The following is a 117,015-nucleotide window of genomic DNA, read 5'->3' as shown; positions in this document are numbered from 1 at the left end:
CTCTCCTCCTCTTCTTCTGTGCACTGGACTGTGTCAGGTCCTCTGCTCCTTCACCACTCGTCCAGAGGAATAAATACAACAACTCCTTTCGTCTCACGAGGTCCACTCGAACCCGTGTCCAGCAGCTGCAGAAGAAATATGTGAGTACTAAAACCTACTCCCAGCTTATGACTCTGACCTCTGTGTACTCATCAGCTGTACCTAACTTCAAATCTTTAATTGTTTACTCTGTTTAACAGACGGAGCAGCAGTTGGGAAACAAGCACTTTGAGGACAGAAGCCATCAGTTGAGGGATCTGCCGTCCCTTTCTACAGATTTCTACAGCTGGTTGACGCTGACTGTAAGTATCTTCTTGAGTGTTTCAAAACAATTCCATAGAAAACCACATTTTCTTTGTTATTCTGCAAAGTGCATTGTCAAATTTTTCTGAGAATTTCTTTGGCTGTTACTTTTTTTTCCATTATGGGGATTAAAAAGACAAAACCTGATGACATCATCAGAGAGTCTATTCTTGCAGAACGTAAATCTTGTAAAAATTTGAGTGGAAGTCCCCTTTTAGAGCTGCAAGCTTTAAAAGGGGGTTGTGAAATGTTTTGGCTATGTAATCATGTGGTTGAATGTTGTCAGCGGTGGAAGAAGTATTCAGATCATTTACATAAGTGAAAACTATTAATACTTTAAAAGTAAAAATACTTCACTACAAGTAAAAGCATTCAGAAGCAAAAGTATATAAGTATTATCAACATGTACTTTAAGTATTAAGAGTAAAAGTACTTGTGCAGTAAAATGGTCCCTGCCATTGTTTTACTATTATATATTTTACATATCTTTTTAGATTAATGTGTACATTGCATTTGACTGCTGTAGATATTTCAGGTTGAGCTCATTTTAACTACTTTATATACTGTTGGTTAGTTTATTGGCCACCTATAGAATTGGCCACCTATAGCTTCCATTAGCTAGTATGCTCAGTTAACCGTGCGGCTTGTGGTCCTATTAGCTGACTCTGCCAAGACTGGGAGTGGGAGGTGTTGTTTACTATTGAACTATCACCTCCTGAGCTACAAAATAGCTAGGGGCTAGTTGGTTAGTATGCTGACTTTAATAGATATTGCTGCAATACAATACATACACGTCTTTGACATAACATCAACCAAGTTATTTCTTCATATTCCTTTGATAATCTTAATTCTTGAATGTTTTAACTAAATTTCTCACATATTGCACCTTTAATGTATAGCGATGCATCATACTCTATAAGATTATCATATTTGTTTGTGGCGTCACTGTTCTGTGATGACCACATATCTCTTAAAAAGGAGCTCAGAAACACAGCCCTATTTTCAGGTTTGTGACAATGTTTTCCAGCTAATCTGAGATGTTTTTTTAAAGACTTTATTTAGTTTAAGAACAAGGGGAATTTTCAAAACCTTTTTAAGGAAAAACTCAAATTGAAAATCAACAAATTTGGAAATACATGTTAAAAAATACATTTACTTCTGAGAAGTACAAAGTTGTGTTAAATTGAAAAACCTTAGTAAAGTACCTCAAATTTGTACTTAAGTACAGTACTTGAGTATATGTACTTAGTTACATTCCACCACTGTCTGTTGTTGTGCGTTCAGGACTGGGACCGGCTGCATGCTGCTTTCTGGGACATGCAGGCCTACTGGAATATGCTGGAACGGAAGAGAAAACAGCTGGAGAGAGAGCAGATGGTGGGGCAGGCGCTCCGCAACACTTTACCTCAGAGCATCAAGCACATTCAGCTGGACCTGAGGGACCTGATGAGCCAAGTCAGCAATCAGGTATCAACATTCTTCTGACTGAAATCCACCCACGTTGTGTCCCCTTTTCAGCCCATGCAGAATGCTTAGGAGGAAGTGAATCTAATGTCTGATAACAAAACTGTTTTGCTTTCTCCTCCAGATGAGTAACATGCGGAGCTCTTGGATGAAGCCAACCTCTCCTACGGCACAGGCACCCTTGAGCCCAGAAAACAGAGCTCAAACATTATGGGACAGTCGCGTGGAAGGTTACGTCATTCTGAGGGATCTAGACCTTTACCTCATTAAGCTGGCAAGAGACTTCCTCCTACTGGCTTCAAAAACGCACATGACTCAGCACTGAAAAACAGAGCGCTGGGACCATGACGACGCGCACACAAAATGAAGAAAAGGCTGAACTGACAATCAGTACTTGAAGGAAAATAATTGTGATAAGTTTAATCAGTGCTTTAGAGGGTGTTGTCAACAGTCAATATGGAGCTCTCTTTTTTTTTACAAGATGTTTTACTGAATATTTATGGGCTTTCTTGGGTATTTCCCAGAGTTTCTGTCTCACCTCTAACTGCAAATGAGCAATAAGCTGCCAGAGCAGAAAGAGCACTTCCCAGTATCCTGTTTTTCCCCCAAGCCCTCAATCCACTGGACTTTCCAAAGACATATTTACTATTTATTAATATATTTATTAATTTACTTATTTATTTCAAAGTGGTTTGTTTATTTTTCTTACAATATAGCGATAATGTGTTTTACATTCAAAGACATTTTATATTTGATATATTTAAATATGTATGATTTGTGTGACCGATAATAAACAGATGAAGCATTTGGAACAGTGACGACTTCATTATGATTTTCTAAAAAATGAGCAGGAATTACTGCAACATTTAAGACATTCTTGTGATAATGATGATGGATATGAATTAATAAGAGCGCTTTCTTCTGTTGAGCATGTTTGTGTCTGCGTGTGGTGTCATCTTGCCAGCTACAAACTAACAAATAACGACTTCTGAGTGGCAATCCTCCAGTTAGCTAAAAGGATTACTGTCTGGTTGCTGTTTTCTTCATGTGGTGTTGATCCGAGGGGCAGTCTGCAGAGTGAAATCAGATTGAAAACACAGTCAGCTGGACGAAATGTTTTTAACATTCAAAAAACCCCTTCCTCCCTGCAGGCTCCACACATGACATCAGTACAGCCACTGACTCACCACTAGCAGATGTCCTCGCTTGCCTTTGGCCACCTTCAGCTCTGAACCCCTGACGAAATCAATGATTCCCTCCTTGCCTCGAGCCACCGCAAACCTAATACTGCTCGCCGCACAGGAAGTAACAAATGAAAGGACATGATAGGGAGATGAGTACTGTTGTGTTGGCACAATCACCATAGAGAAGCAGTCAGACAGGCCTCACCTGCCCGGGCTGATGTTGACGTAGTTGACCTTGCTGGCCATCATGGCTAGTTTTGTCACCAGCTCAATCACATGGCTGCAGTGCAGCACCACATCGCCCTGAGGGGGACACAGTCGTATTTAGAGTGGCTGCAATATTCTGTACAATAACCAGTCATGTCTGCTGTGTTTTATCTCACCTTTTGCTTATTGTCCTCACTGGGCATGTGCAGAACAAACATCCCATCGCTGAGAGAGCTCACAGAGATACCTGTTTAAAAGAGAGAAACTGCCTTAGAGTCACAGAACACAATCAAAACCCAGAGAGCACATACCTCCACCAAAGCCCAACAGTCCCCTCTAATTCAATCAAGCCTAATCCAATATCAAACTCGACAGCCCTGTATCACTCCAAATTTTAAACCACCCATAACTGCTTAACCATATCCACATCAAACTGTACACACTCATAGATATCAGCTGATTTTTTACATCAGGATCCATGAATTATTCAGAGAAATTCACGAAAACGTAAAAAACAAAAACGTCCTCTCTCACAATGTTAGAGAAAGTGAGAAAAAACTCCTGGATCCGTTCCTTTATCCAAATCCATACCAAAAGTTAATGGGGTACTATTCTGGGCTGAGACTCATTCTCTATCCAAGTTTCGTGGAAATCCGTTCAGTAGTTTTTGTGTAATCCTGCTGACAAACCAAGCAACCAACCAACAAATGACTTTGGTGAAAACACAACCTCCTTGGTGGAGGTTATGACTTAATCTGTGACATTTTGGCCAAATTCTTTTGTTTCTAAAAGCTATGTTTAATAAATTGATGAATCAATTAATTCACAATCAATCACAAATAGGGCGGCAACTAAGGATTGTTTTCATTATCAGTTAATCTGCCAATTATCTTCACGATTAATCGATTAATCCTTTAGTCTAGAGAGAGCCTTGGTTGTCATGGCTATTTCTGCAGCAGTGCTCAGAAAGAGTACAAAGACGAACAAACTTAATTTGAAAACTGTCATAACTGCAATAAAAATTATAAGGAGATGAATATGAGCTCAGCAGTGATCACGGATTCAAGGTTATTACTTGATATCTTAACATAATGCATTACTCAAATCCTTAGTCCCCACTCAGGGCTGCTTTTCACCTCTCAGAGCTGAGTAGTCGATCCTCTGTTTGATCTTGGTCCTGTCCACAAGCACAGCGAAGGTGTTTGTGAGGAGCAGCTGGCGAGGGCGAGGCTTGAAACCCCTCCTGTCATACTTTATGACTGGGACACCATACTGAGAAGCGAAAGGAGACACATGACTGTGAGGCAGCTGAAAAGTTATATTGCACTTCTGATATCATCATAGAGAAAAACCCCGTAAATCCCACCTGCACTTTGTCATTGCCGAGGGTCTGGACCACTTTGAGATTGATTTGCTCACGTTCTATACAAAGCAAGGGGAAAACCATTGTAAATGTTATGTGGTTTTTTTTTCGGTACATCAGCTGTATGGTTTGAAGTATGTGCAGAAGTAAAAAACGCATGTATGAACATATACCCAGCCTGGAGTCCAAAAACAGCCTTCCCACACTCTGAGGGTAGCTGTCCTTCTGATCCATGAAGATCTCACTGGCTACAACCTTCTGCATCATCTAGAGCAAAAGAAACGAAAAATTAGAAGATTTATTTATTTTTAAGGTTCAAGGTCATGTCTTCTGTTGTCAGTGTACCTGCTTCTTCCATTCAGGCTGGACCCTCCTGCAGTACTTCATGGTCATGTTTCTCATGTGCAGCCTCCGCAGGTGCTCGGAGGCCTGTGGGGCATCATGGAGTTGAAAGTGCAGAATTTGGATTAGTAACTGTAAATATTGTTACTTGTATTCTATCTTTTATCTGTAGGTCAGTCAATGCACTCTGGATATAGGCTGTTAGTACCTCAACGACTAAGGGAGGAGGTGTCGGCCAGTTTTTGTCCAAAACACTCTTGGGCAGGTTTTGACGTAGATTCTTGAGGAACGAGTAGCGTACATGATCCACGAAATACTCATTCTCAGGGCAGTATTCCTCATGACGGTAGATGAAGCCTTTTATGAACCTGAAAGAATAAGATAGATACTAGGGAGTCAATTTATTATACATGCAAAACACAGCTGGAAAAATAGATCAAGAAATAAACGGTAACAAAGTATCAGTCAAGCACCTGCGTATTAACTCAGCAGCCTGTCGACGCCTCTTAGCCCTCCTGCGTGCTTTCATCCCTCGCCACCCAGACTGGATCACTATCACTACACATACACATACATGCATATATAAACACCAAGACAACTTCCATACACAGCCAAAGAGAACATCCCAAGGTTAGTATAGCAAACAGAGAGATTCAGTTTAGGCCCAAAAAAACACAAGCACATCCACTCACCCACGTGGGTCAGAAAACAGCCACCCAAAAGCATGTTTTTGTGCATGTACATACATTCAACAGAAGTGATAGTCCCAGTGTAAAAGTGTAGAAAATCCAAAACAACATTTAGAGAAGTCAAAATGAAAGCAAAAACTCATCTGAAAAGGAACTCAAACTAAAAGTAAATAAATATATAAATAAAATATACAAATAATAACATACATAATCATCTGTGAGTAGTTATTCCTGTTTTTATTTCAGTTTTTAGGGACACACACACAATTTTCTGTGATGGAGGAAACTGTGAGGGAGTCAACAGTAGGAGGTGCTCTGACCTGCATTTCTGATGCGTTGGTACTTGGCTCTCTCCCTGTAGCCTCTCCATGATGTCTGCAGGGTCAAAGCTGGAACACAACAAAGGAAAATGATAAAAGGCACATTTATGTTTTTCTGTTGTGATGTTCAAGAGATGCTGCTGATTAATAAATTCAGTGTCAGGATTTATCCCACAAAGGTAATATTTTATCATAATACTCATTTTACCTCAATGTTTATAATCCTTACCACTGTTACTTACCAATCTCTGGCTTTTTTGCTTCTAATGCGTCCTCAGTGGTGAAGAGAGTTTTTGGGAAACGGATGAAGATTTTTGACCTACAGAAGGTAGACAAAGAAATTTGCACACTCCATTTAAGGAACACCCACACATCTAGTCTGGATGGCCCCATTATCTGTTGCACTCTCCTACCTTCCCAGTTTGTACTCCTCTGGTTTGTAGCCGAGATGGTTGACCAGTGTCGAGACACCATCTGATAGTCTGCCATGCCAATTGGGCCACGTCTCAGGACACAGGGGCTTATACCTGACGCCATTTGCGCATAATTATAATGAGAGAACATAGAGTAAACAGAATGAACAGACACTCAGGCTGTGAGTCACTCAGACAGAAGGTCAGTCACCTCTGCAGAAAGGCTTCAAAGCGACGTCGATAGGCAAAGCCAGCTCTCCTGACCCTCAGGTTTTCCATCAGGCCCAGGTACTTCACCTGGTGTCTGACCAGAACTTCATCAAACCTTCCTGCAGGGAGACATCGTATTCACTGGTGACGATAATACACTTATGAGAAATATTATACAACACACACTATACTATATGTTAGATTAAATACAGACAGGTGTCAAGAGCCCTTTATTTGCCTCACATGAAGAAACAGCCAGGCCTTCATTTGTTTTATATACATTATTAGAAACCTGCCTTTATTTATAATTTATATGTCCTTTTTTATAATTTGGCTATAAACTCTCTTGTTTTCTGATCATATTTCCTGTGTTAATTTGTTGCTGATGTACACACAACACTCCCTTAATCTTTTTCACATCAAAATGCTTTAGAGGGCAGAATTAATTTATAACATTGACACCCAAACAGCTTTTATTTGAGAATAAAAGTACTATAACATTCAACAAACTTTTATTTCAAGCTGTAAGAGTGTACCTGGCTGCTTGGCATCATTAGGTTTGATACAGCGTACGTAGGATGGTTCTTTAGACATGAGGATCTCCATGAGTTTCATCAGGCTGTTTTTGAACTGAGTGGCAGCCTACATGACAAGTAAAAAACATCATGAAACTGTGGGAAATTCTCTGTATATTTCTGTGTGTGTGTTGGTCATGCCATCAGTCATGGAGTTATAAAGTAATGTATAAACCACAGAGAGAGAAACAAACACACACGTGCGAGCACATGCACAGAAATTCTCACCATCTCTGGGCGTTTCTGGTCTATCACTTCCTCTCTGCGGAAACAGTGCCGTAGGATCTGGTTGTCTGACTGGCACATGACCTGAACCAAACCAAACCACACAACCACATGTCAACACGGCACCACACCCCCCTCTTCCTTTCGCTCAACAATGGGAAGGGACACATAGGGATTTAATGGCTGTGGTGAGGTTAAATTATCCTTCCTCACCTCTTTCAGGTTCCTGTTCAGCGAATCATTGTTCTTGTCAAGGAAACCTGAAAGAGAAAAAAAACACAGCAGTGTGTCATTACAGCAGCTACAAGTAACTTTCATTCTTTGTTGATTCTAGCGACCTCTTTGGACAGAAGTTGTGAGCAAGCACCACCGCCTTGTGTTTAAAGATCTTGATCTGGCTAGCATGTGCATTTATTTTGGAAGTAAGAGAGAGCTTATTTTGTGTTTCTGTTATCCTTTTTAAACACAGCTGTTTGCAGAATGCATGACGATGAGGTCATGTATCTATTTGTAAGATTAATCACTACAATAGGACAATGGTGAAACACAGTAAACTCTGTTTTAGTACTGTACCGTACCAACAGACTGCAGAGCAGCTTCTTTCTTCAGACTGTGAGACTCCTCGATTCATCCTCAGCAGTATGCCATTAAAAGGCAGCATTCATAATAACTATAATAATTATATAGAAATAGCCGATTTTCTCGCTGATGGTGCAAATGAGCATATGTAGGTCATACAGACGTATTGTAAATAAATAAAGACTGTAACCAGTTAAATGTTCCTTGAGGTACGTTTAAGGAATCAGCATCTTGTGGGACACTCTCTGAAATAACTGTCAGCTCTCACAAAGGAATGAATGCATGAATAAAAACAGTCAACTGGTTGATCTAGTGATAAATAACAGCTTACCATTGACATTGTAGTTGACCTCTCCAGCGTAATGCAGCAGCCTGAACTCCTCCCTACTCATCACCCTGCGAGTTTTTCCATTTGCCAACTTGTGACTGAAAGACATAAATATCGCACACATGGATATTCACAAACAAACTGGCCTGCTGGTATAAGAGGCTGTAGTTAAAAGATTCTGTCAAATAATATCTGATATAAGATGATGCCTACGTGACAAAATGGGGATGGCCGCCCAGTGCGTCTTCCAGTTTCTCTAAAAAGGAAACATCGCATGTCTCTCCAGGTCTCAGACACTCCTCGTCCTGAAAACAAAAAAGGGACACTACTTGACTTAACCTACAGCAACAGAAGGTAAAGCTACACCATATATGGTGAGAAACGCACCAGAATGGAGATGATGCCTTTGTGCTTCTCCTCGATCAGGTCACAAATGATCTTGTTGTCAAAGTACTGCACCGTCTCCCACTGAAATTAGAGGGAAACATTTGGAGCGGAATAATGTTGTGTGGCATGGAAATAAAAATATTAATAAATATAACTTGTTTATCCTATAATTTATTTGTTTCAACTACCAAACCAACAAAGAACTCACTGCAATCCCCTCTGTCTCATACTCCTCCTGCTCAGATCTCAGGGTGAGTTCAATGAACAGCTGCTGGAGCTTCTCATTGCAGTAGTTGATGCAGAACTGCTCAAAACTGTTGGCAGAAATATGAGTTCAAATGCATGCTAAAGTTATGTGCAAAGGTTCTGTGCATTAGGGACCACTACGAACAAAGAATCTGGTTTACAGAAAAAGGGAAATTGATTTGAACTCATACCTATTGTGTTGTAGGACTTCAAATCCATAGATATCTAGAAGCCCTATAACTGAGGAGCCCTTACTGCTGTGGTAGAGTTCATCCTGCACAGCATATGAAGTACACAGAATGCAATCATTGGTAAAATGATGCAACAGCCCCACAACATGACACACTGTTGTCTCTGAGTTGTTATTGCACCTTCAGAGCCAGCGACTGGTTGATTTTTTCCACCAACCAAGTGAAGGTCCGACCATACACAGCCTTAGCCAAAGCATCACGGGCAGACAAAGCCTGCTCGAAACTTAGCGGGCTGATCATCTGTGACAAATGTAAGGATGACACAAAATTATGAAATCGCACAAGACACAACAAACAGCTGAAAACATGAGCAGCGAGGACAAAATGATCGTCACCTCCTCTCCTTTGGCAGTGAGTTTCTTGTGAGTGAGTGCCTCCCCGAGGGCCGAGCCATCGACACCCATCAGCTGAAAGCAACAACACATCTGTTCTCAGATTTGCCTTTTTGCGAGTTTGTGCGCATACTTGAACATCCAATAATACCTGTGAGACTGTTCTGACCTTTGCAAGATGGTTTATCTGTGTCTCAGTGGTGATATAAGTTTCTCCTTCCTCCCCTTCTCCAAACTGAATGTTCCCCAGATGGAGAACGCTGGCGATGATATTCAGCAATTTCTGAGGTCAGACACAGGAAAAACAGTTCACAGATGAACTACCTTTTATTTTTTAAACTAGATGCATGTAGGGACAGTCAGTGAGAATGTGATCATCAATATACATCAAGATTTTAGGTTTTGAGAGAAAAAGTTTCGAAGCCTCATATTTAAATGGTATCTTTACCGCGCAGTCGAGCTTGTGCACCAACTTCAGCGAGGGTGAGTGCTAACGCTTTTAGCTTAGCAGCTACCATAAAGATTTTGGTTTTAAAAGAGTGTAAATAACATCTTTTCAAATCAAATTTAGGATCTTGGGGGTTCCAGAGACCTGGATTATTTATGTTTTTTAAAATTGTTTTTCCATTTTAAAACAAGTCCCCATCTACTTCAATTGTTTAGGAGAATGTTGCAACACTATCTTGCTGTGAAGCTCCAGAAATGTTTTGTGGACTACGAAACTTCACCGGACATTAGATGGGCATGTGGGTGAGTACATAATGACTAAATCTTTATTTTTAGGTGAAGTTATCCTTTAAGGTTGTAACACTGTTTTCATATCACAATTTTATTATTATAGAGTTATTCTGAATGTGTTCATGATGATTAGAAATGTTATGTTTACCAGTATAAAATCTGTAGGATAGTAAACACACTATTCATAACGGAAAAACTTTAATGTAGCAAATGTGGTAAACCAGAGAACATTAGTGAAAAATACAACAGTAACGTTTTTCCCTACATTCATTACAGCTATTCAGGGCAGTTACTCACCTGCACTTCTTCTTCAGTGAAGCCAATAACAGGCAGGGCCTTCATCACAACCTTCCAATTATTCTTGTCACTGACGGAGCTCAGTCTGGGACAGTTTCCCTGAGCAAGACAATTAAATGTTACACTGCAACTCGTCGTATAATTGCATAAATCTTAGTCTTAAAACAAGTAATTCACATCTGTGCATCACACCTTGACCAGATATTGGTACTTCTGAGGGTTTCTTTCAAGGTCCAGTGTGATGAGCAGGTCGTCTTCCCCTCCATCCAGAAGCTGATAGAAGATGTGGAAGTTCCTCTCGCCGTGGTTCTGGTGCACGACACGTGATTTCTCCAGTAGGTAGTTCAGGATGTGACCACCCACTGGTGCTCCCTGGGAAAAGTTAGAGTCAAAGATGAGAGCAGAAGGCAACTGTAAGAAGCAGTTTTCGCAATCTAGAGGTTTAAATGTGAGCTTTTCAGTATCTTGTAAGCACATGGTATTCATATTAAGAGTGAGGAAGTCAAGGAGGGTGTTTACCCTAAAGTCAAACTGGACATCCATGTATTTTCCAAAGCGACTGGAGTTGTCATTCCTTAGTGTTTTGGCATTGCCAAATGCCTGCACAAAGGAAAAGAGCCAGGAAATTAGAGGGAGGAAGTGAAATCAAGACTAACAATAGCAAAAATGTGAGAAGATAATTCAGATTTCTCAGATCAACCAGATAAAATATATTGTGAAAGAAAAATAAGTCCGTGATAGTGGCTGTTCAGTTTGAAATAGCAACAGTTAAATACCTCCAGAACAGGGTTAGACTGCAGTAGGCGATCACCAAGGGCAGCCATGTGATCATTAGTGGGGCAGGTGACAGCGTAGTACAGCAGGATCTTCTTGGAGGCCTCTGTTTTACCTGCTCCACTCTCACCCGATATGAGAATACACTGGTCCTTCCTCTCAGTCCGCATAGCCCGGTATGTGTTGTCTGACACGGCGTAGCTGAGGGAAAACACAACAGCAGCTTCAGCCACAGATCAAGAAACAGCTGAAACATAGTGGTGGGATAAAATCACAGATATACAGTACAATGCTTTTCAAAATGTACACATTCACTGGGTAAAATAAGAAAACTACTACTTGTTTGCCTTGTGTGCACACAAATAAAGCATCATCTTATCTCCCTGTCACATCAGCAGAAATGTTCATTTAATTTTTAAAGCCTTAATCAGAAGATACGGATGACGTGTCAATATTATCGTGCATTTCTTATAAACATTACAAAATTTTAATAATAAAAATTGTAAATTAAATGTCATCAGATGACTTCGCAAAAAAGCCAGTAGATAAATTGACAATGAAAATTTTGCTCGTTGCAGGCATTAAGTGATTCATTGTTTTACAATATATTTACTGAGCTATATGTGAAAGCCTGTGTGGAGGTTTGAGTATTAAAGAATTATGATACACACATGCCATGTGATCATTGGTTGGGCAGCTGACAGCGGAGGACAAATAAAAAATGTTTGAGGAGAATTAAATGACTCACATGTGAGGTGATATCTCATAGAAGCTGACCCCTCTGTAGCGTTCCATCTGCGCCTTGGAGTAAATCTCCAGCTCTTTGTAAGGGTTCACTGACACCAACACTGAGCCGATGTACGTCTGAGCCAAAACATGAGAACACATTCAAATATGTTTCGCCACACCAAGTGATATGTTTTGGAACATATGAAAAAAAACTGGCTTTATTACATAGATGAGGTTTTCTCTGAAGCGTCTCCGGAGGTTCTCTATGAAGGCTGCCTCACTGTTGTAATTTTCCAGCAGGACAAAGTCCTGCACCCCGACCCTGTCCCGGGCGGTCAGGGCGCTCTCCATCACCAGGCGCACTCTTCCTTCAACATCCACCTCCTGTAGGAAGCGAGAGGAGGCAGAAACATTAAAGATAGAGAAATGAAGCACAAGGTGGATGAGCAGAGGATTTATGCTCTTACTGATCCAATAGATGTAACTAGACTCTTGACCAGCAGGGGGCGAACAAAGCCCATTTCCATTTCCCTTGAAGCATGATACATTCACCCAGTTATGGAAGAATTAACATCTGGTGCTCAGTATAACAATAATTGCCAGATAATACATTCCATTTATGGAGAAAGACAAGACGTCTTTCAGAAATATCTTCAAAATATCTGTGCAAATGACTCGCGACTCACTGACCACATCACCACAACAACCCTCTGTAAACACACAAAGTAAGAACAGTTCCAGCAAGACTTGCCAAGATTAAACAATGAAGACATTTAAGGAATCCAAATGATAAACAGACAGGAGAGACTCTCCTATTATGCAATAGAGTATTATGATGTATGAACAGTACACACAGCTCTATATCACCAGACAGGATTTAACTAACGCCATGGGGAGAATGTGTGTACATGTCAACCTCACTGTGATGGCAAACATCATAACGCAGACAGGAAATAATTACAAGTCGGCAGAGTGAAATTCTCAGATATGCCCTAAAGTAAGATATTACACACACGACCACATGCACAAGCATGCACACATACACACAAAGAGATAAAAATGTCAGCAGTCAATACTTACTGATGATAAATATCCAGACACACACTTAGGTGTGTAATCAATGCACAACAGCAGCCAAACCAGCTGCGCTCTATCTTCAGTATCACAGATACATCTATGAGAGAACTCCTGCTGTTTCTCTTTACGCATTCATAAAAACAACAAGCAGAAAGTGGAACAAAGGGGCTAGACTTCCACAGGACTTCTGTTTTTCTTGAATGCAAGAGGCTCTCAAGGGTCTCATTTGGCCGGTTAATGGCGGTAAAAGGTCATTATCTCTGAGCGCTGGATGCAGGAAAATCCTTAAAAAAACAGGAGGACAACAGTGGAAGATAGCCAAGAAGCGAGAGCAAAGGGAAGTTGCTTGATGCTTCCACTGCAGGCCCCCTCCTCTCTGTTTCACCTTGGAGTATTGTTCTTCCACTCCTGCAGGTGGGCTTCCTACAGATAGTAATTGCAGTTCACAGTCAGATTTTCCAAAGGATACAACTAAGGAATGTCAGGGTCAGGTTCAGGGCAGGCGTTCAGTGGATGCCACTTAATGTTTCTATGTGGGCGTCAGCAGCTGTGCTTGCTTTTAACACTAAGGATTTGAATTTATGCATGCAGGGTCAACAAGAAATTTGCACTTCCATTTATGACTGGATGGCAAAAGTGGAAAAAATATCCGTGTAGACCAGAATTATCGTTACATAGTTTTAGGATGTGGGGACACAATGAAGGTGCAGTTGTGGCTGTTTGCATAAGAAAATGTACTTTAGTTTGACTCTTATCACAAATATGTAGCTCAAGGTAGGCTTGCTTGTTATGTTATGCTTATAATGAAGCTTAAAAGCACCCCCATGTGTTCAGCATACACACCAACCTTTCATGGTAGATGACACTGACCAGCACTGAACTGTAACAGACTCCTCTGGGGTGAATCTTTCATTCCATCTTTCTCAGATCTCACACCTTTTATGTTCAACTCTGATGTTATTAAGATGCACAGTAGCTGCTGTTCTGCGTTCATCTCTCTTGTATTTTTTGCAGCATTAAATGTGCACTGACACATCAGACTTTCGGGCAAAAAAACTCAAACTAAAAAACACAGCAAACACTGTTTTTAAGGAGCGATCTCCCAACAGTCATGAGTAACATTTTCTGATTTTAATCACCATAACATGTGGGGGGGGAAAAAACACTTTTAATGATGAGAGGCCTCATAAAACATATGAACAAAGCTACTGCTGTAGTAGAGGAGACACTGTGGCTGAGACACCGTAAGGGCTACAGGTCAGGGATGGAGCTACAACCAGAATGCAGCTTTGTTGTCAGTGACCTGACCTGAGGCTTGGTTGCTAAAAGAGTGAGAGTATTTGAGTGCTTTTACTCTGCATACTAGGGAGTGTCAGTGGAAATCTGCAGGTTTGTAGGTGCAGCAGCAGTGACAACCAGCGAGGAGGCTAACCTTACAGTGGGACTTGGCTCCAGGCCCCCATGACTAAGCTGTGCTGGGCCGACTACATTCGGATTGTCTTCCTTATAAGGCATGCCCCACCACTCTGTCCCAGGGCTAGCTGCTCTGGTACCACAGCTGCCTCTCCACTGCTGATGTGCCAGTAATGGATATGGTGGAAAAGTACCAAGTTCATCCTCTTTGGACTGCTTGGGTTAAAGCTTATACAAAAACCAAAATACACACTGACTCATACACAGGCAAAAAAAAAAAAAAACTCAGGGTGACTCATTGTTCTGCTTTGCTTTTCCCTCTGAGGGTGAAAAAAGTGAATTGGGGGATTTGATCTTGTGCTTCACTGAGATCAGATAAAGCACACACACATGCAAACACACACAAATGCACACAAGAAGGAGCATGATGGTGGTCAGGATCTTACCCTGCCTTGGTACCTCATCCTGTCCAGTTGTTGCTGGAAGTCGGCTGAACTGGTGGTCCCCCCCCAGGCTGGTGCTCCTCCTCCCGTGTCAGACAGGGACTCCTCAACTGCAACTTCTCATCCACCTTTGCCCGCGGGCGACACAATTAGACAACTTATCCTCTTCTATCCCGCTTCACTTTCTCTCAGCTTTCGTCTCTTTCTCCACGTCTTTCCTCCTCCTCGTCTGGCTCCCCTGCGAGGACAAAGCATACGCGCTTGGGCCAAACACCAACAGCCTCTCTTGTTTATACCTTCAATTCATCTTCCCTTTGACAGGTCGAGTAAATGTCCGCCTCTCCGTGAGTCCCTCTCTCCTTCCTTCTAAACTATACGACAAGAAACAAGGGCAGGAACTCCTCTCACACGTCACACAACTGGACCAAAAAAAAAAAAGAGAGTCAAGGGAAAGTAAGCTGGTGGATAAGGCAAGAAAAAAAGAGTAAGAGAAGGAGAGAGCTGGAAAAAGTTGCTAAGAGCCCCTAACTGCAAAAACATGTAATCACCGTGCAGCAATATAAAAAGGGAAAAAAAATAGAATCACATGATGACATCTCAGTACATTCTTTCTTTCCTTCCCTCCCTGTTTAGTTTGCTCCCTCCCTTTTCTCCCACAAGCTGAGACAGATTCACATGGGAAGTGAGTTATGGGGGTGTTTCACCAGCAAGACCGCCTGTCTCCTTGTGGTTGATGAAATCACTTGCATCATAATATCACTGCCGTCATTTAAAATGTGAATAAAATGATGCATGGGCCATTGGAGTCCTCACTTCTCTCATTCACTCCTGTTCAAGGCATTTTTGGGGAGCGCAGTAAAGGCCACATCGCCCCTGTGAGAGAACAGCGCCCTCCCCTGGTTTTCCTTCCCACATCTTCCCTCTAACCCCATTTTCCCTCGCTCTGTCTCCATGCCTCACTCTGCTTCCTCTGCCAGCATCATCAAATATCCAACACTGAGGAATCTGAATAATGTTACCCAGATGGAAAAAAAAGCCTCTCGCCCTTTTTTTCTCAATCTCTGGCTGTCTCGATAGTTCTTAAAGTGAGGAGGGAAAAATCTCCAGGCTGCTCCCTCCCTACCACTCTCACATATAGTCTAGATAACTGTGGGAGATACGACACTTCCACATTCATTATAATATGTGATGTTGTTCCAGCCCCTGCCTCTTTTACTATAAGCGGTAAGCAGTCCTGCCAGGTCTACCATATGTTCGCTCACTTGAACCTTTTCAGTCAAAATGTTTTCTCACATTTCTTTCCAAAGATGCAGCCTCAGTACCCTATTAGTTCACTCACTTACAGCACTGCATTTGAATCCAATGTGCTCTATTCACACCAGCATCACCCTCAATGATCAGTCACTGCAGATCAACTTTGTATAGAGTGCAAAAAATCAAAAGAAAACTGTACAATAAGATCAAAGTTGATCATTTAGTTGGCACGGAGAGGTGGACTACAGTAGAATGGGGGTATTGTTGGGTTCCCCTATCAAAGGCAAACAGCGCTCAGAGGAAATATTCTGGACAAGAGGTTAGGTGGTCTACATGCTTCAGGATGTGCTGTATTTGGGTTTCAAATGCATCAGAAGTAAACATACAAAAATAAATTCATGCTGAACAATTACGCCTATTGTTGGAACTTTTGTGTCTTGAAATGTGAGTACAGTGTGTTGAATGAACTAAACTGAGTTCATGTTCACAGGAGCATCATGCGTCCATGTGCTCATGGTGCTCATTTGTGAACTCCACCTCAAGTACTGGCTTCAGGTTAAAGCATGGCTTCTCTCAACCAAAAACCACATTCCCACCAGAAAATCCAGGAACTAGGAACCTTTGGGGGTACTTAGTTTGTTTCTACTGCAAAGATCAGGGTCTAAATCAAGTTCTGGGAACATTATATCTATCCCGCAAAAAGTCCGAAAATCTATTCAGTAGTTTTTGTGTAAGACTACTGCAGACAAACAAACCTACAAATGGAGAAGGGTGAAAAACATACAAAACTACCTTGGCAGAGGCAATAATAATGATGACGCCTGTCCAACACTTGACAGTGTCATTGTTGCTGTTTATTTGCATGCAAAAATGATGTGTGTAAACATCCATTGCTTTTCCTTATGTCAGCAAACTAGTTGGCCTAATCTTCGTTCCATGAAAAGTAATTCCTGGGACTAAGAGTTTCTGGCACTTTGGGTGGAAACGTGGCTAAGATGTCATATGGGTCTGTATTCTGGACTGTCACTTGAGATAAATTTCACAAGGGAGACTTTGACACAGCGACTGCCTTCATTAATACGGCTCCAGGAGTCAAAAGGGCAAAGAGCTCCACCACCACTGTAATTATCTGGAAGACAGCAGCTGTGTAAAACCTAAAAATAAATGGATAAAAAACATAATTTTTAATTACACTACGCATTTACTCCTCTGATGGGTGTTTGAAACCTCAGTTTCTGTTCAGAAATTCACAGTTGGGCATGTTTGGGTAACTCCTAAGTCCTGTTGACATCAGGAAAACTGTCATCAGAAAAGCAGGGGTGGAAGTAACTAATTACAACTATTCAAATTACTGCAATAAAGTCATTTTTGAGGGGTTCTTGTACTTTTATGAATATTTTTTCAAGTCTGTAATTTTACTTGTACTTAAGTATGCATTACAACATGTGATCTACTTAGTTACTTTTAAAATCATAATTGAGAACTGAGTACAATTTGAACTAATATCTAAACCTTCCATCTGCATTTTTGTAGCCAATAAGGTTATCTGATCACAAACATAGTTTTACTTGTAATTGTGTAATGTGTCAGTAATGTAACTGTACTAATACTTGGGTACAGATTTTTAGTACTGAGGTCAAAATAATGCACTGGTGTCTCAGACAGAATATAGAGTAGATAGACTGCTGGCAGCATTCTTTGGCTTACCTTTGAAGAGAATCCAAGACATAGCATGTGTAACCACATGCATGTGGAAAACATGAGGGCACTCTCCTAACACATCTGGTTTCTGTACCCAATACACATACTAGCATCTGGCACAACCTTACTGCTAATTAAATCAAAACAACACCAAAGTCAATCAGAAACAAACTATAGTTCCACTGTAGAGGCCATCTTCACCACCTGAGCTTACTGATGCTTCCTTCTGCCTTATTTTCCAGCTGAGTTTTTTTTTTTCAATAAGTGTTCCTATCTTTGTTTAGCAGTTCCTGTAAGGAGGATTTCCTTCCTAGCTGTTTCCTGATGTTCAGGGTCTTCCTTCATGACCGTTTGTTTGAGCTCAGATCTGATGCGAACTTTACTATACCTACGTTTTAGCTCCATCTCCTGCATGTGTTCATCTACCTGCTTTAAATGGTTTCATCCTTATAACAGTTTAAAATGCAGAGAACCTAATGTGTTATATTTGATCAACTGGAATCTAACACTTGCCGTGTAACAGTTATTAAAAGATACATGGTCAGACTGAGCTGATTGATTCAGACCGACTTCCTCTCTGGAGTTCACCCATTTACTTACCAAAACACTGTCAGATTTAATACTGAAAAAATATTTTCTTCTGCAGATGCAATCCTTTGCCTGACTTCAATTTTGCATAATTATATTAAAACTCGAAGACTAATTCGGAACATCTGACATATATTACAGAGGAAATCCAAATAATCCTGGCATAACCTTCCTGTCATAAACTGACTGAGTATGAGGTATAGGAATCCTCCTTTTTCCTCGTTTTGTATTTAAATTGCTATGGCTTTCCGATTAAACATAACAATGAATCACAGAGGAATGATGACTTACTCGGGCGGGGTGGAAAATGGGTTGTTTCTGCTCTCTTCTCTTCCCTCCAACCAAAGCTCTCTCCTTCTGTATTACACACACATGAGATAGACTACCTATGTGACAGAAAAAATGAGATAGTGAGCATCAGATGTAATCTTTAGCACATATCTAGATCATCTAAATCTAACTTTAACATTGTCAATTGTCTATTTTTTTCCTCCTTGTCTTTGATGGGTTATATTGGATTTTCATGCTTCAGTGTAAAAGAGCTACTATGAAGGTAACAAAAAATGAAGAAAATGTATGAATATTGTTTAAGTTACCTGGCCTAGCTTTCCAAACTTGTGCTTATGTGCTTGGGAGTGATGCCATTTCCTACCTATTGTCCATCTGTGCTGAGCTCCCTCACCACCCATCTGCTGTCCCTCTCACCTCGTCCTCACCTCTACTGCCTCTCATCCCCCAGATCCCTGTTACACCACAGCGGCTACTTTATAGATTGGTCAAGGTGTAAAACAAAACCTCATGAATCAACAAGCTCTGGAAACACATTTATATACTGTATGTTGCAGGGATTTAGAAACAAAGAGATCTGTAAGTAGACACTGACTAATCTAAGGGCATCATTAGGAATGTGGTGAAGATGGAGAGGCCAGTGTTTAAATAGCTGTTCTTCTGTTTTACTGTGGATGTTAGTATGCCACGTTGTATATGTTGGATTTTACTATGTTGTGTTGCTACCTTGCCAGGTCTCTCTTGATCTCAGTGGGAGTTAATGGAAAATAAAGGTGAAATAAATAAAATAAAATAAAAAGGACACAACTATCTATTCGGGATGTTGTTATCTTAAGTGTTTTTTCTTAATAATAAACACAATCAACATGAGGATGAGGACGAGGTTTCAGGTCAATACGGTAACTTTACTTGCATGATCACTGGAACAATATCAAACATTAGCTTATCACTTGATCAACTCCTCTTAATATTCTTAAGTGTATGAAGGCTTAGGGCTCTACCTAGTGGTAGTAACATAAATTACACTGAACTGGCTCTTATGCCTCTATTTTTTGTGAAAGGGATAGATTGCCATTAAATTTGGTTCCCAGAAGATGAATCCTAATAAGTTTGATGGCTGCTTGACTTTTCATTTAGCTCCCAAAACAAAAATAATCCCACTGTCATACACTCACACAGTTTATGACAGTATAATTCTTAAAAAACCCCACATCATTTTCCTCAAAAAAGTGTTTTGACACTACGACAATTCTGTTTTTGTTTAAGCAGAACATTTTAATATTTTTTCCGCCAAGTCAAGCACGAAAGCTTCAATTACTTTAACTGAAAAACAGTTCAAGCATGAGAACATTGTCATATTCATGCATTACAAAACACAAGCATACACACATACATACAAATATAATGTACATACACATCTGTAATTTACCATAAACACAAACACACACACACACACATATATATATATATATAAAAACACATACATACCAACATACAAATATGCCTACCTTATCTGAGTTAATAATCAGAGTGCATGAACAGCCTCACTGGAGTAGAACAGTGAACACTTTCTTCCTTATCCTTATCCAGTAGCAGCCTGGTGGTGGCCACCACTTCGGTTACTTGTAACGCTGAAGGTGAAGCTTGTAGACTACACAATTAACTGGCAGGCGGACTTTCTCTTCCCAGAAGAGAGTGCAGATCTAAATGCACTCCCACTGGGAACCACTGAATCCAGGCGGATAAAATTACAGCACAGTAGAGCTACTTTCTTCAAAAAAAAACTTGGAATGTTTATAGAAAGTGAAAACTGTGGCCGCATTAAGCCTTCATTGCAAAGGTGATAGGTAATTTCAGGTAGTTTATAGCCTATAAATCCGCTAGGAGGCGGCAATGCTAAAGTAATCAGATATGATACTGATGACTGATGCCAGCCTCTGTTAAAGGTGGAAGAGCTAAAGTGTACTGTACTGTAAACTTGTACAGCCAACTTATGAGAACATTAGACTATACTTGGTTGCCTCAACTAAAATTCACTGTCTAGATGTTTTGAAATACAATTTGTATTTAAAGGTGCACTCTGTAGTTTTGGGGAAGAAATTGTAATCAGAAGACAAAGATCTTCATTGACTGATTTTTTATGTCTTTACAAACTAAATAATCAAACTCTCTTCGTCTTCATGACTGTATAAACTGAATAACCACACTGACCCTAAAGGACAACACAATTTTGTACAGTTTTACTTGGTTTGTATTTGGCAGACCCCGCCACATTTCTAGCTTCAAACAGTGTTCTGGGGACCTTTTGTTTTTCTCTGAGAACAGCTTGTTTATTCAGTTATGGAAAAAAATAATATTTCTTAGTTTGTGTTTTTTCCTCATTAATATTGTAACTATTAAAATTCTGAGTTTGAATTTCTTTTCCAAAACTACGCAGTGCCCCTTTAGGTAATATACCTTTTCACTTTGGATGTTTTGGAAACTAAAGGGTCTCTTTAGGTCCCTCTGCATATTTCAGTCCTTTTTCCCTATTTGTTTTCTGTTTCCTAAATACAGTTTACAAGGACTTTATTGGTGGTGGAATGTAACTAAGTGTATTGACTTAATTGCTGTACTTAAGTACTATGTTGAAGTACTTTTGAGATATAATAATTCAGTGGGAAATATTGTACTTTTTCCTGAACTGCATTTAATTCACAGCTATAGTTACCTGTTACTTTTCAGATTAAAATTTTACAATTAAAACATGTTCTCTTATAAATTAAAGATTATACCGACATTCTCAACCTTCATGGCTTATGACCCCTTAGAGAAATTGGTGCCTACAGTAGTTGTGGCTCCTTGTCATGATCCAGATGTCTATAGGTTGTTATCACTTTCACCAAAGATTGATATTTCTCCCCTAAACCTCCCACTGGGATTAACATTATTTCATTAACTGTTCAAGGACCTAATGTATGTTGTCCATTATAACCACACTTTGGTCTAAGAAAAGTGTAAATTCAAGGCCATTAGTGCGGCCGGTAGCATAACTGATTATGTCTCTTAATGACTTAAAGAACAAGTTCACCCAAAAATGAAAATTCAGTCGTTATCTACTCCTGTGATGATAGTCAAGTGATGTTTTGCCGTCCACAAAACATTTCTGGAGCTTTACAGCAAAACAGTGTTGCAGCATTCTCTTAAACAATGGGAGTAGATAGGGACTTGTTTTAGAACATCAAAAATAATTTATAAAAACATAAAATCCAAAGTCCCAAATTGATTTGAAAAACATTATTTAAACCGTCAATGCTGGTGGAGCTTGTGCGCCCACTTCAGACAGGGTGCATGCTAATGCGTTTAGCTTAGCACCTTATAAACTTCTGTTCCTTTAAATCTTAATGCTATGCTAGCTAGTAGAACCCGACCAATATTTCGACTGATATTGGCACATCACAGATACGGTATTTGTGTCATTGGTACCAGCAAATATTTTGTCCATGCACCCAATATGAAATCTTTTTTTTTGTGTGTTTTTTTGTTTTTTACAGAACATAAAAGTATGCTTGGGGTATGGTATAATTATTAAATTCCCAGTCAAGTGGATTGTTTTAGAGCAGTGATGTAATTTCGGGCAATTGTAAAATATCCTCCCTCCTCTAAGAACATATCTTTGTCAGGAGTGATTGATGACAACATCCTCCGATATATCGATATCAGAGTTGTTTTACTCCCCTATATTGGCACAGCTCTACTAGCTAGCACTAAAAAGTCATGTTATATCATGTCTGACATTTCTCTTAGCTAGAGCACAGTTTAAATTTCATCTTCTCCAACAGCTATCTCAATCAATTTACTTTATCACACTTTCTGTTGTACAATAACATTGAGAAACACTAAGTTAGCCAGCTAGGCTACTGATTAAAAAAACTTAATATCACATTATGACAACTACAAGTGACGTGAAATAAATTGTTCCCTCACTTATAGTTGATTTAACCTTACGAAAACAGAGATTGTGTCGTCTTAAAGCCTCTACTTTCTGTAAATGAATGCTTCAAATGCAGCTTGAAACAAGTTTGCGTCACACTGCTGGACCGCGGAGCTGACAGCAACAGCGGACATCTGTTGGCCTCCGACGTCATTCACAGCACGCGCAGTAACGTTAGCCAACATTAAATACTCCTGGACATTTTGTCAAAGGTCGCGAGACGTGATGATGCAACGTGACGAGAACTTGTCCCTGTAAAAAACCCGGCTGCTGTCGAGCCACGACGGAACAATAACTGTGGCGATACTTTGTAAAATACGGACCGGGCGGTGAGAAATCGATTACTTGAGAGTAACGAGCCCCGCATATGCAGTATACTGGTGAGCTAGCAGCAGAGAGCAGCGACCTGCTGCAATTGTGTGAGGGCGCCGCTGGGTGAGTCCCTCTCTCCGCTGCTTCTGTCTCCACAGCTCCCTTTTCCCAAAGAAAAGAAGAGGAGAACTAGGTCCGGGGAGGAGGGCCGCCGCCATTATCGGAAAGCTGGCACAAATACCACTTTCACACACGCAATCTGCTCACAAATTAACCGAGACATGAACCATTTCTGTTGCGGTAGAAGCGTATTTGAGACGAAACACCACGGCGATTGCAACAAACTCACCCGTTGTCTCGTGTGCGCGACCGGCCCAGCATTATGTGGGCACAACAATGGACAGAATAATTATTGAAAAAGCAACGTGGTGAAGCGAGGAGAAGACGGCTAAGCTGATTTTTTTTTTTAAACGCCCGAATTTCTCGTGAAGGAAACCCCTTGCGAGAACACAACTGGATTGTTCAATCATATGGAGTATTTATTTCTTCCTTCCCCGTGTTTAATTGCAGCGAAAACAGCGGCGCTAAACAAGAGAATCCCGGCATGGGTGATGGATATTTAAATCAAAATTGCCCGATCGCACAAGTTGCAGTATTATCAGTGATATCTGCGAATTGAGACGACAAATAGTGTCTTCTGCGGCTTTATGCTTATGCACATCAGGCGGCGAGGGCTGCGGCAAGCGCTGGCCTGACAGATGCAAGAGGAGAAAGGGAGAAATGCGATGGTATGTACCCTACATGCTTCACTCCTCGTCTTTATGGGCTGTTTCCCGGTGAAGCTGTCGAGTGCTACACCCTAGACAGCTGGGTAAATACATTCTCTTCAAACACTGTCTGTCGGTGTGGAGAAGGTGGGCTATCCCACATTTGGGCTCTGCATTTTCATTATGTAGACAGCGGGCCTGGCGTGGTCAGCCCCTCTCTGTGCACCCTGAAGCCCATGTTAACTGTTAATCCTTTGCAAACACATAACGTTACCACATTTATCTAAGTAAAGCAGGTTATGTAAACGAAATTGCTTGAAGATTCCCTTCAGTGAACTGTGTTTTGATGGTGATAGACAGGGCAGTTCATTTGTTTTTATTGGAAAGGAGAACTTGTCTGTTCATTTGGGTATCAGGCCTAGCTCAGCTGAGCGGTGTGGACTGCCCATGGTTGCTTTTGACCCTGCCTGAGCTGTTTGCTTCTGATGTGTTGTCACTTCATGTGACAGGATATCTCAATATGAGGCTATAATTCCTCCTTTTGGCTCAATTGAATCACACGCACATGAAAGTGAAAGTCTGCAGTGGGTCAATTTTGTCCTTTTTTTGAGTAGAAATCTTGAGCTGCAGAATTGCATCAGTGCTATAGTAATGGAGGCATTAGTCAATGCTATAATAATGGAAGCATTACCATTACGTGTCTGAAAGGGTTGAGGAAGTTCAGTGTCCTTTGTCATAGATTGTACTTGTCTGACTCGGTCAATAAGTCCTGCATTCATTCATTCATTCATTCATTCACTCATTCTCATGTGTCTTTGAGGATTGGGCTGATAGCTGCTGTTTCATTTAGGTTGAAGAAACTGAGGTGTCCACAACATGCCGGTAGTCATTTTCATGCTTGTCACCTAGATCACTGATCAGCTGACATGGTAATTTAAAGAGCACCACTCCCAACATTTCATGTAGGATTAGTGTCATTGATTTTGATACTGGTTTGATATAGGAATTTATCTGCAGATGACTGGACCAGAACAGCAGAAATTAGTTGATTAATCAATTATGTAAGATTAATTGGCAACAGTTAGGATCAAAGTAATATTTAAAGTGAAGTACTACTTAAGCAAAAATGCCAGCTTCTCACATGAGTGAGAGTATTTGCTGGTTAGCTTAGTTTTCTTTGATAGTTAAGTAACTTTGGGTTGAGGACTGTTGGTCAGTAGAAACAAGCAATTTGAAGATGTCACCTGTGATGGGTTTTCCATAAACACAAAATCAGCAGATTAATTCAACAGTGCCCTAGAATGGGCAATACATCATCAGTTTAAGGAAATGTGCAAAAATCTGTGTGCTTCCTCATATTAAATTGTGTTAAGTTTGGCTGTTACTTGTACTGTAACTACAATCTATGCCCCCTGCCAGGAGATAGTATGAATGGTTGACATTGCTGCTCCTGTAACACTGTCTTCATTATGTTTTTATTAATGGCTAGATACAATGCCAAAAAACGCCCAGTGTTTGATAACAGCTCGGTGTGCTTTGTAATAATATTAATGCAGTGATTTCACACATATGACAATTAATTGCTTTTGACAAATGGTCACACTTGATACAAGATCAAGGCCGTAGTTGTGATCATGAATGGTATTTAAAGCCTCATAACCAGTTGAATTCAGAATCAAAGAGCAAACATTAGTTCCTCTTGAACATTATACCTGACCTTCAGGGGATTGAGAGAATCCATTGCATCAATATCATTTGGTATACAGAGGCTATGGGCACAAAATTGGATAAAATGTAACCCTTGACATTCTCATAGTCTGTTATTTATTAGAGATCACTTGTTTGTGAAGAGGGATAGAAATATATGCATGTTGACAGACATTTGCAACACCACAATAGTCCATTATCACACGAAGCAGCATGTTTTACAACAGTATGTTATTATTTTATATGTCGAAAGGTTAAGGGTCTGACATTTTTCCCATTGGTTTTCCTGTTTTTTCATTCAAAATGTGGTTTAGTTGATTGCCCAATTTGTCTGATTTCTTTGTTGTTTTGTGTTTGTTTTTGACAGGATCTGATTCATACAAGGAATGAATGAAAGAACTCTCTGCTCATATCACTACGCTGCCATTTATTAAGATCGACGTCCAGCAGAAGAAAGTGAAATCTGATATCCACTGTGGATCAGCAACTTTATGGACAAATATTCAAGTGAACTCCTTTATACAGTGCCTGTTTATGGCAGGATGAGCGTCAGCAGACTATGATGGCGAAAAAGCAAGATGCCCGATCACCCATTTACAACCTCATTGTGGTGGGATTGTCCGGAACAGAGAAAGAGAAGGGGCAATGTGGGGTTGGCAAGTCCTGCTTGTGTAATAGGTTTGTGCGGCCTAGTGCTGATGACTTCTACCTGGACCACACATCAGTGTTGAGCACCAGTGACTTTGGGGGTCGAGTGGTCAATAATGATCACTTCCTGTTTTGGGGGGAGGTGTCACGGGTTCTGGAGGAGGGACCTGAGTGCAGGATGCATGTTGTGGAGCAAACTGAATTCATTGATGACCAGACATTTCAGCCACATCGTAGCACTGCTATGCAGCCCTATATCAAACGGGCAGCCGGAACAAAGCTGGCTTCAGCAGAGAAGCTCATGTACTTCTGTACAGATCAGCTCGGCCTGGAGCAAGACTTTGAGCAAAAACAAATGCCTGAGGGCAAGCTGCAGGTTGATGGCTTCCTGCTTTGCGTTGACGTCAGCCGAGGCATGAACCGCAACTTTGATGACCAGCTGAAATTTGTAACTAACCTGTATGGTCAGCTTAGCAAGACTAAGAAACCAATTGTGCTGGTCCTCACCAAATGTGATGAAGGAGTTGAGCGCTACATCAAAGATGCGCATACGTTTGCGATCACAAAAAAGAGTCTGCCAGTAGTCGAGACATCTGCACGCTCAAATATAAATGTGGACCTTGCCTTCCTCACTTTGGTTCAACTTATCGATAAGAGCAGGGGCAAGCCCAAGATCATTCCCTATTTTGAAGCCCTGAAGCTCCAGAGTCAGCAGATAGCGTCTGCCAAAGATCGCTATGAATGGCTAATAAACCGTATAGTAAAGAATCATAATGAAACCTGGTTAAACACCAGTCGACGAATGAACACCTCCCCAGAGTACAAAGAGTATGTGTTCCTGGAGGGAACGGCTAAATGCAAGAAGCTTTTTCAACAGCATGTCTACCGTCTGAAGCAGGAACATATTGAGAGGCGTCGCAAAATATACCTAAGCACTCTTCCTTTAGCACTTAGTTCTTTGGTGCCTGACCTGGATGAGATAGATCAGCTGAGCTGGTCTGGGGTACAGAAGGTCCTAGAGTCTAAGCAGCACTTTGCCCACTGGTTTGTTGTTCTGGAGGACTCACCATGGGAAGATACATCTCACATTGATAACATGGAAGATGAGCGAATCCCTTCAGACCTACTGGAGACTGGTGAAGCAGAGGATCTATTTAATGCCCACCTGGAACATCTGCGCAATGAGTGCAGACGGGCAGAGATGAGGCTGGAGTTCAAACATAAATTAGCTTCCTCTCCCTTTGTCACACCTGGCAAACCTTGGGAGGAGGCCCGCAGCTTTATCATGAATGAAGAGTTCTACCAGTGGCTTGAGGAGACAGAGTACTTAGACCTGTACAACCGGCATCAGAAGGAGATCATTGATCGTGCTAAAGAAGACTTCCAGGAGCTCTTACTGGAGTACTCTGAGCTTTTTTATGAGCTTGAGGTGGATGCCAAGCCAAGCAAAGAGAAGATGGGGGCAATCCAAGAGGTCTTGGGGGAGGAACAGAGATTCAAGGCGCTACAAAAGCTTCCTGCTGAAAGAGATGCTCTGGTATTGAAGCATATCCACTTTGTCTATCACCCTACCAAGGAGACCTGCCCTAGCAGTCCTCACTGTGGAGATTCTAAGATTGAACAAATCTTAGTGTCACGTTTCCCCACGTGTTACCCCTTCTTAGATGTGAAAGCTCATTTCGGGGACACCAAGGCCGACAGAATTAACCTTGTCATACTGGGAAAGGATGGACTGGCCAGAGAATTTGCCAATGAGATTAGGGCTCTCTGCACAAATGATGACTGGTATGTGTTAGATGGGAAGATGTATGAACTGACACTGCGGCCTATCGAGGGAAATGTACGTCTTCCAGTAAACTCCTTCCACACCCCCACCTTCACCCCTCATGGATGTCTGTGTCTGTATAATTCAAAGGAGTCTCTCTCCTATGTGGTTGAGAGCCTTGAGCGACTTAGGGAATCAACTCTAGGTCGAAGGGATAGCCAGCTAGCACAGCTACCAACATCACTGCTTTTAGTCACTAAAAGAGGCGTCGGATCATATGTGGATATAGGTGGAGAAACTGCCTTAAACCTAATAACACAGGGACAGCAGGTCGCAAGGAGACTGCAGTGTAGCTTTTTAGACCCTGCCTCCCCTGGTGTGGGCTATGGCCATAATGTCAATGAGACCCAAATCAACCAGGTGCTGAGGGGCCTTCTGGATATTAGGAGGAGCACATCCTTCAGTAGCAGCTCCCCACCCCTCCTCCCTGAGCCTCCAGGTCTCCGAGACTCTCCTCATCAGCCGGTTCCTGAGGCAGACCTTCGCATTGTCATGTGCTTAATGTGTGGAGACTCGTATGATATTGAGCAGCTCCTGTCCCCTTTCCTTATGCATCAGCACTGCAGGCCCATGTCTAATAGTGGCACCTCTGTATTGCTGGAGCAGACAGTTGGTGGACACAAGCTGGCTATAGAGCTTTCTCTGCTCTCATACCATGCCTCCTTCACTTTGCGGAAGAGCAGGTTAGTACACGGCTACATTGCTGTGTACTCTGTCTCAAGAAAAGCCTCCCTGGAGACCCTCTGTGCCTTCTTGTGTGAGGTTCAGGACATTATCCCAGTTCAGCTGTTGGCAGTGGGAGACAGCCAGGCAGAGCTCACTGACAGCGACTATGCCTGTGAACAGCTGATCCAGGGGGAGGAGCTAGCCCATGAGATTGAGGGTCGTTTCAATAGTGTGGTTTGTGGATCCGGGGGCGTGGTGGGAGGCCTGCACAGGATAGAAATGTTCCATTCTTTTCTGATGGAGGTGGTGGAGAAACGCAACATTGTGGAGGCCACACACATGTACGATAATGTTGCTGAAGCGTGCACCACTGAAAATGTGTACTCCCCACGCTGCAGTTCTCCCAGTCCTGTCACCATGTTCCTGGATTCAGAGGATGATGTAGAGCCATCACCACCATACTATGATGGCACGCTCACTTCTCATAGTGGGGGCTTCAACCTGCCAGACTTAGACTCCAGTGACATCTCTGTCATCTCTGATATCAGAGACTTTGAGAACAAACTCAACAACAAAGTACCCCCTCAAGTGAGAGTTAAACCGGGCGTCACTTTTGACTTTCGGAAGGTGAGCCGCAACCCATATATTGATACCCTAGGTCACCGTCGCTCCCTCCCTTCAACTGTTACCTGGGTTCCCGGTGGGGATGTGGGCTACGATCCCTCAGACTATGCGGAACCCATCGATGCCGTTTCAAAACCCCGCCCTAGCAATGAAGAGATCATCTACTCAGTGCCACACGACAGCACACAAGGCAAAATCATCACCATCCGTAACTCTAACAGGATGCACTCCAATGGAAATGGCTCAGACAGCGAAGCAGACAGCAGCTCTCTGGAGCGAAGGAGGAAGTTCTCAGCAGTGGGGGTGAAGCCTCGTCTGTACCGTGATCGCTCCAAGCGGCTTGGCAAGTTCAGCAGCTTCCGCACAAGCTTCATAGGCAGTGATGATGAGATGGGAGCTCTTCCAAAGTCCAAGGAAGATGACTTTGGTACTCTGAAAGGCGAAAGTCTTGTTAATGAGGAGAGCGAGGACCCAAAAAAGAGGAACATTCTGAAGAGCCTGAGACGAACAGCCAAGGTGGGTATTATTATATCTCCTTTTTTCATTTTAATCCAGAAAAAGAACCTAGTTTTCATTTACTTGTCCATAATCTTATACACAAATGGTTGTTAATTCATTGCTATTATTATCTCTATAGGTATAATAGTACTATTCCAGAAAGAAAGTATAAATACACTGAGGTGACTGTTGAGTGAGCATTTTTAAACTGTAATGTCTTGGGGAGGATCTAGACATTTTGACTGAGTGTGAGTAACTCCTGATTTGCTGCTGATGTGGAACACCACATTTTGAGTCCAGTGAGTGCCACTTAGTATCAATATAATTACCCCTGTTTGAGACACTCAGTCCTCTGTCTCTCCTTCTTCGCAGAAAACCAGACCAAAGCCCCGTCCAGCTATTCCCAAGCCCCCGGAGAGCGTTTACTTTGGGGTCCCCCTAGTGAATGTGGTATCCCCTGACAGACCTATCCCACTCTTCATCGAAAAGTGTGTCCGCTTCATTGAAACAACAGGTATGTTGTTCTGTCTTTACATTCATGTGATGCATTCAAATCTGATTTAATGTTCTCTCCTGAGAAATTGTCATTTTTTTGTGGGTAAACATGTTTTTATAAGTTAATGTTATTGATTAGTCATATAAACATGCTTACTTAAATCTAAACCAGTGCACCTGATCATGACCACAATGTGATAATAAAGTAATACAAGTTCTCCTCTAAAAACTGCCAGCATCTGTATTGTCATGGCTGTTTGCAGCGGGGCTAATGAAGTGTTTGTGCTTTGCTTGTTTCACACTGTGCCCCCCCATGTCTTCCCCCTTTGCTCTGCTGCGCTCATCTTTCCTCAGGCCTGAATACAGAGGGTTTGTACCGCGTAAGCGGCAACAAGTCAGAGATGGAAAGCATGCAGAGGCAGTTTGAACAGGGTGAGTCGCTCATCAGACTTGTTTGAACCAGCTGTTTGACATGTAATTATGTGACTGTCTAATCAAAACATAAACAGAGTTAACAAAGGAAAGTGTCATGCAACTGATTGTTTGTTCCTGATGACAGCTACTACTGATGGGCTTGTTTTCTCTGATCTCTTTTAACTCTCTCATTCTCCTTGTGTAGACCACGGATTAGACCTAGTGGAGAAAGACTTCTCCATAAACACTGTGGCTGGAGGCCTCAAAAGCTTCTTCTCTGAGCTGCCTGAGCCCCTGGTGCCTTGTGCTCTGCAGGTGGACCTATTGGATGCTTTCAGTAAGCAAACACTGCTGGGCTGGGAGGGTCTTTACTACAACATAAAAAGATTATTTCTTTAGAAGGGAAGAGGGAAGGGAAGGTTTTGGCAGACCTGAAGAAGACAAGAATAGTTTTCCTGGTAGTGGAGAGAGACATTTTAGTTTTAAATTACTGTGTGCTATGATGAGGTCTCAGTATTAATGGTCACTTCTCCGCATGTGTGCAGAAATCAATGACAGAGAACAGAGGCTGTACACCATGAAGGATGTCCTGAGGAAGTTCCCCAGGGAGAATTATGATGTCTTCAAATATGTACTGAGCCACTTACACAAGTAAGTTCCCTATCTGCTGTTTAAATCACTTTCATGCATTTGTTGGTCTCTTGTGGTAGACATCCATCTGTTTTTCTGCACTGTATGAATAAATCGGTGTCTATTTGCGTGTTTTTCCCAGGGTGAGCCAGCTGAACAGGTTGAACTTGATGACCAGTGAAAACTTGTCCATCTGTTTCTGGCCCACTCTCATGAGGCCGGACTTCACCACGATGGATGCCCTGACTGCCACACGCACCTACCAGACAATCATCGAGACCTTCATCCACCAGTGTGCATTCTTCTTTTACAACCAGCCTCTCCTCGACTCCCCCACCGGCCTTGCGGGCCTCCCTGCCTCACCCACCACCACCCTCAGCGGGAGCTCTGCCTACTCTTGTTACCGCTCCTCTCCTCCTCACACCACCCCACACTTCAGCCCCCTGCAGCAGTCCCCTCCCACCACCCCCCAGTCTCCCCTGCAGTCCCTGCTCCCTCCCCTCCACCAGCACCCCCACTCCCACCATTCCCCTGCCGAACAAGAGACACTGTGAGAGACGGTGAAACCACGTGTGCCCATGATGATGCTGGACCTTATCACCAACACACACACACACAGACACACACACACACACACACACAGACACACACTAAAAAAAACGAAACATGTGCACTTGCACGCTACATCTTTGATCATGGACAAGCTAGGTTATGAAGAGGGGAGGTGGGAAGTATCTGAGAACCTTCCCTCACCTGTCATTTGTATCCATACTTGTGTGCATCAGGGCAGGCTACCATTATCATTGACTCTTCCTCTGCCCTCTGAACCCCTGATCGCCTGGAACATCAGACCAGAAGTGGAGGACAGAGGTTGCCGTCACAGCGAGCCTCTCCTCTGTTAACAGCCACCACTTATCCTACACTACCAAGAAATAGAAACCTCGATGCCAAGCTGGAAGAATTGATTTGTGGCCACCATGTTTTTATCTGCATAAAACTGTTTTAGTTTATTTTCTCATGAAAGTACTGCCACTGGATTTTTAGACTGTTCCTCTGTAGGTCCTTTGGGCAGCGGTTTGCTCCATATAGCAGAAGTTCCTCTGTCTGCCTTTGGGGTTTTTCTCCCATTGGCTCTACTTGAGGGGGTCAGCATGGGGAGGGAAGTGGAGGGAAGGCAAGGGAAGGAGGGGTGGGTTGGGTTCACATCCAGGGATGCACTTTAATGATCACTGTTGATTTTCCCTCGAAAGGGTTTATTTTTTGTTGACATACTGTTTTCTTGAGTGTTTTTAATTTCACAGCTCAAACAGCCATACCTATTGCCTCTACAGAGCTCTGGCAGATCAAACTTTGTTTACATCAAACTTGTTTTTTTGTATCCACAAACTTATCTGAAGCACTTTTTTGATAGTGTAGTGTTTAATTAGAAAAAAATGCCACATTGATTAATTGTTCATATTGTTTGTTTTAGTGGTTGAGTGTGGCATCAGTGCAGGCTTGTGAAACAAGATCTTTTTTGTAAAAACTTACGTTGTTGGAAGTCGATCCAGAGGTCCCATTTTTGGATGGGAAGTCTGAATCCACTCATGTTCCTCATTCATCCAGCCATGTGAAACTAGGTTTCTTTTAGAGTTTGTCCTCTTTCTAGCTGTCGGTTGATCAGAGTGGATGTTTAGGGACGTTGGGGTTAATTAGACCATTATAATATCAGAGAGGACTTTGCCTGCCATCAGTCAAGTGAAGGAGAAATCTTTGCCATTTTTGAATGTGTAACGTAGTCATACCATAACCCTACATTGCAATCTGGTGACCATGGAAACCAAACGCTTGAAACATGATAGGTTGCTGGATGTGTCGCTGTGGCTATCTTATCAAACCAAGCTCTTTGTATTCATCTAATGTTAAGGACCTTTAACTCCGAAGGTTTAGTATTCTCAACGCACTGTTACCGCTAGTCCTGCTATACAATACAATGACCAGTAGAAGTTAAATGTTTGTGAACGGGGCACATTCAGGAAGCAACACCGGTCGTTTACCTGCTCTAGTGAATTAGTTTTGTGCTGGCATATTGTCCTCCCTTTTTCATGGAAAACAAGCAGCACCGTTTCAGTGGTAGCACTGTTAATGAAGACATGATGATTTTAACCATTAAACCTATGAGAGGAAGCAGAAGTGTAAATGGACGCCCAGACATAAAGGTTCTGGATGATTGTGGCTCTGTTATGGTTCTTGGTTGCAACAATGAGCAGACTAGTTAGATTATTGGTTGCAGTAGTATTTGGGATCATCACTTACTGGTACTTTTGGAATCACAATGCTGTTGGAAGTCAGTCATTTTACTTCTTCATCGGGCTCTTGTCAAACTGCTCCAAGCTGTTAGCTGTAACATTGCAACTGGCGCAGAAACAACCAAGCAGCTGTCCCACTATAACACGATTCCTGGGAGTATATAACCGTACTGCATTACTTGACTTCTGACACAACTTTGGCAAATCTGCCGTTCGACGAGCAAAAAGTGAGTGCATACTACTCTATAATGGTTGTTTATTTGTATGTTGGGGAACACCACCCTTTAGTCAATGGTAGAAAACATTTCTAGTGTGTATTTCAATGATTGAAAGTCCATTTTTACAATTTTTGTGAATGGTTCAAGGCCACTTAAGTTTAGTGCATGATTTAAAAAAAAAAGAAAAAAAGAACACACCAAGGGAGAAGGATGAAAGCCTCTTCCTGTTTTAAAACATGAAATTAGTACGAGAACAAAACAAATACTAAAGAGAAATAGCTGAAACGTGAAAGTTTATGTACTGTGCACCAAGAGCAAACCATGGAATTTGTCTGACTGAGAAAAGTGTTTGAAGATGAAGGCCTTATGTGAACTGTATAATAGTTAATAAATTAAATCTTGTAAAATTGTCCTCAGCTTTCTTGTGGTGCATGTGTTTGTGTTTCTCATTGAGCCTTTTACATTCTGACACCTACCTGCGTCCATTAATGTCCCAATATGTTAACCTCAAGTTCGACACGAGATTGGAAAATCATTGTAAAAACTGCATTTTCTAATTATAATTTACAAGGCCACACAAAAGCAGCTGGATAACTATTGTCACAACAATGAATGGGGTCCAGGGAATCAAGAATATCAAGCGTATAATTTTGTGGGTTACGATTTTCAGTATAATGTGAAAATCGAGGAGAGGGCCTGTGACAGTTTATCTGAAAAGCCCCATTGCGCCCTGCTGTCATCTGACAAAATATTAGACATGCTATTATTATCCACATTTTCACTGCGGAGTAGTGCAGTGTGGTTTAAATTATTTTCCTGATTGACATCTTGGTGAACAAACACAACGAGGCATGAACACACGACTGCTGCACACCAAAGATAATCAGGCCCCAAGCCAAATCTTTGTAAAGCGCACTTTTTTTTAAAGCATCCCTCTAAAAAACAGGCTTACGTCTACACACATTACATACTGAGGGACCTCTGCTGTAGTAACAAGAAGCTGTAGTATTAAGGCACTGGTGCAGGTGACTCTGAAAAACATCAATTATTCACAGCATATCCGTCATGACTGACTGAGCTCTTTTGGTAGAATACTTTCGTCACAGTATCTGTTAACCTGTGTGGTGGGGTCGCACGTTATGATGCTCTGACGCCATCTCGTGGTTGTGTAGCTGAAGAGTGGCGTGGAAGTGGGTGTTGGTCTTTGTGTGAAAAAAGACTTAATTGAAAAGATCTAATTTTCTCTTTTCCCGTCCACTTCTTACATTTCAGATACAACTGATTTGTTGCGTTTATTCTCACAAGTTGTCTGATGACTGCTCCATGTTCAGATGCGTCACTGAGATCAAACTGAGCTCTGGTGCCACAAATGACAACTTTCAACACTAAAGTGTGGATGAGTGAAGTTATTAAAGGATAAGTTCACCCAAAAATGAAAATTCAGGCATTATCTACTCACAATCCATGCTGATGGGAAGTCAGGTATTTGCTTTGTAGTCTACAAAACATTTCTGGAGCAGAACAGCAGAACAGCATTGCAGCGTTCTCCTAAACAACTGACATGGACTTGTTTTAAAATGTAAAAGATAACTAAAAAAGAATTGTTTGCAAAGCCGAGCTCGTGCACCAGCTTCAGACGGGGTAATGATTTTAGCCTAGTGATTACAATGAAGATTTCACCTAAAAAAAGGGTGTAAATGACGTTTTTTTTTTCTAATTCTACCTCAGTCATTGGAGAGAATTGCTTTAATGTTTAATGTTTTGTGGACTGCAAAACTTTACCTGACTTTCCATTGGGAAAGGGGGTGAGTAGATAAAGACTGAATTTTTATTTTTGGGTGAACTTTTCCTTTAAAGAGCTCTACTTCTCTGCTGTATGCTCACTACCTATACATCTATACAGACTGTGCTAGAGTCCAGACATATTTTCTGCATATTTTCACACATCTGACTAATTCCTCGTAACGCCCACTTCCATGTTTTGATAACAATATAGATTAAAATGTGTCTTTTATACATTGTTGATTTTCTCTGAATGAGGTCAATCATATTTACATAATATATTTATGGGCTAGTTGGATGCATCCAGTGTTGTTACAACTGTTTTTGTCCTTATGTTTAACATATATAATTGTGTGTTGAGGTCTCCAGTCTGTAAATTATAAACAATGAGTGAGATGGTGCTGAGGGCAGGCTGAGGGGATACAACATGTGGGATGTTTCCAAACAGTATCCAACACTTTTGAATTACCGGCTTGATGATTATGGCTCGGTTCAGTGTAACTGTAGCTTATCATCCTTTTCATTGTCACAACAAGCGGTCAAAAGGGTAAGAGAGCATGTCATGGATCACTGACCTGAAATTCTCCTGTGAGTTACATGCTGTTCATTAATGTTATTACCCATCATCCCCCAAACTCCTACCCTTGCTGCTCAGTAATGGTGATACTGTACCACGTAACATGAGAATAGGTATTTGTTGATTAAAAAACTAAATAATCTGAAGCTCAAACGCTTACATTTACACATCAGGACCTTGCATACAGTAAATACACGTTGTTCTGTACCTACAGAGTTTATGGCCATCTTGATGGGTGTCTCTGCTTCTACTTCAATTTTGACCGCTCTCTTTAAAATCTATTCGTCAAAGCCCTCCAAACTTATGAAAGTACAATACTACACCTGAGTATCACACCAAATATCTTCTCTATATTTCCATACACTATCTTTAGATTTAGACTTAGATTTACAGCTGATTTTGGTGTAAGGTCAACCCGTCACAGGTTGGTCCAATGATGCATTTCAATGCTGCTTTGGCTATTTATCTGCTAATTCAGTAGGATCAGTTCAAAAATGTTCAGATGGAAACAAACCTGTTGAGAATGACAGAAGCCGTGACGTATGAAAGATAGCTTTATTGCACAAGGTGTTAGAATGATCTTTTTAGTTTTTGCTTTCTTTTCATAGAAAATGTACTTTTGAACACAAGCAATTGCTATAACAAGCAACTCAAACAAATGTTTGGGATACCCTCAACATTTTTTTTGTTTGTTTTTGATTTTCATACATTTTTTCCTTCAGTTTTTCCCTTTTAGCAAGCATGCAATGATTCTTTTGAGGATGAACAAAATATAAAATAATGATAATAAAAAAAGTAAATAGGACAAATGACAACATCAAAAGACCTTTAAAAAAGAATAAAAATTCAACAAATTAGTATCAAAAACATAAAGGGAAAGAAAAATGTTTTTGCCCATTTCAGAAGTAAAATATTTTATTTTTGATACTATTTCAATTTTGAAATTGGGGCATTCAACCCTGATGTGTCCCCTGATTTATTCTGACGAAAATAGCTCTTCATACAAAACTGTGTTTATGTACAAGACATAATCTATAAACAACACTGACAAAGGTAGAGATGATGGGTCTAGTATGTTTAGGGTGGTGAATTTTTACTTTAATTTATCTGAACGGGGGGGAAAGGACGGGAGTCTGAATGCTTCAGGTTTACAGACCGACTCCAGTCCAGTATATACACAACAGTAGTTTGTGTGACCAAAAGAGCTACGAGTCCCTGATTTCACTTGGCTGAACAGGTTTTAGCCACAGGCCACATACCTTAGTACTGTTTGGCCCCTGGAACCAAAATTTTTGAAAAAACCCAAAACAAATAATAATGAATTTTATGAATCGAAATCAACAGACCAACAGATACCCCCTCCCCTAAACAAACAAACAAACAAACAAACAAAGCAAATGGATAAACAAAGATAAAGCACAAAACACTGTCATGGAGATGCTTCAAGAAGACATTCCAAAAGGTTCTTGTGTGAATGTACATTAGAGCAAAATGGAGGTGGAGAGAAAGAAAGCGGGACATGTACAGTACTTCAGACAGGGCAACAACAAAGATATCAATTGAGTGAACATCATATAATTTTTTTTCAAAACTGAACTCCCTGACATATAACATCGCTCAACTTTATATTATTTTACTTCATTCACATCATGACTGGGATTTCCTTTCAGCTAGTTATCCATTTCTTTGAAGAGCAAATATCGGCTGAGTGACACCGAGGCTGGCTGAAAAGTTGTTACTGTATCTGTGACAGAAGCCTTGAGGATATAATATGTAGCATTTCTGCATTAAAATGTCTATAAATGACTAGACCTTTAGCATATATTTTGTCAAATTGTGTACTTACATTATCCTAAACCTTTCCAACAATGTTCAAACCCAGAGATATTCTTAATTTTACTCAAGGTAAAGGTGCATTTAATTTGGTCGCCTGTCACTATAACTTCCAGTCAGAGTGACAGAGGAAGTCTACGAACGTGACTAATTGTAACGTGAATAAAATTTTAAAGGAGACCTATTATGCTTTTTCATTGTTTTCCTTCCCTTGTGTGTGCTGCATGTAAAAGGTTTTCAAAATTAAAAAGCCCAGAGTCTGCACCAATGGGAGCTCTTCTCTCCCACAGAAAACTGAAGTGCCTAAAATGCCTCGTAAGTAGTCCCGCCTTTAATTCTGTCATTTCTTGACATCATACGCCATCAACACGTGTCACATCTGCATACTTTATACCTACATTCACAGTTGAAGTGAAGCTAACTGGAAGCTGAAAACACAACAGAGCTGACCGGAGACTAGGTGAGCGGTGCTGGCTCAGGCGTCTCAGACAGAGGGGGATTACAGAGCTGCAGCACTGGACAGTATGAGAAAATTGATGCGTTTTTTAAAAAGAATTAAAGCATGTAAACCTATTCTACTAGTAACCCCAAAATAAAATTATGAACCTGAATATGAGCATAATATGTCACCTTTAAAAATTTACCTCATCCGTGAACGTTTCTGCCTGAGTCACATAGATAGATTTAGATTTAGATAGATAGAAGACCACAACTCCCATGATCCCACACTACTTACGTCTTTAGTTTTGCTTTGATTGAGAGACCCCTAGCGGCGGAAATTACACACTGTACATTCAATTCTATATGGTAACCACCCCATATCCTCATGAGCAGGCTTAATATAACAGAAGGCTTTCTTGTCATGATTGTTTAACACTCATCAATGTAGGCGCTGCTATTATCTGTTCACCCAGCCAGCCTGCCTTGCAGCATATCTTGCTTTTTTCCATCTCAACATGGGGCTTGTAAAGGGCCGCTCTCCGTCCGTACGGGAGCGAGACACTCTTCTCTTAGTTGGTCTACACTGAGAAACATACAGAACATCCCGTATATATACTAAACCTTTTTCTTTCTTTAGTCCAACCTTTTGTTAAAATTTCTCTTTTTTAAATTTCATGATTGAGCGATTGTCTCGTTCGTAAATTTGACTTTAACATTAAATTGCTGTATATAATACTACACTATGGTAGTACATACAATTTATACTTTGTCATAATTTCACTTAAATGTCAATAATATACCTACATAGAAATATATATGTAAATTCTTTATAATACCAAATATTCTCTATTTGTAATCTGAGAAATTATAGCTGGTTCATTTGGGTTGTCATGATTTGATTGAAAAGTTCGACACTGTTCAGCTGGAGAGAGATGTGTGGAGAATATTCATGTGATATAATTTTTATCCTTGGAAGTGAACCTGAATCATTTCTTCATGAATCATCGTTAAGAGAGAATCTGCCAATAGCTATTTGGGACTTTAAGAGACACATAGAGGGTGAAAGATACAGTAAGAATAGGGGAACTTAACTTGAAGTCCTGCAAATTGACAATAATACTCAAACTATGGGGGACAGTATGTGTGTGCGTATGAGAGACAGGATGGCCACACAGCTTCATATTGGCTATCGTAGTCTTCATCATCATAAACACAGAGCTTTCAAGCTCCTCAATTATAGTCAGTATTTCCAAATGACCACAGAATCGCTTCCTGGTTTTTCGCTGTGCAAGTCCCGCGAGAAGTGAGCGGAGCTGAGCACCAGCCGGCTGGAACTGTTAGTTGGAGTTAGTAATTCTTTTATAGAGTCCCAGGTGAACATGAAAAGTAGGGTTAGCTGGGTCTCTGTCTGGGAGAACACCTATCCCGAGGAAAATTAGACAGAACGCGGGGCAGTTCACCATTAGTTGGGTTTAAAGAATGATGGTTGCATGCCCTTTCTGGCCCAGACTGAAGAGTACCAGAGTGGGGCTGGCTGAGGAGTGGGTCAGCAATGCAAGTCTGTGCAAGAGAGCGGACTACACCAGCGTGTACGACTTGGAGTAGGCCCCCACACTCTGTTTCTGCAGTCTCCCCAGTGCAGAGGAGCTGCTCTCGAGCAGCGAGTCTCTGGAGCCCCCCACCTTGTTACTGTTGGTGGGGTTGCTGCTCGTGCTGGAAGTGGAAGCTGTTGCTGCAGTGTTGGAGCTTGGCATGGTGAGAGTCCTTTGGGGCAAGGTGGCGGTACCCGAGCTTGCGCCCAAGCTGCCCAGCCCAGAGTGGCCCAGCGTCAGGGCCTGCTGCTTGGCAGGGTCTAGAGTCTTGTGACGGCCCTGGGTGTGATACGCCCGCTGCGTCAGGCTGCGGATTGAGGCTTCCCGCGGCGGCACAGCTGGGCACGGGTCATGCAGCTCCCCTTGCTTGCGGAAGAATGGGTCTGTCTTCATGTAGAGGGGTAGGTTGCAGAATTCACCTGAGAGATGCAAGACAAAATAATTTTGAATTAAGGAAGGCATTTGTGTCATTTCAGCTGCTTAAATTAATTATTTCCAAATGCATATATGTTATAACTTGGTGGTTTTGAATTGCCTTGGAGTGATTGCTTAGACATATTGCTTAGACATATCATCCCAGAAAGATGACTCCTTACTTCCTTGTGGAGCTTTACTCATCCTAGCCAACTGTCTGAGGGTGATTCATAGCGACAGTGTCTCTACCTATTTATCTGCCAACTTATTGTGTAATGAACACATTTCTTTGGTGCATCCCCAGATCAGATTCCATAGAGTCCAGTCTATCTACATTTAGCATTTGTACTTTTTCTGGTAAAATTTTTTTTGGCTTCTATTTCCCTTTTGTCAAGGGAAGCTGTTTTTTTTTACTCTACTCTCACAGTGTTGCTAGGTCACCATATGCAGTGCAACATGCGATGTTTAAAATATATGCAAAATCAAGAAAAAGCAGGTATTCGTGCAGAATACTATCTATATAATAATAATATCTGCATGGCTCTCATCTGTCCGTACTTACTTTTGTTAGCGCGGTGGGGAATGGGCACAGCCACATTTTTACCGCGGTCGTAGTCCTGCGGTTTGGGTGGCGAGGCAGTGAAGCGGCAGATGCCCGGCTCAGACGGCGTGCTGAGCGACGTCATGCTGTCCGCCGGGTCGTTGGTACCTGTGGTCATCTGGTCGGACGAGCTGTCGGAGATGAAACACTCTGTGATGGTGAACTTGGCGTGCTGAAGGTGCTCCTCCAGCTTGGCGTGCTCATAGGCCCTGGCCAGCTCCTCGTAGGTGGAGGAGGCGCTCTCTGTCGACACCATGCTGTTGCGACCCTTGTCTGGAAAAAGCAAAGTGAATGAATCAGTCAGATAAGAGCTCATACGTGTCACATTATTAGATTGGCTTCCAGGTGGTTTGATTTTTTAAAAAAATATTGTAAATTATATTCTTAATGAAGAAAATGATGACTTACTTTCATAAAAGAACTGCATCTTGATGTAAAAAATGGAAATGAGCAAAAGTGGTACATAAAAGTGGATGGCTTGGATTGACTCACCTGTGTCTTGCGAGAGACTGGCGCTGTAGCTGTCGCTCTCGGTGGCAGTGATGCCGTGAGAGCCCATCGTCCGCCAGTCTGAGGTCAGAGTTCGCGCCGATGCCGTCGACTGGCTCTGACTCGGCCGGCTCAGCGTCCACTGGCTGGAGTATCTGTTCCTGGAGCTGTGGGCTGACTTGATACTCTTCCTGGACACGGGATCTGAGAAGAGAGGTCACAGCGATCAGAGAACGGCTCAGCAGCACAAACACTGTGTGTATCCATGTATTGATCACCGAGAAGACGAGTCTTTACTGTCTCATCATCTTCATGGGTGAAGTGGATTTAAGTGGAAGAGCTTATAGCAAAAATGTTTAGTTTAAGATAAAAACTTACTTGTGCCTGGCCGGATGTCTGACATGTCAATCAAAGGCCCTGAATTCTGGATGAGGGCCTGGTGGTGCAGAGACACGCCCGTGCAGAAGTTCTGCGGATTCACTGATTGGCTGAACTCTGTGTCTGTCACTGGAACCGCCGCCTTGTCCTCTCCTGGTGAAAGAAGTGAGCAGAAACAATAGTTACACAAAGAAAAATCATTAATTATCTAATATAAGCTGCCAGATAAATGATATTTGTGCTGTCGAGTGCAGCCACATGCCTATCTGTTTGATGCCTTCCTTGTCCTCAATGAGGAGCTGAACACGTGGGATGTCAATGTGGAGCCTTGGTCCTTGAGGAGGGCCCTTAACTGGAGTGTCTATGCTGCGATTGTTCTTGCTGCACACACACATGGAAATGACACATGTAGTCAGACTGCTGTCTCTTATGAGGTTTTCCAAAAATGTACAAGTTTGTGAATTATACCTTCCTCTACACAGTCGTCATAAAATCTGGCTCTTACCTGATAAGCATCTCAGCGAGGCTCTTAGCATCTATAAGAAGACAATATCTTAATTAGATTATAGTTGGCTGTGAAGATAATCGTTTAAACGTGTCAGGCTGTTACGTTAATCCATTACACACAATAACACAGATCTCCCTCTGAACTCTCACTTTCTTTCTCTCACCTCTAAGTCGTTTAAGCCTCTTCTCCTTGCGCTTCTTGCGGATAATGAAGAGCAAAGCGACGCCCAGAGTAACCAGGATGACGGGAGAGCCGATGGAGAACAGCTTTTTCACGTCGTCCCCTTCTCCACGGGCTGATTTAATGGGAGGGATTGTGCCTGAGGAGAGGTGGAGGAAGGAAAGAAAATTTAGAGATACAGATGACAAAGAAGTGATGGACAGACAGAAATGCAGAAATGCAGGATGCACTTACTGCCATCATAGTCAGTGGTCGCAAACTGGGAGCTCTGGTTGCCGCAGCCAGCGCTGTTGCAGGCCTTCATTTTGAGCTCATACCAGGTGGCCTCACGCAGCTCGCTGAGGAAGAGCTGAGTGGTGGAGTTGGCCTTGAGGCTCTGCCAGGCCCAGGTACCTTTGGGCCTGAAGTCCAGCATCATGTCAGTGATGGGGCAGCCACCGCTGGTCCAGCCCTGCAGGTTGAGGCCTGCGTGAGTGGAGTTGATGTGGGTGAGCAGCGGCTGGTCCTTATTGAACACAGGCTCTGGAGAGAAGAGTGGCACAGAGCAACAGGAGGTTAGAAAGATAATGGTAATGCCAACGCAGCAATCTAACATGTATATCTGGATTTTTGTGATCTACTGATGACTTAAAATGGCAACAGACAAGTTATAATGAAATAATGTAACCATCAGTGTTTACACTGGTTCCCTATAAACCTCGCCATCACTGACCAATTTTCTCTGCCACTAGACACACAGTCACCCGGGAAAACAACAGTTGGGAGGAATACCATCATATAGGACTATTTCACATTAGGATCTCATTCAGGACTTCGTTGATGTGATATAAGAACAATGAGAAGTCAGTGTCCCAGCTGACTGCATTATTTATTCAGCATATTTGCATGTAGAGACTGTAGAGAGTAACATCCTAGAGACATTTTGTATCTTTCTGTTGTATTAATTAAAAATAATTTGAAGATTTTAATTTAATTACAATTAAATTAATAAAAAAACAACCTACAAACTCTTACAAAGACTTTTTCTTTTTGCCACACTACAATTATACATATTTTCACTACAAATTAGCCACATATGACGTTGCAGAAAGAATCTGGACTGCAAACAGAAAACAACGTCCTATTGCATCTTATTAGAAGAAATGCTGCTTTAAGAGTTTGCTGCTGGGGCTGGGCTCTGATGGGTGCATACCACTGCGCGATAGTTGGGTTAAAATATCCCTAAATGACCTGAACACAGGGGTGAAAGGCTCCATCAGAGCTACGTGTGAAAACATGCTTAGATTTTGATTTATTTAATCTGAAATGAGAAATTCTATCATTTTAATCTGTTTTGAGTTATAGTCTTTTAATTCCCTTTCATTCGTGTATACAGCACTCTAAGCCCTCACCTCTTCCATGTGTCTTCGCCTCAATGATCTCACTGATGCGCCCTGAGCCCACGCTGTTCTTGGCGGCCAACTTGACCTTGTACCAGGTTCCACAGCGCAGATTGTCCAACCTGAACGATCGCTCACTGGAGCTGATGAACACATCCCTCCATTCCTCCGTGTTGTCCACTGAATACTGCAGCACAAACCCTGCAGAATTGACCAGCACAATTTTATGTCAAACAAAAGTCATATACAACATCTACTGAAAGTACAGGAGATGTAACACTGTGGAGGATCCTTGCTGCTGCTACATCAGTTGGACACCAGGGGGCAACAGTGAGCTACAATCAGCTCTGGTTTGACTACTTCTTACACAGAAACATTGTTTACACAGTTGTGTGCAGCATAGAAAAACTGTCACAAAATCAGCTATTTGCAAGGTGGGCAGATGTTTCTCTGGTCAGGAGCATACCTCTGATGGAGCTTCCCCCATTGTCCCCAGGGATCCAAGCCAGGGTGATGGAGGAGGTGGAGGTAGTGGAGACGGTCAGACGAGGCTGATCAGGAGGAACTGCGTGTACACACAGAGACAGTGACTCAACAACAGAGCGGAAACATCCCAATGCAAACACCTCCTCCACAGCTAAACTCCGCTCAAAAACACCTTCTGTTTCTTCTTACCTTGCACCACCAGATTGACTATAATGGTGTCAAAGCCCAGGGTGTTTGTGGCCGTACAGGTGTAGTACCCAGAATCCTCTGCTTTGACTGAACGCAGCACCAGTGTGCCGTTGGATAAGATCTGCTTCTGGCTGTCAGCTGTCACAGGGATGGCGGTGTCCTCACTGACAAAGCACAGGCAGGTTACAGATTTTAAATCTCATTCCAGAGAAAGTTATTTGTGCTCTCACGAGCAGCAGTATCTGTCTGGGTGAGTCATGACTCTGACATATAAGCGGTATATGATGAGCTCTGACCTGTCTTTGGTCCATTTAATTGTGGGGGCGGGTTCTCCCACTGAACTGCAGGGCAGACGCACTTCCTTCATCCAGGGTGTGGTCACTGTGCCCCCGAAGGACAGGATCTTAGCTGGGACTGCACACAGAAATAACTTGATTAAATTAGATCTATGACACAAAGATGATTGCAGATACACCAAGACAAAATGTCGAACTCTCCGTTGTTCGCTGAATGAGTGGCCCGGTTGCCAAAGGGGAAAGGCCTTCACTCTCTGCTGAGGGAATAAAAAGCTGTAGCGTAGTGTTTTAGTGTGGCCCCTCCTCTAACCTCTTAGTTTCAGTCTATCTTTTCTCCATAGATCCTCCCCTCTATTGATTCCCGCCTGCTACCTCTCTCCCCAAGGGTCATTTTACTGGATAGGCCCTGTTCATCACCACATAATTAACAACAGCATTTCTTGCAACACAGCCGCTACTCAATCGATACTACGGCTGTCAATCAATAACAGAGAGAGTAGACAGAGCGAGAAGGAGAGCGAGCGATGAAAGCGATCCGCGCACGGACAGATCATGTAGCCGTTTCATAGCCATCTCTGGAGCGCTCTCCCTCATAACCTTTACAGAAATCCCTTTACCCTTCTACTCCACTACAGGCTCGCCTGGAGGACCCACCTTTCCCAGCAGGCTCCACTGTGACCTTTGAGCTGATGTTGCCTCTGCCCGCAGTTGTCACGGCTGCAGCCCAGATGTGGTATTGTTTGCCACGGGAAAGGTGCGTGATGCGGTAGAAGAGCATCTCCGGGTTGGCCTCGTACTCGCTGGGTGCCTGGGACAGAGGGCACGCAATGTCAGGTTAGCAGACTGTGATAACACGCTGACACGACAGGCTTGGTGGCAACTCAGAAACTGTACCAGACTAAGTGTTACAGGAAGTATGTAAATGTGCATTGAGAGCCAGCAATCAGTCTCATTTTAAAGTTACATTTTCTTGGAGAACAAGAAGAGAAAATTCTGTCGATAGGCATTTTTTGCAGCAGACATTTTAACTTGTCATACTAGGAAAAGTTCAAGTGTTACCATTCACCTAACCATCGGATCGCTGCTCGTTGCTTGTTTTGCAGCCTTCTTATATCTGTACTTCTGTTACCAAAATCTGTACACATTGATATTTTTTATTGCTAATTATCTTGTGTCACCTGTCCTCCTCCAGGTGCATGCGGAGGAGAGGAGGTCATGTGGCAACGACTCAGCCTGCTCACTCTTCACATATATTTTATAATTTACTTGTATCAGATATTTTGTCGTTGTGATCTGCATGCTGTGATTTTGTTGGTCTGTTCTGTACACATGATATCTAGTTTGTGTCTGTCCATCCTGGGAGAGGGATCTTTCCTCTCCGGCTCTTCCTGAGGTTTCTTACATTCTCTGTGTATATACATTTTTCTGACACAAATTGAGGGTCTAAGGACAGAGGGTGTCGTTCACTGTACAGAATGTAAAGCCCACTGAGGCAATGTGATCTTTGATATTTGGCTATATAAATATAATTGACCTGACTCGACTAACAATGGCTTTGTTGTATACTGTTGTTCAAGTATGCCATAACAGTGTGACAGTGGGCCAGCATGCACAATATCAGGAACCTGAAACTGAAGCAGCTAAATGGAATCCAGCCGTCATTGATTTTGTTATTTACACCTGTGTTTTTTAACCACTCTGACAAGTCAAAATGTCTTCTTTAAAAAATGCCTACGGCAAGATGATTGTTTGAAAAATAGTTTTCTTTTTTGGGGGGGAAATTGTTCAGAGACATCTTGGTGTCTGGAAAGAATAAGAAACTGAAAGAAGAGATTTTTTTTTAATTTGACCTTGAGATTCCTGCATGTTATATCTCTTTTTCTATTCATGCATAATGTCTGATCCAAAATACTTTTTTTAAGTTTTGGCCTTGTGATCATTGATATCAAACATTTATTCGTATACACATTAAAGTCTTTTGAGAATGAATTTAGCTGTTTTTGGTTGACATTAATCATTGTATACGTGATATAAGGCTGCAGGATATGGTAAAAAAAATATTATTTTGACAGATATTATGATTACGAAGTGATTCATGATTAGTGGGACTGATCATGTTTGTTTTTCATTTTCAGTAAAAAAAAAAATTGAAATCACGATGATGTTACATTTCTTCGGATCTGCACCGAATAATCATGTCTTCTTACATCTGAAGAACAAGATTTGTAGGACGGAGCACGTAATAATAATGCTGTCACAAATTTTACCTTTATCAAAAAATGCAGCTTGTGATTTGGATATTGCACTTGACATATTGCAATTTCAATATTTCGATTAACTGAGCAGCCCTCGTGTGACATGTATTCACATTCTTTTGTAGCTTTATTGCGTAATTTGAATTTAAGCATGCAGATGTGTTTCTACTTCGTTTGTATTTGCTGGTTCTTGCAGTGTGGACATGTGGATACTGGAGGCCTCTCTCAGCTATGACTGACCTCTCTACGAACTCCACTGCTATGTTCATGTAGGTTTCCCTGTGAACCCATCAAGAAAACCTTGATCAGTAGAATTTTGACTTTATTGACAGAAACAATGATAAAGGAATTTGTCATTTTTGTCATTTTGGTGGCAGTGATGGATTTTTTTTTATCCATTGAGAAATATTTTGAGTGAGTGAAGGCCTTTTTCACCACACATTAGTGCTACACAGTATAAATGAATGTAGTACAAGTGTTTCAAACTGTTACAAATGAGCATTAAGCACTTAAGTATGAAAAATAAGAGAAATAAGTCAAATAAAAAAATGCATTCAGAGTGAGTGCATGGATTCCCCCCCACCATTTTTTCAACTAGATAATTTATTCACCGGGCTAAGAAAAATCACATTTTAGGCCTCAATACCGGATTAAATGTTCCTGTGGATAATTTTTTACGACAACACATCTTTGAGAAGATATTCACTCACGCACCTGCAGGCACACAAACACACACACATGCCAACGCGCGCACAAAAACACAGTTTTTCTCTCAAGTCGATCCTCCGTTCTATCTCTTTAATCTGTTCATCTCTCAGTGTTCATCTTCAGTTCCCTCACCATTTGCTTCCCCCTCTTTCCCTCTATCCCTCTCTGTCTAGCTCAGTGAAGAGGAGAGGATGGAGGGACAGAGGGAGGGAGGAGGGTGTGTGTACGTATGTGTGTGTGTGTGTGTGTGTGTCTGTGTGTGTGTAGGGGGTGCGTTCGAAAATTCCTCCAGCATAGCGGTGGTGTTGTGGTGATCCAGGGAGTGATACAGGGAGATAATGAAAAGACGGACAAAAGCACTCTCATCTCGATGTGACTGATACCCTCCTCTGCTCCTCCCTTCTTCCCAGCCTGCCTCTCCCTCTCTCCCCCTCTTTCCTCCCCCCTCATCTCTCTCTTTTTCCCTCATTTCCCCTCGGTCTCTCCCTACCTCTAACGTTGTTCCTCTTTCTCTCTCTCTCTCAACCTCCTTTCCCCCTCCCTTCCTCCCTTTCTCTCTCCCCTCCCTGCCCGTGCTCATTTACATGGCACTCATGCACAGAGAGGGGAGGAGTATTTGTGAATAATAAGAAAGTGAGATTCGAGCTTGATATCAGATTTCACCGTGCGCCGGTGTTTGTGTGCACATGATCTAACTGCAACCGAAATGCCGCACATGCATGTATAAATAGAAAATGTTGAAATGTAATGTTTCTGTGTGTGTCTCTCTGTGTGTGTGTGTGTGTGTTTCTTATGCGGCAGTGTGCATGTGTGAGCTTGTTCTCTGCTTCATTTGCATATCTACGTCTCATCACGTTGCCAAGACAACCTCATCTGTTCATCTGGGAGGGCAGGAAATAAAGCGGTGGTGCAAATGCAGTGAAAGAGAGACACGCGCAAAAGACACACACACACACACACACGTACAGGGCCAATTAATAATAGTGGTTACAAATTAATTATTTCAATTGGTAGATGTTTATCAAGTTCACAAATTCCTTGCCTCTCAATCAGCTGGAATATTTTCTGCTGGACTTACCGGCTGTCCAGACCCTGGACTGGAGCAGTAGATGGTGTACTTGCGGATGACACCGTTTGGTTTGTGAGGAGGCAACCAGGACACGACCACACTACTGGGAGAGGAAGGGACCGCCTTGATGCCAGCTGGTGGACCAGGAACTGTAGGAAACACATAGGAACATCAGGGCACACGCACAGTATATGCCTCCATGTGTGTTTCACATGCTGGGTGTTGGACGCCTATTAAAGTGAGCAGGCTTGTTTGCAGATTGCTCGTCTTATCCCGCGCTAAGCCGCTCTGGGAGGACTTGGAAGAGGTCCCTTTGGGGTGGACGCTGGTGACATATGTTCAGTCCGACATTGGTCAGCAGTTCTGACTTTGTGACACCAAGCATTCTCTTAACTCTCAGACCCACAAACAGATTAGACACTAGTGTCTGATCCTCTGCTGGCCACTTCAGCTTGACACTGGATACCACTTAATGCTCTCATTAGCATCTAAAGGCGTAAGAAGGGTATAAAATGGATGCGCGCTGTACAAAAAAACACATCAGGACACTGGATGCTGTGAAAGCTGGACAATAATGCTTTTGTCACACTGGCCTTACAGTATGGGGTTCACAGTGTCAAGCCTATTCAATGCTGTCCATAAATATAACTCGTGTTTGACAGTGGGCCTCATATGGGGTCTATAGAAGGTTGTAACTAAATCCAACCCCCAATTCCTCTTTCTCTTTTATGTGAGGCCCCCTGATCCAGTCATTCAAACCTCGGACTTCTTCATCCTGCACATTACATGAGCACGGATAAAAACAACTCGAAAAAGGATAGATGCAGCGAGGGAGATTTTAAAAGAGGGAGGCGGGGATGAAAGAATGGCGAGAATGATAGGTGCAGTTCCTGGGGGAGCGATGATGTCGGGGAGGGGCAACATTATCATAACTGGACCTCCATGTCAAAGTAGGAGTGGTAGCGGGAGGGGGTGGGGAGGTGGTTAAGTCCCATCTGGTGCCCAAAATCTGCCCAGGACTCCAGACAGACTGCACAGCCAGCGCGGCCCGTGTGATGACGAGGAAGCGAGGAAACAATGGTGCTGAGTGAACATCCCCACTTAAATAAAGACATTACACTGTGCCAATCATGATGTGTCACGATAAAGGGCTCATACACTCAAACAAATACAAGTCGAGCACTTTAATTCGGCTCAGACATTACATTTCTATTATGTCTAAATAAAGGCTGTGTGATCACCGTTCTATCTTTCCATCTTCAACCTCCAGGCCCCTCCTCCTCCCCCCTCCTCTATAAAGAGACATGGATCCGGCTGTAATCCCGCCCTCAATGGTGTAAGCACAAAATTAATTCTCTCTAATCCAAGAGGAGTTAATCCCTCTGCCTATGGCAAGAGGGCTGGCAGAGAGGATGCAGGCTAGGGCTGATGGCTGACTCCTGGATGCTATATGCTCCCAGAGAGCACCCCTCCTCTCCCCCCAGCGTCTCCCGCCAGCCCTCCCTCAGCCCTGAGCTGTGGACCCAAAGCCTCTTAATTCTCATTAGCACTGCTAATGGAGCTTTCCAGCATAAATGAGCTTTTGTCATGGGTTTGAGATAAAGCCCAGCACTGTTTTTTGTATATTACCTTCCCATCTTCCTTCCCCCTTTACCCCATACACGGTTCAAGCATACTTCATGCTTTCCTCTATTTGGATTTGAACGCATCAAAACATATAAACAAATAGGTAAAATGCTGTCATCTTTCATTTTGAGCTCTAGTTGGTGTGTATACTCACGGTCCTCGCGTGTTTGGATGTACAGGACGTTGCTGCGGACTCCGTCTCCAGCCTGTGTGTAGGCCAGCACTTGAACACTGTAGTTGGTGAACTTCTCCAGCCCTCGCAGCTCCACCTGTTCACGTGTGGTGGTGATATTCTGCATCTCTCCCCATTCTGAGGAGGAGGACAGGAGGGGAAAACTTTATTTAAACAGTTCTTTACATAATCTGGCGGACAGGCAACACATACTCTGTTTTCTACAAAATACATTTACACACTACTAACTTGCTTTGCTAAATATGTTTTGCAGGAAATTTGATTACTGCCTAAAATACAAGGCAGGGTGGAAATCCTGGTGGATGGTCGGTTAAACAAGCACAAAATTTTAAAGCAGGGACTGGGATTTGCAACTTTTTACTAGGTTTACACAGTGGAAAATGGCACTTCAAAAATAAGCACAAAAATAATAAAAACATTTTTGTTTTTGCCAGTAATAATTAAAAATAATCTGCCAATGGAACAAGTGAAAATTGTCTAAAAACAACTGCCTATAACTCACTGAAATGCTTCTTTCTTTGTGACTCTGTTGTCTATTAGAGTCGTAATATGTAAGAATTTTAGTTAAAAACACTAAAAAATGATTAAACTAAAATTATCAACAGAATGTGAATGTGACTTTATGACGTCTATGATTTGGGTTGCAGAGATATCAACAGATGTTAGCATGCCAACCAGCTAGCTCTGGTCCATCCCGGCCCAAAGCTCCTGGTCTGGACCACTAGATGCATGGCTAAACGAGCTAACTAGCTAACGGCAGCTACAGTTCGTGGTTACTCTGGTGATATGCTGCTCCATTTGTTTTGAGTACGAATTCGACCAATTCTTAGGTGCCAGATTTTTTTTACATATAGCACCTTTAAGTGTAATGTGACAAATATACTAAGAAAGGTTTCAAGGTTTTTGCAGTGTATAGGCTACTAAAGCACTTAGTCATAGTTAAGAAAAGTTTGTGAAAAAGTCCTTTCGTCGACTAAACATAATCAAAACAATGTTAGTTGTGCCTTTTTTTTTTTTTTTTTGCCATTATAGGCACATTAGTTCCCACAAAACATATCTGCTAATGCAAATTTAGGAAACAGGGTTGAACAGACATAGGAGCACAAACACATTGAACTACTGTACTGCAATCTCACCAACCATCAGAACTGACAGTGTTGAGACTCTAAGACACAAAGAAAAAAGGGCAAACAGACACATTCAAAGACTCACAGGAACAGGAAGTGCTTTATGAGAAAGGTGCGGACACACTAACAAAATTCTGACTCCAAATACAGACAAAGAGGTTGGTGGGTGGGTGGGAGGGTTGGTTGGTGAAGTTTAGAATGAGATAGGTGATAATTACTCTGCATTGGCCACTGGGCCTGGCCCCCACAGCACCCACCTCCGTCAGGGAAGAGGGACCAAAACACAACCCGGTAGCCTTTCAGCACACCGTGCAGTGTCAGCCGTGGAGGCTCTGCCCACGTGATCACCGCCTCGTCCGACGTCACGGAGATGGCTCGCACGTTCTGCGGAGGCTCACTGGGCACTGGAGAGAGCAGAGGGCAAGCGTTAGTCAATATGAGCATTGAGGTTGTTTTAATGATTTCTACTTGTCAAAAATCCTCAGTTATTGCTGTCGCTAAGAAGACATGACTGATCTGGCATGGCGGGCTAAGGCTTTAATAATTAATGACTACTCAACACCAACAACCCACAGGCAATCTCCGCTGAAACAAATCAGTCAAATAAGCTCAAATTAGCTCTCAATAGCTCCTTGTTCAGTGCTGGCTTTTAGAGCACAGAGGAGAGACGGAGAGGAGGTGTAGAGGGGAGGAAGAGCACTGAGAGAGAGCACCATGAATAGTAAAGCAGCTACACCTTAAGGGGTTAAAATGCAGATGAAGAGGGTGGGTTGAGCAGAGATGTGGAGGATAAAATCTGAGAGAGGCCATGTTCATCTTTAAGGTAAATGCAGTTGTAGGGTAATTACAACCACAATTACTGTTGATAAGGGTGTCTATCATTACCGTCCATATAATTCTGTCTAAAAGAAATGACAAAGATGTGAAATAGACAGAGGACGGATGAGGAGGAAGAGTGGGGAACCAATGGGAGGAAGAGGAAGATAAAGGAGAGGAAGAGAAAAAGGAGGCAGAGTGAGCAGACATTTGGAGAGTAATGGGGTTCCTTGTTCCTCTCTCGCTCTCTACCAGCCTAATGAGGGTGCTAATTAAAGTGGAAAGAAGAATGGGGGGATGTGCTGCAAATTCATTTCTACAATTTCTTTTATAAGCACGTTTGTGTCTGTATGTATGATAGCTGCGTTTATTTGTCTGTCTGCCATCCCGTTGTTGCATTTGATTATATTCTCTATTATTTTTTCCAAATCAAAGACACATAAGCTTTATGGATCCTTTAATCTTCATGTCCTGCCATGCTCTCTCAATTGGGTCTACACTCCTTTTCTTTCATCCTGTCATCTACTTTTTGCTCCATCCCTCTCTCCCAGCTCTCCTACCATCTTCCAATGTGGTAGCGTTGATCTCAGTACTGGATGGACCCGTCCCAGCTCTGTTGAAGGCCTGGACCACAACCCCGTACTGGGCAAACTTCTTTAGGTTGTCCAGGGTGTACACTTCACTGTCCCCTGTAGCTTTCATCTCCACTATGCTGTACTGGCCGTTGCTGCCTGGGCCATTCTCCCTGTAACCGATCTGGTAGCCTCGGATGACTCCGTTCTGCAGCTCCTTCTTAGGAGCCTGAAAGAAATGTGGTGAGAGGGATTCATATTAAAGTGCATGTCAGGGGCAACATGTAAGAACTTTAGTTAAAAGCATTCAAAAATCTACAAAACCTATCCGCAAAAGTAAAAAAGCATGTTAAAAGCAGTTTTAACATTATGATGTACTGTGTTGTAGGGATATCTGCTGAAGGTAGCAGCTCGTTCCAGTTCAAAGCTCATGTGCTAGTGGTGTACACACTAACAATCTCCTGGTCCCAAGCTCCCAGTCTGGACTGCTAGCTGCACGACTAACTGAGCTACATGTTGATGAAAGTTCTCAGTCATCCAGGTCATGGTAATTCTTAGTGCTAAGGAGCGGTGTGTGAGATATGGCCAGATTTTAGTGAAAAAAAGAAAAAAAAGAACAGAGTGTGATGAAACAACAGTGTTGACATTATGTCAAATGCAACTATGTACTGTGTGTGTATTGTGTTCAAGAAACTGAAGTCCAGTTGCCTACGATACAGCACTTGGAGCAACTGAGCTAATACACTACGTTAGCTAGCAGCAGTTAGCAGTTACTCTGGTAATATACTGCCCCTTTTTGTTTTGAGTGGCTAATTCTTACATATTGCACCTTTAAAATCACTGCGCAACGTTGCAACAGGGTTATTTGGAACTTGGCAGTAATATTACAATACATTGAAAAAATACAGTAATAACAGTAATAAATAAAACAGATTTAAAAGATAATAAGTCTATAGCTAACTATAAACTACTTCATAGCTAACTCTGGAACAGCTAAGAGTCTGTGCACTGTCCCTGTCAAGGAAACAGACTAACAAACAAAAAAGTAAATAGTCCGGGAGTCTTTGGCTTCCTTTCATTACTTTGTTGGGTTATATGAGGAACAGGCTCAACTTTTGAGCAGTTTGTGTATGTGATTGTCCCTCATTGGGCAAAAATATTAACATTTGCACCTGTAATCCTTAATTCTTGCTCAAGAATATAAATATTAATCATCTGGCTTTTCACAATTCTATGTAGGTATTAATGAATTAAATGTTTATGCCTGTCTACACTTAAGAAATATGTAGTTAAAGACATAAAGGACATAAGTATAAGCATTTAAATGAACTGTTGTGCAGATGGAGGTATATGTTCACACAGTATTAAACAGTGAACTGCACTGTATCTCTACTAATCGTAAATAAGCACTGTATAATAATACACATACCCTCCAAGTAACGCGTATGCTCTGAGATGTCATCGGTTGGAGGATTACATCCATTGGCGGCCCGTCAGGCGCTGTTGATGGAAGATGTCAAATAAAGTGTTACTGTCAATATTCACAGCCCTCTTTCATGAACAAAAAACACAGAGAAAGACAAAGAGAAGAAGTGTGATTTCTAGGAGAAAACAATCACTTACGTGCTTCCTCGGTACTGATTGTGAGCTCTTTGCTTGGAAGGCTTCGGCCAATCTTGTTGTAGGAGTACATGCGGATGCTGTAAACGCAGGCCGGGTGCAGCTCCACAATGTTTGCCTGATTGTTGGTGGGTGAGATGTTCCTGGTTGTGTACATGTGATCCCAGGAGTCTGTGGAATATGGAAAGAGTTTAGACCTTTAAGACATGGATCTTGAAAGATGTGAGAGGCATATTTAAAGTTAGGATACCCACCTGACTTGTTCTTGTACTCGATGTCATAGCTGGTGATGATGCTGTTTCCATCAAACCTTTGGATCCAGCGCAGGTTCATGCTCCTGTCCTTCACCTCCCTCACTTCCAGTTCAGGGGGATCTGGTGGTTCTGTGTGTGACAGAGAGAGAAAATGTAAGGGCTTCTGATCGAGATTTGATTCGACAACATTTTTCCACATATAGGTACCATGTTGGACCTCATGTTTCAGTAAATTAAAGAAGTTTGTGAGACGTGCAGTATGTGGTAGAGATACCTTGCACAGTGAGTTGGATGAGGCCTCGTCCCTCTCCGTAGGAGTTGATGGCATGGCAGGAGAAGAAGACAGAATCGCCTCGCTCAGCTGGGTTCAGCTGTGAGCATCAACACAGACAAAAAAAAGTTAGAATGTGCAACAAAATATACAGAAAAAGCACATCAGGCAGCAGAAGTAGCACACATGAAAATCTGCTGTTATAATACAATTAAACCATTAATTAAGAATCCTGAATGTGTGAAGCCAGATAATCACATCCTTCCGTTCATCTCGTTTCATAATGTAGTCATTTAAAGGAAAAATCATTGACACTTTGCTAAATTCACTTTCTTGTAGAAAGTGAGATGAAAATGCTTAATGTCTGTACGCAAAATACGAACACTAAATACGTTAAATATGCTGTTGTATTGTATCTGACCTTAAGGGTTGAGATGACCTCGTCCCCCTTCTTGTTGATGGTGATAGAGTAGCGGGGGTTCCTCTCAGCGTCGATGACGGTGTCCCCTCTCTCCCAGCGGATGATGATGGGTTGCTCGCCCCGTGCCGTGCAGTTCAGCTCCTTGGTCTGGCCCTTCCTCGCCATGGTGGTGTTGGGGTGGCTGGTGATCATGGCGGGAACTGAGCGGAAATACAGACACATGTCAGTGTGACGAATAGTATTATATGGAGTAATGAGACGAGGGAGCGGGGATGTGGTATTGGAAAACCGAGGATATATTACAGATGTATAGACATCTCTATTTCTGCACTTCGTTCTCCATTTTCATTTCACGCTTCAAGCCCCGCTGGCCCTCTTACTCTCCCTCCTTCCTGCCTGCCTTCTTCGTCTTCTTCTCCCGATTCTTTTCCACCTCCTTTCCTCAGACATAGATTATTGATTGAAGGGGTTCCTGCGGTTTTGTTTTCATCACTAATTCATCAGCCCTTTTCCCCACCAAACATTCAGGAGCACACAGACTGGCAGCCGGAACGCATCAATCAATAGCAAAGATACCCCCAGTTAAGGAAGGGCAGGACGGAGACAAGGTTTTGTTAGGTTCAGTACAGGCCGCACTAGCCTGGGGCTAAAAGTGCATCTAAGAGGAGTTGATTCCCCTCAAAAAGCTATGGCTTGTCTCTGTATACAGTGGATGTGCAATCCAGGAGATGTGGTTATGAAAGGAAGCTAAAGAGAGTATGATTGACACTTACTCTTGACAGTGAGGATCATGCTTTTACTGATGTCTGAGCCCACTCCGTTGGAGGCCTGACAGAGGTAGTACCCTCTGTCGTCCTCGAGCACGTGCCGGATGAGCAGAGAGCCGTTTGACATGATCTGGATTCGGCCAGTTAGAGGGACTGGGTGGTACTGCTGAGGGTTTCCTACACCTGCATCACAACGCAAAGTAAAAGCATGGTTATTTTTCATGACGTGATCTCGTGTTGCAGATATTGTCGGGGTGACGTGCTGATTTTACCTTTGGCGTGTTTCCACATGACTTTTGGAGGTGGGTAACCCTCCACGGAGCAGTTGAGAACTCCAGCTTTGCCGTAGATACAGTCCTGATTGTTGGGCTGCACCACGAAACGTGGAGGCACTGAAGAGTAAAAAGATGGGATTAACCTAAATGGAAGGCTAAAAGAAACAGTAAAAGGTAGAAAATGGGAGTGTTCCTAAAATAACATGTGCAATTCTAAACTCCCTCTGCACATTAGATATCACATCTGATCTGACCTAATTCATCATCATGCCACCCTCCCTTTGCTCAGTCCCTCACCAGTAACAATCAACTGTCTCTCCCAGCTGACGGTGGCGGCGGCGTTGCTGGCGATGCAGGTGTAGTTCCCGTTGTGCTTCAGTGTCACCTTGGAGATTTGCAGGGAGCTCATGAACTCTTTGGTCTCTATTGCGACGCCAGAGGCGGAGCCTGGCACGATGAGCTGGCCGTCTTTGTGCCAGGTGATGCGTATGGGCATGTCCCCAGATGACACCACGCAGGCGATGTACATGAGCTTCCCCACTGAGGTAGAGGGGATATCGAAGGGCTGGATGAGGGGTGGCACTGGCGGAGGGAGGAAGAGTGCGCAGAGTTAGTGGAATAAAGGCAGCGATAGACATGGAAGAGTGGCAGTGTGGCCATCTGGAGCAATGCTGAGAGAGAGAGAAGGTCATTGGCCAGTGGGTCCCTCTTCTCTCCCCCCCTTCAGCCCCCATCTCCTGCAGCCCATAATAGCTGCTCTGGTTAGAGTCCAATTGGCAGGAGGAAGTCATTCCGTTGCCATAGTAATGGAGGTTGGGGTGGGGGTACTACAGCTGAGACATCTGGGGGATTTAATCTAGGCTTCATTATTATTCATCTAATTAAATCAGAGACACACTCACACGCAGGCACATGCACACACCCTTAAACACCTCTGCAGCTGCCCTGCTACCATCATTTCCCCACTCAGAGTCAACAAAATGCAGAAACACTGAAACACAAATCTGTCCTAAAACACCAACTACCTTTGTCATGAAGCATTACTTTAATCTGCACTGCACAACTTTGAACACTGGCGTCTGTAGTGATGAGGTATTGTGAAATCTAGAAATCTCTTTTGCTAACATCTGTAAACTGCACAAATATATGTATATATATATATATATATATATATATATTTGGCATATTGACCAAAAAGACCAACTTGTCAATCTTTTTTAAAAGGGTAAAGAAAGGTGCCAAAAGAACTAATGTTGCTTATTTAAGCTTTATTTTGGCAGATTGCTTTCTGACTACTGAAGTGAAGCCACAGTGCATCCCGATCAGGTGAACGGCTCACTAGCCTCACTTCATGATTTGAGATGGGTTAATTTCTACCTAAAAACATTGCCCACTGTAGCTTTGAATCTTCTCTTCACGCTCACCTTTGACAGTGACATGAACAGTCTGGTTGATTGACACCTGCGGTTGGATCAGAACGCTACACAAGTAGGTGCCCTCGTCCGCGCCCTTCTGCACGTCCGTCAGCCTCAGGGTGCCGTTCTCAAACACCACTTGACGATGATTATCAGGCAGCTGCATGCCGTCCTTCAGCCACTTGATGGAGTAATAGGGGTAGCCAATCACGCGGCACGTTATGTAGGTGTTCCTGCCCGCCACTGCGGTGATGTCCCGCATGGGTCTGATTCGGGGTGGACCTGGAGACACAGGGAAGAGAGGGAGGGGATGGAGGGAGGAGACAGAGAGAGAGACACACACAGAGGTCGGAGAGAGAGGCAGATGAGGTGAGGGAGGTCATGGCAGAGTAAGGGAGCAGCCACGGAGACAGGAGGTGAAGAGATAAAGGTTGAGGGATAGAGTGATTGGGGCAAGTTGACAGGTGGACAGGGAGGTTAGTTATGCTCCCTTTACTAAAATCTGAGTGAGGATATTGTTGATTTTGGTCTAATCAGATAGTCTGTGTATCTAAGTGAGTCCTGATTTTCTAAATTATCCTCAGATAGATAGATAGATAGATAGATAGATAGATAGATAGATAGATAGATAGATAGATAGATAGATAGATAGATAGATAGACAGACAGACAGACAGATAGACAGATAGATAGATAGATAGATAGATAGATAGATAGATAGATAGATAGATAGATAGATGTAACTGTGTGTGAAATGCAAAGTGATCTATGCCTCTCTTTAGCCCTTGTGTGTTTGTATGGAGTCAGGTGTAGAGTGCATTTATATTGAAAAGCAGACAGGCACCTCTTACGTTTATGCGCGCTTGGTACTCGGCGCTACCGGCCGAGTTGCGTGCGACGCAACGATACACTCCTCCGTCCCGAATGAGCGGGCTGCTGACGTTGACGTGCGACACGGTCAGGCCGTCCGACAGGGTGTACTGGCTGGTCTTGTAGGTGGAGTCTCGCACCACGGGCTCGTCGTCCAGCGTCCAGGTGATGGAGGGGGGCGGGGCTCCTTTGGCTGCACACATGAGGGAGAAAGGCTCGCCGGGGTTCACCACCCGCTCGCTGAAGGAAGACACAATACGAGGAGTACCATCTGAGAGGAACAAGAGAGAAGGACATAAAGACAGAATGGTGAGAAGAAGTCCAAGGATTACCTCTCATTTTCTTTTACAACACTGTATTAAAATGTCTTCCGCGTCCTTATTTATACAGACTTTGCACTTGTGTATATCTGTGACAGCTTGTCCACATACCCTCTAGCAGAATAATGGAAAAGTCCTGAGCAGTGTGGCCCTTTCGGGAGGCGAAGCACTGGTAGGCCCCCGAGTGGAACTTCTGTGCTGCAGTGATCTGCAGCGTGTCGTTGTGTTGTCCCTGGATGGAGATGTGCTGGTCAGGGACGATTGGCTCTGTGTTGCTGTACCAAGTGATGGTGTATTCTGGAGAGCCCTCCACAGTGCAGGTGAAGAACAGTGTGCTGCTGATGCCAGTTTTCAGATTCTTAGGGGACAAGGTCACTCGTAGTGGATCTGAGGGAAGGACGAAGGTTGTTTGTTAGAACACAAATAGATACAAGAAAAAAACAATAAAACCTCCAACTGAGGTTTCATTTAGTTTTTATGTTAAACTTTGCAGTCGATCCTAATTATAAAGGGTTTATTCTTTGTTAGTGGTTAATGTATTGGTGGTTACTATCTCAGGTATTAAGGATTCACAAAATAGTTATTACCTATGAGATATAAAAATACAATCTGAGTTGCCAGATTCATGAGTTAATATTAAAAACACCAAGTGTAAGTGACACTATTTGTACCAGAGGTCGGAGCTGGGGAGGATGAGATGTATCCTTATTGGATCTAACTCAGAAAACTAAACCATACCCTGCTTTATCATCAATTTTACTCCAAATGGGACCATAATTTACAAAATGAACATCATGCTGTATTGAAGAAGATTTGAAACTAGAAATTGGGACCATAAACTCATTAGGAAACTGTTTACTGAGGTACAAAAAACAAGTAAGAATTAGGGTCATTTTCTCATGAGCTTACATACAATCAGACTTCTTTTTGCAACCAGTGGAGTCACCCCCTCCTGGCAATTAGAAAGAATGCACTTACGCATTATTTTCACTCATATTTTACATTGAGTGATTTGCACATCATATTAGGGTAAATAATAATTAATAATTTATCAATTATTTGAAAGAAACAAATTCTAAATATTTTATAAATATGTCTTATTGTCAAGTGAAATAATTTTTTTAATCTCCTAAGTGACTCTAAAATCATTCAGCTGCAGTCAAAAGTGACACACACATTCATGGATACAGTCTGCAGAGACGGAGAGAGAGAGAGAGGAAGAGAGCACAATCAGCAGTGGTGACTCAATCAGTTCGACGCACTCATTAAAAAAGCAGCTGGAGATATCTCTTCACATCTCCGTCCACTTGTGTGTGTAAGTGTGTCCGTCCGCTTTTGTGTGCGCGCGACAGACAGTGTGTATGTACGTGTGTGTGTGTGTGTGCGAAAATGTCAGTGAGCAATAAGGCAGCTGGTGGTGTGTGCTGGGGGGCATCTCTGTGCCTCCCAACCTCCCCCCCTCCTCACCCTGTCAGAGTCACAGAGTGTGCTGCCATGATGTGCCCACTGGCAAAGCCTACCGCCTCTCTATTCTCCCCCTGTGTCTCGCCTTCTCCCGCTCTTTGTTTCTTTGTATACTTTACACAATGTGCGCTTATCGCTGCCTCTCTTATTATCTTGTTATTACATTGTAGATAATGTCATTCCAGCACTGTCTGGGTGTCTGATCGTCCCCTGTGTGACCCCTTGTGTTTATCTCTGTCTTCCTCACCCTCCGTCTCTCTGATGGTGAATTGTGCTGGCAGCTGTGTTACGGATTCAGTCTCAGTGAATTATTGCCCTGTCTCCCTTTTTGAGACCTGATATGACAGGGCATCATACAGCTCACACACATGTTTGTTACAGACACACTCTAGGCACGACTTATATGTGTGAGGAGTTTGTGAACGTTTCCGTCTGCCAGGCTGAGTCACTGAGAAGACAGCGTGGGAGTCTGTCAGGTTGGTTTTGAATGTGTGTGTGTGTGTGCTCACACACCTATAACGTGAAGCTGTCCAGACACCTCCTTTGAGCCAAAACTGTTGGTGACCTCGCACGCGTAGCTGCCGCTGTCTTCCTGCCTCAGGTCGCTGATGGTCAGCCCTGTCAAACGCCGTGTCCAGCGGGCATCTGAGGGCAGCGGGCGACCATCTTTCAGCCAGCGCACGGTGGGGCTGGGGTAACCTCCTGCTATGCAAGGGAGCTCGATACTCTGGCCTGCATACACCTCCCCTGCTTGGAAACTGTCCAGGATGGTAGGTGAGGACTCGTTGGGGTCTGGAGGGCAGAGACAAGGTTGTTTTTTTTATTGTTGAGACAAAGATAAATATCAGACTAACATGAGTAAACTGACAACAGCAAGCTGCTCACCCATTACAGAGAGCCTGGCTCCATTGCTTTGGCGTGTCTCGCCACTGTACTTATGTTTGGTGATGCACCGGTATGTGGAGAGGGCGTCCTCCTTCTGAACATCAGAGATGTAAAGAGCCCCGAAGGAGGTCAGTGAGAACCTGTTACCTGAAAAAGACACATTCAATAACGACTTTCATTAATTTCCCCAAAGGAAAACTGCCGACAGACAGAAACATCCAGTAAAAAACATACACTCATTCTGGTACAAACCCATTGTGCTCATTGCGAAACCGTATTGCACTAAGAACAAACAGCTGCCTGAACAGTTGGCACTACCTGCCTGATAATGTTGCTTCCCCAAAACCTGGCACTCTTTCAAGGCCTGGAGGACACTCAGCGGTCACTTACACCACCCATAGACAGAGCGGAGACAGATTTACTGTCCATTTACACACAACATAAAACTCTTATGCACCACACTTTCATCACCAAACTATCTAAATGTTCTTCCTTTAAGTGTGGTAACAAAAATGGAAGGCCAAAGATCAAGTGTGTCCCTATGTGATGGGTCCGTTGATTGCAGGCAGATAGGGTGCAGAGGGAAAAGAGAAGTCGGGGGATTCTCTGATACTGCATGGTACACACACACACACACACACACACACACACACACACACACACACACACACACACACACACACACACACACACACTATGTCTTTCACTTTCTGCTTGTATTTGTTTTTGTATTTTCTGGAATCCCATGGAGCTAATTTCCAAATGTAATGACAGCCATTTGCCCGTCGTGAGGTATGAACATCTCTATAAATTAATGTATCTCATAAATCGATGGGGATATACGTTTACATTGTAAAGGATCAGTGTGTAGGATTTAGAGACATCTGGCGGTGTGGTTGCAGATTGCAACCAACTGAATACACCTCGTTTCATAAAAGACCCTCTCTAAAGTCAGTGCTTGGTTTGTCCGTACTGGGCTTCTGTAGAAACATGGTGGACTCCGTGGAGGAGAACTTGCTCCGTCTGTAGATATAGAGGGCTTTTTCAATGGTGAAGAAAACACAATATGGGCATTTTAAAGGATGAGTTCACCTGAAAAATGAAAATTCAGTTATCATCTACTCACTCTCATGCAGATGTAAAGTCAGGTGAAATAATGTATTTTCAAATCAATTTGGGATCTCAGAGGCTTCTAGATTATGCCGAACAAGCTGTATAAAGCTATTTTCTGCTGTTTTTTTAAGTTTCAAAACACGTCTCAATTTATCAGTTGTGTAGGAGAATGCTGCGACATTTTATATTTTTCAACACATGTTGCTGTGAGCTGTGAAGCTCCAGAAATGTTTTGTTGACTTTGAAACTTCATCTGACTTTCCATCACCATGGGGTGTGAGTGGATAATGACTGAATCATCAATTATGGGTGAACTTAACCTTTAACAACTTTCTGGAACACAGAGTATCTTCATATTTGGGCATGCTAGTGGTTGTTATTAAAAACCCTAGCCAATTAAATTATCACACATTTTGTCAATCTGGCCTTTTCTGCCAAGCAATTGTTTTGCAGCTTCCTGTTAGAGGAACATATTTCAAAATGGTTGCCATTATACAATCAGGTTTAGGTAAACATAAACTATCACCTGCTTCTTTAAGTATCTACGGCCAGAAGTTGGATTGGCTGTGTTCAGGCGCCCCTGTGTGTTTTCAGCGTCAGTATTTTATCTACAAGCTCTGTGTTTGTCGAGGTCTTGCGGAGGGGTTGAGCAGGAACACTGAAGGTAGCAGTTATGGACTGTGCATGTGTTTGCATGGAATATACTGCATGACCCGAGAGGAGGCACAGGCTGCAATTTCACAGCAGCCTTTGTTTGCCCCCCAGAATGAAGCCTTACAGGATAATGAGCACTTTAAGACTGCTACTCCCACAACACTGACAACTCGCCTGTCACAACACTCTGACATAGGCAGGGAGAGAGAGAGAGGGAGAGAGAGAAAGAGAAAAGAGAGAGGGAGAGTCAGCTGGATCTGTCAAAGCCACACTTTCTGTCTTCAGCAGGGGACGGAATTCATCCCGTCTGCAGCGACGCGTCTGAAACAACACTAATTACATGATGCACCTCGCATTATTCCCCTTACTGTCGCTCCATCTTAACTGAGTGGCTCGTTCACAATCAGTCTATCAGTCTATCTCTGGTCGACTCTCTTCATCTCTTTGTGTGAACCCTCTTATCTTATTCCGCTCTCTCTCTCACTCTCAGTCTCTAAGCAGAGTGGCAGACAGAGTAAAATATTAATTACTAAATCACTGTGCTCCCTCAGCTTTTATTCATGCTGACTTGACTAGATAACGAGAAACAGAGCCGATGTGCACACACATGCAGACACACACGCAGCTGCAGCAAAACATGCAGACATGCATGCATTCAGCTCTGAGCAGAAAAAAGGGTGCATTTGTTAGTGTTGCATAATTTTTTTACGCAAACCTGTCGTCTGTCCTTCGCTTTAACTCCATACGCACTAAGTATTTAGGATTATGTCTCAAACATGCATTTGTTCAATCAAGTCAGAAGAAGGACATGAATAGACAAACGTCTTCCTGTTCAACAACAGAGGAAACTGCTGACCATAAGACATTATACTTCACATGGTGCAAAACATTCAATCCAAATGGCTTAGTTTGACTTCTTCATGGAAGACTTTCCCAAAAAGACTGAAACACCATGTACTGAAACTAAAAGGACCATTAGGTTAAAAAATAGAAGCACTCATGGATCCTCAAAAGAACTCTGAGGGAACCGTTTAAAGGTTTAAGTATTTTCCACCAACTATAAATGGTCCTTTAAAGAGTCCTTTCACCCAGAAAGAAGCTTTCTGAAAGAAGCTGCATTGCCTTGAGGATGTCAACATTGTTGGATTTTGTATGAGTTCGGTCAGAGCCTCAATGAGAGCCATTCATGGAGGAAAATTGTGCATGTATTCCTGATGCAGATGGAGTCCAGAGGGGGAAATATTCTAATCTTGACTTATAAGAAGTAGATCAGGATTTTATTTTTTAAAAATGTACAGAAAAATTGAAACAGTGAAATGCGTTTTATTCTCAATTTTCACAAAAATGTTAGATATGCAATTAAAAACAAAGAAACACCATCTTTTAATCGTACATTTTAGAAACTGATAACTGATAATTGATATTTTTTCCCCTAAAACAAGAATCTTTTCCACTACTCCCCCTCCACCCTGTTTTTTTCTTAATTTTATAAAATCATCATTTGAATACTTATTATAATAAGTATTATTATATTTGTTTCCACGAGTGCATTCACGACAGCATGCATTGCCTATACTATCTTATAGTTATCTATTCTTACGCTTTAGGTCACACACATTTATTTGAAGCTGATTCAAATCTAGAGTGGCTAAAGTACACACATGAGCATGTCATTAAAAATCCACTCCCTGACTGTGTGTGTACTCTGTAAACTGTATGTGTGTAATGTTCAAAAAGTGGCTTTACTCAAATTAATTGCACTGTATGTCCTGAGAAAACCTCTTCTGTGTGATGAAGGTTTGCTATCGCTGTATCTTTTTAATCCAACAAAATGCCCGCGGCCTCGCATACACACAACAGGCCCGACCTGCTGCTGCTATGACAAATTCCGAAGAGGAGGAAACAAAAAGGGAAAATAATGGAAGCATAAATGTGCGAGAGAGAACAGGAAAAAATAAAAGCATGACAGAGTCTATAAATAGGAAATATACTGTAGCCCGTGTGGGTCTAAGAGTGTTTGTGTGTGTGAGTGCACCGCCTGTGTGTGTGTGCGCGCCCGAGTTCGTAGCAGCCTCATTTTCTCACATGCAAATGAAGGCGTCGGCGCAAAGATAACGAGGCCCATATTTCCACCTCCTCAGTGGGGCCATTATTTATTGATGTTCTGCATCTTTCCCCCTCCCTCCCACTCTCACGCTTTCTTCATCCTCTCCCTGTTGCTAGGGTCTTCTCGCTGCCATCCTGTTACGTTTTTCGGCGTACTTCCAGCAATTATTAAAGCACGACGTGTTTACAATCATTAAGGACGAAACGGTGAAAGCCTCCACGTTGTGCAAGTGCAAAAATCACAATGGTGAACTGGTGGAAGACGTCAGTGAAATTAATGGGGGGAAAAAACAGCATCAGGGTGAAGTTGCTAAATATAGCTTTTCAGATGCAAGTGGGTTTTGTATCCAATCACAAATATTTTCCAAAAACATACGACAGAACACACTTTCTTTTAGTGTTCCTATTCCCTGAGGCTCAATCTGAAGTTTGTTGGTTTGAAAGGCAGTTAAATCCAACTCGGTGTCACAAAATAAGCACAATGAGAGCAACTTATTTAGCTTTTAGACCTTCAGGACGAAGGTGTGAAAAGAATCAATCTAAAATCACTTGGTGCCCGTTCATTGGCAGTTTAATGTGCAGCTCCGAAACTAAGTTGGACATCTCTACCCTCAACAGGAAACTAATTTAGCTCTTGGAAATGAATCTGACCTACATGCTTTAAAGGGGCAAATTGCCACACGATCTAGACTGGTCTATTTCAGGAGCTTTTAACCTTTTAACTCTCTTAGCAGGAATTATCTTATAACCTGCGTAAACATATACTAAATGAAAATAACTGTGTGATCGTGCAGCACTCACAGCTCTGAGTAAAAACATTGGTTTTCCTTTGGGAGTTCCCTGTATGGACCCCATATCTAATCAGTTTGGAAAAGGCTAATGAGCTATCGAACTCACATTCCTGTTTTCCTCCTGGCGGATCACTACCATCTGATCCCTGGAGTCTGCGTCTTACTCAACACTGTTGACGGTCAAAGACAGTGGGTTCCTTAGCTCGAAGGGCTCTCCCAGTTAAATGAAGGTTATTTTCACTGCTCATTATGACGACTATACGGCAACACAAGGAGAAAATGTGCCAAGCAGAGGAGGGTCAGAGGTTTCACTCCTCCACAAACTGACAACAGTGTAAATCCTCAGATAGACGCCTGCCTACAGCACAACATGTTTATCTGTTAAATAGAAGGTGGTCTAAAGTTAGAAGATTAGAGGGAAATTGACTCAAAAAGCAGTCATCTTTACAATTACACATGAGCTGAAATGCCTCCACATCACCTGAGGCTCTAATATGGGACAAAACTGAACTTGATTAATTAAAAACAGATACTCTTCCACCTATAACCATAAACTGTTAGAAGAGGAGTCAAGTGTGATAAAAAAATGGTTGAGGATGTAACTTTAAAAATAAAGAAAACACATTTATCTTATCTATGTAAGCTTAATGATGGACAAACATTTTGCTCCATCAGGCAGGTAACATGCGGCGCATGAAGGTCAAAGGTTAGTTAGTCATTCTAATAAATAAATCATCCCCCTTTAACTGACGGACAAAATAAAGGGAAATTTTCTGATTTTGACGTTAGAAATATCGCACTCTGTATCTCTGCCTTTTACCCTTGCTCTCAACGGCAAGTCGCAGAGAAGAATTTGAAAGAAGGTGAGAAGAGAGCGGGGAGGAGGAGCGGATCAAAGACTTGTGACTGTCACAGGAAGAAGAAGAAGAAGAAGAAGAAGAAGAAGAAGAAGAAGAAGAAGAAGAAGAAGAAGAAGAAAAAGAAGACGGAAGAAAAAAAGGCAGCATATTCCGGAGATATTCTCTTCGGTGCTGGAATATGCTTGGTGCTCACATATGCAGACACACACACACAGACAGAAACACCTACTGGGCTTAAAATAGGACAAAAAATATTTCCTTGCTGGAATGAAAAATAATAAACTATGTAATAAAATTAGCACAGTGGAGTCAGTGAGTGGCAGTCGTCCAGTTTCGCAGCAGAGGAATGTGTTAAAGCAGAAAATCGGCGCTGTTGGACTGAATGACGACTTGGGGAGGAAAGACAGTAGAGGAGAAAAGCAAAGGGAAAGATGGAGGTGGAGGAGATAACAGTCCATGTCTGTGTTCTTTACTTCTTTCAAACCTTCATACAAAAAAAGGGGGTGTTGCATTTGTATTCAAAGCGCGAGCCCACTCCAGCCTCCCTTTGCTCTCTCTTCTGTGTACATTAAAAGCCTAAGTAGAAGCAGGTGTCAGCCAATTAAATATATACACTTTCCTGGCTTTTATTCTGCCGCACACTTACTTAACATCTTTGAATGGCACCCTCTTAACTCCTTTCAATTCACATTCAAAGCAGGTTTTATTGGCACAACTGATGTGTAACAACTAATTGTGCAATGGGAGCCCACCCTGCTGCATCTCCTCCATAAAAGAGACTTTGTTAACACGACCAAACTGTTCAGACGGAGCACAAGTCTGGCTGCCAGTTAAGGCTAACGCTGCATGAGCAATATCTGAATCTCAGCGTTCAATTCTCTCTCTCGCTTCTTGTTCGTTTTTCTGGATTGGGGGGCGAGATGCAAGACGTTGGGAGCAAGCCGCAGCTCTGTCATGTTTTCATTAAAAAGCCACGCTTCACTGTCTAATCCTGACTGCTGTCCTCTTTCCTAACCAATTCTGACTGCTTACCTCATCTTTCAATCATGTTCTGCCCCTCGCCACTGTGCTGCATCCTGCACCGACTCATCGTGAGCTGGGAGGACATTAGAAAAAGTTGAGGGGACGAAGGTGAGGGGCGGACAAAGGTGGAGGGTGAGGAGAGGGGATGAGGCAGAGCAGACAGACAGAGCAGAGTCCGGTTTCCACTGCGATTGGGACCACGTCTCTTCTGCTTCACTTGACTGCTCTGTCCCAATTTGCCCTGTGTGACTTCAAACAGTAAACACTGGGGGAGGGGATGATGCTGAGGGGTGGAGGGGGCCTATTGGGAGGCCTGAATGGACAGTCGGGGACCGACATAAAACCGATCTTATGCAAAAGACGTCATTTGCGTGGATATAACTCAACGCAGTGCTGCAGAGACGCCATGTTCTCCCCCATAAACCCATCCTAACCAGACAGGCCGACGATGCTGCATAAAGCTAAATGGACCATCTCAGATAGAGGCAGCGCTGAGGAGATTAAGCATCAGTAGAAGCATCAGAGGAAACGAGGGATGGAGGGGAAAAGAGGGTGGGAGGATAGGAGAGAAATGGGGAGAGATGTAGAAATAGGACTCCATTATTCATGACGTGTGTTTCATGTGCTCGGTGACATCTGGGACAGCAGTGATAATGAGAGTCCCGGGAGAGAGAAACCACATATACACACACATACACACACACACATCCCGATGCACGGCGCCATAGAGAAGTGTGCCACCATGGTCCAAACACCTACCCTCAACAGGATGTCCCATTAACTCTTATTGAACTGTTTACTGCATGTGCACAAAGGCTTCGAACACTGAAGCAACTCTTTTCTTTTAGAAAATCACTCAGTTAAAGTCAACATCCAGCGCTCGCCCCTCCACCTTGTTTTGATTCAGCAACGGATAAGAGGCAGAGATGGATATATGGTGTGTGTCTGCCATTGTGTGTGTGTGTGTGTGTGTGTGTGTGATGTGGTGTGGTGTACTCCAGCTTAGCCCATGGCCCGGGGCAGTGAGCTGCATTAGCGGCACTGAGTGAGCTGCCTGGTCCCTCCCTATTAGAGTGCTGGTGGCAGAGGAGTGTCACTGCCCAGCATGGAGGGCGAGCGAGCGACAGGAGAGAGAGAGACAGAGAGAGACAGAGAAAGAGAGAAAGAGAGAGATTAACTGCTGCTACACACACACACACACACACACACACACACACACACACACACACACACACACACACACACATACATTTACAGTGTTTACCAGAAAGAAGGGGACAGCACGTCAAATGACCGTTAATACTCTCAGAATCAAATAATCAAATATCACATTTACCAAAATCATCATCACGAGCTTCTGTTTGAGTTGCATGAGATAGATTTTCATCAACAATGGTGGTTGTTCAACAATAAAGACCACAACTCCCATGATCCCATGGGACATGGTGTATCAAAATGACTATTATTGTTGCTTTAACATACGTATCAGCAGCATTTTAACGGTGTAGATAGTAGATAGACTGGGTCAGTCTCTTTCAAACCACTTATTTATAATCTTTAGCTTCTCAAGGTGCTGACGTTATCTGTGAAGGAGTTTGCGATGCGTGTGTTGGTTTCCACCCCACAATCCCAAGACACAGAGGCAACAATCAATTAATCCATTAGATGTTAACTGTTCAGTTAATCAGTAACTATTTTGTGTTTCGTATTTTGTATTTTGACTTTTTAAAAAAGTCAAAATTCCATCTTCTTAAATGTGAATATTTTCTGCTTGCTTTCCTCCTCTCTGACAGTAAACTGAATATCTTTGGGTTGTGGACAAAACAAGACAATATAGGATGTAATCTTTGGCTTTGGAAAACACTGATCGACATTTTTTCACCATTTTCTTTGACCAAACAACTAACCAAACAATCGAGAAAATAATCAACATAAAATAGTTAATGAAAACAATGTTAGTTGTAGTCCTAATCAACACCAAATTTTGATATTTTCATCATCAATATCGGGTTTTGGACTTTAAGTGGGACAAAACAAGCAATTTGAGAAGTAGCAATGTGTGCATACTGTACTGTATATGTTGCTGATATCATGGAAATATACTGAACATGAATATAAAACTAGAGGAAATGTCACTCTGCAGGAAACTGACACTTTGGAGTAAAACGATTGTGCTTTACAATCATACTGACCCAAGATTTTATTATAATTATTATTTTATCATCATGTTATTGATCCATAAAGAAAACAGTGAATGCTATTTGCTCTGTATCATCCTTATTGCATATACAACATGCTGAATTGTTGACTGAAGCCTCAACAATGTTTTACTGGAGAGAGAAACAGAGAGAGCAAACAACTCACATGCTGTAATCATGTTGAATTATTGACTTGCTTACACAGGACATTCACTATGCACATACTGATCCACAAACAACAGCCGAGAGACATCACAACAGACTTTTCTTATCACATTAACCCCAAAGCAGCGCTGCTGATCCGCTCGCCTCCCTCACCTTTCCGCTGCAGTCAATCACGGCCTGCCATGTTGATCTGGCCTCTATGTGTGTTTGGACAGCTAATAGCGAGGCGGATCAATAGGTCTGATTGAGAGGTCATGTAGGAACATGACACTTGGATGACCACCAGGGATCCCATTTGATCCCAGATCATGTCTCCGCACAGTCCCTGGGCAACCAGCTGCATTCACGGACACATCATAAAATAGAAATCTCTTCATCAGTGTGAAATCAAGAATTAATCACAGTGAGTTGTGGGCTTAATTAACAATTTCTCTTTATCTTTTCTTTTTTCGAAGAACCAGAGGAGGAGGAGAACCATGGGTCAGAAAAAGGGTCAGACTTATGCTTTTAGTTTTTAACGCTGGCTATTTGTAACAAAACAACATAATCTGATTGAGGTTTTGGGGAACAAAAGGTTGGAACCACAAGTTAAGATATTTTAGGACAGGATTAGAGAGAAAATCGCTGCATTTCATACTAAGAGAAAGAAAGAAATGAAGATGGAGCGGGAAATCAGAGCCAAACTTCTCGCTACTGCTGCTGAGTAAATAAGCATTTCCTTAAATACAATTTCTTAGTAAAGCCTGCAGTAATCTCCTCGCACTAATCCCTCTTTCGCTAACCTAAACAAAAGAGTAGAAGAAAGCAGGAGGAAAGGGGGTAAAACCTCTTTACTCAAATCCTATTTCTTAACCCAATCCAGGCCACATAAACCTTCCAACTCCTTTACTCTAAGCCTTGACACGAGCCTTTCACTTTCATTAATGACTGTGGATGTTAGTTAGAAGTGCAGATTAACAAGCATCATTTACAGAGACAGCGAGAAGAAATTGTGTGGTTACCCAAGTGATCAGAGTGAGGTGACTGAACAATATGACCTGAAATAACACTTTACAATAAGGGACACAAAAAATTGACCCTAACCCTTACGAGGGAACAAATGAGGGACGAATGCAAAATCACCTGCTAGTTAACCAGTAGTTAATGAGTAACTCCTACTCCTATTTTTTAAAGTAGCTAATGATTAGTTAATTATGAAGAGTGGTTATGAAATGAGTAGTTACTAAGTAGTCCCTCAGTACTTATTATCTTATGTTTACTCACCTTTTTGTCTCCCTTCAAGTAAAGTGGTGCATCATACTGAGCGGTAAATCATTACTTCATGAGTACCTCTCCATTAGATAACAAGTCAGTCAGTTTCCTTTTGTTCCTGATTCTTTCCTCACTCTTTTCTTAATTAACCAATCATTAACCGATGATGAGCTACTCTTTAGATTTGGATTTTGGAGGTTATTTATAACTAATAACTAATAGTTAACTAGCAGTGAGTCATTCATTCCTAATTTGTTCTCTTGTCACTACTCAAAATGTGTCACTTATTGTAAAGTGTTACCAAAGATTGCACAGCCTTGATGACAATAAATGTAACTTTTATACATCAGTGTATGTGTATTCTGTAATGTTGGCTCACTTCTGACATATTTGTCCTGTTTTATTACAGTATGTGCCGTTAAGCTTACTGATTAGTTGGTTGAATGTGTAATTGTTTGTAGCTACTGTTCAAAGATATTTATTGAGTTTTAGTAAGACATTGATAATGTTGCTACTTTGGTCATTAGGGTGTTATTATTCAGCACACAAGTTCGTCTGTAAAGCAGTTTTATTCGCAATTATGTCTTCACATTACTGTCAAACTCTACAGCTCCTGACTTTCTCAACAATACAATAATAGTGATAAACTTTATTTGTAGGGCACTTTTCTTAATCAAGTTACAAAATGTTTTCCAAAGAAAGAAACAAGAAAAAGTGCCAAATAAGTTCAAACTAATTGAACAAATCGTGTTTTTACCCTTATTTTACCAGGTTTGTCCCATCAGATTTTGTCAGCTCAGTCACCAGGATAAAATGTTGGCACTTGACATTCCTGCAAACCAGTGATTCGTGAACATGTCATATGATGTTTACATTACATGTTTATGACCTGACGTTTATATCACAATGCAGAGGTGATGGTGGTGGAGTTACACACAAGAATGCTGCTGAGCCAGTGACTGCAGTTCGAGACATACAAATGACAGTTTCATCATTTGTAAGTGTGAAACCACAGGACATTTCAAAGGAGGCCTCAGGACAATTTCCAGCTGTGTTTGTGTCAACAACCAAAGCAACCAAAGCAGGTATACATTTGGAATATAAAGAAATGTTAAGATTCAACACATCCTTGGTTTTACCAGTACAGACAATGCTGAAACGCTGTTTTAATAAACTGTAAATATCTTTTTATGCCACATGATTGGAAATCCAAAACCGACTTCCTCAACTCTCTCTCTCTCTCTCTCAGTTGATGTATTCTCACAGAGCGAGGGTTGAAGGGTGAGATAGTGGCCAGATTTCTGTCAAAGTGATGTGCTCGCAGGGGCTTTCCCATCTCTCCCTCTTACACTGATTGACACTGATACACTGATGCACTGTAAACATACTCGTGCTGCATGTGTGTGTGAGTGTGTGTGTTTGATGGAGACACAAAGAGAAAAAAGGCAGGGGAGGAGAGCGATGGCGGAGTGTGTACGGTTTCTGTGTTATGTGCACGTGAGCAGGCGTGCGTAGTAGTGTGTAAATAGTCAATAATAGCCGACACTTGTCAGCCCTCTGCTCTGTACACACAAAGCCCGTGGTTGAGCCATTGTTGAACTCCGCCTCTCCACGCGAGCCCCCCCAAACTGGGCCTCTCAGGCAGAGATAATTATGCCTATTGTGCCCCTTGCTCGCGCACGCACACACACACACACACACACACACACACACACACACACACACACACACACGCATACACACACACTTGTTTGTGCTAATTTACACACCCACCCACATGCCTACTCAACCTAACTGAGTAAAAGATGTCTGCCAGCACCCCATCTGCTCCTGCCCAGCTCTCAGGAGCTCTTAGCACACTGGGGCAAATGTGAGAGGGGCAAAAATATCCAAAGAAAGTAAAAGAAGACCAGTCAGAGGTATTTAGTTGCATTGGAAACTGGATGTGAGAGGTTAAAAATTTAAATATTTCCATGTTGTTTTATCATTTCTTTACAAGAAGCTGCTCATCGTTATGTTTTTGTGTTACCGCCATATGTTTGCATGTGTAGGCAGATAGTTGCGGCACCTTCAGCTGCATGATTTAGTCTTTAATTTTCTCCCACTGACCCCCATGGCCTGCTGCGTGCCATGTGGGACAGAGGCAGTAGCTGAGGGGGGGGAGAGGTGAGGGAGGGAGGGATGGTGTGTGAGACTCAGGGGTGGGGGTGACAGAGGGCGACAGTCGATGGGGTTGTGTTCAATGAGCCCTGGGGACGCCACGTGCTGCCTGTCCTCTTCTGTCACACTACGTCCTGCTGCACCCCGGCGGCCCGAGCACAACAACAGGACAGCCGTCACACAGCAGAGCAGACCGGCGCAGAGCACAGCCTTAATGTATCCCGAGTTAATGTTTAATGAGAGCTCCATATTCAGGCAGGTTCATGCAAAACCTGAAAATGGCTTTATTGTGTTTCTTTTGAGGAGGATGTGCGTGTAGGCTTGTACATTTGTACTTTGTGGAAGCAAGTGTGTGTATGTGTGTGTGTGTGTGTCAGACCAGTGTTTACAAGAGTATGCGGTGTCCCAGACAAGTGTATCTATTAATGTATTCCTGCTCTGAGTGCACAAGCACAGATTTACAAACAGACATCGTGTCCTAACACACCACTGCTCTCCATGAGGTCCCTCTGCCTTTGTCACCTCTCCCCTGCACCTGCGTGGAGCCTCATGACGGTCACTTTTTAATTACTCAGGGGAAAAGCTGCAGCAGTATTTGTGAATTAAGGGGCAATAACTGTATCACAACTGTTAATACAGACTGTATTAACAATCTCCACCACAACACATGAAGTTAACTACTAAATATCACTAAGTTAAATATTGCCATTAGTTTTGAAAATTACATTATTTTTTTTAACTGTTTAATATGTACCCTAACCCTAACCCTAACCCTAACCGAAATTATATTGGGTAGAACTTAGTGTTGTGACGATACTGGAATTTCTAACTACAATACAATACCTTTAAAAAAATAATGATATTCAATACCATATTCGATACCACGGGGAAAGAAATGATGCGACATTGGGGGCACAAAAATTTCAGATTTTCATTAAAAGATAAATATAACAAGGGTTGCTTACTGTGTGTTAAGCACAACAGCATCTAAGTCAATTAGAGGTGAGACTGTGTGCATGTGTCAACTTGCTGTTGGAGAGTAGAGTGGAAAAAATGCAGCTAGTACTGGAGTATCGATACTACAAAAAATGAGGAATGAAACCATTTTAAATAATTAGTATATATATTTATGGATATTTAGATACTTTTGACGACACTAGTAGAGCACGACCGATATATCGGTTGGCTGTTTTCAAGTACACTCCAGTATAAAAACCTTGTTTTTAGACATTATAATGCAGGTAATTTAGAAGTATTATACTCACAGTGAAGTTTTTTTTCTTCAGTTCACTGATCTCATTTTAAACAACTTTAGACTATGTGTGTGTCCGCAATTGTGTACATAGTTGTGTATTGTTGCGTGTCTGTTGAACCGCTTGACTCCCAGCAGGGACCCCAGGGGGCAGGGGATTGATCTGTAATGTAGCCAGTAAGTGACCTCGCCACCCGGTGACACCCATTAGGATCCAAGTTCACATTAAGGCCTGATGGCTCAGCACTTACACAGTGACAGGTTAACACAGGTTAAATCCACCTTACTGTCAACAACAGGGACTTAACTAGACTGATGGGATGGAGTACAAACAGAGTCTGCTTAATGATACACTAGATCGATGTATGCATGCAAAATACACACGCTGCATTGTTTTGTTCTACTGCCTAGAGAGTCCAAGGAAGAGAGTAGAAATACAGACTGTTTAGGGTGAGTGGGTGAATTGTTGTGAATGTGTGCAAGAAGAGTTTTCTAATCCTATTTTTCTAAGAAATTAAATTTTCCCCCTTCAATTATTGCTTTTCATCAATCGATTTTATGACCGCGTGTATCAAATTACTGTGCAAACACATAAACAAGACCAAACTGTGTGGCAGGTGGATTAGACGGAGCATGGTCGGGCATCTTCTGTGGACCACCATGTGGCTGCAGCCATCTGCTGGTCCAGTCTCTATTCATCGGAGCCACTCATTAGCTTTCTGCTGCTTAGACTGACGGCCTCGATCTGCGAGCTGAACCCTCTCTGTGTCCCACTGTTGTTTTCATTCCCGTCCACAAAAACCCCTCCATCTCTCTGTCTCCGCTCCAGCTCTCCTCCTTCAGATCACTGCTCAGACTAGCAGGGCTCCATTGTCTCATGAGGGTCACACAAACACACACACATACACATGCACACACACAAAGCTTAACTACAGGGATGGTATGGGACGGGGAAGTGAGAGGGAAATAGGTCAGTCTGCCTGCACCCCTCCCCTCTTAAACCCCCTCACTGTCCTGGCTGGACAGGAAAGTGGGGCAGGCAAGGGGACATGCACACACATAAACACACACACACGCAGCTCCAGATGGGGAGCATGTGTGTTTGACAAAATGGAACCTGTTGGGGTTCAGAGGGCATGGCTGCGTTGTGTTATGTCATCAACTCAACCTTCAGACTGGGATGTGATCGTGCTACTGATCAGGGTCTGCACCTGACGATGCCTCCGTGCAAAGGCACAGGCATAACGTGAAAATGGAGTGGAAATTTCACTTTTTTTGTTTTTTGATTCAAAGAAAACTGGGCAGTCTGGTCACTTTTTAATCTGACTTTGTTTTCAGATGGTGGGTAATCAGAGAAGAGAGCCAAAGAACTGTGGTGGGTGTGATTTTTAATGCATCAACAGCCCTAAGTCAATTAAAGGAGACCTATTCCTTTTCTTCAGTTTCTTCACTTGTGTTATGTGTATAAGTTATTGTGCATGTAAAAAAAAGTACATGCTAATGGGAGCTCCTCTCTCCCACAGAAAACACTGCTCCTGAAAAGCCTCGTCAGTAGTCTCGCCTTTAATTCTGTAAATTCTTGACATCTCACTACATCACTATGTCCAACATTATCATAATTTATGCCTAGATTCATGGTAGAAGTGAAGATAACTAGAAGCTGAAAACATGACGGAGCTGACTGGAGACACAGTGAGCAGTGATGGCTCAGGTGTGTGTGAGCTGACCAATCAGAGGAGACTGTGTGGCCTGAAAGAGACAGGAGTGTTTCAGACAGAGGGGGAATACAGAGCTGCAGCACTGCACAGTTTGAGAGAACAGATGTGTTTTTTGAGTGTTAAAGCCTGTAAACATATTCTATTAGTAGCCCAAAATAAAAATATGAGCGTGAAAATGAGCATTATATGTCTCCTTTAAAATCAACACGTAAACAATATCTGTGTATCTAAACTAAAGGAGTGACGAGCTCAGTTCATCCTTCATGACATTTGCAGCAGACAGACAGTGCTGCAAAGTACATCTGATTCTATTTTTCTCTTTTGTGTTGCAACAATGCGACAAGCCAATCACAGCCCACCCTGAGACACAGTATTAAATTCAAAGAAAGTTCAGTGATGGTTGAGTGCTCTGGCTTGCTGTTTGCAGTGGATTTCAGCAGACAATGTCCCTCTTTGTTGATACAAATCCAGATAACATCCTCGGCAGACTTTACCACAGAGACAGCCAACGGGGATCTGAACAAAATAAAGGACACACAAGCGAGTTGTGCGCGTATGATTGTAAAACGAAAGGAAAACGCATGAAGGGAAATTGACGGCGTGAATGTTTGGGTTGCATGTGTGCACCTTTACACAAGCATGTATAGATTTACTGACTTGAAATCAACTCCTTACAGCGAGCATGAGAAATAGTGACAGGCGAGACAGGCGACCACCCCACTCACTGGCGTGCAGCGAGCTTTCAGTCACAAAATCAATTTTAATTTTCACATCTTCATTAGACCAATCCAGACGGTCCTTTACTGGCCGAGCAGCTGAGAGAGAGAGAGAGAGAGAGAGAGTTTGACCGGTGGTGTTAGAGTTGGAGATCAGCATCGATGAAGCTTCCCATTAGACTGTTTATGAAACATGTATCTACTGTACATGGATATTCTCTGTTTGTGTGCATGTTTGTATACTTTGTGTGCATCCATGTGAGAGTGCACTGACAATATTCAGATTATGAGCGTGTTATTTTGCAGACTGTGACTGTGTTGATTGGCTGTGTGAATAATGAGGTCACTACGTTGAGGAACGGGGAGGTCAGGGGTCAAGTTTTAACACAAACACATCGGCAGCGCTTGTTCGTAGGGAAACGAATGCTCGGAGTTCAGTGAGCAGCTCTCCATGTTCAACATCTGATCCTCACACTCACTGCTCATCAACTGACCTATATACCCCTAATTACACACAGCAGCCTCATGACTGTGTACACAGCAACACCCCATACGTAAGGGCCATAAATACACACGGAGGGCTATCTAAAGCAGATCGACTGTGTTTACGTTTAGCAATCAGAGGAACCCTTCATCAGTTTAGAGCAAGAAAGAACAAAAGCTAAAATCTAATTTGATAATTCTGCAATGTGCAATTTGCATGTGTTCAGCGAAAGAAAATGAGGAGTAGTGTATGGGAAAAATAAGAGAATAATATCTAATCGATCTGAATTTTTTTGAGTGTTTGTAGCTAAAGGTAAAGTCAAAACTGAACTTTTTAAAATTTCCATAAAATTATTATGTAGGTCCGTAATGTAGCAGCTTTCTGCCAGGACAAAAATGTCATACAAAGTGCAGTAAAACACTGTAATGCTTTACACAAAAACTGAAAAAAACACACTGAAATGTCTGAACAAAACAAAATAACACAACCTTGGTGCATGCGCATGTGTGACACAGTGTCTGTGTGTTTTGCATACATATAATATAAAACGCCATCTGCCAGGACCTGAGGCCATTCTTGCCCTACTACCCTCCTTGCTTCTCCTCCTTTGGTTCATTTTTCTTCTCTATCTCTCATCCCTCCTCTCCTACATGGTTATTGCAGGAAAATAATCATGCGTACACCTCAAATATACACATAATGTATAATCACACAATAAAATACTCATAATGTATTCTCAAACAGACAAAAAAAGCCTGAACACTGCATTTCTCTTTCTCTCCCTCTTGCACACACACAAATGAGGTTAATGAAGATGAATGTGGGGGCACAGTCCTATTGACATCCTGTGTCTCTAATTGCGGCCCTGTTCTTCAAGGACATGGTGGTAAAGACAAGCAGGGAGAGGACAGAAATAGATCTGATGAAGAGGAACAGTGGGAGAGTCGTGCGGCATGGGAGAGAGTCGGTCTAATGCAGTGTCAGTCACAATTATTGACATGGGGGGGAGTAACTGTATGTGAGGAGAGGTAAAAGCAGTGATAGCAGAGAGGGAAATGTCTGTGAGAAGAGGAGGAAGACGAAGGAGAGTGAGGGAGAAGATACAAGCTAGGGAGAAAGGAGGGAGAAAGGAGGAGGGAGGTTGACGGGGACCAGATCAGTGATCCAGAACAGTGAGCAGACAGAAGACACGAGTTAAGAGTGCAGTCAAACATAGAGCACAGCGGTGCATCAACTATCCTCATACACACAAACGCACACACAAACAGAGAAGATAAAGACATCCTGTGAAACAGAGGCGTGGACTCGAGTCACAAATTTGGTGACTTTAGAATTGACTTGACAAAAAAGACTTGCAACTCGACTTGGACTTTAATACCAATGACTTGTGACTTCACTTGGACCTTTGGACTTTAAAATAATAGATACCTTCCCCAAAGCCTCGAGATCTAAAAATCATTTTAAAAAAGGGATGAGAATCAATTCATGAATCATGATTCATGATCAATTTATGATGACATGAATTGGCCCTGAAGCGCAAATCACCATGGCAAACACAACAATAAATTAGGTCAAATAAACAAAACAGACACAAACAGCACAACAACTTCTGTTCTTGCCTTCTCCTGTCGAAAAGAAAAAAAGAAAAGAAAAGATTTTTTGAGCACAGAGTACCAGGAACACGAAGCCATTGAGGCTGTTGCCATACAAAAAAAAAGACGCAAGCCAATCAGAGGCAGAGAAGGCTGGGTCTTGTGAGAAAAGCAGTGGGATCCATAATAAGATGCAAGTGGCACCTACTTCCTGTTTCAAAGACGGACAGTGCGTCTGTCCAATCAGCAAAAATCATTTTTGATAGAAGGTATCTAACTTTTCAGGTGGAAGTTAAGGTCGTGTTTTCTGTTATGTTGTTGTGATTTGCACTTCAGGGCCATCGTAAAATTCCCCTAACTTCCCAAATCAACTAACGTTAACGCTATCATTCCCAGCAAGTCAACACCTAATTTTCCAGATCTACTTTGTTTGAACCAATCCAACAGCATCCAATCAAGTTCCAGCAGACAACCTTGAAGAAATAACATTACGTTTCTTCCAAGATAGTTTTGTTCATGCCGGCTTCAGAATCTATTGAGTGATCAACAATTACTAATTACAGTACGCAAACGTGTGAAGATTACAGACGACGATGCAACAAATTCCAGCTTTGCTCGACATTTGAAGTTGCACATAAAGCGGTAAATAGTGGAACTGTTAGAACAGCATTACATTTGGTGAAGCACATACTTGTTTAGGACTCGAAATTCAAAGTTTAGGACTTGGGACTTGTCAGTCTTGACTTGAAAAGACACATTTGAAAAGACACATTTCTCACTTGCATAACTATGACTCTGTCCCATCTCTGCTGTGAAAGAAACCAACCCGTCCATCCCAGGATAATCCACATTCACTCATGTTTTTTTGTCCTACCTGGGACGATGGAAACAGTGTCTCTCTCCCAGGACACGACGCTGACGTACTCCTGCACGGCGGCGGGGATGAGGCACTTGAACACAGCTACGTTGCCCCGCATCGAGCGCTGGTCCGCCACCCGCACGGTGTAGGGCTCCCTGAAAACTACAAAAACACACAGAGGAATTTGATTCTCAAGCATTTAAAAGGCAAGATTATTTCCCTATCACTGAATAGCTGAGGTGTGGTGACCCATGATGGTCTAAATGTCACTTGAGACGCTTTTCCAGCCAGGCACAAACACATTTTAGGGTTTGTTTGTTTTTCATAAAATAGGTCAAATTTGGAGATATTTATAATCTATGTAAAATATCTTCCATCAGCTATCCAGAATATGTGTTGAAAATAAATGAACATTATGGCTGTTTCAGTTTTAATCACGTAATAGTTCAGTGTTTTTGAGACAAAAACAATAATCTGCTTGTGTTTACATCATCAAAAACAACACATTAACACTCCAGAGCAAAACACCCTTTCATCAATTACCACAGCACTCCACATGTATTCATTGGAAATTACTGGCCCACTCTTGTGTATTGTTTGAACTCTTCTAATCCTGCCTCTGCTTTCACCATAAATGGCACGAGCCGCCATTAAGCGGGATAATCATGGAAATTATTTTCCAGCTTTGGTGTGACATCATCATGAAAAACTGATCGACTGCTTGTGTACACAACTTTATTAGGAACAGCACTGAGCTGCACACTCAAACTAAACCAAATAAAGGTTGTTGGCGCTTCAGTTTATGCAGCTTCATGCAATATTTTACACTCTGGTGAATGAGCGGGGACTCATTAGCAAAATCACATGAAAGCTAGGACGTATCCGAAGGTTGCTAAGAAACTGGTGCGAAATCCCTTCCCTGGTAACAGACACGATGACAGCATGCATACATTCCCGCTGCAAGAGGGAAACACATGCAAGTGCATGTAAATTTACATCTCCTTTGAACAGTCGAGTAGAATAAAACAGATCTGTCAAGTTCTTTTGGAATAATAGAGAATGAACACCACTGATGTGACTTTGTTGTTAGCCATGAAGCAGTAAAGGTGATTCAGATGAATGTCAATTAGTGCAGCACCACGGCCACAGGACTGAACCCCGACACAAAGCATTCGCATCCTGTCTGACTGTAACCTGTGCGCCAGAGCTGCCGACCAGAGGCCGCTGGCTGCAGGATGTTTGGTTCATGCTAATCCCTCGTCTCCTGAGGCCAGGCTTTAGGGTCATGTGGGAATGAAGGCAGCAACCGGCTGGCATGCAGCTCAGGGTCCTGGCTCAAATCCTCAACTTGGCGCTAGTATTAGTATTAGAATGAATATGAGTATTAGTTCAGGTCGGTGTTGGGAGGCAGAATATGAAAACAGATGTTGACGGCAGGAGGGAAGGGGGAGGGACCGAGTGGCCTGAATGAATGATGGGAAGGAGGGGAGGGGACAATAGATGCAGTGTAACTATCATCCAGCTGTAGCTTTTGTTCCAGCTGTGGTTTGATGTAACTGTCTGTTCTTCTTCACGTATCACTGCCGGTTCTAGAGCTGGAGGAACCCAAACCCCCAGACGTACTATTTTACTTCTGATGAGGTCTGGCTTATTAAAGCAGCCTCGCGAGGTCCAATCAATGAAAAGCACCAGTTAGGTTTGTTAATGAGAGATAATTAAAGAAGTGTGCTGTGGCTATATTTAGTCTGGCACAAGAGGACGGCTCGGAGGAGGAGGGAGCAGGGAGGAGAAAGAGGACAGAGGAGAGAATATGATGGCAACAGAGGCAGCTTTTGGTCAAAAATTCAAAAAATAGACTACTTTTACGGTGTTTATTGATTGATTCTTTAATAATTGACTCTTGAAAATGATGAATTGGTTGGTTTGTGAGCAAGATTACACAAAAACCACTGAATGGATTTTCACAAAACTTGAGGAATGGACTGGAGGATGGGTTTTGGCCCAGCGTAGACCCCATTAACTTTTGGAGCAGATCCGGATTCCAGATTTTTTTTTTCTCACTTTCGTTAACATTGCAAGATAGGGCGTTTTGTTTTGTTTTGTTTTTTTTACATTACGTCAGTTTCACAGGGAATAATGCATGGATCTTGATGAAAAAAATCAGTCATATTTAGGTGACTGGTATCTACAAAAGGGGAGTGTTGGGCCTTGCCGGAGGTATACTCTCTACTGAGTGCCATTCTAGGTCCTGTTGTGATTTCTGAAAAGAGGTGTTTTTGTTTGTATGGTAACAGCATATTAAAAATACATTTCAGGAGGAAGAAAGGAATGATAGGGTCACTGATCCTTTAACCATATCTCCTTATCACCAGGTGTTGAAATACTCTTCACACCTTGCAAAGCTTTAAAAAGCCTCGCTTGAAAAATATCCAAGTGGCTGTCAAGCTCCTGGTGGCCTTTATTGTACTGTCCTTTTAAAAAGTGAAGGACTGTCAATGAGAATGAGCCTGTAATGTGATATAACCTATTGTCACACTTTTTCCCTCCTCATCCGATCTGGTTATATCATCTAAAAAAATCACATCGGACTCGCTACTTTACTCTAAGTACTGTAGGGGTTGTGTTTTGGATTTCATCCGACCAGATGGTGCTGTGCCGTAGATGGAGCTGAAGGGGTTAGGTCGGTATAAAGTGCAGCGGTTCATCACCAGCTCAGTCAAATAGGTGTGAGCGAAGGCCTCGGCCTGGTGTAGTATGTGATGCAGATGTTCTCTCTGTAGACTGTGTTCTAGGTCAATCTGTGTTCAGGTCGAGATGGGCTATTTTAGGGCAGGTGATTCTGTGTGTGGGTTGGGCTTTTTTTTTGCAGCTGCCAATCACATCTGCTCTACTTTGTGCTTTCACAACCTGTCTCTATTTTCTCTGTTCCTCATCATGTTGTGTGTCACTTCGACCTTTTGCTCCATAACCCCTTCTTTTATACCTCTTAGGCCCGTTTTCTTTCAGACTCACCAGCTTTGATGCGGATGTTGGGGCTGCGGATCTTGCCGGCTTGGTTCTCGGCAGTGCAGAAGTAGTCGTTGTCGTGGATGTAGCTGTTGTAGGCGGAGGGCGAGAAGGGGTACAGTTGGAGGGTGCCATTGGCGTGCACGTGTCGGATGTGGGGCACGTCGTAGATGTCGTCGCCGGTGGCCAGGTACCAGCGCAGTATGGCACTGGGGGTGCCCCCTGCTGGACAGGGCAGGGACACCCCCACCGAGCTGGAGTAGGTTACCCTCTGCAGGGAGGCATTCACAAAGTACAGCCTGGTAGAGCCCACATCCTCACTGTGTACTGCAAGGGGACAAACAGACAACAAAACATCACTTAGGAGGCCGAGGTTGAGGTCAGAGGTCAGCGATGAGCCCCTGTTATGTGTTATAAACACGGCGAACAGGATTCATTGATTTAAAGCAATCAGTGTCACATTAATGGACCAAAAAATGGACAGAGTGGGAATGTCCTTCAAATGTGTGGCAAAATAATCATAACAAATGTATGTCAAATGTCCAGCTGCAAACATCAGTCATGTGATCCAGAAAGCCAGGGATTTGGGCTAAAGCCTGTGATGGTTTAGGTGGATCGGAGGGGGGAGGAGCCTGTTACCTCCGTACAGTGAGAGACAGAGAGAGAGAGAGGGAACGCGATGATAGGTTATGTGATTGGAATTTCTATGCCAGACGCAGAGATTTAAGTCTATTTAATCTCCTTACATATTTAACACACACACACATGCACGCACACACACACACACACACACACGTACAGGAATGTTCTTCATTGGCACTCAGATTAAACACATACAGCTCCGACAGAGAAAGGAGAGTGAGAAGAGAGAAATGAGAAGGGGGGGGTCTCAAATTTGGGGTCATTAGAAGAAAGATTAGAAGAGAAAGAAGAGTGCTGCTGATGGACAGATGTGGATGTCAACCACCACTGGTTCTGAATTATATCATCTAATACACACCATCCCACCACATGTTCATCACCCTGTTAACGTTCAGCGCAGAGAGTCTGTAAAACATCATGGAGGATGCTAACAGACACTGAACGACGGAGGATTTTGATCCAAATTGGATAAAATTAGCATTCAGGGTACTCTGGGAAGTGTTCAGTCATAAATGTGTGTGTTTTTCCTTTTTGATCAAATGGATCAAACTGATTTATCTTCTATATGTCTCTCCTATTAAACACTGCTTGTTGAAATTGCTTAATTATCAATTACATACAGTTGAACAACATACATGCACATTTTGAGTGGTAGAATCAACATGTTTCAATTTTTGATTGATCAAATTAATGTCACAAAGTCTTACTTTTTAGAGGTGATGATGGTCACATCAGGGTGTTTTACGCTCTATTCTTAATCGAGGGTCTGAGGGTGTTGTTCACTGTGCAGATTACAAAGCCCACTGAGGCAATGTGGTTGTCATTTTGGGCTATATAAATAAACTGATATGACTACACGAACCTAAATGAATCAAACAGTTGAAGATCTGGCACTTAAATAAAAATATGTCCACTGGGTCACCTTTTAGGACAGACTGTTGCCAAAATATCAGGTAAACCAGAACTAAAGATATGGAGATGGATTAAAACTTACTACAGTATAAACACTATATGGCTGCAACTAATTATTATTTTCCTTATTGATACATATTTATTTTGGTAAATTGATTAATCAATTTGGTCAATAAAGTCCAAGGTGTGGTCATCCAGTTGCTGGATTTGTCTGATCAACACACCAAAACTCAAAGATATTCAATTTTGCTGTTAATAAACAATCAAATACAAAGTAATTGTTATTAAGCACTTGTTTATCATTAAGTTGCAATAGATCTATACTTTACATTGCTTAATAAACCATTTATAAAGTATTTCACTGTTTGTTGACAGTTAAATTAAGTATTGATTTACCATTCAGTAATGATGGTTATTATAAGGTGTTGCAGATTCTCACAACTGAGGCAACAATTTGGGAATATTTGTTCTTTTGTTTGAAAAATCATTAATTATTGACTCATTGTTTCAGCTGTAATAAAAACACATTTTTAAAAATCTAAAAGGTTTCGATTCCTCTGTGGTCCAGATCATCCATCTGACTTTGTCACCAGCTAACTGTTACGCTCACTTTAAATAGCAGTACTGCATGTAGTATAACGTACAGTACACCAATCAGATCTGCGCCCTTCTCTCAGTGTGCAGAAACACCACGATGTACAGATCTTCAGTTAGATCGATCTCTACATTTTCTGTTCTTAATAACTTTATTGTTATTGTTCATTGTTTGTTGATTTGTTATTATCTGTTTATTGTTCTTTATGATGGCGACAGTGTTGCACCAGCTAAAGCATCATCATTTTTGAATAATTATGAAATCATGCTTTAATTCTGAGGAGACGGGATAACAGATATATATCCCTGTTGTTCACATTACATGGGCCAGTATTTGGTTTTCACAGCTGCACGAAAAAGTTATAACAACCAAAAACATCTGCGTGAATGTATAAGTTGTACATGTTAAGTTTGTGACATTGTTGTAGAGAAGAACAAAGCCCATCAGATTTGACATCGAGAGCAAAGACGAACTCTGAATCAAACACAAGAAATCAGGACTGAAAACACATACTGTATCTGATCATCCAGTGCAACCAAACATTTATACTTTGTTTAAGCCGTGACTTTAAGCTATGGCAGGAAAACATGAACAAATAAAACCTGGCAGAATTAATCACCACCATCAACAGTGTCACTGTGCTGCCACTGAGCTCAGTGCACCAGATCGAAGACGGCTATCACTCTCATCCAGGAGGGTTTGTTAATAATTCCTGCTTCCTTTCAAAGAAGTGCTTCTGTCCCTTGTAGACTGGAGATTGATAAAGCTGGGTAGAATGTTACAGATGGTATATGAAAATGTGTCTGGCAGTCCAGTGGTGGGCTGCAAAAACCAGGTCAGACTCCCTCCCCTCTGCAGATTACTGATAATGGCCCCTGAGCATAAAGCCCATATTAAAGATTGCAATATCTATAATCTCCCAATGGGGGGACAGGACTAAAGTGGAGGAGTGAGGGGGTCACCCTGAGAGCTTGGGGGGGGGGGGGGGGGGCTGGGCAGCAGGAGGACCTCTCATACAGTAGATTATATGGCCTGGGGGGCCCGGGCACTGGGGGGCTGGGGAGCACTGGGACTGATGGAGCGGGAAGTGGAATAGAAAGGGGATCAGAGCAAACTCCCACCACTCAGAGCCTGTCAAAACCAGGCGAGCCACACATGCACTCACCCAACACACACACACACACACACACACGCATACACATAAACACTCCAAAAGCAGCTCTCGGCACTCAGTCACACTGGGAGGAGACAGAGTGGGTTGCCATGGTGGCGCTGGCACTTGAAAGCTGTGACTGAATAAAAAAAACAATGCAACAATTTAACCTAACAACAGTGACCCACTGAAGAGTCTAAATTTAGAAACTTCAAGTCAACTAGCCCCAAATTCTCAAATATTTACAGTTTGGGGAAAAAAAGCTGCTGAAGTGATCGAGTAAGGCATAGAGGGGAAAACAGGACAAGTAGGCTGCCTATAGAGAGTGTTCATTTAATTTGTACCAGGATGAAAACTCCTGTTTAGTTAGGTGTGGTCAGGCACAGCGGCGTTAGAGCATCACGCTGGGCGCGCTCCAAAACTCACCTGGCAAAGTCCTGCATTGTGCCAGAATGGTGGAGTTTCCACTCCATTTAAGACCAACTGTCCAAACATCACATGCCACCTGTGCCAACCCGTGTAGACGGCTTGTGTGACAAGACAACAAAATGTCACGTGCACCAGCAGTGTGGTAAACAACAGAGACTGCATAAACACATCCTTGTTCGTTAATCCAAATGGAAAAGCACTGAAACGTCAGAGATGAAATTCAAGTTGGGCCAGTTCACCCTAACACAGAGCTGTTCAACAGCTTTCTGATATTGACATACTATCATCATCAAACATCAGAACAGGGATCGATGTTATGTTTAACCAATGACAGGATCAACTGGCCAAACAGACCAATTTATCATAACCTTAAGGCTTAATTCATTGTTATTTTATTGAAATATTGTTGACTGGTTTGTTTGTTTTTTTGCAAACTGAAGTTTAATTTCCACAACTTAAGTTTTTACAAAACTTTTGCTTCATAGGGATCTTTAGGGAAAAGGACAAGTAATGTTTTGACTACAGTGTTGACAGTGAAATACCACAATAAGCAGGTAGTATAGTCAACATCCTGTCAAACCAGCACGCTCCAGGACTAACATATTCAGCTAGAACTGCAATATATTGATATCATATTGTTATTGTTATTGAAACTATATGCTGTCTTAGATTTTGGATATTGTTATGTTGTGATATGGCATGTGTGTCGTCTTTTCCTGGTTTTAAAGGCATGACAGTAAAGTGATGTAATTTTCTGAATTACCAGATTGTTTTACTTGTTCTTATACTCTCCTTTACCCACTTAATCATTATATTCATCTCACTGATGATTATTTATCAAAAATCTGTTTGTGTAAATATTTGTCGTAATATCGATATCGAGGTATTTGGACAAAAATATCATGATATGTTGTTTTGTCGCCCACTTCTAGCATTTATGAAGTGCTTCTGAGGAGATTTCAAAATATAGCAAGTTATGTATTGAGTGTTGTGATATAGCCTAAAAATATAGTGATATCATTTTAAGGCCATATCACCCATCCTTACAACCAGCCACTACAGTAAGACATAACATATAACAGACACTGTTTTCTAGTTATAAGGGTGTTTTTTCACTGCTAAAAAAACACAATAAGCAGATTTTAACAGCTATTGTTATTAATACATTGTGGTCACACTGAATTAACAAAAATAAAGCTGAGTTTGAACACTAAAGATTTATTTTTTTATCCATGTCTCAAAGTTCTGTGACAGGTGACATTCCTGCATTAATCCAGGACTACAACTCAATAATTTCAATTATTTCATTATTGATAAATCTGTCAATTTCTTCAATAAATGGATCAATTATTTAGACTTTAAAATGTCAGAAAATAGAAAAAAAAGTCCATGTGGGGTCTTCACATGTCTTGTTTTATCCAACCAACAGGCCATAACCCAAAACTATTTTCCTTATGATAAAATTAAACAGAAAAAAGGGACTAATCTTCCAATTAGAGAACCTGAGAGCTGAGAATATTTGGATTTTCTCCTTGAAAGACGACTGACACGATAATCATATTAGTTGATTTTCTGTCAATCGACTAATTGTTTCAGCTCTACATTAACTTATGTTGATTAAACTCAGTATTCTTCGATCTTAGTCCTCCGGGCCGTCCTGTCCTGCATGTTTTAAATGTATCCCCGAACACACCTGATTCAAATGAATGGGTTGTTATCAGATTTCAGCAGAGCTTGATGACGAGCTGATCATTTGAATCAGATGTGTTGGGGCAGGGAAACATCTTAAACATGCAGGACAGGGGTCCCTGAAGACCAGAATGAAGAACATTGCTTTAACAGATGGAAAAAAAAAACTGAACGCAGGCTTTAACACAATAGGACACGTAGATCACATTCACATGGTGCTCTTGCTCATTTCAGTGACACCACCTTTCTCAGCGATGCACGTCCACAAACATCTAACTCCAGCAGCTTGTGGACAGTCAGCTCCCTGATAGCAGTATTGACCACAGCTGTGGGGCTCCTGTGTTGCTGCTGCTGCTGCAGTTCACCTGCACCCAGGAGGCTTCATCAACCCCGTTCAGACACAGAGAAAAAGCAGCCCTCTCTGGAAGGTGTTGGAGCACTGACGGCGCCGCTGGAGCCAAAAGCTTAGGCTGTCAAGAGTCGCAGCCACTATTTTATACATCCTGCCAGAGAGCCACGCATGAATATGTATGTCAGAGAGGCAGAAGTCATAACCTATGCAAGGTTTCATCATGCATAATGCAGCTGATCTACGCCTCTCCAGGATGTGAGTGCGCATAGGAGTGTACACACAAACACACACACACACACACACACACACACACACACACACTTGAAGCTCACGACTGTATTGTGATGAGGAGGTAAACAAACCCCAGAAACCCTCACACATTCTCACACCCAGAGCTCCCTGCGCCCCTTCACATGTTCTTCTCCTCTCTTTCCCATCTCTGCCTTACATTTCTTTCTTATGGCAGAATCATTTTCACAGCATTTCACTGTTATTGGATTTACTGATACGTAGTAAAGGTCAAAAGTAGGATCCAACTTAACCGAGACAAGCACATCAGCCGCGAGAACTGTCAAAAACCTCTCCCTCCTCTCCTCGACTGCCTGGAAACGGCTTCATTTCCAACCTGTGCCACCTCTCTGTCACTCATCCTTCAGGTGTTTTTGGGACAGAAAGTTGGTGTTTTTGATAAGGGGCCACAGGGATTGGGAACTGTGTGCGGAGACATAAAGCAGCAGGGGCGGAGGAGGGAGGAGACGCACCGTAAGAAGGGGTGTGAATTGAATATTGGTGTGGATGCAGGGGGATGAAGATAGGTGTAATCTTATGGATAATCCTCAGGGGTCTGGCATAAGTAGGTGGTTGGCGAGTGGCGGGGGCTGTTGGGGTGACATCTAATCAACAATGGGGGTATCGCCGCTGCCCACCTACTGTCTTTCTGTACACCCTGTCCCCAACAATCTGCTCCCCACCGCAGCCACCCACCACCCCCATCACTAACACCCCCCCGGCCTGTGCTGTGTCAGTAAAAAAAAAAGTGTGCTACTTCAGCAGTCCCCTGGGACCTGCTCCCCCCTCACATCAAAGCAGCCAGTTTCTCTCTTAATGTGAATATCAAATCTGTGGATCACAAGTCCCAGCACAGTCTGCATAAACTGCCCCTCCCCCAACCTTTAATTCTGCCTAGTGATGAGGGAGAGAGAGGGAGGGGAGCTACTGCGAGAGGAAGCGATGGAGGGAGGGAGAGATGGAGATGGAGAGAGAGATGGAGATAGAGAGAGAGAGAGAGAGAGAGATCCAACAAAAACAACTACTTGCTTCAGAGATTTGACATTTGCCGAACGCACCCTCCTTCTGAAAATGTGCAGCTCCGCCATCCAATAAAATTTGGAGGAGGTCCGGCTCAATTTAGCATCAGTGTGGTGATACAGAGTTCTTGTTGAGGGGGATAAAAAAAAAAAAAATCTCACTGTCGAAGGTGTTCATTTGCATCTTTATTTTTGTTGATGCTGTTTTAAAATGATTCGCTCTGATTCATAATCTCGTTGGGATTTATGATAATGAATTTAAGGACGAATGGGAAAGCAGGGACAGAGCTGTGACATCCTATTGGTGCGCTGGGAAGTGCAATGAGCTCCGTTTCCCTGCTGACAGTCTTACACCACCACACTTCTTTAACCGCCATTTGGCAACAACATTGAACAAAATTTGTGTGCAGATATTTTTCAGTTGATGAATTATTTAAGGACAACTGGAATTTTAGTAGTTTCATTATAATTGACTGCTGGTTCTTATGATTAAAAGTGTAAAGGGAGGTATAAAGATCATTAAAGAAAAACTGGCCAGCAACAGTGGTGTTCGTTTCTAAATTTTATGTTTTTGTTGGAGCACATTTCCCTCATTTTAAATCATGCATTGAAGCTCCTGAAAAATGCACCCAAAGTCACACTGAGAGCTCAATATTCCTCCTTTAACCCTCTTCAAGATGGCTGTTGTTGGAAAATTAAATAATGCCGGGTTAGGTAATGGTAAAAAATGTAGGCCTGCATGTGCCCTGCCTGAGTAATGATTGGCACCCCTGTGGACCACACAGCTCTGTCATTGAGGGGAGCCTATGTGGTTCAGATTGCAGCTTTAATTGTGCAGCCTTGCAAAGGCAGCACGGGGAATTGGACTGGGGAGGGAAGCAGGGGGAGGATTTTTGCATATTTCTATTTGTAGCGGGTGAGCAGTGGAGGGGACAGGAGTGTGCCAGGGTGAGGGATCACCTTATTGCTTTTCACACCTCAGATTAAAATCCAAGTTATATTGTTTAAATTTTGCACATTTTTTGTTTAATGAATTTGATTTCAAATTTCAGGTTCAAAATAGGCCTAAATGAGCAGGCCTGTAGATTAAAAGGGATGTCTTCACTGCTAATTAATCCAGAATGTCAGTAAATTAAGCCTGTGAATTTGATTTAAAATGAGAGAGGAAAACAGGCATTTTTTGTTTTCAAATCACCAATTAAAAATCACCATCAGTCCTCTTTTAATTGCATATAATATATTAAATCATTGAGAAAAGAAATTACAGGCATTGTGCTTTAATTGGTTACCCTATGTTCCTCCAAAAAGATCCGTTAATTACCCCTCACACCCCAACTGCCTCCTGAACCTGAGCCTCTCACATAATTTAACAACATTTTTTTTTAAATCATGAGCGGTGTGGAAATTTGTTTTCAACATATATTTTTAAAAAAATCTTGTAAATAAAATAAATTAGTGAATTTCCGGTTCAACTCCTGCAGAAATCACAGAAATGGCATCCAAAAGTGTCCAAGACCAAGAGGGGTGTCCCCGTCACTTCCCCTCCTCCGCGCGCCCGACAACACACACACACACACACACACACACACACACACACACACACACACACACACAGAAACATGAGGCGGGACGCACGCGCTGGCACACGCGCGATCACGTCCGCGGGGTCCAGGTGCGCTATTAGTGAGGAACATGACCGGGCAAGTCTATAATCTGCACCCACGCCCCTGGAGTTTCTCATTTGGCGAAATAAATTTGCGCATATTAAAATGACTCCGGAGAGGCTCCGACATCACATGTTTCAAGTTGAATAAATGATTTAAATCAAATGCGAATATTTGAATTCAAGAGAGTGAAACACAACGTGGGTACGAACCCAGGCAGCACATATGCGGCTAATTGATATTTCTGAAAACAGGCTGATCCAACATGCCACAACTTGAAAAAATGGAAAATGAACCCCATGGCCTATTTTGATCAACTCCGTTTGCATCGAGAACAGCCATATTCCTCCTCCCTTCCGATCCATATCCAACACTTTGTGAGAGACACATTTACACCTTCCCAGGGCCTGTGCTCCTGTGTTAATAAGGACAAAACAACACGTAAACATGGCTCCAAACAGGCAGGCTACACAAAGGCCCATAAACAGCTCTCATGTGGAGATAGTGTTGAACTTCTGTTATTTTCGACGCAGATTTGTTCAGGATTATTATAATGCACTGTAATAGCAGAAGATCAACTTTGCAACAGGGTCAGGGATTTGCTGCATATACTGAACAAGGCAGAAAAATGAATCCATTTAAACAGATAGACCTCCATTTATATCTAAAAATACAATTTATCTAAAAATACAATTAAACAAAAGGAAATGAAGAGAGCAAATGATTTAAATAAGGAGGACAAATGTGAATGCACTAATTATGGCCTTTATGTGGGTGTAGGTCCATTAAACTGAGGCCGTTGTAGAAAAAAAAGAGGCCTTTTATTTGTCATCCAATTTTAAAATGGTAATTTGTCATTACGCACAAAAAAGAATTAAAACCCTAAAAATAATCTCGTCCGGAAAAAGAAATAGCCTAATAAATCAGAGCATCTCTGTGGGATGGAGCGCTTGTGCCAAATATAGTCCATGAAAACAGCTGCAATTAGCAAAAGGCTGCACAATGAGCGCACAAAGATCTCACAAATCACAAGAATCCCCCTCCAAACTTTACAGGAGCGCACACATTTCGAGTGGATTTGTTCCAAAATTGGCAAACAATTGATATAATTGCAGGCCGATGCATGTTTTCATTCCTCTCTCACCCTCCCTCTCTATTTGCACCTCATTCTCCCTATTCAGCCATTTTACATATTCATAACTGGAGTTGGTAATGCGAAAACAATCCGTGCTATCAGCACCATCGGAGGCATCACGGGCCGCTGCATAAAACCACAAAACACTCCGTTTGGGAAAAAAAAAGAAAAAAGAAGAAATCACTTGACACCTTCACTCTCACCAGATTTCTACCTGCTCAGCTGCTGCGGCTTTATACATTTTGATTGAAATAATCATTTTCAATCAATTCCTCATCACAAGGCTTCCGATGAGACATCAAAGCACGAGCCACACACGCCATCCACAGCCACAAATCAATTAATTTCGATCAATTATCACTTTTCATTCAACTTGAAAAACAAACCGACAAACAAAAAAAAAAGAAAAACCAGCAGGACTCCAGCAGTCAGAGTGCAGGGTGTGAAATATTTCAAGCATTTCTTTTTTTTCCTCTTACCTTCTTGGAGAGAGTACAGCAGGAGTAAAGTTACAAGCCACATGCCATAAATAGCAGGTATATTTTTCAGGAATATTTGGCAATCCTGGCAAGTGTGAGGCGCGGTTTTTTGGCCAGGCGGGTCTCCGTGCTGGACTGGCGACTGTGCTCCCCGGAGGTCTCTCCAGCCCTGCTGCCCCGCTAAGCATGGAGGGGAAATGAGAGGCGCCTCGGCCCCGCCCATGTCCCCTCCTCTCCTCCCAAGACTACTGTGCATACAAATCCATCCTCCCTACACTAATCAAACACCGCAGAACGACGGGCCACAGCAAAGCCGCGGGTGGCTGTGAGCTGAACGGTGGATCTTGGTCCAGTTGTGTCCAAAAAGAAAAACAAATGCCAGTTTGTGTGAGCGGTGGAGCCGCGCAGACAGATGTGTTGGCACCTTGGAGAGCGCACCCACCTGTGCGCCCCTGATGACCGCGTTTCTTTGCGCAATATGGATCTACAAAAGCCGCTCAGGCGGCTGCGAAGACTCTAGAAAAATGCATTCATGTCTTTTCCTCTGAGTTCGGGTGTTAAACACGGGGACGTGGAGCTACACCACACACTAATGACTGTTTTTCTTTGTCTTTCGGAGCCATGAAACGTGCGTAGACATTTGCGCACAGATATGCACTGCAGATGGAGAGGAGGAGGAGGAGGAGGAGGAGGAGAGAGAGACAGAGAGAGAGTAGCGGGGTGTGGGGCATGACACTTCAACACAGCAGGTGAAAACACAGCAGGTGAATCCGACCAATTATGAAAGAAAGGTTTCAGTGTATCCTTTAAGGACAGCGAGCAACTTTCCACATCACTGTTCCCCTCTTCACCCCGCTCTGTTGCGCATGTGATGAGCTCCCCTGCATAAGCATAAATTAGGACGGCGAGTTGCAGGACACTCCCAGTTCATGGAATATTTAAGGTCCGTGTGGATTCCAGAGGTGGATCCGAGAAGTGGTCCTCCGCTGCACCAGACGCAAAAAGCTCCAGGCGCAGAAAGAGCGGAGAAACGCAATAAAATGATTAAATCTGAACGAGAACTTTGTGTTCCTTCAGTGTCATTTTGGCTGATTGATAAATAACAGCTGCGGCTGCAAAAGTGTGTGGACTGAATAAGATGGTTTTGAGGTTTTCCTTTCAGACACACCTTTTGTGTATTTTTTGGTGTTCATATATATGCAACTATTAAGGTTTCATATTTATTTCCATCATCTTATATTAATCATTATTACTTTGATCACAAGTCAAATCTCATGAGAGTAAAAGTTTTTCCCATCCTGCCCAGCACATTTAAGTACACTTGAACGCAGCCTGTGGCCTCAGAAGAGTTCAAGGAAAGAAGCAGAAGTGGCAAAAATGTACACATATGAATTTGACACCAGTGGGCCAGAGGTCACTCACTGAAAAGTTGGGTTTAACTTTAAACTTAAACAAGTTGAAGAGCAGCAGGTCAGCAGCAGCCTCTCTCCTCCCCACATGGCGCTGCTGCCTGCAGCTGCCGCTGCGATCTGATCTGACCGGAGCTGCAGGCTCCACTTGCGGGTAACTGCTGACATCTGCTGGCCACACTCACACATTTCTGCACAGTGACGTGGTGTGGTGTGACCTTGTAGATGATTTTATGTCTGTGGCACTGTGTAGAGGTAGTTTTCAAAGCAACTTCAGGAGATTAAGATTGGTTTGAATTATTCTAATGTTTATTGTTTATCATTTTAGATTTTAATTCTGCTCTTCTTGTTTATTTCACCACTATTTTTTGTATTTTATTTCAGTGTGAGTAGAGCACTTAGTTTCTTTGATAAGTGCTCTAATAGTAAACTAAAAAAACTGTATTATTATGCTTAATGTTATTGCATTTTTGTCGTATGTGAAGTAATAGTCCTCCTTAATAAATTATGAAATCAAACACCCTCAGCCTCCAAAATGATTACATCTTTGCATGTTCCTTTTTGTAAAACGTCTTTACTTTTGCTCATGGGGACATATTTTATTACGTAATTCATATAACGTGATGGGTTAACATGAAAAATTCAAACCAATAATATTGATCACAAACCTCTGAGCAATCCGGCTCTTTAACCTTTCAAATATCAGAGCGGTGGAAAGAAATAAAGACAAAGTTAAAGCATTCATTTGCTTGAAGGCTAAGCTTTTGTGCTGTTGCTAATGTTAATCTTCTTACCTTCACTCTGCTTGTTGAAGGGGTTCTCCAGTTTTGCACTTCCATACCACGCCGGTCTTCAACAGGGTCCTCAGAGTTACTGTAGAAGGGCCACCAAATTATTGTTTGATAATATTATTATACCATGTTATTGAAACATAATGGCCAGTTATCTATTATCATCCCAAGTGTACGGACATTACAGCATAACAGCTTATCAAGCAAAACACTCCAGCATACCCTCCACCTCAGAAACCACAAACTGCGGGTGAGGCTAACCAGCTAACATTAGCTCGCCATGCCACAACTGCTGCCGACTTGTTTAGTTATACATGGGACTACAGGCTGTCCTACACTTACTGTAGGTGCAGTTTAATATGCAACAGGAGTTTGTACAATGTGTCATGTCTTGTTCGGCTTCTCAGGTCATGTTTTCTCTATTTGTCACATTTCCTGTTTTATTTTGTTACTCAGCTCTCTTGTCGTTTCAGATCTTTCTCTTCCCGCCTTTGTGATTTTCCACCCCGCCCTAAAGTGTTTCACCTGCATCTTATCATCCTCACCTTCCTTGTGTATTTAGTCTGTATGCTCCCTGTTCCCTGTGCCAGTATGTCTTTGTCATAGTAAATCTTTTTCCTCCCCCTTTTTGGATTGTTTACCTGATCTGACGGCCGGCCGGTGTACCAGCCCCTTGCATATACATGTAAAGGACATTCTGATTTTTACTGCGTGGTCTTGAGTTGTGCTTTGTCATCTCACTCAATATACGTCACCATCACCAGCATGGCCACCGCCTCAGCACGCAAAAGGTACTAACAAAGGTGGAAAACACAATAAATCTGGTCTTATTGATTACTGCAGTTATATGAACGGGTAGTTTGTAAGCTCTGCAATATACCTGTAATATACAGGACCAGCTCTACAATGTTTAAATTAAACTGTTGGGTGTGTAGTCTTTAAAAGACAAACTGATGCAGCACAGGCAGAAATATCCTCACTTTTAGTCCAGAATATGGTAAAGCTCCAAAAACCCCTGATCCTATTCTTCCCATAATGCAACTTGATTTCCTGCATGCAAATACATGAACGATAACCCCGATGACATCATCAGGGGGCATTTGCTCATCCTAAAAAATAGTGTCACTTTAACGTGGCCTCTTGTTCTTCCTCTCTCCGCCCAACAGGAGGCACTGCTGTCAAACATCAAGTGTTGCATTCCTTCACACACAAACAGCACGACAGGATGCATTTTATTCAAAACTTTATTAGATTTCACGTTTCTATAATAAAGAGATCGAGAGCTGATATGCACAGATGAGAGGGAGTTGAAAATGGAGACATCATTTGAGAGCGAGCCAGAGCATTACAGCTGTATATTGGTGTGCAGAGAGCAGCAGTGGAGTACGATGAGTCTATACGCTCTGCAGGGTCTGATCGAGTACAGGGGCTCCAGTCCACTCAAGGCTCCTCTCTGGATGTTCCCCATTCACCCTGCATCCCATTATCACAACTCTCTGATCCAGGACCTGATCTTCTGCGGTTATATTGCTCACAGACCTGAACTGTCGCAGTAACTCAAAGCTGCAGTGTGACAAACACACTGTCACTTCTGTTGTGATTTGCATAGAGTTGCTTGTCATCATAAGGCCCTTCGCTGACACGACGACATTACCCAAACGCTTGTTTTTCTCAATTCATTGCTTCAGTGAGACTGACATTCAAACAAATCACATTTTTTTCCAACATCGTCTAACAAGACAACAGAAGCCACTCTTCAATAGTTAAAATTAAATTATTGCAATCAAATTATTTCACCATATGATCCTGCAAAACACTGTCATCATGTTTTCAAAGTCACAGCAACAGACCAGAAGTTTAGACCTGATTTCTCGAGGGTGGATTTTCTCTTTTAAGGCAAACAAGAATATGGTAAACACACATATGACAAATGTATATTACCCATACTATGTCTTGCACCTTGTGTACCTGTAATATCTTTTCAAAGATCCCATGCAATGAAGTCATCACAGCTTTTTCAGCAATTATGCTTCCCTGTTCGTCTTCTATTTTTTTTTTTTTCAATTACTAATACTTTAGCCTATAATTCAACATTTTGGGAAATATGTTTATTTTCTTTGTTGCTTAGAGATAGATGAGCCGCTAACCTGCTAACTTAAAATAACCTTCTCCTGGAGCCTGGAGGTAGCTTAGCTTAGCTTCACAAAAACATTGGTGGCAAGGGGGAAACAGCTAACCAAAATAAACAATCTTCCTACCAACCATAGACTCTGGTCTCTGTCACGTCCCCCCATAGTTTTCTGAAGAGCCATAATGACAGTTAGTGTGCTCTTATCTCCTGATCCAGACAGAGCTAGCTGCACACCTAGCTGCCGTCGACAGCAGTGGGTGGTTACTGTTGTGATAGGCTGCCCCCCATTTTTTGGACTATTAGTTTCACAGTTGACCAATTCTTAGATATTTAATATGAGACTCACTTGCTTTCGGAGCGAGCCTCAAGTGACCATTTGATGAATTGCATTTTCCCACTTGGCTTAATGTTTCAGTCCCAGAGGTTGCGGCTTGCTACCAACACCTTTTAATGTGAACTAATTAATACATCATATCTTGTTTTATTCCTTGAGTGTTGTCATCACTGTGCAACTGTCATTAAACTAGCAGAGACTCCAGCTTTAGAGGTGTGGGTGGGCGGATTTTGTTTCAATTGTACGGAACCAGGGTTGCCAATCTTTGTGCTAGGCTAAGCTAACAAGCTAATGGCTGTACCTTCATATATATCAGACAGACATGACAGTGGTATCAATCCTGTCATCTAACCTTCGGCAAGAAAGCAATTAAGCAAATTTCCCCAAATGACAAACTATTTCTTTAAGATTGATATCTTGCCATCTTGCGCTGTCCCACTACTTCACATTACATGAGACCTTAAAGAATCACCTGGCTATTTCCTCGTGCGGGCTGTTTGGTTTCTTCTCATCTCACTCGGATGATCAATGTGACAAACCGACACTGGTTTGGATTATACATACAACAAAAATATACATCTTGCCCAACACACCCCATTTATTATATTGCTTCAAGCCAGTGACTAAAGACTGGAGTCACTTTAATGTGGAGGCACATTATTATTAACGTAACAGTGAGTTTCAGAAAACAGCCGGACATTCACACGTTACCGTACAGTACGATCAGTCAACACCTGTTGTGACTTGGGAGGTACGTTTATATCTGACCTGACACAGTGTTATCCACACATCTGTCCCACTCTCCAGAGGTATTTCTTTTTAAAGCCAGACATTCAGCGTCTTAGATGTGAAACAGATGTATATTGTAATGCAGTTGATACAGATACATTCATCTCCTAATGTGATGCTCAGCTGGAGTCATCCCTGTTTGGCACAGTCACTGGGCTCCACTGAGAGCATCACTTATTTCCTGCTTGAACAGAGTTATACTTGAACTACAGCCCCCCTACTCAGCCCGTCCATGATCATTTAAACCATGAATCTATGGGTTGTTTACTGTATGCATGGGCAGGACAACCAGGTTTATCTTTGTCACTGCAGGGCAGCAGGTAAAGATTATTTATAGCAAAGAGGAAAACACTGGCTGAATGTGTTTGTCAGGAAAAACGAGCCGTTCCCATGAAGAGGCAGACACTAAGCAGTGTGGATATGTTGAGTCTAATCCAGGCATACAGTATCCGGGGCAACATCACCAAATAGTGCTAAGCCTTAGCCAGGGTTAGCACGATGAAATTAGCATGGCATAGAATGGGATTTACACTTAACCTCAGAGCTGACGCTACTAGCGTTAGTATATTAGAACATGTTTTTTTCCAAAAAGTATGTATTTCTGTTTTCTAGCATTGTGTCTAAAATCTGGCCCATGTTGCACATGCTTAAAATGCATTGGTTATTTGTCTTAAAAGCAGCATCATCAGAGGGTCATTCATTTTCTAAAGGGGTGGGGGGATTGTTTCAGGGGATTGTCTATCATTTCAGCTCAGAAGCTTGTTGTACTATTACTGTTTGCTGAGTTTTATCATCTGTTTTGCAGTATGTAGTTGTCCTCGCTGGCAGAGGAGCATAGAAGCACTAACAGGCACCTGTGTTTTATATCAAGCAAAGATGGGTAGAGGGTGAAGAGCTGGGCTGAATCCCACAATATTCTGTCAATACCATTAGTACGGAAGCCCTGAGAGGCAGGTAAGAAATACAAATTCAGGTAATCCCCTACAAGGTTTTGACAGGATAATCTTTCAAAGTTCTTTAATCTTTTTATTCCTCTCTGAAACAGTCGGGATTTTTTTTTTTAAAGGATATCTTTTAATCATCCTGGCAAAAAGTTTTCGAACATTTTGTTTTTCCATGTTCATTTTTCTCAGTGTTGGTTGTTGTAATGTAAATTTTGGCCACAAGATGGTGAAGCGCACTACTACATTGTAGACAAGGTTACTGGGGAAAGAAGTATGGGTGATACTTCCGGTGCTTGGCGTAACTAGCGTACGTTTTTTGTAAGCATTCAACAATTCGGATCAAATTTAGAGAATGGACCACCAGAATTTATGTTCTCGCCTCTCAGGGCTTCCATACATTTATGTTAATAATACTTTAATCACCCATTGTTTCTAAATTGTTTGAATAAATCAGACAACAAACTCTAGGTGTTAAATGGAAGTAGCTTCAAATGTATCAGTAGATTTGTGGGATTGAACTGCTGTTGTATCTTGACTTGACTCTGAATTTGCTGTATGTTAAAGAGGGATTCAGCCCAGCTGTAGCTACATTGCATTATTCCCTGTCTCGAGCACTTAAATAAAAAAGTATTTTTTGTTCTAACTTTAGATGAAAAACAGTCAAAGTTTCAAATGTGTATCTGCTCTGGCTGTGGCCACAGACAGTTACTCATATAACATGGCTTTACAAAGCACTTTAAACAGTGCACAATGTTGCAGAAGTGATATACAACTGTTTTGATTAACCCCCACACACAGTTTGATCAACTGTACACACAAATTCACACAAGCATCCCCATAAGTTAGTAATATGTGCACTTAATTTGGTTTCTATCTCATGATTTTAAAAAGAAAACCATCCACCAGAGACTCTTAGCTTACTGATCAGAAATTAGCATGCATGTCTACATGGCAGTCTTTCTTAAAATGCATTAGTGTACCTTCTTTGGTGCTCCATGGTGTATTTAAAGCATTATCTAAGAATCAAAGTACTTAAACAAAATCAGAGAAAACAATGTTGGAGGACAGGTTAAAATTCAGTGGACTTGTTCAGTGAATCAGAATCAGACGATGACTTCGCCACCAGGAATGATTAAAATGACCTGTTGCATCTTCTCCGAGAACATTATCTGTTGTCTCATCTTAACCTTCGGTCTACCTTGGAGCAGCACTCTCTCTCTTTCTCCTTGGTGTGAACGATTGTCTGCAGGTGTGCCGGAGTCAGGGAGGCGTCACCAGCTGCACCTCATCACCATAACAAAGACTTCCTCAAATACTCTGCTCAGTGATCTCCACCCTGCCAGTGCAGCCACGTTCAATATATTTTGCTATTCAACACTGTGCCAGCGAGTAACCCTGTTTTACGTTTCCTCCTAGTCCTGCCTCCCCTGACTCTGGCCCTGCCTTATCCTCCTCACCTGTCAAGCCTGCTGCTTGTTCACTATTCTTGCCACTCTGCCTGGGACCCAACTTCAGTCAAGCAACCTCGAAACCCTCCCTGGATCCGTTTCTCTCTGCCCCATCATCTTCCAGTTTTGTGATTAAAAAAAACTTCACTGATTATCTGGCTCCCTTGGGTTCATTAACACCATCATGTTCAAATCATACAGAGCCAGTTGAATTAAACCTTGTAGGTGCCTTCTTCCACCCTGTCGTATAACCTATACTTTTCATCCCTACTGTGGCTTGATTTCCAGGCTCTGTGAACCATCTTCGTGAAGTTAAAGTGCACACTAGGTTTCCTTGTCAAATGACACAGATGTGGCTCCCTTTGGCTTGCTCCTCTAAACACACACAAAATAAAGATAACACTTAAATATGTTTTTCAGGTAATGAGTCAACTGATGGGCTATATGGAGAACCTGGTGGGAAGTGGGAAGTAAATATACATGAAATAAGTGTTAATCCTGAATAAATCAAGCTAAAGTGTCTCTGGTAGGTCAAATTACACGTTAGATGTTAACTAATTGTGTGCACATTTTAAATAACAATTGAGTTGTATATCATCTGCAGTTACTACTCATGCACATGTGGTATCACTGAGTCCACGTGTGTATGTTTCCCCTTTAAAGGCCACAGCCAGGCAGAGCTTTAAGATCCCAACTTGAATATAATGAATTTGCATGTGCGCAAACACATGTGCATATACAAATATATGCAAAGTAGGTACATAAATGTGAGTACTCATAAGGTTATATATACATGCGCTTTCTCATTTCTTTTTTGGTGTCGGTTTTGAATCAGCTTTGGATCCTGAGAGGCCATTTTCTGTGTTGTCGATCCCTGATGAAGTTACAAGGCACTCCTTACTGCAGTGGAAAAAAGAAGAAGTTCAAGTTAAATCACAGCAGCTCAAAGAACTTGCTTCATTTCAGCAGTTAGAGATGGTTACATTGCTGATAAATACTCAGGTGGTCGTGAAAACTCACTTTTTCTCCTCAAGCTTCATAAGAACAAAGAGAGTGAAGTTCTTGAGCAACATGAAGCCCATTAGCAATGCGATGCCTCCGCCCACACATGAGGCTATGATGGTGGCCAGCGTGTTGTCCACCACCCTCACTACAGACAACAACAACAACAACAACAAAATGACCAGAGGGATGATGATGATGGAAACATACAAACAGTTACAGCAGAGGTTCCAGAAAAATGGACATTTATATATCATGTCAGAGAGCCCTGGCTGCCTTTTGAGCTGTTAAAATGCCTTTTAATTGAGACAAGTTGGTACCTGGACAACAGATTAGAGTCTGGCCACAACTGCAGCCATCTCCTCAATACCTGACACACCAGAATATTGAGTTAAAATGTACGAAAAATAATAGGGAGCTCATATCTTGTGATATTTGGTCCTTTAGATGTTTTAAAGCTACTGCTTGTACTTTCCCAGAACCATTTTAGTAATATGTGGTGAATTTTCTTTATTCCCTTGTCAGCATGGTTGAGTTAGGTTACTTTGACATGTATTTTCTGAATAAAATTTGAATGATAATTTTTGTTATTAGTATTGTATCCATTGGATTGCAAAAAAAGAGATTACTTTTGAATTACTTACTAGTGTTGTAATTCAGCATTTTCTGATTATTATTTATTTTAATCTGATTACCGATTAAATGAATTAATTTAAAATGCGCCACCATGGCTCTGATACAGCATGCAATCTGCAAAGTAACTAGTAACTAAAGTTATCAAAGACATGTAGTCAGTAAAAGTACAATATTTTACTTCCAAAATGTAGTGGAGTAGAAGTAGAAAGTCACAGAACATAAATAAATACTCAAGTGCAAGTACTTTATACTAAAAAAAAATGGACGCAGCCACAAAATATTTCATAAATATATTTTTTTCTCCTTAAAGGGACTCTGTGGAGCTTCTGTGTGGTGCTTAAAGCCAGTGGAGAGAGGCACTGAGACGAGGCACTCAAGTACGTGCATAAAGTCACATCCTTTGGACTGTTTAGTGAAATCCAACCTGAGTCCTTCACAAAGAAATCTACAGTCCAGCAGCGTTAAACAACATAAACAAATCGTCCACAGGCTTGTTCAGGCAACAGAGAGACCGACGAGGACAATCTGCTCATATATGACCAATAAAACAGTGATTCATACATGTAAAACGATACAAATTGTTACTCAGAGCCTCTTTAAACATCTCAAAATATTTTCAGTGCAAATATGCATTTTGCTTATTCAGCATTTACAGTTAGTCTAATCAAATTACCCTTACAAAGACAGTACTGGCACAAACTACAGCTGCACTGCATCTACCCTAAAACATATAGCATTCTGTTTTTAAAAAAACTACCATATTTTAAAGACATCATCAAAATGTAACCAAGTAGTCATTTACAATTTAACCTCCATCCCGAAATCATAGCCGACCTCCTGCACAGGGAGAGTGGGATGATGGGCGGTTCCTGCGCGTGAAACATGTAAATATGTGGAATCAAAAAGCTCACTGCGAGCTGTTTCATGGGGACCTACAGAAATTGTGATGTTCCAATTTTGCAGAGAGACTTATTAGGGTTCATGTACAAGCAAGATATGGAGTGACACTTTCCTTCTTGTTAAAAACAGCACTGAAGATTGTTACAGTGATGAAGAATAACTAATTATAACCACCTTATGCTTGAAAACTAGAAAATGATTAGTGAGGATGGAGACTAACTAATCATGAAGATAAATATTTAGTTTATCTTTTACTGTCACCCCAGGATTTATTTTCCTTCTTGTGCAAGGGACATTTTTTTTCCCAGCAGACTTTGTATTTCTTCAGCAGGACTGTCTGTGTATATGTGGCCTGATTTATTTTATCTTCAACATATAAACGAATGCATGTTCTAGTTTATTTTCAATTCGGTATGCACAGTATGGGGGCATGAAGTAGGCCCCAATGAGCTGTCCCACATTTGTGATTGGCCAATTTACAGTATGTCAGGGCATATAGTTAAACCAGTAATATCTACAGTGATGTGTCTTCCACACAATAGGGCTCATTTTAGTTACTGAAAGGGGCGAAAAAATTATTCGAAGATATGAATAATGGCTTGGTTTATGATCATCTGGGCAAGTTTTTAAAAATGATGTCTGCATATATAACTAAACAATCATAAAAATACCATTTTGCCCCCATTTATTTGTATAATAAAAGGACAATAAACATAAATCAGACCCCTCCCTCACAGACTTCGACCACTCACACTCGTCCACCACAATGAGGTGGAAGACGGCACTGTGGTTCCTGCCCTTCTCTTTGGGGTTGCGTCCAAAACAAGTGTAGTAGCCTCCGTCCTCGAAGGTGATGTTCCACAGCAAGATGGAGATGTTGTTGTGATCGTTTTTCCCCACAAACTCCACCCGGTCCCGATATATACTCACATGTGGCACCACCCCCTCGTGCAGTATCACTGAGTCACACACCTGATTGGACCAACAAGCAATCAATCATAAATCAATCATCCAAAAACGACCACTTACAAGTTACCAAAAGGTGAATGTTTCTCTCAAACAGAAGGCTCTAACCTTCTGCATGGTGCCGTTGTCATTGAACTGCCAGCTGAAGTAGAGGTTCTTGATGCCGATGCAGCTGGCGTACGTGCAAGGCAACATTACTGTGCTGCCATTCACTGCCTCTAGGAAGGGAATCTTCCCCACAGACATCTCAAGGGCCTGAGAAGACCACATGCCTGAGAAAGAAAACACAACAAGAATTAGTTTTACAGTGCAGCAGCAACAATGTCTGCTTTAAGGGAACAGTTCAATATTTAGGAGAATTCGCTTATGTGTTTTCTCGCAAAGGGTAAGTACGGATCAGTACAACTCTCTAACTCACACATATCCGTTTGTTAAATATACATCTACAGGCAGCGGCCAGATAGCTTAGTTTAGCATAAAGACTTAAAACAGCTAGCCTGTTTCAGTCTGAAGCTAAAGTTCACTAACCATCACAAGTTGAATAGTTAGGGCATTCTATCTCGTTTGTTTATTTTTGTGTAAAAAAGTGTAAAAAAAAAATGAAAATCTACTGTTTTACAGGTAGTTCTTGGCTGGTAGCAGTGACTCCCACTTGTAATCACTTTGAGAAAACCAGCAAATACTTCAGGATGTAACAGCTCCTGGTCAAGAAATAGTCTTTTTTGTCATCTTCAGACAGAAGTTCTAGTTTTCCTGTTTTCAGTTTTTATGCTAAGCTAAGCTGGGTGTCACCGTATTTTACTGATAGATATCTGTACCAATCTGTATAACCCTCTGCAAAAAAGCAAACAAGCACGCTCCCAAAATGTCAAACCATTCCTTTTAATTCAGTATCCAGATTCTTAAACAATAAAACATCATAATTCATCCAATTGACATTTAATGCATCAACCCAAACCATCAACCAATAAATATGAGTGTCATGGTTGAATAAATCCTGTAACCTTAAAAGTCTTTAAGTTCTGTGCTGGTAGAGTGATTGGCTACCGATTTCTTTCTTTCTGTGAAAGACCTTCTACATAAGACATTGACAATGCTCTACACAATATCAACTATCTGCACTTGAACTCACTCCAAACTAGAATAGCACTCAGTAGAGCGCATACCTCTGCCAAGGCAAAACAGTCCCCTTCATTACTCACTCACAGATATCAGCCACCTAAATATGCCTGATGTATTTGTCAAGATCCATGCAATATCCACTGAGAAATTAACAAAAATGTTGAAAAACGCAATGTTAAAGTAAGTGAGAAGAAAAATATTGGATCCGTCCATTTATCCGGATCAACACCAAAAGTCAAAGGGGTCTATTTTGGGCCAAGACCCTCCATCCAGGTGTCATGCTAATCCATTCAGTGGTTTTTTGTGTAATCCTGCTGACAAACCAACCAACAAACAAACGGACACGGGTGAAAACATAACCTCTTTGGTGAAGGTAATTTAAAGCTTCAGACTTTGTGCACAAGCTCCTTGGACTCACAAAACAAGTGAACAATGACAATGAGTACAAGTTCATGGATGGTGACAGCAAATCTGCCTCATAAACCCCAGAAAGCTGGAATACAAGACTAAAAACACTTCAGTGCACATGCTGTCTGGTTCTGTACTTTGACTAATGTATAGTAAAATGTTGTGCATCATTTATCTAATCAAATCCCCCAAATATTAAAAACTTTTAAACAATTTAGTAAACATACACTACATATCAAACACACTCTCGTATGTAAGTGTTTATATGTAAGTTCAACTTCTACAATTTTAAAGGAACAATACGTACGAATACACAGCATATCAACCGAGTTACCATTAACTGCTGCTAACTGTAGCTGCCATTAGCTAGTTAGCTCAGTTAGCGGTGCAGCTAGCGGTCCGGACTGAGTTTTGCTGTTGTTTACACCAATAGCACATGAGCTTTGGACACCGTGGGGAGGTTTTCATGCTTTTCAATTCTTACATATTGTACCTTTAAGAGCACATTATTACATATGTACATTATATGTCTATATCTGCCACCTGACTGGTCCAACCCTCAGTAACATGACACCAGAAAGTCCTTGCTGTGACATTACTGTAAATAAGAGGATGAAATCTGCTGCGCCCATGTGAAACGTGTAACTGTACACCAGGGACCTCAGTCAGACAGCATCAGGAAGTTGCAGTGATTCAATCTTACTTCCAGCAATCGAAGACGCAGATGGGTCAGTAAAACTGGCACATCTTTTTTTATTGTTTTCCTCCTCCTCTTTTTTCAGACAGAGCAGGTATTCAGCCTTCTCATCTGGCTGCTCAGTTTTGTGATCAGACATGTGTCAAGGTCACAGGTAGAAAAGAGAAAAGCAGATCAATGACAGACTGTACTGTTGGCCTGTCCTCTTCCTCTTTAACACCATTAAAGCGCCTTGTGCGTAATGCTTCCATCTAGTGTGTGAGGTGTAAACTACATGCTCACGAGGCGCAGAACTAGTGCACAGATGCAGAGGTTATAGAGAGAAAATATCACACTGACACACCTGCATATGATCCATTGCTGCAGCTGCAACATTTTCGACACTGTCAACTTTCAACGTTGCTGTGATATCTGCCCTCTGTCTCACGGACAAAGTGTTACGCTTTGCTCATAACATGGTCAAGGTCAACATCTGACATGCACCACTGCAGCAAACAGGACTAAGACCAAACAGACAGGGCTTCACACAGCAAAGGAGGGCATACAGTATGTGGGGATGTTATTGATTCATTCTCTTCTCACTCTTGCTATCTCGCAAACTCACTCCCTCCAATCTTTTCCTCAGCTGGTCCAATGCAGCACAGTGAGCTTGCAGAAAAGGTAATAGAAACAGTGAGGAGAGAGCAACTGCAGGAGGGGTCCTGTCTCATTCACATTTTTAGTGTCACTCGGGCCTTTTTTTGAACAACATTTAAAATATTTTGCAATATTCCCTTTTCATCCCTCTGTGTCTCCTCACGACTTTGTTTTCCATAAGATGACCCTGTTGTTGTTGTTTTTAGGGCGTCCCTGTTTGTTTTTGCTGCAGTTACTGAAGAACAAAACAAGTGTAACATGATAAAGTCTACGACAACATTCAAATATTACTCTCCCTTGAATCTGTAGTTTACCGCCCATTGTGTCTTTTCTGAATTTCTTATTCAGGTTTCCAATTACAGTTTTGTTTTGAAAGATAAAGTTTCAAATAAAAGTAGGACAGTGATGCTCCAGTTTCCAGCCTATATATGTCAACCTTAGGACAAGAGTTTATTTGATGAATACAAAATATGCTCTACACATCCCTTTAAAAATATGTAGTATATCCAAACAACAAAACATATATATAGCCTGAGTCTCCAACTGAAATGCTAAACTCGGTAGTTTAATAGTAGTAAAATACGATAATAATGCTTTTAAAATATAAACACATAATATAAACTTGTCAGTGCGCTCTCAGTTCTGTAGGCCTACTGCAATTTCTTGATACTTATCAGCCGACATTTACACCAAGACAGATACAGTATATCTGCAGTGAGCTAATAACGGCTGATATATCCAGCAGATTTCATTTTTGGTTTTAAAACTGTGATTTTTTACATTTTAGGTTAAGACAGGACAAGAATTAGTCTAATTCAAAGGGGTGAGAGGAGACATACTGCAGAGCCACTGCAGTTTCAATGGTGGGAATGTCGTAAAACAACATAAGATGTCTCTTAAAGGAGTAATTTGTAAGAAATAGCCAGAATTTGAAAGTAGCTTCAAATCTATAGGGGCCAGCAAAACTGCTTACTGTTGCTTATTACACTCTTTGCCGTAGCAACTAGCAGACGTTAGCATGTAGCTCTGTGGAGCTAAGTGGCCCTGATAGCTGACAGGAGTCAGCATGCACCACAACCTCAGGAGATACAGTCTAGAGGCTATTTACAGCAGCTCCAATCAGGACTTATGACTCCGGGGGTAAGAAGACATGGCATGCAGGGACAGGATGAGGCATGAAGCAGCAGAGGAGTGAGAGAGAGTCGGCCATCAGCAGTGGGAGAAAAACAGCGTGTAGAGCTGGAATAATTTCACATCTTACTCTGTGACTTGAGGATTTATTTCAACCAAACCCGAGGTGATTGTGAAAAGACAAATCAAGAGGGCTTTGGTAAGTTTAATTTGTTGATGGTGTGGTTTGATGAAGTGTGTTTTAGGAGGAGTTAACGAGGCAATTAAGCTCGCCTTAGTTCGGTTCAAGAGAGAAACTTGAATTAAGAGGGTGCACTGTGGTATTTTTCTGTTTAGAAAGCAAAATATGTGTAAAAATATCTTCTTTCTTGATGTTTTTTGAGTAAATTTTGTTTACTTCTGAGACTAAGTAGCAAATTTGACACTTTTACATCTCCCAGCTGAAGCGAGGGGGGCTACCAGACTGTCGCCTCTTGCGTTACAAAGTGATATTATAAGACAGGGGCTAGCTGGTTAGCATGCTAAGTAGATATCTCGGTAACACAGTACAGAGACGACTTTGACAAATCGTCAACACTGTTGTTTTTTTTACATTATGTTTTATACTGGCCGTACCTTACAGAATGCAGAGACGCACGATCAATAGCTACATTCAAAGATACAAACCTCCTTTAGTGCACTCACAGTCACTATCTCACTGTTGCCATGAATAGCTTTAATACATCTGAGCCTGATTTCCCATCATTGTACATGATTACACAAACTAACCAGCCTGTTAAATGTGGCTTAAAGATGCACTATGTAGTTTTGGGAGAAATATCTTCATTGATTGATTTTTTAATGCCTAAACAAACATACCTCATTAATATTGTAAATATTAAGATTCTAAATTTGAATTTCTTTTCCAAAACTACACAGTGCCCCTTTAATGACCTTGTCAACACTGTTGAGGTGGAGAGGATTAGATATATTATAAGTGATCCAGTGAACTTATTTAATGCCTGGCATCTGGCAACCATCATCATCCACCTTTGGACAAGATAACAAACAGAGTCTAATGCTATTTACAGAATAACTTGTGCATATAGAGTCCTCTCTCAATAAAAATGTTTACACAGAAATAATTAAAACATAATTAAATGATGATGCTAAGATTCTTTGCGGCTGCTGTAGCATCGTTCTCTGTGTTACTTGGCATCCTGCACCTGCTAGTCTACTATGCGGTGTTTGTTGTGTGTACCAGACATGTTTCTTCTTCAGTCTAAATAAAGACAATACCTGTGAGCAAGAAACAGCCATTCTGGTCCTGAAATAACAATATTAAAGCATTTACCTGGCAACACAGATCCACTCGCACATCTGTTCATGTGTGTAAATGGAGGGAGAGAGAAATCATGAATATTTAAAACTGATTCAGAATAATTAATAATCAATTACTAGACTGTGAATGCTTGAAGGGAGTTTTAGAGCCTAGTCTCATGAAGGTTCAACTTCTTAATACGTGTTTGCTGCACTATAGCTCCACTGGTGCTCATATAGTGTAAAGTGTAAGCAATGAATGTAGGAACAATAGTGACAGCTGTGTTTGACTCAAAATGAACTGATTGTTAATTGCAGGATGGAAAACTGTCAGCTATGGCTGAAATTTGATTCTAATGGGAGGATTTTTCAGGTGCATTTCTTTAACGAAGTTAAGGAAACACTCTGATGGAGATGTCTGTTCAGGCATACAGAATACATTATCCACACCTGATACACCACAACCCAGATAATAAGAGGCTACCGCCTCCGTCAGCCTCAGATCTGATTTTGAATCTACTGAAAGCAATGTCAGATTGGGATACCCGTTACTGAAAAACCACTGCAAAAGTAATCAATCATTGTTGAGAATTTGATGGTTTACCGGACGAGAGCTGCAACGATTAATCAATGAATTATTAGCTATTAAATTAATCACAACCTATTTTGATAATCATTTAATCAGTTTGAGCAATGTTTTAAGACAAAAAACTCAAATTTCTCTGATTCCAGCTTCTTACATGTGAATATTTTCAGGTTTCTTTACTCCTCTATGACTTGGGTCATCATCGTCATCCTGGGCAAAATCGAGAAAATTATCAACGGATGAAATTAATTAAAATAATCGTCTGGGTGACCCTGCTGCTGTGGTACTGCAGATACACATCCTGTCCTGCACGATACACTGTGAATGACAGGGCCTCATCTAAAGTGCTTATAGTCTGACACAGCTTTTCCAGTAGATGGGCCACTCTATTTTGCTGACATTTCCTTTTGTGGACATACAATCCTAATCCAAACCACTATGGGTCACAGATAACACCAAGCTGTTTAATTGTAGCAACATTTTAAAATCTGGCAGCCAAAGACTTTATTCCAAACTACCACATTTTTTTTTTAAACAACGTTCATCGTCTTGTCCTTTCTGTGTTTCCTTTCAGGCAGAACCAGTGGCACAATTTGCTCATCTGATGAAACACAAACTAGTCTTGTCACTAAACCAAAAACCTTCTTCTAAACCATGTGTACTGACAACATAAATGTAATTGCAGCACCTAGGTCAGAAGCAGATGAAGGTCAATGTCAGATCTTGAAAAGCCACAGCATCACTGCTCTGCATCACCGCACAAAAACATGCTGATATTGGCACAAGCACAAGGAGTAAGAGGAAAAAAAACCAAATACGAAGTTTTCAAAAAAGAGAGATGGGAAGGAAGTGTGCACATGGGCCAAAGGGAGATGACGTAAAGTGAAATATAGACGTTACCGAGCAGTACGGAGAATATCAGGCCAACGACTGTGTGTGGAGGGCCCAGCCTCGGGGGTTCAACCCCAACCCACTGGACCTCCATCGCAGCCAGATGTGCTCCAAAACAGACGCTGCTACAGGATCCAGCCCAGGCTTGGGATGGCTGGTAGAAAATCCTTTAGCACAACTCGGCCTCTCTGCTACGCTGGATTAAATGTGGAAGCCGGGTGTCTGGACCCCAAAACAAGGCACGTCCCAATGTTGCACCTACAGTGGTCCCAGGGGGTGGTGAGCCTGCCTGCCAGCACTCCTGTGGACGAGACTGTAGGTTAGACAGAGGGCAGAGGAAACACAGAGAAGGAGGGAAAAGTGAATCAATCGTAATATTAAAATAGGGACAGTGAGTCACTATAAAAGCACAGGCAGTGCAGTAAAAAGTTACATTTTTGCACAGATTGCATGTTTTCTGCATGCATGTGTCCTCATACACACACTATATCTCTCTGTCTGAATGTTTCAGAGCTAAAGCTGAAGGAAAAGACATTACACGATGCTGAGTACAGTTCAAGTTTTGTCATGCCTACCTGCTCTCTGCAGCTGCTGTTCACTCACAGGCCGGCACAGCTGAGTCAGTGTGGACAGGACAGCGGCGGAGCGGCCAACGCTCACTGCGCACAGTCAGGGTTCACTCAAGGAGAATCCGCCAGCCAGCACTTTCACTGCAGAGACAGCCACATTGCAGCGGCAGCCGGGATGAGAGACAATTAGAGAGGAGAGGGAGAGACAGACAGGGACGCAGAGAGACAGACGGACAGGAGGAGAGGCTCTCATTCCTCCTTAGCAGAGACCCCAGTGAAGCTTCTCCCTGCCCGTCCCTCTGGCTACCTCACAACTTTTCCCCGTCCTCTCCGTTTGGCTGCATGCCATCTCTCTCTCTCTCTCTCTCTCCCTCTCTCTCCCTCTCTCCCTCTCCCCTCCCTCACCTGCCGCCGTATCCCTCTTGTTCTCTTTCTCTCCTCCATCACCCCCCATTCACTCCTCCTCTCCCTGCCCCCCTCCCTCAGCCTCCCTCCCCATCTCCTGACTCGGGGCGTGTATGCAGACTCAGGCACTTTTGTCAGAGTGTTTGTGAAGATCAGAGAAAAGTTCTGCAGTGCAGGTTGAGGAGGAGGAGGTTGTGTAATGCAGCCCCAGAGCTGGGCCAGACGCACAGTCCCATATCAGAATGCTCCATTCATAAAGAGACGTGTCCTGTCACTGATAACGTCACCATCCAGGGATCAAGAATCACAGAAGTAGGGAAGGGAAAACAGTGCAGTCGCTGTTAAAATGTCTGTTTTTTTTTAACTGCAATGTGACTTTGAAAGCTTTTACCTTCTTTTATTTTCTTTTTCCTCTCCTCCTTTCCTCCTGCCCGGACTCATATTGCCCCAACATCCACAGCCACCCGCATGGTGTGCATGTGTGTCCCATTCAATGTCTTAGAAGGTCAAACTATCTTGTATATCATGAGGAGTTCATTACTCTCATTCGAGGCGGCGTGTGCAGTCATTTTTCACAACAGGGCCGCACCTCTCCCTTCCCATAAATGTATTAACACATCAGTCAACACCATCGGACCAATATCATGTGTCTGCAGTATTCGCTGCAGGAAGCGCATAGGTCAGTTTTCAGATTTGATTAGTCAATTCTGGATCCGACTAATGTTGCATTAAGACTATGTGCCTTTCAAACTCCATCCATTAAAAACTGTTTCACGGAGCATTACTGTAAATAGAAGGTGACTGCGCAGCAATAACGGCTTATTGGTAGAGAAATGTGGTTGGTAAGAGGTTAATTGGAGCAAAGGAGAACTGTGAGTGCTAACAAGGATGCAACTGAGATCATGTGACAGAGCGTGCCATCTGAGGTAAGGTACAGTTGCACAGGCAGAGGACAAGAGGACAGCTGCACATCCATTTTGGACTTCACCTCCTCCTGCTTGTGTTTTCTCTGCTTACAGAACTGGTATTTATTTTCCAGGAGAAGAAGGTAAGGTAATGTTTGCGACCTTACAGGACTGTGACTGAAATTTACAAAACACAGATGCAGGTATGTGCCTCATAAGTGTTTAGTGTACTTTACTTACTTGGCAAGTACTTAACACTGCGATCTATTATTAATGTAGTGGGTTATTACGTACATATGCAGACACTGCAGGAATGCATCTTTTTCTTGAGTAGCTCATTTAAAGTTTATAGTGCCTGTCACGTGTAATATAATGTGAAATATGTCTAATTCAGATGTCTTTTGCAGTCAAAAAATATATATTGTATATATATAATACAGGCACATCGCAATATCCAAATTAAAGTCTAATGTTTGATGCAGGATGTTGAGTGAACAAAGTTAATCCATCCTGTCTTTGATTAAACAGCCTCAGACTGTAACCTGTTAGTCAAAGGATTACAAACACTAATGAGGTTCAGGGCTCCATAATGAGGCAGGTGAAGTGTGGTGTGAGGCGGAGTACAGGGTGGTTTTGACGGGTGTGGAGCTCTAAGTGAGAGATAATGTGGCCGGGCTGCGGGCTCACCACTCTCCTCTCCAGGCCCCTCCACTGGAGTATCAATGCAGCAGTAGTGGGAACTCTTCCAGAACTGCAATAAGAAGAAAAAAACACAACAGCAGATTGCTGCAGAAAGACCGGATGCTGCTGCAGGACCTGTGCAGGACTACACAGGGAACAGTCATATTCACACATGGTGTGTACTGTACAGATATTTATGATTATGGTTCAAGATTTAAGCAGCCTCAGATTTTAAAAGCACAGATGGTTCATTTGCTCTTACTGCAGCAAAATGTGTGCTGCTCCAAAGGAAAGAGACAAGGACACACATCTCACATCTGACCGTACATTAATGAGTTCGAGCAATACTAGTGCTCACACAATGAAAACAGAAAGTGTGGAAGAAACTCAGACCTTTCACTTCAGGAGGGAGACCAGTACAACGCTGTAAAAAAGCTCAATTCCAGGTGAAATCACTGCATTCAAGTGGAGGTACAGAAAAATGTTCTTCAGCTAAATGTAAAGTATAAAAAATAAAAGTACTCTTTCAACTGAAAAAATGGTCTCTGTGATTATATTATGTATAGATGATTTTATATAAGAAAACAGTGAGGCCATGATTGTAGTGAAATACCTGATTTAAATGTTGGTTCCCCCAAAGAAATGTTCGCACCCTCAGCAGACAGTAAACATCTGTGCAATCATGAAAATACAAATGTAAACCACTCTATCATTAAAAAATTAAGTGTAGGGAGGGCCTGATGTCACATGGGGCTCGGGGGGTCTGAGATGAAAGAGCGTATGTGGCAGGAAAGAAAAACAACTTTGCTTTCATTTTTACTTTTCTCTATTTTTTTTCTGTCAAAAAGTCTCATTTTACCTCTGAGTCTCAAATAATGTTTAAGGCGCCTATAAAACTTTTAAAAACCCACTGTGCACAGCTGACAACTAGCTGGTGAACATGGAGCATTTAGCTAAAGAGCTAGCCTCATTCAGGTTTCACTTAAAGATATATGTATTAATTCTGCATTTAAATGTCTAAATACATCTAAACTTTCATTACACAATTTGTTGAGTTGTGTACTTACAGTATCCCAAATGTTTCCTACAATGTTCAAACCCAGAGAAATCCACAAGTTTACTCCAGCTAAGGTGTGTTTCATTAGGTCGCCGCTGCAACAGTACTTGTCTGTGTGGTTAAATTCAGGACAACTCTTTGTGAATACAATAGCCTACTCACCAGAGAAGTTCATGGAGTAAAGTACATTTCCCCTCCAGCTCCTGTCATCAGTCAATATTACAGAGCATAAACACCCGAAAACGGAGGTCATCTCTGCGGATAGCCGCTGCAGTCAGGTTGATAAAGTGGAGTGAAGATAAATTCACTTTTCTGATGTTTTGATAGAGAGCCCCCTAGTGGCAGAAGTTACATATAATATGTTTAAAGATAACTAACCGGTGATGTTTAAAAAATAAAATGAGAAAAACACAGGATGTTTATAGAATATCTATGAGAGGCTCTAACTGGGGCTACAAAAGCACAAGACATTTCTCTCAGAAGTTGGTAGAGATCAGAAACTGAGCTAAGAGAGATAAAATATTAGACTTATATTCATTGGACACAAACACAACTCCAAATAGATGATAATGCTGCTCCATAACAGCTGGACGTGTAAATAAGTGACTGTTGTTGCATGTTTAAATAAAAACCTCTGAAGTTTGGAGCAGAAATCACTTTTTGGTGGATGCTAACTACTCAGACATCTGAAACATGACAAGGGGCCTCGACCTTACTTTCCACCACTGCAGAAATGACAAAATAAGACATAGATAACAAAAGATATTTCTTTTTGTGAAAGACAGGTGGCTACTTCAACCCATTTTATTTCACTTTGCACCCACACACACGCAACTTGGTTGGACTATGCTGAACAACATTTACATTGACTGTGATGAAAAGTGTTGTGCATTTCTTACCCATAACTAGCTGTTTTTTTTCCTCTTGCTGATCTTATGTTAAAAAAAGGGTTAATTGATTGTAAGAGGACTTACAACAGCCTCATGTCGAATTGCTTGGAAATGTATTTGTTAACAGCACTTAACCCATTCATGCAAAGAAAGAACCTGTTCAGCGGGGCATGTTTTCATTTCATAA

At 42.1% G+C, this 117,015-nt stretch overlaps 5 protein-coding genes across 6 annotated transcripts in view; 2 read left to right on the top strand and 3 right to left on the bottom strand.

Moving 5' to 3' along the window:
- LOC141007269 (uncharacterized) overlaps positions 1–2,345 on the top strand; it is a 3,218-nt gene extending 873 nt beyond the window's left edge. Inside the window, exons 2-5 of the mRNA XM_073479615.1 lie at positions 1–140; positions 240–341; positions 1,627–1,809; positions 1,931–2,345. The exon at positions 1–140 is cut by the window's left edge and continues 19 nt beyond it. Coding sequence (XP_073335716.1) covers positions 1–140; positions 240–341; positions 1,627–1,809; positions 1,931–2,131 — 626 coding nt within the window. The 3' untranslated portion in view covers positions 2,132–2,345. The remainder of the gene's footprint in view (positions 141–239; positions 342–1,626; positions 1,810–1,930) is intronic.
- A 102-nt stretch (positions 2,346–2,447) lies between these two features.
- LOC141007129 (unconventional myosin-Ic-like) lies at positions 2,448–18,838 on the bottom strand. 2 transcript variants are annotated; one of them, XM_073479469.1, is made up of 33 exons: positions 18,763–18,838; positions 14,932–15,166; positions 12,221–12,379; positions 12,015–12,130; positions 11,269–11,467; positions 11,012–11,092; positions 10,685–10,864; positions 10,493–10,591; positions 9,627–9,740; positions 9,461–9,532; positions 9,246–9,365; positions 9,066–9,148; positions 8,837–8,942; positions 8,629–8,709; positions 8,455–8,546; positions 8,245–8,339; positions 7,548–7,594; positions 7,338–7,418; positions 7,071–7,176; positions 6,536–6,653; positions 6,325–6,438; positions 6,154–6,230; positions 5,912–5,980; positions 5,376–5,460; positions 5,111–5,270; positions 4,906–4,989; positions 4,734–4,827; positions 4,564–4,619; positions 4,334–4,469; positions 3,374–3,444; positions 3,196–3,293; positions 2,994–3,093; positions 2,448–2,876 (listed from the first exon to the last, which is right to left on the bottom strand). In XM_073479469.1, exons 2-33 carry the CDS (start codon positions 14,947–14,949, stop codon positions 2,850–2,852), a joined length of 3,138 nt encoding a protein of 1,045 aa, XP_073335570.1. In that variant the 5' UTR covers positions 14,950–15,166; positions 18,763–18,838; the 3' UTR covers positions 2,448–2,849. The 2 variants fall into 2 exon arrangements, with proteins under 2 accessions (XP_073335570.1, XP_073335571.1); XM_073479470.1 differs by lacking the exons at positions 14,932–15,166; positions 18,763–18,838 and adding an exon at positions 13,076–13,157.
- Positions 18,839–23,173: 4,335 nt separating this feature from the next.
- arhgap35b (Rho GTPase activating protein 35b) lies at positions 23,174–31,963 on the top strand. The gene is made up of 7 exons (XM_073479390.1): positions 23,174–23,832; positions 25,886–29,797; positions 30,152–30,293; positions 30,629–30,706; positions 30,894–31,025; positions 31,234–31,339; positions 31,461–31,963. The coding sequence occupies exons 2-7, from the start codon at positions 26,078–26,080 to the stop codon at positions 31,870–31,872; spliced, it is 4,590 nt and encodes a 1,529-aa protein (XP_073335491.1). The 5' UTR covers positions 23,174–23,832; positions 25,886–26,077; the 3' UTR covers positions 31,873–31,963.
- Positions 31,964–40,034: 8,071 nt separating this feature from the next.
- LOC141007409 (cell adhesion molecule DSCAML1-like) lies at positions 40,035–94,389 on the bottom strand. The gene is given in 34 exon segments (XM_073479770.1): positions 40,035–40,468; positions 41,026–41,337; positions 41,557–41,757; positions 41,932–42,084; positions 42,194–42,312; positions 42,437–42,467; positions 42,603–42,758; positions 42,854–43,141; positions 44,011–44,199; positions 44,465–44,563; positions 44,674–44,837; positions 44,970–45,087; positions 45,624–45,777; positions 49,011–49,150; positions 50,782–50,937; positions 52,166–52,351; positions 53,324–53,564; positions 54,765–54,835; positions 54,959–55,126; positions 55,210–55,338; positions 55,484–55,580; positions 55,902–56,101; positions 56,675–56,851; positions 56,941–57,060; positions 57,241–57,525; positions 58,368–58,640; positions 59,202–59,498; positions 59,659–59,934; positions 61,525–61,803; positions 61,897–62,043; positions 80,854–81,000; positions 83,851–84,171; positions 94,202–94,310; positions 94,312–94,389. Coding segments are annotated over 34 exon segments (6,315 nt in total).
- An 8,020-nt stretch (positions 94,390–102,409) lies between these two features.
- Positions 102,410–116,172, bottom strand: scn4bb (sodium channel, voltage-gated, type IV, beta b). The gene is made up of 8 exons (XM_073479856.1): positions 116,101–116,172; positions 114,888–114,951; positions 112,897–113,031; positions 112,331–112,622; positions 105,660–105,823; positions 105,338–105,557; positions 103,068–103,197; positions 102,410–102,947 (listed from the first exon to the last, which is right to left on the bottom strand). The coding sequence occupies exons 4-8, from the start codon at positions 112,413–112,415 to the stop codon at positions 102,851–102,853; spliced, it is 696 nt and encodes a 231-aa protein (XP_073335957.1). The 5' UTR covers positions 112,416–112,622; positions 112,897–113,031; positions 114,888–114,951; positions 116,101–116,172; the 3' UTR covers positions 102,410–102,850.
- Positions 116,173–117,015: the final 843 nt, after the last annotated feature.

The sequence above is a fragment of the Pagrus major genome, chromosome 13 (assembly GCF_040436345.1).
Source record: "Pagrus major chromosome 13, Pma_NU_1.0".
Classification (NCBI taxonomy): domain Eukaryota; kingdom Metazoa; phylum Chordata; class Actinopteri; order Spariformes; family Sparidae; genus Pagrus; species Pagrus major.
Note: the sequence above shows the minus strand (reverse complement) of the source record. Positions and strands in the feature narration are given on the sequence as shown.

Bases quoted from the DNA above. Each gene is read 5' to 3' on its own strand.
- scn4bb (XM_073479856.1), bottom strand. From the start codon at position 112,415: ATGGAGGTCCAGTGGGTTGGGGTTGAACCCCCGAGGCTGGGCCCTCCA. The intron at 105,824-112,330 runs GTAACGTCTATA...TTTCTTTCTCAG, and splicing joins GATATTCTCCGTACTGCTCG to GCATGTGGTCTTCTCAGGCC. The intron at 105,558-105,659 runs GTTAGAGCCTTC...TGGTCCAATCAG, and splicing joins ACAACGGCACCATGCAGAAG to GTGTGTGACTCAGTGATACT.
- LOC141007129 (XM_073479469.1), bottom strand. The intron at 9,366-9,460 runs GTGACGATCATT...CATTTGTCACAG, and splicing joins TCACTGCCAAAGGAGAGGAG to ATGATCAGCCCGCTAAGTTT. The intron at 7,595-8,244 runs GTAAGCTGTTAT...TTTCTCTTTCAG, and splicing joins GGTCAACTACAATGTCAATG to GTTTCCTTGACAAGAACAAT.
- arhgap35b (XM_073479390.1), top strand. From the start codon at position 26,078: ATGATGGCGAAAAAGCAAGATGCCCGATCACCCATTTACAACCTCATT. The intron at 31,026-31,233 runs GTAAGCAAACAC...GCATGTGTGCAG, and splicing joins GGACCTATTGGATGCTTTCA to AAATCAATGACAGAGAACAG. The intron at 31,340-31,460 runs GTAAGTTCCCTA...TGTTTTTCCCAG, and splicing joins GTACTGAGCCACTTACACAA to GGTGAGCCAGCTGAACAGGT.